Source organism: Sphaerodactylus townsendi, linkage group LG12, assembly GCF_021028975.2.
Source record: "Sphaerodactylus townsendi isolate TG3544 linkage group LG12, MPM_Stown_v2.3, whole genome shotgun sequence".
NCBI lineage: Eukaryota > Metazoa > Chordata > Lepidosauria > Squamata > Sphaerodactylidae > Sphaerodactylus > Sphaerodactylus townsendi.
Window position 1 is genome coordinate 49,224,683 of NC_059436.1, and position 142,535 is coordinate 49,367,217.

General features: G+C 56.3%; 2 protein-coding genes across 3 annotated transcripts; one reads left to right on the plus strand and one right to left on the minus strand.

Annotated features, from left to right (window-relative positions):
• Positions 1–6,150: 6,150 nt before the first annotated feature.
• Positions 6,151–70,825, minus strand: TSC1 (TSC complex subunit 1). The gene is given in 24 exon segments (XM_048512628.1): positions 6,151–9,681; positions 12,098–12,259; positions 12,852–13,039; positions 18,092–18,214; positions 19,840–19,950; positions 22,785–22,967; positions 25,182–25,348; positions 26,204–26,247; positions 31,021–31,597; positions 33,015–33,116; positions 34,239–34,314; positions 34,544–34,656; positions 34,819–34,936; positions 37,778–37,893; positions 39,326–39,479; positions 39,481–39,505; positions 41,963–42,036; positions 43,036–43,190; positions 44,605–44,749; positions 45,213–45,365; positions 46,209–46,312; positions 48,096–48,296; positions 57,930–57,997; positions 70,691–70,825. Coding segments are annotated over 22 exon segments (3,495 nt in total). The 5' UTR covers positions 48,202–48,296; positions 57,930–57,997; positions 70,691–70,825; the 3' UTR covers positions 6,151–9,182.
• A 13,632-nt stretch (positions 70,826–84,457) lies between these two features.
• LOC125441442 (zinc finger protein Gfi-1b-like) lies at positions 84,458–103,095 on the plus strand. 2 transcript variants are annotated; one of them, XM_048512009.1, is made up of 3 exons: positions 84,458–84,592; positions 101,423–101,557; positions 102,836–103,095. In XM_048512009.1, the coding sequence occupies exons 2-3, from the start codon at positions 101,434–101,436 to the stop codon at positions 102,985–102,987; spliced, it is 276 nt and encodes a 91-aa protein (XP_048367966.1). In that variant the 5' UTR covers positions 84,458–84,592; positions 101,423–101,433; the 3' UTR covers positions 102,988–103,095. The 2 variants fall into 2 exon arrangements, with proteins under 2 accessions (XP_048367966.1, XP_048367965.1); XM_048512008.1 differs by having other exon boundaries at positions 102,830–103,002.
• The last annotated feature ends 39,440 nt before the right edge of the window (positions 103,096–142,535 follow it).

The window sequence follows — 142,535 nt, forward strand, 5'->3', positions numbered from 1 at the left end:
GAAAACGGGATAATTCTCCCTGTTGGGCTGTCTTAAAAACATGTTTTAGAAATATGGTAGTAAAGTTCCTTGTTTAAGGAAAGTATCCTTCTTTTGATTTCTAGAAACAAAATTAAGTATTTGAAAGTATGAAGTATTTGACAGGCAGTCAATTAGAGGAGAAGTAGCTGTTTCTGTTGGCAGTAGATGATAGGACTTGCTATAATGAGTTTAAATGATGGACAGAAAGATACCAGCTGGAAATTAGAAACTTTTTTTTACAATAAGAGTTTTTTACAGTAAGAGAAATTATTAATGCCCCGCCCCTGGAATGCCTGGCCACGCCCCTGTCGTGCCCCGCCCAGCCCCATTGGCGCTACGCCACTGTTTGAATCCCACCACCATGGGAACCTGTTATTAAAATTTTTGGATCCCACCACTGCCTGGGGCGCTCTATTCTGCCCGTGAGGAAAGGGCCTACGTTTGGTTTGGAAAGAATGAAAAAGAGCAGCAATTCTTCAGATATACAAGCCACCTTCCCTGAACGCAGAATCGTTTTGCTCTATCAAGGATTGGTGGGTGGGATCCATTATACCGGATTCAGAAAAGCTCCATAACAAACCAGCCCCTAGTCTAGGGAGGCAATAAACAAGGCACAGCCACGAGTCACACAGAGATACAAGGGACCGCCTCTTGTTGGTGGGCACAAACACTCCTAACGCATTCGAGCAGTTTTGTGGCTAGCCCCCCATTGGCAATAGCTGTATCAGATACCCCCCACCCCCAATTCCTAGAATTCTTTTTAAGTGGGTGTTGGGGGGAAATGTCCATTCACAGCCGACTTACGGGTTTTCAAGGCAAGAGATATTCAGAGGTGGTTTGCCAGTCTTGGCAACTGGTCTGGTCTGCCGTTCCTTGGAATTCCTCGGGGTTCTCTCATTCGAATAATGGCCAGCGCCAACCCTGCTAAGGAACTTCCCAAATCTCAGCAGATGGGGCTAGTTGATTATTAAACCCCAGTCAAGTCTAATCTGGATGTATCTTCTGGAGAGAAAGAGAGCAGTGGCTGACCCCACGCTTTGCCGTGCCATCGTGGGCCTCCCCACACTCACTGTTCCGCAGCGTTGGGCAGAGCCCCCGCCCTATGCTCACAGGAGTCTGCCCCCCATGGCCAGATCCATTCATCCTTCCCAAAAAGTATCAGTTTTTTTTCCAACACTGCAGTGATCAGTGGAAATGCCCAGACTGTTTGGGCTTTTCTGCATCCGAGGAGCGAAGCAAATTAATAATTGAGCCTCTCACTCCCCCCCCTCCCATTTTTTACTGCATAAAATGTTTATTTACGGCGGTGTTTATGAAGCGACCAAAGCATTCTGCTTAGCACTAAAAAGGAGGGAAGGTGATTTATTTTTCCCTTTTGCTCTCTCTTCCCAGCTTCCTTTCTCTGATATAATACATATTTAATCATTTTGATCCTGGTGTGAGCGCAGCACCTTAAATATTAAGCCACGGTTGCGCGGTGTAACATTTATTTTTGAAACATCAAATCTGTGTGTCACATAGGCAAGTCCCCCCAAGGGGTTCCAGGCAGAAGCTCCCTAATATTCATCACTGGGTTGTGTGTGTGTTAAATAAGCATATAAAGCTATATGTAAAATCAGCCATTACTGGTATGGATTGTAATTCACCCCAAGGTCAGGCTGCCTTACGGAGCTCCACAGCAACAGCAGTCTCTGTTGTACCGCCCAGCCATTTTTAAAAGTTACAATTTTTGTGGGGTTCAGTTTAAAATGTTAGTGTAAGCAAAGAGTGGAATGAGGAGACAAACCAAGATTTCTGCACCTGAGCCCCTCTCCCACATACTGATGTCTCGATTGTGCACACCAACCAGAAACCAGTCTTTAATGGAAGGGCCAGGCATGTAAGCGTAACAGGAAAGGGGCTGACAACTTTAGAGCCAGCAGATGGCTAGACGCTGCCACCACTACACACTCTACACATACCCTCTAGCCCACAGGTGTCAAACTCGCGGCCCTCCAGATGTTACGGACCACATCATGCTGGCAGGGGATGATGGGAACTATAGTCCATAACATCTGGAGGGCTGCGAGTTTGTGGCATTGCTCGAAGAGTTGGCGCTGAGATCACTGCAAGTTGGTTTCTGCTATGCAGCAGCATAACACTGGGATGCTACATGGGTGATGAATTCTGGGGCATAGCTCAGTTCTGAATTGAGGCAGCTACAGGACCGAAGAACATAAGAACGTAAGAAAGAGCCTGCTGGATCAGAGCAGAGTCCATCTAGTCCAGCACTCTGCTACTTGCAGTGGCCCACCAGGTGCCTTTGGGAGCTCACGTGCAGGAGGTGAAAGCAAGGGCCTTCTGCTGCTGCTGCTGCTCCCGAGCACCTGGTCTGCTAGGCATTTGCAATCTCAGATCAAAGGGGATCAAAATTGGGAGCCATAGATCGACTTCTCCTCCGTAAATCTGTCCAAGCCCCTTTTAAAGCTATCCAGGTTAGTGGCCATCACCACCTCCTGTGGCAGCGTCTTCCAAACACCAATCACACGTTACGTGAAGAAATGTTTCCTTTTATTAGTCCTAATTCTTCCACCCAAAATATTGGTTCTAGCATCTCTTGCAGGTGAGCATGGGGGCGACAGGTGTGACATGCCGGCAGTTCCCCTGGCATCAGGTCCGCAAAGGCAGCTGCCGCTACTACAGCATCAAAAATCGAGCACTCTTGGAAGAGATTAGTGAGGTGGCGATGGCCACTCCCGCTTCTACCATGGGAGAATCAAAGCAAACCAACCTGTCATTTCTAGAGGTTGCACAAAGGGAGAAGCCAGATTAGCAGCTCCAGGTCCACAAAGGAGTGGCTTCACTGAGACAGCCCAAATCTCCATCTGACCCGGAATGGACCAGACCGATGCCCCTCAGCTGGCCCAAAGGCAGGGCTTGTTGGCATAGTCCAGAGGTGTCAAACTCTGGCCGTCCAGATGTTTATGGACTACGATTCCCAGCAGCCCCTGCTAGCATGGCCAATTGGGGCTGCTGGGAATCATAGTCCATAAACCTCTGGAGGGCCAGAGTTTGACACCTCTAGCATAGTCCCTTCCATGTCACACAAGGAAGAAATTAACCGCACGTCTTGTGGCAGTGAAGTTCTACAAGTTGTGCATTATGTATAAAGCCCTTCCTTTGCTCAGTCCTGGCTACAAGTTTTCTCCAAGTTCATTCTGAAGAAAAACGAACAAACCTCTAGACTTCATTTTCCTTCACCTCCCTGACCTGCCGAGTCCCCACTGACATGTCGTTTTCCTGCCCGTTCCAACTGCCCTTCCCAAGGGTGCAGCAGCCTGTTGGAGCGGGCAGATAACAGCATAAGAATATTTTAAATGTCATATAGCAGTGGTGGCGAACCTGTGGCATGGGTGCCAGAGGTGGCACTCAGAGCCCTCCCTGTGGGCACATGCTCACAGAGTGCGTCATGTGGGGGGGAAGCACTGTTAACCCCACTGATTTTCATGGGAAGAACTAAAGCGCGATCCTTTACCTGAGAGTAAACTCAGTTGCTGGCAACGGGGTTTGCTTATGAGCAAACCCTCCCAGGGTCGTGATTCACTCGTTCGAAGAGTTGCACGGTTGCTTCAAAGCAAAGCCACCTACTACCACCAAGCTTACTCCCAAGTAACGCGTGCCTTGGAGCCGACCGTTTTTTTCTAAACTAAAACCTCAGCATTCAGGTTGAATTGCCGTGTTGGCACTTTGCGATAAATAAGTGGGCTTGGGGTTGCAATTTGGGCACTCGGCCTCGCAAAGGTTCGCCCTCACTGTCATATAGACTTCTGCAACACTGCAGTATCGACAGCGGGGTTTTTGAACCCTCCACCAATAATATCCAAACCAAACCGAAGCAGCCATTTCCCCAGATTTAGCAGGGCATTGGTATTAGTGTCAAAGAGCTGTGGGGTGCCACAGCCATCGCACAAAGGGAAGAAAGGGTGTGGGCCACTCCAGGATCAGAGAAATAAAATTTACCTGGTTCAGGTGTTTTAGCCAAGTGCAACGAAGAGGGCATCTGACTCGTAAGGCGGGGGCGGTTAAGAAATTGTCCAGCTTTGCTGAAAACGAACATTTGCAAACCAACAATTTCAAACGCTCTCAATTTAGTGGTGTAGACCACAGGGCTGAAAATTTGGCTCTCCAGATGTTCGTGGACTACAATTCCCATCAGCCCCTGCTACGCATGGCCATCTGGAGCCAAGTTTGCAGACCCCTGGTCTAGATTATACAGGCAGCTGAAACCCAGGGAAGAAGGGGGTCATCTCCTACAAACCACCTGTAAGTCCAGACAGGAATCGGCCTGGGATCTACTTGCCCAGCAAACAGAGGGGGCAAGTCGGAGAAACAGATGTGTTGGTGCCATCTGTAAGCCACCCACCCCCGTAGACCTTCAGAACACTGTCACTAACAGTCTGGACCAGGGGTAGGGAACCTTTAACACTCAAAGAGCCATTTGGACCCGTTTTCCACGGGAAAAGAAAACACTTGGAGCCGCAAATAATTTTTGACATTTAAAATAAAGATAACACTGTATATATTGGGGTTTTTTTACCTTTTACTCCGCTCATTCTGAGAAGCGCATGGATGCGTCCGCCTTGCTGCCTGCAGGGCGGGCAAGGATGGGGCTAGCAGCTCGGCCTCGCCGCTCCAACAGGGCGGGCAAGAGGGGAAGCCGGGCAATTGGTGCGCCCGCCCTGCTGCCTGCAGGGCAGGCAAGGATGAAGCCAGCGGCTTGGCCTTGCCGGCCGCCGGGAAAGCACCCGCCCCGCTCAAATGGGGCGGACGAGAGGGGAAGCCCGCGGCGCAGCTCCAGCCGACGCCCAGCAGTGAGAGTCGCGCTTTGCCCTGCTGCCTGCAGGAGGCTGGAGCAAGGAGATGGGGAGCTGGCGGCTGGAAGCTTCGATGGAGCCGCAGTGAAAGGGCAGAAGAGCCGCATGCGGCTCTCGAGCCTCAGGTTCCCTACCCCTGGTCTGGACCAAATGCAACTGTTTGAAGAGACCTGCCTGGACAGAATAGAAGGCTGCGGCTAATAGAGAACCTCTGTTCAGTCAGATCTGAGTTTTCGACAGCAGCTCGTGCAGTGATGGAATCCAAAAATTTTAGTAACAGGTTCCCTTGGTGGTGGGATTCAAACAGTGGTGTAGCGCCAATGGGGCTGGGCGGAGCACGGCATGGGCGTGGCCGGGCATTCCAGGGGCGGGGCATTAATAATTTCTCTGTTACTGTAAAAAACTCTTACTGTAAAAAAAAGTTCCTAATTTCCAGCTGGTATCTTTCTGTCCATCATTTAAACTCATAGCAAGTCCTATCGTCTACTGCCAACAGAAACGACTTCTCCTCTAATTGACTGCCTGTCAAATACTTCATACTTTCAAATACTTGATTTTGTTTCTAGAAATCAAAAGAAGGATACTTTCCTGAAACAAGGAACTTTACCATATTTCTAAAACATGTTTTTAAAACAGCCCAACGGGGAGAATTATCCCGTTTTCTACCTTCGCTAACCAGCCACAAAGGAAACAACAGGACTTTATGATTTTTGGACTAATGGAATTTCTAACGGAAAAGCAGACCCAATTAGTAACCCCCTCTCGGCACACACAAATAGTAACCCACTCTTGGGAACTGGTGAGAACCTGCTGGATCCCACCTCTGAGCCCATGGCTCCGCTCGACCTCAGATCCTGCCTACCGTACAACATGAGGAAGTATTCAACCCAAGGAGACAGATCAGCTCCCCAAAGATGCCTGGGGTATTAAGAGTTAACCATTTTTATACTATTCTAGGACTCCATCACGTTTTTCTTAGAGGGCGGCCTTCAGCAGGTCCCCTAGATAAGAGATCTGAGGTTTTTTTCACCAACAGCAAAGCTCCTTAACCACTAGGTGGCATTCTGGCTTCCACAGAGAATCTCCACGGAAGCCTCCACGGAGGTCAGGTACTGTCACTACACGCATGCTCACCCCCCTCCCCCCCGCCCCCATACCAGGTGCCCCCAATTTCCCAAATACAGAAAGTGGGCAACCTTGCAAGAGTCCAACCATGCTTGCGTTGGTGACACTGGCGGGCGGTGGGGAGTCCACTGCTTGCAAAGAGACAAACTAGTGCAAAACAATACATTTTTTATTTTGTTCACAGTTAAACACAAGCAACTGCCTTGACGTATTAGAACATTCTGGTAAGGACAGCAAACACCCTCTTTTTGGTTCCCCCCCCCCCCCAAAGTTTTTTTTAGCTTAGATTGTACCATTTCTCCTGGCCCATTTCATATTGGTGGCACTTCTGTTTCAAAACGGTAGATTATCATGCTTACCAAGAGGCGAGGAACAATGTTAACCCTTCGATGGAGAGTTGCGAAATTCCACTAACTAAATTCCATTAAGGAATTCCATTAACTAAATTCCATTAAGAAATTCCATTAACTAAATTCCATTAAGAAATTCCATTAACTAAAAGCAGTCATTTTTAATAGGAAAAAAAAAACTCCCATTGCCAGCTTTACCAAAGAGATCTTTTCCCCCCACAACTGCAACCAAAAAATTTACCGTATGATACATCCATGATTCAAAGAGATTTATTGAACAACGGCAACGAGATTTGTCCCTCATAATTTCTATGGTCCGTTCAGAAAATAATCTGAGATTCCAATAGCTTCAAACGCCGTCAAGGTCCTGCCGACTTTTCTGAGAGAGGGAAAGGGCCACCTGGACGGGTGACCGTGTGCAGGTTAATAAGCAGAACGGAGACAGTCCGGGAGGAACGGCTGAAAAGAAAGGCTCATTCCGGTTCCTCTTTGCAGAACTGCCCCGAAATTAGTTCTTTGGACCAGGTGGGAGTGAAGGAAAGCATCGAAGCAGGCGGGGCGCACACATTTTGCACTACACAACCTAGTCTAAACATTCGACACGACGAGAGGCTGCAGAGAACCCCCCCCCCCCCATTTAGACTGCAGGCAGGGAATCACATTTGAAAGCCCTCCCGTTGAACACGTCTCCGCTCTACTGGTTTCCTGCTATCAGGGAGGACGCTGTTTCCCTCGGAATACAATACTTTAAAAACATGATCTCCCCACTCTTGCAGCCTGAAACAGGATGGTTAATGATCTCCCCTCGTTCTGGGGCTCGTCCAGCAGGAGCCAGCCCCAGAGGGAGCGTTGGGAAGGGAAAGGGAAGGGGTTTGGAAGCCCGGAAGCCCCAACTCCTCTGCTACAATCTGCCACCATTTAAGTAACACAACCAGTACACGTACAATCCCATTTCACTCTTTGCAGAAGCTCGTCCGCTTCCTATTCTACTGAGAGATTCAAGCATTTGAACACAGCTACCAAGTCCACCATTTTAAAAACCAAGTTCCAGGAAGGGTCCAAAGATTAAAAATGGGCCACATTAACAGACTATTTAGAAATGTACACGGGACCACCGTCCAGGGGGCAAGGCAAGGTCTTTGTGCGCAGGAGAATTATAGCAGCTTCCTCTTGGATTTAGGACCACCTGGAGAGTTGCTTTTGCTGGGAAGGGTCTTGGGGAAAAATATCTGAGTATTTCAGAGATGGAAGGCTACACTGCGAAGGTTAGGAAAGACTCACAGACTGCTAGGAAGTCACAACTATCAACAGATTCTGACATTTAATACCTTTCCACTAGGGCAGGGGGTGTGGCGGGAGGCTGGGTTCAGTGAAGACTTCTGCAAAATGAAAAGGGAAAAAAATAACCCCCCCATTCGGGAGCTGAAGAGAGGGCCAGTTCTGTATCCCTCCTAAGATTTTGCCCCCCAGAGTAGCTTCATTTAGCTGCATTCCACCAACAGCTATCCTTACGTAGGCAAACACACACAGAGTTTCTGACAGACCACAGAAGTTTCTGCCACCTCGCTTGCAGCTTGCAGCTTGCAGCCAGGTCAGCATTCTTCAGGTAAAAGGAAAGACTGAGGGGGGGCCACTTGAGAGGAACAGAACCACCGGTTGCTTAGAAGCAAACGACGACAGGGTCTGCAGCGTAGAGCCATCCTCTCTGGTCGGTCACTCACTCACTCACTCTCTCCCACACACACACAACGTGAAAGTTCTCCAGGATTTGCAGCACAGAGCCATCCTCTCTGGTCAGTCACTCACTCTCTCTCACACACACACAAAAGTGAAAGTTCCCCGGGCCTCCCTGCCTCAGGTGCAACCCCAGCTTTGGCAAAAACTCTCAGGGAGTTCCAAAAGCATGCCACGTTTTCAGAGATGCTCCAGCTACCGAGTCCTCCCGCTCCGGGGGGAAACCTCGGATTTCTTTTCCCCATCACAACACAAGAAATGAGGTGAGGTCAACACCAGCTTATCAAGCAAAGAAGTAGTACTTAGGAGAGCCGAGGGACTGGGGTGGGGGACTAGTGTTTCAGTGGGACCACAAATCCAACCTGGGCTCTTTGCACAAGAAGTTCCAGTTTCTCAAAGGAGCGACTGCAGAAGCCTTTGTTCGTTCCATAGAAATGTTTCGGGACAGCACAGACAGATGGCTGGGGGGAGAGGGAGAATGTGGCATTAAAAGCTGACAGGCCCTCTTTTACAACATTTCATCACTAGAGCAGTGTCCAGCCACTAAAAAGGGGGCAGGGGCGGGGCGGAGTGTCATGTAAAGGTTGCCAAATGTTAGGATTTCATCCTTTCTAGGAGGAAATTAAGCCCTGGTCACCAGTAAAGGGAAGCACCTCCCCCTGCTCCACGCAGCGCTGGACCGGCGCGCTGCTCCTCAGTCAAGTGCCCGACTGCATTTCTCAGCCTCGTATTCAACACACATTCTCACTGGAGGGGGCCAGCTCAAAGAAAACACGGGGGGGGGGGGGGGGGGGGAGGAGACCGGACAAGGACAACGACTCAGAGAGTCCTGTCGACATTAATATGTTCTGAAGAAGGTCTGGCAAGTGTGCGTGGGGGGAGGGGGGGGGATCAGACTGAGCTTAGACATTTCCAGACCTGAAATCCAGTTCACATTCATTCAGCCAAGTCCACGAACACAGGTCCAGTTACTGCGGCCCGAGCCGGTGGCTCGTGACCCACGAGATATGAAAGCTTTTAGTTAAAAGGTGCGTTCACGCCTCCCAGTTCTATGCCAAGAACATGAAAAGTAACACTGATTTCAGACTCGCTTTCCTTTTTAGCTGTGGCCATGATGGGATTCGTTGTAGTCCATTATATGAAGCTGTCCAACACTGCTTTCCTGGGTCGGAGGGGAGGGGTCGGGGTCCTCTGGGCTAGGGGACGCCCTGACCTCCAGGCTGGGGTCTTTGCACAGCTCCATCTTTAAAGTGTCACAAAGGCTATTGATGGTCACCCCATCCTCGTCGCACTGGCTCTCGCTCTTGTTGCGGAACAGCTCCCGCACCTTCATCCCGAGGAAGCTCTCGGAGCTGGGGAGGGAGCCCACTGTCAGGGGACCCCCTCCGGGGGAGGAGTCCAGCAGCACGGAGGCCTCCCAGCGGCTCAGCTGCCCGGCTCTCTGGTTAGGGGGTTTCTCCGGAGTGGAGACTTCACTGCCACCCTTGCTGCTGCCGCTGCTGCTCCCCCGAGCGCCGGACAGTTTGGTCTCACCGTTCCTGTTGAGCGTCTCTTCGCTGTGTCCCGCGATGGAGCCTGTGTTGCTTTCGGGTAGCCTGCTGCAAGGTGGGGAAGAGAGGAAAAGTCAGCGGGACGAACTAAAGGGACCCACACGCAGGCTGAAGGTGGAGCTGAGGCATTCTCTCGGACTCAGTTGCTAAAGGGCACCGCTTCAATTTTAGAATGAAGAAGAAGAAGCGTTGGATTTATATCCCCCCTTTCTCTCCTATAGAGACTCAAAGGGGCTGACAATCTCCTTTCCCTTCCCCCCTCACAACAAACACCCTGTGAGGTAGGTGGGGCTGAGAGAGCTCTGAAGAACTGTGACTAGCCCAAGGTCACCCAGCTGGCGTGTGTGGGAGTGCACAGGCTAATCTGAATTGCCCAGATAAGCCTTCACAGCTCAAGCGGCAGAGCGAGGATTCAAACATGGTTCCTCCAGATTAGAGTACCCCTGCTCTTAACCACTGTACCACTGCTGCTCCTGGAACATAAGAACATAAGAACAAGCCAGCTGGATCAGACCAGAGTCCATCTAGTCCAGCTCTCTGCTACTCACAGTGGCCCATCAGGTGCCTTTGGGAGCTCACATGCAGGATGTGAAAGCAAGGGCCTTCTGCTGCTGCCGCTGCTTCCGAGCACCTGGACTGTTAAGGCATTTGCAATCTCAGATCAAAGAGGATCAAGATTGGTAGCCATAAATCGACTTCTCCTCCATAAATCTGTCCAAGCCCCTTTTAAAGCTATCCAGGTTAGTGGCCATCACCACCTCCCGTGGCAGCATATTCCAAACACCAATCACACGTTGCGTGAAGAAGTGTTTCCTTTTATTAGTCCTAATCCTTCCCCCCAGCATTTTCAATGTATGCCCCCTGGTTCTAGTATTGTGAGAAATAGAGAAAAATTTCTCTCTGTCAACATTTTCCACCCCATGCATAATTTTATAGACTTCAATCATATCCCCCCCAGACGTCTCCTCTCCAAACTAAAGAGTCCCAAATGCTGCAGCCTCTCCTCGTAAGGAAGGTGCTCCAGTCCCTCAATCATCCTTGTTGCCCTTCTCTGCACTTTTTCTATCTCTTCGATATCCTTTTTGAGATGGGGCGACCAGAACTGAACACAGTACTCCAAGTGCGGTCGCACCACGGCTTTATATAAGGGCATGACAATCTTTGCAGTTTTATTCTCAATTCCTTTCCTAATGATCCCCAGCATAGAGTTGGCCTTTTTCACAGAAGAAGAAGAGTTGGATTTATATCCCCCCTTTCTCTCCTGCAGGAGACTCAAAGGGGCTGACAAACTCCTTTCCCTTCCCCCCTCACAACAAACACCCTGTGAGGTAGGTGTGGCTGAGAGAACTCCAAAGAACTGTGACTAGCCCAAGGTCACCCAGCTGGCATGTGTGGGAGTGCACAGGCTAATCTGAATTGCCCAGATAAGCCTCCACAGCTCAAGCGGCAGAGCGGGGATTCAAACCTGGTTCCTCCAGATTAGAGTACCCCTGCTCTTAACCACTGTACCACTGCTGCTCCTGGACTCGAACGCTTGGTTGTACATGACACACAAGGCAACCCACACCCACGCAATAATGGGGAGCAACGCAAAGGCAACAAGCCACATGTGGGGTTAATGAAAAGAGAAGCTCCCTGCTGTGAAATGCTTGCAAGGTCCCATTTAGCAGAATGCTTGAAACTGCCTTATGTTGCGAAATGAAAGGAGACGGAGATGCGGTTTCGGTGGAGAGCTGGCGGCAACTCTGCCGATAGCTGTTCCTGGTCACCTTTTATTACATGCTTATCAGTAGAAGGACAATAGGGGCTACGTGATACAAGTCATGCGCTGGCAACGTGACTGATGAGTGGTGTTTGCTTGTAAGTCTGCCTAGTCAGTGCTCTTTAGCCTGGGTAGATCTGACTCTTGTGATATGTTGCTGCTAGGCCAGCATCTCATCATTTTATTTTCAGGATGCAATTGCTGGCGGAGGCGTAGCTGGGCCAGAGCGCACCTGGAGGGCACTCTGTGTTTCCCGCCCCCCCCACCCCCCCACACCTTAGTTCAGCCTGGAAAAGTGGCCTGCTCCCTTCAGGCTGAAAACGGCCTGGTGGGAACTACACTTCCCATCAGATCCTGGGGCTCTCCTGGGAAGTGTAGTTCCCACCAAGCCGTTTTTAGCCTGAAGGGAACAGGCTGCTTCTCCAGCCTGCAGCGTTTTGCTAAGGTAAATTGGGGGGGGGGGTGGAGACAAAGGGGTGATTTTTGGCCCCTTCAGGCGCGCCTGGTGCAACACGCCCCCCTCCGCCCCCTGGTAGCGCCGCCTCTGACCCCCTGGTCACCTAAAAACACTTCTCAAGGCCATGACAATCTCCCAGCTTGCATCTTTCTTCCTTCTGGAACTCATACGGGGAACTTTCCCTGCAGGCAGCCCAAGGGAACCACGATTGCCAACACCCAGCTGGCCGCTCCCACCCCCTTTACCTTTCATCTACTATTTCAGGAGATCCCATTTTGACATCTGCAAGATTCTTCTGCAACTTGTCGTTCTCCAGCCGGCCGTACAGGTCTAAGATTTCCAGCTCAAACGCCTGCGTGATCCTTTTCTGCACCTTGTACCGACTCTCCACTGCTTGGAGTTGGCCTCTGAAATGGACAAGGGGCTGCCTGTCAGTGGTCTTCCTCGCATCCCCCTCGAGTCGGTTTAAGAACTTCCCCTTGTGGAATAAAATCGCCCTCCGAACTAACTCTTTTATCAACATGCCAAATTGTAGGCCCTGGCATTACCTGTCAGAGAGAAACAGGCATTCTCCTGTGCCCAAATGAGCAGTAAGACAGGCAAGAGCGAGCAAACACAACAGAAAAGAAGCCTGGAGTGCTCAGGGGGCAGAGCCAGAATATAGGCTCTAACTGGGCTGCTGTCCTCTCAGCATTGACCATATAGCTCCGTGGTGGCAAACCTTTGGCACTCCAGATGTTATGGACTACAATTCACATCAGCCCATGCCAGTTTGGTCAATTGGCCATGCTGGCAGGGGCTGATGGGGATTGTCGTCCATAACATCTGGAGTGCCAAAGGTTCGCCACCACTGATATAGCTCCACCACTTGCCCTGGCTCTTCCGTCTGCAACCACTGCACGCCTCTCCCCCCTCCCGGAAGACCGGCAGTTTCATCACATGAACGAAGCAGCAGCCACTGACTTAAATGCTGCCAAACAAAAAACACCTCCATCCTACCGGGCTTGAACTTTAACATCCTCCAGGTATTTCTTCTGCTCCAATAAGAGATGGTCTCTCTTGGTGAGCTGAGATTCCAGTTCAGTTATCCGTTTCTGACAAGCCTCCAGCTGCTGGTTCTGCTGCTGAACGTAACACTTGGCTTTTTCCAGGTCTTTTCGGAAGGCCACCTGCATTATTTCTACTTCCTGAAACAAGAGGCGAAACATGACATTTGGTACTCTGCAATTTCTTCTCGCCGGTGGAGGGAATCATTAGAAGATGAAGACGAAGGAGGAGGAGGAGGAGGAGTGGTTTGGATTTATATCCCCCCTTTCTCTCCTGCAGGAGACTCAAAGGGGCTTACAATCTCCTTGCCCTTCCCCCCTCACAACAAACACCCTGTGAAGTGGGTGGGGCTGAGAGAGCTCCGAGAAGCTGTGACTAGCCCAAGGTCACCCAGCTGGCGTGTGTGGGAGTGTACAGGCTAATCTGAATTCCTCAGATAAGCCTCCACAGCTCAGGTGGAAGCGGGGAATCAAACCCAGATTTATCAACATGCCAAATTGTAGGCCCTGGCATTACCTGTCAGAGAGAAACAGGCATTCTCCTGTGCCCAAATGAGCAGTAAGACAGGCAAGAGCGAGCAAACACAACAGAAAAGAAGCCTGGAGTGCTCAGGGGGCAGAGCCAGAATATAGGCTCTAACTGGGCTGCTGTCCTCTCAGCATTGACCATATAGCTCCGTGGTGGCGAACCTTTGGCACTCCAGATGTTATGGACTACAATTCACATCAGCCCATGCCAGTTTGGTCAATTGGCCAAAACCCAGGTTCCTCCAGATTAGATACACGAGCTCTTAACCTCCTACGCCACTGCTGCTCCAGAACCTCCCCCTTACTCTGCAGGCAGGGCCACGGAAATAAGATGGATGATTAGACCTGCCGGACTTAGTGGGGCTTTGGCGGCAGAAAAGACCACACAGGAAAAAAAGTTTTGTTGCGTTACGTAGAAAAACACCTGTTAAAGGACCATTAACCACTGGAAATACAGCAGCCTGGAACAGAAAACATTCTGAGAAAAGTAACAAAAGACTGCCAATCCTAACTTTATGGTACACTCATTTATCTCAGTATCCCAAATGGGGCTGTATTCACTCCCCTCCTCCGCTGTCAGGCCTTCACAGAAAGTATTAATATCCCATCCTGTCAGTTGAGGGGAAGGGAAAGGAAGATCCAGGCTGGGATGCTTCAATCTGGGAGGGCTGAGTTGCTGCTGCAGAGATTCAGGGTGGAGAGTATTGGCAGTAGCACCCTTTGCCTATAAATGGCCTACTTGTCTGATTTATCCTTCCCACCAAATCCCTGGGCCTCAACTCTTTTTGGGGAGCAGCAGTGGTGTAGTGGTTAAGAGCAGGTGTACTCTAATCTGGAGGAACCGGGTTTGATTCCCTGCTCTGCCGCTTGAGCTGTGGAAGCTTATCTGGGGAATTCAGATTAGCCTGTGCATTCCAACACTTGCCAGCTGGGTGACCTTGGCTAGTCACAGTTCTTCTGAATTCTCTCAGCCCTACCTACCCCCAGGGTGTTTGTGGGGGGGGGGGGGGGGAAGAGTTTGTAAGCCCCTTTGAGTCTCCTTACAGGAGAGAAAGGGGGATATAAATCCAACTCTTCTTCTTGTCTAAGCCCACCTAGCAAGTTCACTGAAAAGCAGATCTGAACTACAGTCTTCCTCTTAGCAGCCAGGTTGTGACAACTCTGTGCCACTCTGAGGTTTGATATCCTTGTTTGTTGTGAGGGGGGAATGAAAAGGAGTTTGTCAGCCCCTTTGAGTCTCCTATAGGAGAGAAAGGGGGGATATAAATCCAACTCTTCTTCTTTTCACCTTCCTTCTGTAATGCTCCCTGTGCGAAATGCCAAAATGGTTTCCTTTCCACAAATCTGAAGAGAGCTCTGACTCACTAAAGCTTCTACTGAAATAAACGTTAAGTTTTCCAGTGGCCACCAACTTTGCTTTGATTCTCCCATGGTAGAAGCAGGAGTGGCCATCGCCACCTCACTAATCTCTTCCAAGAGTGCTCGATTTTTGATGCTGTAGTAGCGGCAGCTGCCTTTGCGGACCTGGTGTCAGGGGAACTGCTGCCATGTCACACCTGTCGCTCCCATGCTCACCTGCAAGAGATGCTAGAACCAATACTAGAACCAGGGGGCATACACTGAAAATGCTGGGGGGAAGAATTAGGACTAATAAAAGGAAACATTTCTTCACGCAACACGTGATTGGTGTTTGGAATCTGCTGCCACAGGAGGTGGTGATGGCCACTTACCTGGATAGCTTTAAAGGGGGCTTGGACAGATTTATGGAGGGGAAGTCGATCTCTGGCTACCAATCTGGATCCTCCTTGATCTGAGATTGCACATGCCTTAGCAGACCAGGTGCTCGGAAGCAGCGGCAGCAACAGGCCCTTGCTTTCACATCCTGCACGTGAGCTCCCAAAGGCACCTGATGGGCCACTGTGAGGAGCAGAGTGCTGGACCAGATGGACTCTGGTCTGATCCAGCAGGCTCTGCAGCAGGAGCAGCAGTGGTGTAGGAGGTTAAGAACTCGTGTATCTAATCTGGAGGAACCGGGTTTGATTCCCAGCTCTGCCGCCTCAGCTGTGGAGGCTTATCTGGGAAATTCAGATTAGCCTGTACACTCCCAAACATTCCAGCTGGGTGACCTTGGGCTAGTCACAGTTCTTCGGAGCTCTCTCAGCCCCACCTACCTCACAGGGTGTTTGTTGTGAGGGGAGAAGGGCAAGGAGATTGTGAGCCCCTTTGAGTCTCCTGCAGGAGAGAAAGGGGGGATATAAATCCAAACTCTTCTTCTTCTTCTTCCTGATGTTCTTATGTATATACACAGCTCACGGCTGCTAGGGAGCTACCAACAGGTTGTATGGATTATACGAACGAACCGAGCTGCCACTGACATTCCCCCCACAATTCTTACCTTTACATACAGGGACAACCCAGTGACTGCACCCCTTAAGAGAAGAAAGCTACCGTAGGTGCTACAGTGCGGTCCCCTGCAGCAGAGTTGGTGGGGAGGCAAAAGAGAAGGCGCGGTGACCCGCCCAGTACACAGAATGCTGGACATGGATTCATCTCCATGAAGTTCACCAGGCGACATGAGGGCCGGTCGCTCATATTCTCAGTCTGAGCTGCCACTCGGGGTGGCTAGGAGAATAAGATGGAGGAGGAGAGAAACAAATCTTCAGGCCATTCAATGTATTGTCGAAGGCTCTCACGGCCGGAATCACTGGGGTGTTGTGTGGTTTCCGGGCTGTGTGGCCGTGTTCTAGTAGCATTTTCTCCTGACGGTTCGCCTGCATCTGTGGCTGGCATCTTCAGAGGATCTGATGGTAGTGAAGCAAGTGGAGTATATATACCTGTGGAGCGTCCAGGGTGGGAGAAAGAACCATTTGCCTGTTTAACAAGTGTAAAGGGTGCAATTAGCAAGCTCGATTTGCATGTGGGATCCCACCCACCTTCACGGTTATTCACATGCTAAATGGGTGGATTCCTCCTAACACATGCAAATCATGCTTGCTAGCTGCACCCTTTACACTTGTTAACCAATGCAAATGGATCTTTCTCCCACCCTGGACACTCCACAGGTATATATACTCCACTTGCTTGACTACCATCAGATCCTCTGAAGATGCCAGCCACAGATGCAGGCGAAACGTCAGGAGAAAATGCTACTAGAACATGGCCATACAGCCCAGAAACCACACAACACCCCAAATCTTGAGGCCCTCAGAGGAACGGGGTGCAGAATGCCCGAAGTTGGTGGTGGTGATGGGAGTTATTAGAGCCTCACATTTGTACTACATCTACTTCGCATCCTGAGTGACCTTGGGCGAGTCACCATCCCTCACACCGGCCTACTCGACAGGGCTGACAGAGGATAATAAGACAGGAAAGGGAAGTTCATGTAAACCACCCTCAGAAGACACAGATTTTCAAAATCATTGATATTGGAGCTGTTTTAAGTAGTACTGATCACAGAGCAGCTACATAGCAACATAACCATCAAATGCAAGCGCAAAACTTGCGGCATCATGAAGACCGACACCGATTGCAGGATAAGGTTTTGCAAATGACGTTTGCGATTTACATGCGTAACGCAGACAAAGGCACAAAGAACGAAGGGCTTTTTCTGGGAGATTAAAGGAGCAAGCATGTATTGCAAACTCCAGATTTAGTTCCCAAAACCTACAGATGGGCCCAGACAAGGCAAAGGTTAGCAGGAAAACTCATCACAGATGCTTTGATTTCAAGAAGAGCACTTTGGTAGAGTTGAATTGGCCTGAATTTGGTTACTGCCCAGGAAAGCGGGTGGGAGGGACGATATCACAGATCTAAGCCATAATTTGAGGCCTGATGGAAGCGTATAGAATCCCAGACAACGAGCTCGAGCCCGCTGCGTGCTCATCCCTGCGAAGTACCCATTTTGCTTGAGAGCTGTGATTTTGTGGTCAGAAAAGGAACATTCTGAGAGGCTTTCCCCACTACAGAAGGGAGCTAAGGTCGACTCGGTTTCCTTCAGTGGAGGGTGATTCCAGGCTGTCCCCACAGCAACTGAGTTGGCCCCCTGGAACTGAGTTAGGTGGGTGGGATCATCTTGGTGCCTGTTTCTCTCCTCGATCGTGATTGGCGCTTGTGTTACGGCGGGAAATGGGAGCATTTTTAAAAAAAAGTTTTTACAGTTTACATGCGCTTTCTGCCCGCCACAACTCTCCCGTTCTGCGCATGCCACAAAAGCGGCTCGTGATTGGTTGAACGGATGAGGTGTCGTTTTGATGCTTCCCCACTTCGAAGCGGTATCGACCTTGTTCCGGCAGAAAAGTGTAGTTCATAACTGCAACAAGGATGTCGCAGTTCTGAGGGGCGGGGGCGGGGGGGGGGGACTGAGACAAAACAATGTTGAGCTCGGTGGCAGTGGGGATTCACTGAGGTGGACCTAGGTAGAAACCAGTTCAACTCTGTCAGTAGGGAAAGCCTCTGAGAGTCTGGAGAGTTCGCTCCAGGCAGCTGGACTGGGATTTGCCAGCCGATGGGCCACATTTCCACCAGGCTTCTGTTGTAACCAAAGCCTCTGCAAACTGGTTTCCCCAGTGCATATCCACGCATTCTCACGGGCAGAGACGGTCCCTTGAAAACCACAGAGGGACTGTCAGCAGATGAAAGCCACCTGCCTGCTGCAGAGGTACACACCTTGGGTGTGTCGGCGTGCTTGTGCTGTAGCTGCTCCAAGTACAGCTCGTTGACCTCCCCAAGGACCAGAAGTTGCCTGTTCAAGAACTCCATCTGCTGCTGGACCGATTCGCTGTTAGAGAGCTTTACAAAAAATGGAAAAGAACACAAAGTGAGATGAATCATCTCAATGCAAAAACACAAAAATTATTTAGTCAAGTGTAAGTCTAGGTTCGCTTCCCTTAGGTATGCTCTCCCAAATAAGATGGAATCTTACATTTGCACACAAGTTACTGTAACGTTCAATAATATTGGGGTGTTGTGTGGTTTCCAGGCTGTGTTCTAGTAGCATTCTGTGAAAAAGGCAAACTCTATGCTGGGGATAATTACGAAAGGAATTGAGAATAAAACTGCAAGGATTGTCATGCCCTTATATAAAGCAGTGGTGCGACCGCACTTGGAGTACTGTGTTCAGTTCTGGTCGCCACATCTCAAAAAGGATATCGAAGAGATAGAAAAAGTGCAGAGAAGGGCAACGAGGATGATTGAGGGACTGGAGCACCTTCCTTATGAGGAGAGGCTGCAGCGTTTGGGACTCTTTAGTTTGGAGAGGAGACATCTGAGGGGGGATATAATTGAAGTCTATAAAATTATACATGGGGTAGAAAATGTTGACAGAGAGAAATTTTTCTCTCTTTCTCACAATACTAGAACCAGAGGGCATACATTGAAAATGCTGGGGGGAAGAATTAGGACTAATAAAAGGAAACACTTCTTCACGCAACGTGTGATTGGTGTTTGGAATCTGCTGCCTCAGGAGGTGGTGATGGCCACTAACCTGGATAGCTTTAAAAGAGGCTTGGACAGATTTATGGAGGGGAAGTCGATTTATGGCTACCAATCTTGATCCTCTTTGATCTGAGATTGCAAATGCCTTAGCAGACCAGGTGCTCAGGAGCAGCAGCAGCAGCAGCAGGCCATTGCTTTCACATCCTGCAGGTGAGCTCCCAAAGGCACCTGGTGGGCCACTGCGAGTAGCAGAGTGCTGGACTAGATGGACTCTGGTCTGATCCAGCTGGCTTGTTCTTATGTTCTTAGCATTTTCTCCTGACGTTTTGCCTGCACCTGTGGCTGGCATCCACACATTAACTATATGCCGTGAGGAAAAAAATTCTCCCACACTTCAGCTTCAGTGGATGAACCTGGGCTTTACCGCGTTTCCCCGAAAATAAGACAGTGTCTTATATTAATTTTTGCTCCCAAAGATGCGCTATGTCTTATTTTCAGGGGATGTCTTATTTTTCTGTGTTCTGTTCGTCGGGCATGCTTCCAAACAAAAACTTTGCTACGTCTTGCTTTCGGGGGATGCCTTATATTTCGCACTTCAGCAAAACCTCTACTACGTCTTATTTTCAGGGGATGTCTTATATTCAGGGAAATAGGGTAGTATTATGGGAGAGGGAGAATGCCAAAGTGTTCGGTAAGAGCTCAGAATGGCTCACACGCAGGCGGCTCTCCCAGCACGTCCTTCCTCCAAGCAGCTTCCAGTGTGAAACCAGCAAAGCTCCAGTCGAACAGCAATAGGACACATTGCCAGACCGCCAGGGGGAGGGGGCTCTTTCCCTATCAGGGTGGTGGGTGTGTGCCTGCCCACCCACCCACTTCAAAACACAAAAAATGCGTGCAAAACACGAAGTTTCAGCTTCGAATTCTTCCGCTTCGCCACAAAGAGAGAGTGTGCGAGCGAGCCGGGATTTCGGCTCTCCTACCTTTTGAGAAACCTGGCTCAACAGCAGCTCCGTGTGGCACACCTTGTTGTTGGCTTTCTTCAACTCGAGCCGCAAATCAGCAATTATGGTGCAGCAGTCCTCCAGCTTGGTCTGCGGAAAAGGCCACGGGAGGTTAAGGCTCGCCCAAGGAGGGTGCTGGAAACCCCAACCCTGCCTGGGTCCAGATGCTTGCTGAACCTCTTTACAAAAACGTCAAATCAGGCAGCCTCCCCTCTTCCCTGAAGTCACAGCTGCAACCGCAATTCATCTGGTGGTTGTGGGTTTTCCAGGCTGTGCAGCCGTGGTCTGGTAGATCTTGTTCCTAACGTTTCACCTGCATGGAGACCCAGGTGGCCCATACAACCCGGGTTGCGTTTTTCCATCTTTGACAGGCCCGACGGTCGGCTCCCTTCCTCTCTAACACTGACCTAGCCACGGTGATCCATGCAACGGTCACCTCCAGGCTAGACTATTGTAACTCGCTCTATGTGGGCCTTCCCTTGCGTTCGATCCGGAAATTGAAACTGGTCCACCATGCGGCGGCCCAGCTGCTCACAGGGGGCGCCTTCCGAGAACATATCTCCCCTGTTCTAGGGATTGGCACCCCACGTTCTCTCCCAGTGAGTCACAACCCATCCCAAAAACCAGCAAACAGCACCTATCAATCAGCTCTGGGAAACAGCACCCAGCTCCACATCTGGGAGAGATGAAATTGTCCCCAGTTGAGAGAGGAAGAAGAGGAGTTTGGCATTGGAGACCATTTATCATCAGTGTAAGACCTATCCTCTGGGGTCTCACAGGACACAGTCCTATCCTTTATATTCTTCAATCTTTATGTAAACCTTTATGTAAACCTTGGGCCAAATATTTCATAGTTTTGGGGTTGAATTATACCCCGTTTTTCTCAGCCCTAAGGAATCTCAAAATAACTTATAAACTCCTTCTCTGCCAGGGAATATAGTTAATTGGTATACATCTTGTGAGCAGACAGATCAAAATGATCTAAATGACAGCTAATGTTTGAAGAAGCACCTGATGTAACTGTACAGGACCAGTTCAAACCAGATCACTAACTTTCACTGTGATAGGCTAACTGATGTATAAAAGCAGAGCCTGTACATGTATGCTGTGTCTAGGGAATTTTGGAGTTGCTGCGGAGCATGCTGTCCAGTCGTTTGCTGATTTGTGTCTACACTGTAAATATCTGCACCTAAGACAAAGTCTTCTTGGAAGTACTAGTCAAAGGTCATCAAGCAGGTTAAAAGTGCAGGAGTGGGGAAACAAGCTTGATTCACTAGATGAGAGTCTGCCACTCCTGCAGAGGAGTATGGAACCAAACCTGGTTCTCCAGATTAGAGTCTACCCCTCTTAACCACTAGCTCTCAGAGAAGGACAAAAAACCTAGCACTGACTGTCAAATGCAAGGCAGAAAAGCCTGGGTCTGAACCTTCCATGTACAGGGATGGGGGGGGGGAGACAATCTTTATGGATTCCCCTCTCCCATTACAGCCTGTTTCTGGGATCAGGAGCGCAACTCCAAGAACAGGCACATTGGGAGGGGAGGCTTAGTGGGGGCCAGAAGCATGCAAGTGAATGTGGGGTGGAATTTCTGAAACCCACACCGTTTCATCCAGATGAAACATTTATTTTGATTTAATTGTTATAGGCTGTTATTCTGATGTTATTGGATTATTGCTATATTGTTATGTATTATTGCTAATGTACTGACTTATGATTAAAGTCTTGGATATTATGAATTTGGTGGTATACAAGAATGTGCTGCAAACCTGCTGTTATTGTTCTCTGAAATTGTTTAGTTGGAAAGGTTAAGTTGCCATCTGTAATCGGGTTCTATTTTAGTTCTATGTAATTTATCAGTGTTATATTAGTATAATGTATCTGTTTCTTATGTTGTTAGCCGCCCTGAGCCCTTCGGGGATAGGGCGGGGTATAAATATAAAGTGAAGTGAAGTGAAGTGAAGTGTTGCGCCGCCTGCATTGGTTACCGGTTGAATTCCAAATCATCTTCAAGGTGTGGGTGTTGACCTTTAAGGCCTTACGCGGCCTGGGACCCTTGTACCTTCGGGACCGCATTACCCCATATGTCACGAGTCGACCTCTGCGCTCAGCAGAGGCCAATTTACTGGAGATCCCTGGCCCCTCAATGATGCGGCTGGCCTCCACTCAGGCCAGGGCCTTTATGACTCTGACCCCTGCCTGGTGGAACACTCTACCACCAGCTGTCCGGGCCCTGCGGGACCTTGGAGAGTTCTGCAGGGCCTGCAAGACTGAATTGTTCCACCGGGCCTTTGGAGAAACCAGTCACTGAGGGTGCTCCTCTGCTCTGCCCTCCTCCCCAGCTGTATAGGGTCCCTTTTTTTAACATCATCGGGACCCATTATCTCTCTTTCTGGGAGGGTTGCATATGGGTTTCGTGGGATACTGTTTTAGAATGTAAATTTTTAAACTTTTTATATGTTTTTATATATGATATATTAGTATTGTTGCATATCACTCTGGATTCCCCTTCGGGATAGGGCGGTATATTAAATCAAATAATTAATTAATTAATTAATTGATAGATAGATAGATAGATAGATAGATAGATAGATAGATAGATAGATAGATAGATAGATAGATAAATAAATGTGTGGCTGGCATCTTCAGAGGTGTATCACAGAGAGAAGTATGTTACACACTGTGTCCTCTATGATACACTTCTGAGGATGCCAGCCACAGCCCGGAAAACCCACAACAACCAGTTGAATCTGGCCGTGAAAGCCTTCAACAATATACTGAGCAACTCATCTCAAGTTTTTGGACTTGAGAAACAATCCTGCTCATATTTCAGTCGTTCTGCCGTACCGTACACAGAAGGTGTACCCTTTGCTTTTGTGTGTGTGGGTTTTTTTAGCAGGAAAACCCTGAAGACAACCGCTGCGGACCTGCAATTCCTGGCTCTGGTTGTAAAACTCCTCCCGGTCGTGCTGCAGCTGGCGGATCTGGTTGTGGAGCCGAGCCACGACGCTGTCGTGCTCTTCTTGGAACTGGCGGTATCTGCCCTGCTCCTTCTGCAGGCTGACCTTCAAGGACTGGATGTCCTTCTCCTGGAGCCTCAGCTGGTCTTTCTGCCCGGAACCAGAGACTGCATGTCAGAGACTACATCAGAAGTGGAGCTATCAGGGGGCAGGGGGGCGCGCATTGCATTGGCCGCATGCCGGGGAGGGGGCGGGAAATCACCCTGGGGCCCCTGTGGGGCTCCCCGGACTTACCTTAGTGAAACAGTGCAGGCTGGAGAATCTGCCTGTTCCCTTCAGGCTGAAAATGACCTGGTGGGAACTATACTTCCCAGGAGATCTTGCGAGCCCCAAGGTCTGATGGGAAGTGTAGTTCCCGCCAGGCCGTTTTCAGCCTGAAGGGAATAGGCCCGTGGTGGCAAACCTTTGGCACTCCAGATGTTATGGACTACAATTCCCATCAGCCCCTGCCAGAATGGCTAATTGGCCATGCTGGCAGGGCCTGATGGGAATTGTAGTCCATAACATCTGGAGTGCCAAAGGTTTGCCACCACTGGAATAGGCCGATTCTCCAGCCTGCACTGTTTCACTGAAGTAAGTGTGTGGGGGGCAGGGCGGGGTGCTGCGGCGGGGGGGGGGGGACACAGAGTGCGCACCGGGCGCAGTATGGCCCAGCTACGCCTCCGGACTATACTTGAGTGGGCCAATTCTTTCACACCCACGTAGGCAACTGACTCTCAAGCCAGAACACGAAGAGCAGGCCGGCCCAGCTTATTCTGCAGCCCCAAGTGGTTGCCCAGGCACGTCACCCAGGGCCATTTGGGGCAGCAGAGGACGCCAGGGGCTGGCTCCAAGATCACAGGCACCACTCCCTGACCACCCCAAGGGGTCACCTGGTGGGCCACTGCGAGTAGCAGAGAGCTGGACTAGATGGACTCTGGTCTGATCCAGCTGGCTTGTTCTTATGTTCTTATGTCACCCGGGCAAAAGCATGGCCTGTCTCCAACATCTCCCAGTTCCATTATTTCTACTTCCAATAATTTTGGGATCAGGAATTGTATTGGGGAAACAGAAGGAAAAAGGCAGGAAGGGGGGCTAGGTCTTTTGTTGGTACCCTTTCAGCTTCCTGGGGCTCAAGCCCGACAATCCAGTTGGGGCCTGCCTGCTCTCCTTCCTTGCTCCCTCCAAGTAGGGTGCACAGGAACTTCAAATATTGTTCTAATTCCCTTCAGATAGGGCATGATTGCCGTGCCTACTAAAGTGGGAGCACTGTCCCAATCTTTATTCAAACGGAAGTTTCCGACGACATTATTTTCGGAACAACAACATTGCAGTTGGGCCGGCACTGATGAGAGCAGCCGGTTAAGCCCGTCCCTTCAGAGGCTTGGTATTTTGTAACGCAGACTTCTTTGTTCTGTTTTTAAATGCTTGAGTTTGGGCGTTTTGCAGTATTTACATCAGCAAAACATACCGGGGGGGGGGGAGGGGGGAGGCACTACACTTAAAACCGGCCCCAACGTTGCTTCTGAGCACGTGAAGGTTACGTAGGGCACAAGATGTAGAAAGGAGCAAATGGAGCACAATGGTGCGAAAATGGGAAAGCCTGAACTAGTCGCCACGACGAGGTCCAGGCAGTGGTGGGATCCAAAAATTTTAGTCACAGGTTCCCATGGTGGTGGGATTCAAACTGTGGCGTAGCGCCAATGGGGCTGGGCGGGGCACGACGGGGGCGTGGCCGGGCATTCCTGGGCGGGGCATTCCTGGGAGGGGCTGTGGCAAGGACACAGCCGCTGCACCGGTACTTGGGCAGGAAACGAATGCACGCAGGCGCAGGCTGCCATGCACACCAGTGCACCTCCTGCTAGACTGCTTCAAGTTCTGTGCACTACTGCTGAGAGGAAGGGCGTAACTAAGGCAAAAATCACATGGCAAAATCACCCATTAGTAACCCCCTCTCGGCACACACAAATAATTAGTAACCCTCTCTCGGGAACCTGTGAGAACCTGCTGGATCCCACCTCTGGGTCCAGGCCTGCCTTCTCCCTGCGGTCCTAAAAACTAGCTTTTCTTTTTTTTTTAATGCAAGAAAGAGAAGTTCCCCAATCCCAATTTCTGCTGGAGGGCTACACTCGACACCTGTGCAGAAACAACCTACAGAAGTTAAGCCTTCACCACTCCTATGCGCAAATCCAGGAAGGGTTTTTGAAGCCTGATTCCTGAGCTAGGGTAACCGTCTGCAGGTTGACAAGAGGCCGGGCAAGAACGCGACGAGAGGGAATGCGCGGCGAAGGGCCGGCTGGAGGCCTCTCCCGGGCCCTCGCTCACCATAGCCGCGTTGTGCTCCTCCAGGGCCGCCGCTTTGATCACCTTCCGCAGGAGCCGCCGGTTCCGGAGCGCGTGCTGCTGCCTTTTGAAGCGCTCGTACAGCAGCTGGTTGTGGAGCAAGAGCAGCTGGTTCCGCAGAGTGTGGATCTCGTCTGAAGGGGGAGAACCTGCAGAGGCGGCAGGAGAGGGAAGGAGGGGCAGGGCTAGTGGGAAACCACGGAGTCCCTTCGGGGCTGTTCGAGGGAAAGTGAGCAGGACAGCTCTCCAGCTGGAAGCCGTAACTTACATTTAAAATTTTACTCAGCTGATTTTAGTCAGAGTTTAAGCCAGTGATGGCGAACCTATGGCACGGGTGCCAGAGGTGGCACTCTGAGCCCTCTCTGTGGGCGCACACACAGAGTTCGTCATGTGGGGGGTGGAAAACCACACCACCCCCCACACACACACACACCTAGGCTGGCCTGGGCCACTTAGCACGACATGCGTGCACCGTGGTGACCAGGGAGGATTCAGCTGGCGGGCCTGGTGCCTGTGGTCCAGGTGGCTTCTGCCGGGGGGGGGGGGGGGGGGGGCAGAGGAGGCAGAGATGCTAGAGAGGCACAGAGCAGTGCACCAGGACTTGCTGGAGGCTAGAGCAGGCTGGCCCCTGCTCGAGCGGATAGGGCGGAAGAAGAGGGAGCCAACCGGTTTTTTTCTAAACTAAAACCTCAGCATTCAGGTTAAATTGCCGGGTTGGCGCTTTGCGATAAATAACTGGAGTTTGGGTTGCAATTTGGGCACTAGGTCTTAAAAAGGTTCGCCATCACTGGTTTAAGCGGTTTAGACTTGTTGGCACCCTTTTCCTTATTTTGGAATAAGATATGAAGGCTTGTCTGCCAGTCAGATACTAAATACCAGTGCATTACAGAGGAGCAATAAACTAGCCCTTTCAGGATGTTAAGTAGCTGGGAGCCAGCCAGGCAAAGTGTATTCAGGCAAGGATTAACACATTCCCCACCCCCCACCCCCCCACGCCTGTTTACCTCCAAAGTGAGTCCAGTCAGCTGATTTGCTTGGCAAGGGTAATCTGGAAAGAAGGACAAAATGCTGTTCTATTCCGGGCAACAGTGAATTTGCAAAGTTTTATATAAACGTAGTCAAAGGTTCAGAGAATAATTTGGACTTTTGGTGAAGAGGCGGCTGCCGAGGAGAACAGACGCAGGGATGTTTTCCCAAAGGTCTCTGCAATCGTCAGAGCTAGAAACTTAATGTTCTGCCTCTGCCACAAGATCAAATGAGCAGGGCATCGATGGCTCCAATCAGGCAGTAGAAAAAACACCATGACAAGCCAGCTTCAGAATACAGGTGAGACAGTGTCAGGCCTGTGCCATACTCGGCCTGGCATCTCGCACGTCCAAGCTACAGCTGGTCCAGCCATTATCATCGCCCGAGGGTGGGAAGGTTTTCTTTCGCTTGCAGTGTACATAGAGCATAGTGCTGAACGCTCCTCCTTAAGAACATAAGAACATAAGAACAAGCCAGCTGGATCAGACCAAAGTCCATCTAGTCCAGCTCTCTGCTACTCGCAGTGGCCCACCAGGTGCCTTTGGGAGCTCACATGCAGGATGTGAACGCAATGGCCTTCTGCGGCTGTTGCTCCCGATCACCTGGTCTGTTAAGGCATTTGCAATCTCAGATCAAGGAGGATCAAGATTGGTAGCCATAGATCGACTTCTCCTCCATAAATCTGTCCAAGCCCTTTTAAAGCTTATCCAGGTTAGTGGCCATCACCACCTCCTGTGGCAGCATCTTCTCAAACACCAATCACACGCTATGTAGAAGTGTTTCCTTTTATTAGTCCTTAATTCTTCCCCCAGCATTTTCTAATGTATGCCCCCCCTGGTTCTAGTATTGTGAGAAAGAGAGAAAAATTTCTCTCTGTCAACATTTTCTACTCCCATGCATAATTTTTTGTAGACTTCAAATCATATCCCCCCTCAGTCAGCCTCTCTCCAAACTAAAGAGTCCCAAATGCTGCAGCCTCTCCTCATAGGGAAGGTGCTCCAGTCCCTCAATCATCCTTGTTGCCCTTCTCTCTCGCACTTTTTCTATCTCCTCAATATCCTTTTGAGATGCGGCGACTCAGAACTGGACACGAAGTACCTGTAAGTGCGCGTCAGCGATCTTCACTGCTTTTATATAAGGGCATGACAATCTTTTGCATTTTATTATTATCAATTCCTTTTCTAATGATCCCCAGCATAGAGCTTGCCTTTTTCTTTTACGAAGCTGTGCCATGCATTGAAGTTGACATTCCCATGGAACTATCAACTAAGACGCTTAAATCCCTTTCCTGGTCTGTGACTGATAGCACTGACCCCTGTAGCTGTATGTGAAGTTTGGATTTTTTGCCCCTCATGTGCATCACTTTTACATTTTGCTGCTACATTGAACTGCATTTGCCATTTCTGGAGTTTCCCACTCCACCTGAATTTATCAAGGTCCGCTTGGAGCTCTCTCAAGTAATCCTTTTGTGGTTCTCACCCTACCCCACATAATTTGGTATCATCTGCAAATCTTGGCCACCACGCTACCCACCCCTACTTCCAGGTCATTTATGAATAGGTTAAAGAGCACTGGTCCCAAAAAAGGATCCTTGGGGGACACCACTCCCACATCTCTCCATTGTGAGAACTTCCCATTTCTACACTCCAACTCTTTGTTTCCCTGTTTCTCAACCAGTTTTTAATCCATAGGAGGACTTCCCCTCTTATTCCTTCATTGCTGAGTTTTCTCAACAGTCTCTGGTGAGGAACTTTGTCAAAAGCCTTTTGGAAATCCAAGTAGACAATGTCCACCGGTTCACCCCTGTCCATATGCCTGTTTACACCCTCAAAGAACTGTAGTAAGTTTGTAAGACAGGATTTGCCTCTGCAAAAGCCATGCTGACTCTTTCTCAGCAGATCTTGCTTTTCTACATGTTTTATAATTTTATCTTTAATGATAGATTCTACTAATTTACCAGGAACAGATGTCAAACTGACTGTAATTTCCCGGGTCCCCCCTAGATCCTTTCTTAAAGATTGGTGTGACATTGGCCATCTTCCAGTCTTCAGGGATGGAGCCTGATTTCAGGGATAAGTTGCATATTAAAGTGATCTGCTATTTCCTTATCTGCTATTTCCCGAAGGAGGGATGCGCCTGTCCCACAACAATGTCTCTGTTCTCACCATCTTTCTTATGCTGATGTTTTGGGAATGTCTTAGTTGATAGTTCCATGGGAATGTCAACTCAATGCATGGCAGCTGTGAAAAAGGCAAACTCTATGCTGGGGATCATTAGAATTGATAATAAAATTGCAAAGATTGTCATGCCCTTATATAAAGCAGTGGTGAGACCGCACTTGTAGTACTGTGTTCAGTTCTGGTCGCCACATCTCAAAAAGGATATCGAAGAGATAGAAAAAGTGCAGAGAAGGGCAACGAGGATGATTGAGGGACTGGAGCACCTTCCTTATGAGGAGAGGCTGCAGCGCTTGGGACTCTTTAGTTTGGAGAGGAGACAGCTATGATTGAAGTCTATAAAATTATGCATGGGTTAGAAAATGTTGACAGAGAGAAATTTTTCTCTCTTTCTCACAATACTAGAACCAGGGGGTATACATTGAAAATGCTGGGGGGAAGAATTAGGACTAATAAAAGGAAACACTTCTTCACACAACGTGAGATTGGTGTTTGGAATATGCTGCCACAGGAGGTGGTGATGGTCACTAACCTGGATAGCTTTAAAAGGGGCTTGGACAGATTTATGGAGGAGAAGTCGATCTGTGGCTACCAATCTTGATCCTCCTTGATCTGAGATTGCAAAGGCCTTAGCAGACCAGGTGCTTGGGAGCAGCAGCAGCAGAAGGCCCTTGCTTTTACATCCTGCATGTGAGCTCCCAAAGGCACCTGGTGGGCCACTGCAAGTGGTCTGGTCTGATCCAGCAGGCTCTGTCTTATGAAGATTAGGCTAAACTACCGCACATCTCCCTCATGTTCTGAGCGTTTCTATGGGCAGGAGCCTTCCCACATTCCAATCCAGCAACGCAGGCTGAAGCAGAACTCTTTGCGTGTGTTTCACACAGACCGCCTGAAATACACACAGAACTAGAAACAGCCATGAACCCTGAAACTCAGGTTCCCACTCAAAACAGTAACCCAGCATTGGGGAGAGGCCGAGACTCAGCCGTACAGCACCTGCTCGGCATGCAAAAGGTCCCAGGTTCAATCCCTGGCATCGCCAATTAAAAAAGATCCGGTGACAGTTGTCTGCCAGAGACCCGGGAGAGCTGCTGACAGTCTGAATGGACAAGACTGACCAATGGTCTGATTCAGTAGAAGACAGTTTTTCCTGTTCACTGACTGCTCCCCCATCCTGTGCTGCCCAAGCCCACTCTCCAAGCCCAACCAACAGTGCAAAATAAGCAGAAAGCACGCACACGTGTGATGTCACACCAGGCTCTTCCTCAGAAGCAGAAGAGTTGGATTTATAACCCCCCCCCCCTTTCTCTCCGGGTTTGATTCCCAGCTCTGCCGCTTGAGCTGTGGAGGCTTATCTGGGGAATTCAGATTAGCCTGGGCACTCCAACACACACGCCAGCTGGGTGACCTTGGGCTAGTCACAGTTCTTCTGAGCTCTCTCAGCCCCACCTGCCTCACAGGGTGTTTGTTGTGAGGGGGGAAGGGAAAGGAGTTTGTAAGTCCCTTTGAGTCTCCCTACAGGAGAGAAAGGGGGGTTATCAGAGTAGCTTCCTAAGGCAGGAACAGGGTTGCCATCTGAGACGGCATATTGTGTCATATTCCTGGTCTGTTATCCATATGTATAGCAGCAGTGGCGTAGCGGATGGAGCAGGTGCACTCTAATCTGGAGGAACCGGGTTTGATTCCCAGTTCTGCCACCTGAGCTGTGGAGGCTTATCTGGGGAATTCAGATTAGCCTGTACACTCCCACACACGCCAGCTGGGTGACCTTGGGCTAGTCACAGTTCTTCTGAGCTCTCTCAGCCCCACCTGCCTCACAGGGTGTTTGTTGTGAGGGGGGAAGGGAAAGGAGTTTGTAAGTCCCTTTGAGTCTCCCTACAGGAGAGAAAGGGGGGTTATACATCCAAAATCCTCTTCCTCCTCCTCTTCCTCCTCCTTCACTCCCTCTTCTTCTTCTATATAGGAGACTCAAAGGGACTGAGGAGGTTAAGAGCTCGTGTATCTAATCTGGAGGAACCAGGTTTGATTCCCAGCTCTGCCACTTGAGCTGTGGAGGCTTATCTGGGGAATTCAGATTAGCCGGTACACTCCCACACATGCCAGCTGGGTGACCTTGGGCTAGTCACAGCTTCTCGGAGCTCTCTCAGCCCCACCTGCCTCACAGGGTGTTTGTTGTGAGGGGGGAAGGGCAAGGAGATTGTCAGCCCCTTTGAGTCTCCTACAGGAGAGAAAGGGGGGATATAAATCCAAACTCTTCTTCTTCTTCTTCTTCTTTTCCTTCCCCCCTCACAACAAACACCTTGTCAGGTAAGTGGGGCTGAGAGAGCTCAGAAGAACTGTGACTAGCCCAAGGTCACCCAGCTGGCATGTGTGTTGGAGTGCACAGGCTAATCTGAAATCCCCAAATAAGCCTCCATAGTTCAGGCGGCAGAGCTGGGAATCAAACCCAGTTCCTCCAGATTAGAGTGCACCTGCTCCATCCGCTACCCCACTGCTGCTATACATATGGATAACAGACCAGGAATATGACACAATATGTCGTCTCAGATGGCAACCCTGTTCCTGCCTTAGGAAGCAACACAGAAAGACAAAGGGGGGCCCTGCTACCTGCCACTCACTTGTTAAGCTCTTTGCTGTGGGCATCGGCTCCGTGCTGTATGAGCCTGTCCAGCACTTCCATTGGGGACGCGGAGGAAGCCCCGTCTTCTTCTTGGCCTCCTTTGGCCTTCCTCAGCAGTTCTTCCGTCTTTTTGCTGACAAAGAGGAAGGCGGTCTTTGGCAAAGCCATCTCGAAGAGGTGCTCGTATCGGGGAGGCTGCTCATTGCCCAGCCCTGCTCTCCTGTGGTCCGGGATCTTGTAAGGGCTGGGGGTGAAAATACTCGTCTCCGCAGAGGCCTGGCTTTCCCTGTGACCAGCGGGATGATCTTCGGAGTCTCGGCACGGCCGGTCGATGGGCGTGAAGGCTTGCCTGGGCATTTCCCTGGCGTTCTCGATCCCAGATTGGTCCAGACAAGGTGTTACGGGATCAGAGTTCGGGATCTGCCCCTGCGCATTCGAGGCTGCAGACTGGGATTTCTTCTGGGAGCCGGAAAGACTCTCGTTGAAATGGTAAAAAGGGGAGTCAAACCCTCCCCGAGGCACCACGGGCTCAGCATCTGCGGTGGTAATCTCAGAGATCTCTTTCGATATGGCATCTATGGGGAAAAAGGAAAGAGAGAAGTGTCACGTTATACTGGGTTTTTTTGCCATGAGGACCAGAACACTGGCTTTTAAAAAATAAAGCAAACTAAGTTCTTAGGACAGTGATAGCGAACCTTTTCGAGACCGAGTGCCCAAATTGCAACCCAAAACCCACTTATTTATCACAAAGTGCCAACACGGCAATTTAACCTGAATACTAAAGTTTTAGTTTAGAAAAAAATGGTTGGCTCCGAGGCGTGTGTTACTCGGGAGTAAGCTTGGCGGTAGTCGGTGGCTTTGCTTTGAATCAGAAGCAAAAAACACGAGGGGGGGTAGCCACTCCCCAATATAAACTTGCCAAACGGCTGAACATTTATACGACTTTGGCCACTTGAGTTAATCTGAGCAGAGGAGCCTGCTAAATCTTACTGAGACGGCAATTTGTCAGCCGAATTTGCGTGCCTCTTGGAATCATCGCGATGTTAATTGTATACTAAATTACAAAGACTACAGCTCAATTATCAGCAAAGGTTGACTACTTGGCAACACTGTACGAATTCCACCTATTTGCGACTCCATATGTTTTCACTTTGATCTGTTCGGCTATTCCCGGATGGGGACGTCGTTCATGAGGTTCTTACACATGAATGAACTGAATTTGTTATAGCACGGATTGGATGGTAAGTATAATTGCTTATTACTGTAGTATAAGTGTATGTGTATTAAGTACCGATTACTATGAATAGAATATTCATATATTTGACTTCCTTGAGTTGTTTGGCAAGTTTATATTGGGGAGTGGCTACCCCCTTCGTGTTTTTTGCTTCTGACTTATCCACTTGCCTTGCTTTGTTTTTCTTTGCTTTGAATCAACCATGCAACTCTTCCAATGGGGGAATCATGACCCTAGGAGGGTTTGCTCAGAAGCAAGCCCCATTGCCAGCAACTGAGCTTACCCAGGGAAAGGATCACACTTTAGTTCTCCGCAAGAAAATCAGTGGGGTTTAACAGCGCTTAACAGGGTTACCTACACTGCTTCCACAAAACTAGGTCTTAGGTTTAATGCTAATAATCGAGCCCAGTGGCCCAGGCCAGCCTAGATGTGTGGGGTGGGGGGGACTCTGTTTGTGCGTGCCCACAGAGAGGGCTTTGAGTGCCACCTCTGGCACCTGTGCCATAGGTTCGCCATCACTGTTTTAGGAAGTCGAATCAAGTGTTCCACACTGCCGTCTCATAGAATCATAGCATCTATGGCGGGACTGCCAGATTATATTACAGCCTGCAAAAGGCGGCAGCGCTCATCAACCATGCGCCCCCGAGAGGAGGCGGTGTGCCGTTCTTATGAGCTGCTTCTACCCTTGGAACAGAGCACCACCTTCTCCCACCAGCTCGTAAGATTTGAATTCAAGACCTCTCAGGCCAGATCAATACCGTCCTCTTTGTCCTTCTCGATGCTGTCTTCTAAGTCTGCCAAGTCCCCTAAGAAGCCAGGAAGGTCACTTAAAGTTACAGAGTTTTTACCACCATGGGAGTCTGGGGGGGGAGAAAAAACAGACAAAACAAAAAAAGCGTTAGGCTTAACCAGGAACACCTGTTCTCTGTTGCATTGCGAAGACACAGCCCCCCCCCCCGCCCCCGCCCCACCAGGTGCACATGACTCTCTTCTCCAATCACGTTTGCCCAAGGACTTCTTATTCCCAATTCTGTTTCATCAGGAAGTCTGGCAAAGCATAAAAGTACAAATGGAGGAAGTGAGGTTCTTGGTAGTAAGCCCTTTGGAAGGAACTACTGAGGCTTTGGAAGGCAGATCAGCGTGCCCAATCAGAGCTGCCACCGCATGGGGCCACATCTGAACTTCTAAACGAACTAAGGTACTAGGGAAAAAAAACAGGAGGACACACAAACACACACTCCTTCTTCTCTACCGTCCCTTGCACATCCAGCTACGACTCAGGGAGGGAAGAAAATCTGCATCAGCCTTAACTGTATTTAATGCTAAGAAGAAGAGAAGAAGAAGAGTTTGGATTTATATCCCCCTTTCTCTCCTGCAGGAGACTCAAAGGGGCTTACAATCTCCTTGCCCTTCCCCCCTCACAACAAACACACTGTGAGGTAGGTGGGGTTGAGAGAGCTCCGAGAAGCCGTGACCCAGCTGGCATGTGTGGGAGTGTACAGGCTAACCTGAATCCCCCCAGATAAGCCTCCACAGCTCAGGCGGCAGAGCTGGGAATCAAACCCGGTTCCTCCAGATTAGATACACGAGCTCTTAACCTCCTACGCCACTGCTGCTCCTGTATTAACTGTATTTAATGCTAAGCAGGGTTCTTCCTTGACTAAGGTTTGCAAATCTGCCTGAAATCCTATCTCAGCAACCTGGTTTATCCAAGGGGCCCAGATCTTCTCAGCAGTGTGCAGTTTCTCTCCCTAGCCAAACTCAGATGCAGACGTGGCCTTGGGGGAGGACGGGCTACAGGGAGGGGCCTGCAGCCCTCAGCCACGTGCACCTGTTGCTGCCGAAAAGCAATCCACGCGTTGCTGCCGAAAAGCAACCCACCCAATCCTGCTGCCCGGTCCTAACTGGGAAGCTGACGCACAGCCTGAGCATTGATTCCCGGCCAAGCTTATTAAGAAGAAGGAAACAGAAATGAAGTCTACCTAATGCCTTCATGTTGTTGATGACAATGTTTTGCTGTCGGGGCAAGGAAGGCCTCCCATGATCCAGTTTGTCCTCCTAGGAGATAGGAAAGATCCTATGAAGCAGGCACATCTATTATAATACAACCTGTTTGTCAAATGGAATTACCAGGAATTTCAGCAAACATGTTAGCTCGCCAAATCAAAGCATTTCAGAATCTTTAGGTAGATGCTGATCCAGTCGTAGGCTAAGCCTTGGAGTCACAACTGACTCATGGAGACCCTGAAGAGTTTTCAAGGCCAGCGGGACCAAACTTCACGGTTACCTTCTTGGGAAGTGCAGCAGCAGCGGAAGGAGCAGAAACGTGGACAAATTCGTCTGAAATGCACAATGGAGGGGGAGAGGTGGCAGGTGTTCCCGAGGGTGTTCCTTTGCCAACTGCTAAACAGGCAGAAAAAGAGATTAACTCCCCCCCTCTGGCACTGTTCACCCTGTAAACTGAAAGCCACAGACCCTAAATCCAGGTTTCTGACACCCAGAACTCCATAGACGAGGGTAGAGAAGAAGCCAACCCGAAAGCCCTCATCTTGGTGCACCTACCAGACGCGCCGAAGAACTTGTGAGGCTGGGATGAGGCTTGCGAAGACTCCGAAAGAACTCCAGGCGAAGTGGGTGGTGTGGTCATGCCGCAGACAGCAGAGGGGCTCCAGAAGTTAACCTGGAAGGGGAGTCGCAAGCGTACAAGGAGATTTGACGCAGGAGGCCAGAAATTGGGAGCGGGGACGGGAAGGGGGTGCAGCGGAGGCCCAGCACACTTCACACGTTTGCAACTGAAACACCGGCACCTTTAAGACACTAGAGCCATGGTAGCGAACCTATGGCACTCCAGATGTTCATGGACTACGATTCTCATCAGCACCATGAACTACAATTCCCATCATCCCCTGCCAGCATGGCCAATGGGCACAATGGTGGCTTTGGAGAGTGGTCTTTATGGCATTATACGGTTTCAAAAAGTAGCATGACTGGCCTACTGTATGACAGAGGGGTATGACAGAGGGGGCGTATCCCCGCATCTCCCCTTTCTTTGTTTGTTTATTTATGTTCAATAGGGTCCTGCAGGCTCTTCAGATAAACTCAGGGTCCACTCTCCTATCAGCCCCTACCAGCATGGCCAATTGGCCATGCTGACAGAGGCTGATGGGAATTGTAGTTCCTGAACATCTGGAGAGCCGCAGGTTCCCTACCCCTGGGCTAACGTAATCAAGGGAAAAGGGAATTCAATGAATTAAACTAAACATAACCACATGATTCAAGCATTTTGATAGGAGGATTAGCCATGGTGGTGAACCTATGGCACTCCAGATGTTCATGGACTACAATTCCCATCCGCCCCTGCCAGCACGGCCAATTGGGAATTGTAGTCCATGGGAATTGTAGTCCATGAACATCTGGAGTGCCATAGGTTCATCACCACTGCACTAGAGTGTCTACTGGGTACATCGGGGGCCTCAACCTTTTTGAGCCTATGGGCGCCTTTGAAGTTCTGACACAGTGTGGTGGGTGGAGCCGCAAAATGGCTACCATAGGAGGCGAAGCCAGCTACAAAATGGCTGCCATGACTTAGTGAAGATGATTGTTCAGTGGTGGCAGCGGTTGCAAAAGCAACATTTTTAAAAAAAAATCTGCACAGCCAATCAGAAGCCTTGCTGGGCAGAAGCCCCACCCACCTTCTAAAAACATTTGAGGGTGGCAGGAAAGAGTCAGCGGTTGCCACGTTGGGGATCCCGGGCTGCCCGCAGTTTTCAAAAAAGGTGTCTCATGCTGGATCCCAAGTAGCCTAGTACTGCTCACCCAAGCGGCAGATGCTTCCTGTGACCTCAGCCTTTCAACTGGTGCCGACAGGGCATCACATTTAAATGGGCAGGAGACCCAAGGGCCCCACCTAACAGGCACTCCAAGCTCATACCAATAACGTTCCCACAGAAGAAACTGAAGCTCTGGTGGGGCCCACTGCATGTCCTAAGCACCCCTGGCCATCCAACCTTAAGAGAGCTGCCCTATCACATCTTGACTGTACCCCCCGTCTTTTGAGAATACCCCCCAGATCTATTTCAGGCCAGTTTCTCTGAACGAAGGAGCCCCGTGGTCAGTGGCGTAGCTAGGGGAAATGGAGCCTGGGGCAAAATCTGAGTCCCCCCCCCCAAATATGGGCAGCGACCTTCCCCCACCACGACCAAACAACATTTTTTGCACCAGGTCATCTCAAAGTCGTCATCACATTATAGAACATGCCCCAACACACAAATCTGAACACACCCAGGGCTCCCTAGCTCCCAAAGTTATGGACCCCCTGAACCAAACTTAACCAAACTTGGCTGGTATCATCAGGAGAGTCATCTGACGATAGCCTGAAATTTTGGTGCTGCTAGCCTAAAAACAGCGCCCCCTGCAGGCCAAAAACGAAAGAAACCACTAAAAATAGAAAATGCCACAAACGAGCCTGCAATTCTTGCGCCCACCACAAGGTGGTGCCTGGGGCACTTGTCCCCAGATGTCCCCGTGGTAGCTACGCCTCTGCCCGTGGTGCAGAGTGGTAAGCTGCAATGCAAAGCTCTGCTCATGTCCTGAGCTGAGGTAGCCGGCTCAAAGTTGACTCAGCCTTTCATCTTTCTAGGGTCAGTAAAACGACTACCTGGCTGGCTGGGGAAGGTAACGGCAAACTACCCTGTAAATGCTAAGCCTGCCTAGCAAACATCAGGATGTGCATGCACGGGGGAGTGCCTTTACCTATGAATGAACGCTTGCCTCTGAAACACTCTCAAAGCAGGTGCCTTCAGCCACCCCACCTGTTTCAACTTCCGAGTCCTCCAAGCAGGGGCGTAATGAGGCAAACTGTAGCCCTGGGCAAAACCTGAGTTGGATGCCCCCCCATGGGCGGCCACTCCATCATGACCAATTTTTTTTTTTTGCACCAGGACGTTGGTGCCTGCAGGGGGTGCATTTTTAGACATATAAGCACCAAAATTTAAGCGTAAGCATAAGGCCAGTCTCCTAATGATACGCTGAAAATTTGGTGCCGCTAGCCTAAACACTGCGCTCCCTGCAGGCCAAAAATGGAAAACCACTAAAAATACTCAAAAATTAACCCTGCATTTTGATGCCCCCCACAAGGTGATGCCCTGGGCAGCTGCCCACCTTGCCCAATGGGCATTACGCCCCTGCCTCCAAGTCACCTCCTGCTTGATTGGTCTCTGAGGAGCTTCGGGACTCCAATCGAGCTGTTCTATTGCAGACCAACATGACTACCCTCTGAAACGTTCCTCCGCCCAAGGAGGGCCCCCGGCAACAACCTGGCCAATAGGATGCTGCAGATCTCCCTGCCTCCCCCTAGGGATGGATCCTTTTGCACAGGAAGGAGAGGGAGGTCATGGGTGGAACCAGGGAGTTGGAGGCGGCCAGAGAAGCCCCCTGGGGCCTTTGTGCCAAGATGGTGCTTTACCACCGTTAGCCCCACCCCCCTCCGCCCTCCTGCAAACAACATTCATCTCAGTGTTACCTGCAGAGGCTCAGTTGACAGACACGAGGACTGAGGGTTCAAAATCTGAGGTAGCTGCCCTGATATGTGAGAGCGCGATAGCCGAGAACCAGAGTAAGGGGTAGAGGTTGAGAAGCCTGGATGGATAAAGAAACGAAGGGGAGCAGGCATTACTTTGACAAACCTCTGCACAACAGAATTTGTCATTTTATGCTGATCGCTACTACGCTGGGGTGTTGTGTGGTTTCCCGGCTGTAGATCCTCTGAAGATGCCGGCCACAGATGCAGCCGAAACGTCAGGAGAAAATGCTACTAGAACACGACCATACAGCTCGGAAACCACACAACACCCCAGCGATTCCAACCATGAAAGCCTTTGACAATACACTACTGTGCTGTTTTCAATGTATTGGAAACGTGTTTTAATACACTTTTTACAGAAAATAGCTGTCCGAAGTAACTGTGGGCAGATGGGTCGGGGACTTGTCCATACGTCTAGCATTGCAGGACAGGTTCCAACAGATGTGGGGTACCATAAAATAAGTTTATATCAGGGGTCTGGCAACTCATGGGTTTCTCCAGAAGCAAATTCATGGATCATACCTGGTCAGTTCTCTGCCACCAATGGGCCAATTGGCCATGCTGGGAGGGGCTGATGGGATTTGTAGTCTATGAACATCTGTAAAACTGTTCTGTTCCACCGGGCCTTTGGTGAGGCCAGCCACGGATTTCCCCTGTAGGTTGCCCTTGTGTTGAGTGCCATCATTGGCACGCCTGATATACTAATCAGTACTGTCCCCTCCCGGCCTTGGGATCAGGCGCCATATATTATTGCTGCTGCTGCGTTTTATAGATTTGTAAATTGTTTTAAATTACCCTAGTTTTTATGTGTAAAATGTTGTTATTAGCCTGCTGTGTTTAATGTTATTATGTATTGTTGTTGCAGGCCTGCTGTACGCCGCCCAGAGCCCTTCAGGGATGGGCGGTTTAAAATCTTATATATAAGATTATTTGTTTTTGTTTTTATCTATATCTATATCTATATCTATCTATCTCTCTATCTCTCTCTCTATATATATACACATACACACAGACAGACAGACAGAGACAGACAGACAGACAGAGAGAGACAGAGAGACAGAGAGACAGCCAGAGAGACAGCCAGAGAGACAGACAGAGAGAGAGAGAGACAGAGAGAGAGAGAGAGAGAGAGAGAGAGAGAGAGAGAAATATATATATAAATAAAAACATCTGGAAAGCCACAGGTTGCAGATCCTGTTCCAGACCACTCATCATAACCTACTACAGATCCCTGCCGCTGCATCTCTGGAGGGCACCAGGCACAGGGACAATTAATGGGGGAGGAGGTGGTTGCCCCAGAAGGGGAATTCCAAACCTTGCCTAATAGGAGAACCAAGGAGCACATAAAGGTTATTTTCTAGCCTGGCTTCCATTGGAGGCAGGCAGGAAACAATTACAAAAAAACCATTACAAACCCACGCAGGGTTCCAAAGATTTTAAAACCCCTATTCTACTCGCCACATAGTGAGGAGAGTTACGGACTCTTACCAGTGCTGCTGTGCAAAGTAAGGTAAGGGCTGCCATTGGGGTCGGCCGGGCGGTGCTGCACGTGAGAGAGCGGCTGCTGGGAGACTGAACAGTAGCCATCTTCATAGGATGCTTCCGCTGGGTCCAGGGAGATTTTGGCACACTCAATCACAACGGCCGTGGGTTTCTAGCCTCTTCCACCTAGTTCAGATTCAAGCACAGCCGGACAGTTTGACACACAGCTGTCCCTGCATTTAATGTGCACATCTATTTTTAAAAGATTTCAGAGTTTAGGGGTAACTAGCAGTACCCGGCCACGCGTTGCTATGGGTTATTGTGGTGAAATGGGAAAGGAAGAGACGCTGACCCTTCCCTCTCCCTCCGCTAGTGTGGGTGGGTCATATCCAGATGCTGGGCCCCCTCCCTCCCCTCCCTTGCACGCCACCCCTCACTCTCTCCCCTCCCTCACGTCTCTTCCCTTGCATGCAACCCTCCCCCTCCCTTCCTTCCCTCTCCCTAGTGTGTATGTATGTGTATGTGTTTCACTTCCACTCGAGTTATTGCCTATGTACTGTTTTCACTGCTCATATCTGGCCACCTGAGCGAGCATTCTAAGCTGCATGAACATTCTAAGGGTGACAGTTACACACAGGCAGCTGCATGTTCTTCACCATGGAGTGCCAGGAAAAAGGCGTTTTACCTGGGCCAGGTGTGAAATTTCAGGTATGTGAACATCTAAGAACACTCTCGCCTGGTTGACTACAGTGGCTGGGAATTTTCAGAGGAATTGGCCCACAGTTACTGAGTTATACCATCACTAACAAATACACGATTTGCTTTTTATATATATAGATGGATCTGAAAGATTACAGAACACTTGTTTGACACATGTGCCAATATGACGGCTGGTCAAATCGTCGGCCAGGCCTTGTTGGGTAGCAACTGTGAAAAAAAGCAGAGTCAATACCAGAAAGGGGCTGAAATTCATGGTACGGTACTCCAAACTGTGACACCCTACCCATTATGTAGAGTTCTGATGGGCCTGTCTTACTCCTAATACTGGTGAGTTGGGAAAGGTACAGAAAAGGAAAGGTGAAATGATCAAGGGGCTGCAGCCATTTCCCCCTTCCAACAGATTTAGGGAGGAGAAGTCGATCTCTGGCTACCGATCTTGATCCTCCTTGATCTCAGATTGCAAATGCCTTAGCAGACCAGGTGCTCAGGAGCAGCAGCAGCAGCAGAAGGCCATTGCTTTCACATTGTGCATGTGAGATCTCAAAGGCATCTGGTGGGCCACTGTGAGCAGCAGCGTGCTGGACTAGATGGACTCTGGTCTGATCCAGCAGGCTCTTTCTTATGTTCTTAAAGGATAAAGATTTTTCAGTTTTGAAAGGTGGACATCTAAAGAGAGGCCAGGAGAGAAATGTATTAACAGACAGTGGCGTAGGAGGTTAAGAGCTCATGTATCTAATCTGAAGGAACTGGGTTTGATTCCCAGCTCTGCTGCCTGAGCTGTGGAGGCTTATCTGGGGAATTCAGATCAGCCTGTGCACTCCCACACACGCCAGCTGGGTGACCTTGGGCTAGTCACAGCTTCTTGGAGCTCTCTCAGCCCCACCTACCTCACAGGGTGTTTGTTGTGAGGGGGGAAGGGCAAGGAGATTGTAAGCCCCTTTGAGTCTCCTGCAGGAGAGAAAGGGGGGATATATATCCAAACTCTTATTATTATTATTTCCTCAACTTTTGCCCTCTCAAACATCTGAGCCAAGGCCCATCCAGTGTGATCGAGGGCAGGTTTGGAAGAGACCTCTCTCTCCAGGGAGGAGTTCAAACCCCACACAAAAATAAACAGCAGCCTCCTGGTATCTTAAAGGTTTTATTCCAGTTGAAGAGCTCAAGGACGACAGCTCCCTCCATCCCTGAAGGTAGACTAGCTCAGTCAGCAGGACTTGGATACAGGTGAAGGGCTCAAATTTCCACAATTGTCTGAGCAGTGACCAAGAGGTACAGCATCTCAGACCTGGTTCTTTTTGCATCCACAACCAACAACAATGTGCCAAAATTACAGGGAAAGTGCACATCAGTAAGGAGGAGGGTGAGGGTGCTCTCTTAGCCCCCGGGGCACAAGGGCTTCGTTCAGTGGTGGGATCCAAAAATTTTAGTAACAGGTTCCCAAGATGGTGGGATTCAAACTGTGGAGTAGGGCCAATGGGGCTGGGCGGGGCACGAGGGAGGCTGGGGCGGGCATTCCTGGGGCGGGGCATTCCTGGGCGGGGCTGTGGCAAGGATGCAGCCACTGCGCCGGTCCTTGGGCGGGAAACGAATGCACGCAGGCGCAGGCTGCCACGCACGCCGCTGCACCTCCTGCTAGACTGCTTCAAGTTCTGCACGCTACTGCTGAGAGGAGGGGCGTAACTAAGGCAAAAATCACGTGGCAAAATCCCCAGTTAGTAACCACCTCTCGGCACACACAAATAATTAGTAACCTACTCTCGGAAACCTGTGAGAACCTGCTGGATCCCACCTCTGGCTTCGCTACACCCTCCCTAAGTCTCCACTCGTAGCCAGGGAGTTCAGCAGAACACAAGACAAAAGAAACAAAAGGACACAACGTCAAGGAACCTCTGAAAGCTTCTTAAGAGAAGTGAACTGATGTACCTTCGAGGGTCCAGCTCATGATCCTTGGATCCAGTCACCAGCTCCGGATGGATGCGCACGTGTTCCATCATGGGCTGGAATGAACCAAAAAGAGAATAGGGGGTTAAAAGCTGCAGCGTTGGTTGAGGACCACATGACCCAAAGGCTCACCCACAAAACAGCTGACATTTTGTAGCTCCCTAGTAGTTCTAACCACACAATCCTTCACATACTGTCTCTGATTCAGCCCTATTCCCATCAGAACCTTACAGCACATGGTTCATATTTTTAGAGTTGGATTTATACCCCCCTTTCTCTACTATAGGAGACTCAAAGGGGCTTACAAACTCCTTTCCCTTCCCCCCTCACAACAAACACCCTGGGAGGTAGGTGGGGCTGAGAGAGCTCCACAGAGCTGTGACTAGCCTGAGGTCACCCAGCTGGCGTGTGTTGGAGTGCACAGGCTAATCTGAATTCCCCAGGTAAGGCTCCACAGCTCAAGCGGCATAGTGGGGAATCAAACCCAGTTCTTCCAGATTAGAGTACACCTGCTCATAACCACTAAGCAACTGCTCCCCCTATTCTAACCTAGACTTTTTCAAATTTAGGAAGACTGTGTTCTCATATCCACCTCACCCCCGCCCCCCTTCCCAATTATTCAACCCAACTGCTGGCATTCAGTTTTTTTACTTAAAAGCTTTCCCTTTATTTGGGTGCTGTGTGGTTTCCAGGCTGTATGGCAGTGTTCTAGCAGCATTCTCTCTTGACGTTTCGCCTGAATCTGTGGCTGGCATCTTCAGGGGATCTTAACATCTGCTTTCAGAAGACGTAGATCCTCTGAAGATGTCAGCCACAGATGCAGGCAAAACGTCAGGAGAGAATGCTGTTAGAACATGGTCATACAGCTCGGAAACCACACAGCACCCAAGTGATTTCCCTTTATTCTTCCCATGTCCCCATACCCTTATGGAAGGGGGGGGGGGGAGCAAAAATCCTATGAATATATGAGCATTCAAAAACGACTGACGGAGGCACCGGGTAATTCCAAAGACACTTGAATGATGAAAATATAAAAAAGGAATTTCTCCCATCACCTTGACAACATCTTCAAAGGTCTCCAAGTTCTCCTTCATACTGTAGTGAGAGCGCAGAAATGAAACAAAGTTGCAAGGGTACATTCCATAAAGGCGATGAAAGAGGGAATACACGCTGGCGTGGAGGTGAACCAGGTAGATCTCTGCCACATGACCTGGGGAGAGAAGGAGGGCAGGTTAGGAAGCCACTGCTGCACGCTTAAGAACATAAGAACGAGCCTGCTGGATCAGGCCAGAGTCCATCTAGTCCAGCACTCTGCTCCTCACAGCAACTACAACTTTCCCTGGAGAGGCATGACTCGGCAAGCAATGCTGCACTCACATTCCAGTTTGATTATCCATAATGCGCTATACATGGGGCTGCTTTAAGAGAACTGTTTGGAAGCTTCAGCTAGTGTGAGACACAGTGGCAAAGTCATTGCCGTTTTGGGAGACTAGGCTAGCTTCCACCCCTAATCCAAAGTGCTGGTTACTACTTCAAATGCCCAGCGTGGCATGGATAAATTACATGAAATTCTGTCGCTGGGTGGGCCCTGTCCTGTGTATGGCACACAAGGAGGGGCAGGTAGCCACAAGGGATTGGGTCTACCCAACCTTGGCTTTCGATGCAAAGCGGACTGCTTCCCCACCTCCCAGTGAGTTGTATCTGGTTTTCCCATTTGCTCTTTTTTTTATTATACTGAGCTTTATCAGGGATGGATGTGTGTTGGATTGTATTTTAGCCCCTTTTAGAGGCTATTTAATGTTAGTAAGTATAACGCCTCATCTTCTAAACCAACCTTGGCAAAATGAGTACCTAGATTGCTGAGAGTAGAAGAAGAAGAAGAAGAAGAAGAGGAGTTTGGATTTATATCCCCCCCTTTCTCTCCTGCAGGAGACTCAAAGGGGCTGACAATCTCCTTGCCCTTCCCCCCCCCCCCACAACAAACACCCTGTGAGGTAGGTGGGGCTGAGAGAGCTCCGAGCAGCTCCCACTTGCCGCATGGTCACCCAATTGGCCATGCTGGTAGTGCACAGGCTGATGGGGAATTGTGTAGTTAAGCCTGAACACCTGAGAGCCGCAGAGCTGGGAATCCCACCCTGTTCCTAAACCAGACCTTGGGTGCACAAATGAGTAACCTCCTACGCCATTGGGTTGGGAGTACAGTGTAGATGACTGGGGGAAACCACCCTGTAAACATATTCTCCCTAGTAATGGTCTGGTATTTTGAACAGGGAACTAACTTTACCTTTAAGCATAAAGTCTCATCTTATGAACTGACTTTGGAGCGACATACTTAAGAATGGCCTAGTTTTGTTCTCCATAAGAAAGTCAGGCAAGTTGCTGAAGATAAACCTATCAGGCACAGACAGCAACTGGGGAAAACCACCCTGTAAACATATTCTCCCTAGTAGTGGTCCGGTATTTTGCACAGGGAACTAACTTTACCTTTACCTTAAAGCGAACTGTCGTATTCTCCTACCAAGGGGCACAAGAGAATGGGGGAGGCTTCGCCTTCCTACCGTTCTCATGGGCATCGGTCTAGCAGAGTCACTCTGTCCACAAGAAGAACCACCTAAAATCCTCACCTGGGTTCTTCAGGCACCAGGATGAAAGGCGTCCAAAGATGCCGAAGAAATCGTGGAGGTACTGTTTGCCGGACTGGGGGATCATCGGCAGCATTGTTATCAGCACGAGCACACCTGTGATGAGTACCACTATGTCAGTGTCAGTCTGTGAAGGGGGGAAAAGGGTAACAACTTTAGAGTCCTGATTTCGAAGGAAACTATGCAAAGCATGACAGGAAATGAAATGATGTTCCTGGAAGGCAGGCAACAGTGACAGAAGCTGTATACTTGTATATGCCACTATGAAACAAACAAATAAAGACAAGTCCCATCAGCCCCTGCCAGCATGGCCAATTGGCCATACTGGCAAGGGCTGATGGGAATTGTAGTTCATAACATCTGGAGTGCCAAAGGTTTGCCACCACGGCCCTATCAGAAGGAGACTGCAAGTGCAGTATACTTTCTGATGGCTATGAAAATTCACATCACTAATCAACAGGCAGAATATGCAGTCACTTATTGATATATAGCGTTTCATGCACGCGAATCATAAAGATCCGGGTGCCATCACTACGCCACTGATGGCGCATAAGACAAACAGCATCTGCAATATAGTAGCATGGCCGTACCTTAAGACACTTGAGCAAAGAAAGCAGGAGGGGCGCTTGAGAAAGCTTATGTTTCCAAGATGGCTGCCGCCTTACCACGTGGCCAAGTAGCGAGAGAGTAGGGAGGCGGGTAGGAAGCTTGCTCATGTATTCGTTGATTTTATCCAGAAGGTGCTGAAGCAGGGGGAGGGGGAGGGGGGAAAAGAAACAGAACTTGAGACAAGAACCACTGCATGGGCTACATATGATTTTAAGCTGATTCATTGAATTTTGGCACAATGCAACCAAATGGTATAACTGAACTTTCTTGTGGGGATGATTTAGAATACTCCCCAGTATACACTTCAGTGCACCTTGCCTGGGCCACAAGAGGTGATAATCCATGTGCCCTTGCAATCACCAGCCTGTGGCACAGAACCAATGAAGAGCATGAATCAACAAGCTAAATGGCTAGGCTGGGACCCCTGGTCAAAATGTCCCACTGCCCCAATTTTTAATAGAATCACATTGCAGGGAAGTAGCTTCCATCTTGCTGCTGGTGCACACAAAGAAATCCTGAATTTAAAAAAAATTATGTTAGATGTGAAGATATGGCACAGCAATTCCCCAGTTTCACTCAACAGGGCAGAAAGTTAAACTCCCTTTCCATTTAGCATTCTCTCTGTTGCTATGGAGAACATAAGAACACAAGAACTAGCCTGCTGGATCAAACCAGAGTCCATCTTGTCCAGCACTCTGCTACTCGCAGTGGCCCACCAGATGCCTTTGGGAGCTCGCATGCAGGATGTGAAAGCAAAGGCCTTCTGCTGCTGCTCGCGAGCACCTGGTCTGCCAAGACGTTTGCAATCTCAGATCAAGGGGGATCAAGATGGGTAGCCATAGATCGACTTCTCCTCCATAAATCTGTCCAAGCCCCTTTTAAAGCTATCCAGGTGAGTGGCCAACACCACCTCCTGTGGCTGCATCTTCCAAACACCAATCAGAGAGATTAATTACAGCAACGAGTAGTGGCTTTACCTTGTCATGCGGCTCTTGAAGCGTGGATAGGATGTGCAATGCTTGCTGGGAACCCGTTTCCAAGTAGAAGTCCACCAAGGTATTTACAAGCATGGGCCCACGATCTACCAGTGGTTATTGGCCATCAAGAAGAAAAAAGTGTTGCAGTTTACCCACAAGACACATTACATTAAATGCTATAACGCAGTGGTGGCGACCCTGTGGCACTCCAGATGTTCATGGACTAACCCTAACGCAACTGCCCAAGCTGGCAGGGGCTGATGGGAGTTGTAGTCCATGAACATCTGGAGTGCCATAGGTTCGCCACCACTGCTATAACACATTTCCAGTAGGTCTCACAAGATTTAGTGGAAGACTGAAAGCTTCCACAGCACACCATGGACTTGAGTTTAATGTAAATGGACATTTAAGAAGGCATTTGGAAAGTTCAGGTGTCACATGACTTGTAGCTGCATTTCTGACTATGGAGATATGTGTTCAGTAGCTGTCATACTGGGATAGTTGCTGATACTTTTTTTTAAAAAAAAAAGTGATAAAACAGGACACTATCCTAACTAAAATTTAAGAGCAAGGAATGCCTTACTTTACAAATCAAAGGGAATCACAAATAAAATAATTTCTGACAAGAATGTCAATGTCTTGTGAAAGATGTCTCGGAATGCCAAACCACCTGCAAACACCTCACATTCTTCCAAACAGTGACTTAACTGCTCGCTTAAAGTGGGCCTAGGAGTTACACAATTAGCCAGTCTCACAATATACCAGCGACACAGTGGTCTGTTCATGCAAAACTAGCTAAACAGAAAAAAGGCAGAATATTGACTAATTTCCCATTTCTGCTCCTTTTTACTCAATATGAAGTAACTTTTAAAAAAAATAGAATAATATTCTCAGGATAGATTGTGCATGTTACCTGAATGTTAAGCAAAAGCCACATGCTCTACTAAAAAGTCTATAACATCTGTTGTAGCAGGTTCTAGTTAGTCTAAGTGGTGGTGAATTTTATACTCCAGAATGTTATGGATTCATAATGCTTCCATCAGCCCCTGCCAGCATGGCCAATTGGCAGGGCTGATGTTTTATTCAGATGTTGATTCAGGTTTCATCAGCCCCTGCCAGCATGGCCAATTGGCAGGGGCTGATGGGAATTGTAGTCCATAACATCTGGAGTGCCAAGGGTTCGCCACCACGGTTCTAGTTAGTCTAAGATTATGCTTTTTGACTTTGTTTTGGTGACTTAGCTACACTGCTGGAACCTGTACACCACACTAGAATGACTTTTGTTAGGGTAGCTCCTCTCCAAAATATCTAGATGCCTCTTGGCTTAGCTCAGCCTGTGATCTTCATAATTTCCAAATCTGGGACCCAACTTTAACCTCAGCCTACACCACAGTAGTCTTTGTGACATTTTTACTACATACATTCTTTCTTCTTTTTTTCTGTCTCTCTCGGAGTCAAAGTAGAAGATACTATCTTTCCAAGTGTAAGACGAGGTGCCATTTTAGAACTTGCTTCTAAACTTTTCAACATGCAGTAATGTCTAGTTCAGCCTTTCAATCTCTGTCAAAACAGCAGCATGCCCACAGTAGCACTAATGTTATGCCTCGTCTTAAATCGCAGAACAACTCTGTTGTGGGTTGTGTCCAAAAAGGTGACCCTATTTATTATGCTACCTACCAACAGCCCCAGTACAAACTCTAAGTACTATTTCCAAATTAAAACGGCACTTGCTTATACCTAACTTTTCTAAGCAGCTTCCGAAAAGGTCATTCAAGTCAATATTAAACTAGCCAGAGAAAAACACAGCAGAGCTGAAGTCAGCAACTTCTTCAAAAATAATTAGTCATGACAAGCCACAAAACCAGTGACTAGAACATAACTACTTACCCAAAGCAAGGTTCTCTTTAAATGCAGCTGTTATATCTTCCAGGACAACCAGATTGGTAGAATCAAGCATGGCGAGGAGGTCACCCACGTTTGCTTGCTGAGCCATTCTGCTTTGTGCTATTTTCTACGTGCTTCTGGACATGCTACTGTGACCGTTCCAGGCAAGATCTCGGCTGGTTCTTCATCGGAGGCCCTGTTGAACTGAGGTTAAACAGTGACCTTAGCCACATATTTCTAGGCAGTCTTCAACTTTGTATCCCGCAGCTCTCCTTGTGCAAACTTTCAAGCCAGACAGAATGACTATGATACTTACCCATGAAGAGCCCTTCTACTCAGTGGTGGGATCAAAAAATTTTAGTAACAGGTTCCCATGGTGGTGGGATTCAAACTGTGGCGTAGCGCCAATGGGGCTGGGCGGGGAACGACGGGGCCATGGCTGGGCATTCCGGGGGCAGGGCTGTGACAAGGACGCAGCCGCTGCGCCGGTCCTTGGGCAGGAAACGAATGCACACAGGCGCAGGCTGCCACACACGCCAGTGCACCTCCTGCTAGACTGCTTCAAGTTCTGCGCGCTACTGCTGAGAGGAGGGGCGTAACTAAGGCAAAAATCACATGGCAAAATCACCAATTAGTAACCCCCTCTCGGCACACACAAATAATTAGTAACCTACTCTCGGGAACCTGTGAGAACCTGCTGGATCCCACCTCCGCTTCTACTCTGAGGGAGGAGGACATCTTGGGTATTTTCCACTGTCCAATCAGGCAGGCAGGATCGAACTTTTACTTCCTGATACTGTGGGACATCCCCCCTTCCTCCCCAGTTCTGATAGCTCCGAAAAGCAGTCCTTCTGAACTGAAATTTAACTATGTAACAGGAAACAGGGCACAACAATTGGAGAGAAAAAAAGACTCAATGGAGTCTGACAAATAACACCAACAAACAGGAATTAAAACCAACAAAAATAACAAGTGTTTTGGTTGCCTGGCAAACGTGGGAAAAACAATAACTCAGGAGGTGAGATGTCCTACTAGGCTCAGAGGAGGAGGACTCTTCATGGGTAACTACCATTTGGTGTACCCCTTCTGAGTAAGGAGGACAACTTGGGACGTCCCACAGCAGTGTCCTTATGCTGAGGGTGGGGGCATCATTGTCAAGTTCTTCTACATGATGAAGTACTCTCCTTCTGAAGGTCAAGGTATTATAGGTATTAATTGTATAACTACAGGTATTAATTTTATAATGTCTAAAGAACATAGATGAAGCGACTATGTGGCCGCTTTGCATATCTCTTCAATGGAAGAAGAAGAAGAAGAAGAGTTGGATTTATATCCCCCCTTTCTCTCTTGTAGGAGACTCAAAGGGGCTTACAATCTCCTTGCCCTTCCCCCCTCACAACAAGCACCCTGTGAGGTGGGTGGGGCTGAGAGAGCTCCGAGAAGCTGTGACTAGCCCAAGGTCACCCAGCTGGCGTGTGTGGGAGTGTACAGGCTAATCTGAATTCCCCAGATAAGCCTCCACAACTCAAGCAGCAGAGCTGGGAATCAAACCCGGTTCCTCCAGATCAGAGTGCACCTGCTCCTAGCCACTGCTCTTAGCCACTACGCCACTGAAGCATTCTTTGTAAAAGCTGCACTGGTAGCGGCACAGCAAATCAAACGAGCTGTAACTCCAGAATGAGCTGGAAGTTTCTGGATCCTGTACAACTCTGCTATGCATTCTGGTGGGCACTTGCTGATGGTAGAACTGGAATGTTTAGATCCCCTATTGCAGGGGTCTGCAACCTGCGCCTCTTTAGATGTTCATGAACTACAAATCCCATCAGCCCCTGCCAGCATGGCCAGTCCTCCGTGATTCTCCAAGATGCCCCCCAAGCAGCTTGACTCTTTCAAGGAGGAGGAGAAATTCTATTTGTCTACTCACTGTTTTTTTGGCATACTTTTTGCCCACAGATAATGGCAAAGGCCAAAGAACCTCGGTAGAGGCTCGGGTTGAGGCAGTCCTATCAGGGGACGTGCCCACTCAAATCACCCTCTTAGCAGCTCTGGCCACAAGGGGAGCTCTCATATCCTCTTCGGGCAGGAAGCTGTCATCTTTCCGTGTCACCCCACTGCTCTTCTTGCGAAATAACTGCCACTTGTGAAAAGCCACGACAGTCACCTCAGACGCAGCAACAAAAAGCTGCAAAATATTTCTCCCGTTGGCCATCGAAAAGGGAGAAAGGGTAAGATGGGAAGACTATAGAAAGGCTAGACTAGGCAGAACCAAAGATGATAAATTAAAAATAGATGTGAATAGAAAAATAATACAAAGAATCACAAGCGACTGGGCTACCTGCTCTCCCCAGAAGTAGCAAGTAATTGGGGAAGAAGGGGGCGTGTCTCACAGTATCAGGAAGCAAAAGTTTGATCCCGCCTCCCTGACTGACAGTGGGAAACACCCACGTTGTCCTCATAGCTCAGAGGTAGAAGTTATCTCCCGCTGTTCCTACAGTCTCTTCATACATATCCTTCACAAATAAAAGGCAAATGCAGGCCTCATTCTTAGGTTATACCCTTGATGCTTTCGGAGGAGACTCAATCTTTCAAATTTCACAGCAGCATCAGGAACCAGAATGAAAATGTTATGTTTTTTTATTTATTCAAGTTGTGCCCAAAACCTATGAAGTCTTTCACTAGGAGTGAAACCATCTTAAACTTAGACTAATCACAAAGGATGATACTTGGTTGACCTTTTCCACACTACTGGGAAAACAGTTGCTGCCAAACAGACATTTAAATTGTTTTGTTTAACTAACAAGTACATGCATTTTTATTTTAGCTATAAATTTATATTTAAAAAAACACAAACACAACTTCAAAAGAGCACTGGCTCACTATCTGCATTTTGTACAATCGTTTGTAAAGCTACGTATGGATCTGGCCAAACTTCCCCTCCACAATGGAACTGCACTCTTAGGTTATGAAACTGATAACTCACTTCAGAAAGTTTTTATTCAAAACAGAGGACGTTTCTGCACGGCCACGCTGGGGGTTGGGTCGGCGTACATGACGCTGACCCAACCCCCCAACCCCCCCAGGACCGTTCGCACGAATGGTCTCGGTAACGAAAGGGAAGACAGCGCCATCGGGAGCTGCATCATCGTTCGGGATCAACCTACCTCTCTGCAGGACCATCCAGCGCGGTCGCCGTAAGGCTGACATGCCCCCGCCCGGTAATCGCACTGCCCAGAGTCGCAGGGGCAGGGGGGCGTGGTCCCCAGGTCTCCGCGACGCCAGCCAAACGGCCACTCGCAGGAGAAGGTAGGTCTATCGGGCAAGGGTGGGAGGGATAGGCGGCCTTCCAGCCGCTGCCATTCATCGCATCGGCAGTAGGTAGGCTGGAAGCCGGCCAAGCTAAACAACCTTGCCCCGGGAGCAAGGTGGGAAAATGGCGGCCGCGATGCCACTGGGAGAGGAGCGAGGGCGGCGCGCTGTGGAAGCAGCTGCGCCTCTCATGGAACATTCTGGGGACAGCATTTTGCCGGGTCCCTAGGGCGCTTGCATTTGGCCCGTCAGTGAAAGTGGGCCAGAGTTAACTTTTTCATTCAGGTTTAGCGTTCCGTTGTATTAGAGAAAGGGAGAAGTTGGGTGGGTGGGGGGCTGGCTTTGTGATGTGAAATGGGTTGTTTTATTAGTCTATGGCGGATTGAGCTAGGGTGGACTAAATACATCTGGAAGGGCCAGCCTGGGATCAGGGAGGCCAGTGGTCATGGGGCAAGGGAGATACAGCAGTGGGAGAAGGTCTTGTGGAGGCTGAGATGTCATCGTGCTCAACCTTCCTCCAGCCTCCATCCCACCCCAGGAACGACTATGGTGGGGCTAGGATTACACACCCTTCTCCATCACTGACGTACAATGCCAGGTCCATCAACAATAAGACCACGATGCTGCAAAATTATTTTGAATCCCACAAGACCTGGGTGCAAGAGGATGAAACCACCACCCCTCAAAAACTGATACTCCCAGATTTGTGTGGTTCTCCATCAGTCCTGAGATGGCAGTGAAGGCTGCAAAGGCAAAGTTCTAGGCAGCCTCCATTGCATCCACTAGCTCACACCCAGTACAATTATTTAGGGTGATGAGGTCTTTAACATCCCTTACCTTACTGAAGGGTCCAGAAAGATTAGTGATTCAGCTATGAGGCTTTAACAAGCTTTTTTTTTTTGGCAGAAAAAGTCCTGCCGCTCCGCTGTCACCTCCCAGCAAATGTTAATACAGCAGAGGAACTGGAGGCCCCTTGGCCATCTTCTGGTCCTATACTGGACCACATCCGTCTGCTCTTTCAAGTCAAAATGGACAGGATACTTGCTACTGTGAAGTCTACCACATGTCTTCTTGACCCGTGCCCAGTATGGCTGGTCAAGGCTGCTGTCTACTACCGCGATTCGCTTTAATACTTTTGACTCATTGAACATTGGTGATACTGACTCTTTCAATTTATTGGAACGAACTGTGAATGTTACAGGTTTCTTACCTTATGTACAATGTTCATGAGATCTTATACGACGTTTATGAGAATTTGTTACTAAGTACTGTCCCATTACGCTCCTTAGGTTGCCCAAGTGCCCTCATTGTATGATAAGAACATAAGAACATAAGAACCAGCCAGCTGGATCAGACCAGAGTCCATCTAGTCCAGCTCTCTGCTACTCGCAGTGGCCCACCAGGTGCCTTTGGGAGCTCACATGCAGGATTTGAAAGCAAGGGCCTTAAGAACATAAGAAAGAGCCTGCTGGATCAGACCAGAGTCCATCTAGTCCAGCACTCTGCTACTCGCAGTGGCCCACCAGGTGCCTTTGGGAGCTCACATGCAGGATTTGAAAGCAAGGGCCTTCTGCTGCTGCTGCTGCTCCCATCAACAATTGGCCCATGGAGTGCATTTAAAAATCTCAGACCAAGGAGGATCAAGATTGCAGCCAGACTCCACTTCTCCATAAATCTGTCCAAGCCCCTTTTAAAGCCAATCAGGTTAGTGGGCTACTTCACCACCTCCTGTGGCAGATTCCAAACACCAACTCAAGTTATGGAAGAAGTGTTTCTTTTATTAGTCCTAATTCTTCCCCCCAGCATTTTCAATGGATGCCCCCTGGTTCTAGTATTGTGAGAAAGAAAGAGAAATGTCTCTCTGTCAACATTTTCTACCCCATGCATAATTTTATAACTTCAATCATATCCCCCCTTAGACGTCTCCTCTCCAAACTAAAGAGTCCCAAACGCTGCAGCCTCTCAGGGAAGGTGCCCAGTCCCTCAATCACCTGTTGCCCTCTGCACTTTTTTTCTATCTCTTCTCGGGAGCATCCTTTGATGCTACCAGAACTGAACACATGATTTGTTATTAAATCTATATCCAGTTGCATATTACTTACAATATAATCACAGTATATCTTTATGAATGGTATATGTTACGCTGACAAATACTATTTGGATGTGATAGTTTTAATGGATTATTTTGAAAGATTGCAAACATTGATTTTTGAACTGTATAAAATGATGTGTGGGGAAAGGGTGGGATACCAAATCTAATAAAATAAATGAATAAAAAGAATACATCAATGGCTCCTTTCTTCTATTAGACTAGCTAAAATGTATAAAAGTGCTAACATCCACAGTCAGTTTTGTGATATACCTCAGGCAGACAGCTTCCACATGTGTGTTACGAGCTAAATTTTTTGAAAAGTGGAACAATCAAACTGGCCTAGGGGATAGACTATGACATTACTAACTCCCCTGAATTTTTTACTGAACTTTGTAGTCTCTATCCGAAAGAAATTTAGAACATTTTTCCTATACTGCATTTTTCCTATACAGCTGCAAGGTTGATATTTTGCAAACCTTTGGAAATAAAAGAGCATACCAACATATATAGCTTTTTTTGTATAAAATTAAATAATTTTATTTACATATGTTACCAACATTACAAAAAAATAAGCATTTTACAAACATTGACCTTTTATGTGCGTGAAGCCGTATGGAACTTTCATGTGTGTGAAGCCGTATGGAAATACGGCGTGAAGCCGTATTTATCTAACCTTAATCAAAGATAATTTATCTAAGATAATTATGTCTATATTTTGCCTTAGAATTTTATTCAGTAGTTAAGTTGTCTGGATTTATATGTCTCATTACTTTATTTCATTCCAATCCTCTAATAGTTGGACCTTATGTATTATACTTGTGTGTGTGTGTGTGTGTGTGTGTGTGTGTGTGTGTGTGTGTGTGTGTGTGTGTGTGTGTGTGTGTGTATCATAATCTATCTCATTTGTGTTTTTATATATATATATAAAAACAGACCCCTGGTCTAGTCTCAAGAACCAGGTTGGCCATGCTGGCAGGGGCTGATGGGAATTGTAGTCCATGAACATCTGGAGAGCCGCAGGTTGCAGCCCCTTGGACTAGACCAGTGGTGGCGAACCTATGGCCAACTGGCCATGCTGGCAGGGGCTGATGGGAACTGTAGTCCATGAACATCTGGAGTGCCATAGGTTTGCCACCATGGGACTAGACAAAGCAATCATGAAAATGGTGGGTCTGGCCCAGGATCTGAGACCAAGACCAAAGAGATTCTTGTGACTCCCAAAAGAAAAAACTTCTGGCTGTGCTCCTCCCTCAAGATTCATGCACGTTTTCTATATAATCCCATTTTTTGTCTTAAAAAGAAAAAAAAGTAGCATCTCTCAAACAGCTTCTAGCAAAACAAGGAAAGATTTCTATCTTGCTCCCAACAGCAAATGCCAAAACCTAAGTTGGCTGCCTGCGGCCAAGCCCTGTTGCCTGGTGCCAAGAGGACTGGACTCGTGCCACTGTTGTCTCCTACTCCAGTGTTGCCCCCTTTCGGCTGCAGCTTCGACTGAGCAAAATGTCAGTTATCAGGACTGCAACTTTGCCAGAAAGTGATCACTGATGATCTTTAGCAAACAAGGCGTTGCGGAGCCAAACCCCTGGCTCTCAAGTTCAATGATCTGGAAACAGACATATATTTGTAACTATTTAGGGAAAAAATAAGTAGGCGGGTAGGAGCATGTCAGCAAGGGGCGAAGCCCAGCATGAAAGCCTCCCGTTTTAGCGCAACCAGAAAGACAAACTTGCTCGGAACATTCAGCAAACGCTACTGATCATTCATAGCAGCTGACCAGGATCTCCAGGTTAGTGTCGGATGTCCGCTGGGAAACAAACAAGCAGGCAAAATAAGATGCTGGCAGCATTTTTGGTTATCTTTGCAGCAGTGGCGTAGGAGGTTAAGAGCTCGTGTATCTAATCTGGAGAGGAACCAGGTTTGATTCCCAGCTCTGCCGCCTGAGCTGTGGAGGATTATCTGGGGAATTCAGATTAGCCTGTGCACTCCCACACACGCCAGCTGGGTGACCTTGGGCTAGTCACAGCTTCCCGGAGCTCTCTCAGCCCCACCCACCTCACAGGGTGTTTGTTGTGAGGGGGGAAGGGCAAGGAGATTGTAAGCCCCTTTGAGTCTCCTGCAGGAGAGAAAGGGGGGATATAAATCCAAACTCTTCTTCTTCTTCTTCTTTTGGAAGTCCTCATGGATTACAGAGAAAGAAAGAACAGAAAGAAGAATGCCTAATGCCTCTGCAGGCTGAATCTGCTAATCAAATGCAATTTCTCAAATGAAGACACCAAAAATTATTTTTTCATACAATCAGGACTGTTTATTTTCAGCAGTTCAGCCTCTTCAGCTATTTTAAGATGTTTTATTGACGGAGCCTATGTTTGTATTTTACTGGATTTGCTCCTTTTTATTGTTTATATATTATGTTGTTCACCGCCCGGAGCCCTTTGGGGATCGAGCGGTATAGAAATTGAATAAATAATAATAATTCTCAGTCCGTGACTCTTCAGTGAATGGAAATTTAAAAATGGAAAGGCAGAATTGGAAGCTTCGTCTCTCAGAAACTGATTTAGATAAGAAGAGGTTTGACAATATTTTGAAGGATACAATTGGGATGCAGTGCATTTTGGGCAGTACCAGACTATGTGAGATAACAGGCCCTTGCATTGAGACTTCTTTCTGAACCGGCTTCCTGCACGTGCAGGGTCATTTAATTATACGTAGTGGTGGGATCCAAAAATTTTAGTAACAGGTTCCCATGGTGGTGGGATTCAAACTGTGGCGTAGCACCAATGAGGCTGGGCGGGGCACGAGGGGGCGTGGCATTCCTGGGTGGGGCTGTGACAAGAACGCAGCCGCTGCGCCGGTCCTTGGGCGGGAAACGAATGCACGCAGGCGCAGGCTGCCACGCACGCCGGTGCACCTCCTGCCAGACTGCTTCAAGTTCTGCGCACTACTGCTGAGAGGAGGGGTGTAACTAAGGCAAAAATCACGCGGCAAAATCACCAATTAGTAACCCCCTCTCGGCACACACACATAATTAGTAACCTACTCTCGGGAACCTGTGAGAACCTGCTGGATCCCACCTCTGATTATAAGTCAGGAGCTGGCATTGGATCCATTCCGCTAGTAGCTGTTCATTTCTCTGGAACAAATACCCACTAAAAGTAGATCAGATGTGTGGGATCCAGCCCACAGATTCAATACTTAAGAACCCTTAATACTGTGATTTGTTAAGCTGGAGACTTAAACAGTTGGACAGATAAATCACTGGTTGAGGGGAAACCGCTAACTTCACTGCCATCCCTGGCCAATAGGAATTGCAATGACTGGTATTCGTTCTAAACACTGGATGTGAAGGGGACTGCTTCCAAGCCCACTTAACACTTCATTTTGTTACTACAATTTTTTACTTGACTCCCGCTCCCAATTTCCCCAAGTGGAAAAACTAGACAGGGTTTTGAAGCCCCCCAAAGGGATTTTTCCACCCTACCCCCCCAGTAGAAAAATGAAAAATTTGACCGAATTGTGCAATATATTATGCAATATATTATATTGTGCAATATATTGTGCAATACATGCAATATATTGTAAAATATATGCAATATATTGTGAAATATATGCAATATATTGTGCAATATATGTGCAATATTTCACAATTGTGCAATATATGTGCATAATTGTGAAATATATGTGCAATATTGTAAAATATATGCAATATATTGTGCAATATATGTGAAATATATGCAATTGTGCAAAATATGCAATATATTAAAAATACGGAAACTGTTTTTTCATGGCTTCCAATTTCCAGAAATTTTCACATTTGACAAGACTAAAGAATATGAGGTAAAAGTTTGCCGCTACATCTCTAGCACAGGGAATATCTGCAATTGTTTGAACAAATATTTCATAAATATAGCAGATCGCACCATTGTGTGCGTGTTAGGCATGGTATGCATAATGCATTTTATGTTCAAATAGCAAGGTTAATCACAAAGAAAATAAGCATTGCAACATGGCTTTTTTCAGCAAACAAGTAGAGACAAAGTTTTCTCCCCCAGCCCCAGCGGCTTCAAAATCTTGCAGCCCCGAGTGGTACAGTCCCCTACACTTCATGTTTCTCTCTCCTTTAGCTGTACCCAAGTGGTACAGTCTCCTACACTTCATGTTTCTCTCTCCTTTAGCTGCACCCGAGCGGTACAGTCCCCTACACTTCATGTTTCTCTCTCCTTTAGCTGTACCCGAGCGGTACAGTCCCCTACACTTCATGTTTCTCTCTCCTTTAGCTGTACCCGAGTGGTACAGTCCCCTACACTTCATGTTTCTCTCTCCTTTAGCTGTACCCGAGTGGTACAGTCCCCCACACTTCATGTTTCTCTCTCCTTTAGCTGCACATGTGAGAGACGCAAGAAACACATGAAGCACAGAACTAGAAGTTCAATATCCTTTACCTGTTGTTCCGGCCAGCAGACTCTCTCTTTCCACTGTCATCAACCCAAGCCCTTTCATGATCACCAAACTGGAAAATAAAGATGACCAATTAGCACATAGATCTACTGCAAGTACTGGACTAAGAGAGCAGCAAAAACTACAACTCTGATGTTGCTCCATTAAGCAGGTCCAACAGAACAGCCTTTCAGGCTGGATCCTTAGCATTAGGAAGTTGCTCAAGGGCTTCATATGTGACAATAAAAGAGAGCTGCGAGCACTTAAATGCTGTAAGGCAGTCCTGTGTACACAATAGCCCTACTTTTGGGGTGCCAGATAGAACTGTTACACAAGCAAGCACTGCCTCAAACCGAGACCAGATTTACTGAGGAAAATGGCAACTCCTGTTGAGTGACATTGATCCTTAGAACCCGGCCACGGAATGAATGGAGGTGACCGAATGGTCAAATTAGGCTGTTAGGCACAACAAAGGCTTAACTGAAGTGCAGCTTGAAGCTCAGGCAGGGGTGAGTAACATCTCACGTTGCTCTTGTTATCATGGAGCAGAAGAGACACAGTTCGTTACAGAACATTCATGCACCGAAGCAGCATATTTTGACTATCAGCTGCAACGGGGCATAGCCATCTCCATTATCTTCTGCCTGAGGCATCTGGTCAGCCAGCCCTGGAAAATGACCACTATGCAGACAAACTTTTGGTTGAGTGACACTTTTGATATTTCACCTTTTTTGAAATGACAGGACTCAGTAACTTCTTGTGATAGTTATTTCTAGATCTGAAATGGTACATGGTGGCCTGATTTTGAACCACAAAAAAAGAAACTCTCATTTCTATAGCACTTTTAATCCACAAATTACCTTACATCATTGCTGTCATAATCCTGCAGGCTAGATTATTATGCTGTTACAAGACAGAACTGTGGAAATTGCTTGCCCAAGACTACCTTGCAAGTCAATGGCAAAGCAAGGACCTGAATTTGCATCTCCCAGATCCAGACATTCTCCAGCAATCAGATGCAACTTTGATTTTTAAAAATAACTACTTTTTGTACTGGCTCTGTCAGGGTTCCCCCCCCCCCCATGAACTCTTCATAAGCCAGCTTCTTCGTCATGGCACAGCTTCTACAACAGCATGCTATGCACGTGAAGGGTGAAAAATACACAAATCACAAAAGCGTTAAGGGCAGCTGACAGCTAAATCTGCTGGCTTAAATATGACCGTGTAGGATTCCTCATTCCAGTTACTTCAATACCCAAGGTCACTCCAATCGTCTCAAGCTACCACCGCTTTCCCGACTAGGAAGCAAAGTTTGTCTCAAGGGGAACTACAAGTGCAGCTCGTCGTTATATCCTCGTGTACAAAGTGCTGAGAATTCTTGGACCTGCTGCCAATCACCTCGCGACCCGGGTCAGGCAAAGAATGACTCATGCTTTCGATGGTAACAACTAGTCAGTGATCTGGACCTTGGTCTTCCATGCCCAACCCAACTACCCAGATCCTGTATTTTGTAAGGTACCAATCACTTTTCTTTCCCCAAGTGAAGGCTGGCTGCATTGTTCTGAACCAAAAGTCCTGCCCACTGAGCTGCGCAGCCATCTGGAGAGTTAATTAGAAAACTGTAAAGGAGCTATAAAGGTGCTGAACTACCTACATACTGATTACCACGAGAAGTACAGAAACATCCACATAAAAGTATATACTTTCTGGAAAGCCGAAAGAATTACTTCGCTTTGTAACAACCAGTCCTCTCGTGCTGCGGCATTTCCTTTGCAGAAGACAGACCGACAATTGGCTTGATTCAGTTGTGCTCCACAAGAGGATCAGGATCACACATTAGCCATCAGCCTTTGCAAAGAGGCTTTGTCGTTCAAAATTTAACATCTGTAAAATCCTTTCATTGCCACTGCTGACATTCAATTGTCCATGATCCGCCTGCAGAAAGCCAACCTCCCACTATGAAAATAACCAACCACGTAGGAGTTGTTAATATACCAGGCAACTGAGGAACAAAACCTAGAAGTGGGTAAAAGCCAGACACTCAGATACCTGATGGACTTGCCTCTCTATGTCAGATTCTGCACGGGCCATAAACAGCACCCCAGGTATGGCAAAAACGCCATCCTGGGGCGCTGTTCGCACGGCTGCTGCCTCCTGAGCGAGGCTGCGCCATACCCCACCTCATCCCGATCCACTGTTTTTGAGACTCGCTCGGTAAGCAAGTATTTTCAAAAACAGAAGGCGCCGTTTTTTGGCACGCCACTTTTCTTTTTTACTTACCTCCCCTTCCCTGCATAGCTCCATGGGGACACACCTCCTAGCCCCCAACCCCAAGGCATCACCATGGTCATGGGGAGGGGGTGTTCCCTCGTCTCTGCAGAGCTGCGCAGGGAAGAGGAGGTAAGTAAAGGGAAAAAGTGGTGCACCTCCATCTGGAGGCGCCTCTGCGCACCACTCTGGAAGCGCGTGAACGACCCTGGGAGCACACCAGCATCAAGTATGCCATGCACCACTGCTCTGAAAGCCCGTGCGGAGCAGGTCTATGTCAACAAGATTGGTTACTGAACCAGGACTCAATTACGGAGTCACAGGAAAGAGATGGCAGCGCGATAAACCGGTCAACTTTAACCCTGTATGAGAGGCCAAAAACATCAGAAGAGGCAAGCAATAGCTTCTTGGTCTTCAGACCACTTGAAGCCTTGGATCCAAAAAGCTGTCCAGCTAGTCAGTAACATCCAAGAGAGTTTAGTCTCGATGTCTCAAGTGGCAATTCGCCCTCTCGCCACATCACATGGAAAGCCAGTTTTGAAAATGGGGTGGGGGGGTGGGGGTCTCAAGAGCACAGCTAAGGTGATTTGTTGTCAAGGCCAAGTGTTCCACCCAGCACGCCTAAACTCTGAAAGGGTGGGTCCTTCTCCGAGATGCCCCATAGCAGTGGTGGCTGAGCTTTTCACAAGCATGTTCCAGGTGGGAAATAGCCCAAATCTAGTATGTAACACATTTCTCTAGTATACTGAATTGGCAGCAGGCAACTGTAGAGAAGAAAGCTGTTGTGAAGTTGTGACTCTGCTCTAGCCAGGTTTACTCCTGTCCCACACCGGAAAAATTCCTACTGCAAGTTGGCCACAGACACTATGCGGTGAACCAGAAACGTTAAGGACTGGATAAACAGCACAAGTTATTTTCTCCCTTCCTAATAAACCTTTCAAAGTTCCTGGCCTAGAAAACAATTTGTCGCTGAGGACATTTTCTGTGGGCCACAATCACATGTCAATGATACGTGTCCTAAACAAAAAAAGGGGAACCAACCTGCCAGCTCACCTTGAAGCAATCCTTCTTTTAAGGCAGATAAACAAGTGGCTGATTTAAAGCAAGCTGCATAAACAGCTCTGCAGAGCAGCACAGTGGGTGGGGAAGTTTTAATTCTTCCTCTTACAAGAAAGAAAAGACCTGGGATAGGTATCTGGCATATACTCTAGGATCATTTAAGCTACGCTGCCTAAAGAGAAATAAGTCAGGCTTATTCCTCACAAACAAAGACACCTTCATTCTATCAGATATCAGAAGAAGAGGCTGGATTGCCATCCCCCCCTTTCTCTCCTGTAAAGGGAGACTCAAAGGGCTTACAGGGTCCTCCCCACAACAAACACCCTGTGAGGTAGGTGGGGCTGAGAGAGCTCAGAAGAACTGTGACTAGCCCAAGGTCACCCTGCTGACGTATGTTGGAGTGCACATAGTTCAATGCAGTTCAATGTAGCAAAATGTAAAGTGATGCACATAGGGGCAAAAAATCCAAACTTCACATACTGCCTTCTGAGGGGTCAGTGCTATCAGTCTGAACCAGGGAAAGGGAGTTTAGAGGGCGTCTTAGTTGATAGTTCCATGGGAGATGTCAACTCAATGCATGGCAGCTGTGAAAAGGCAAACTCTATGCTGGGGATCATTAGAAAGATGATTGATAATAAAACTGCAAAGATTGTCATGCCCTTATATAAAGCAGTAGATGCGACCTTGGAGTCTAATGTCCAGTTCTGGTGGCTGCCTCTCAAAAAGGATATTGAGGAGATAGAAAAAAGAAGTGCAGAAAGGGCAACAAGGATGATTGAGGGACTGGAGCACCTTCCCTATGAGGAGGGACTGCAGCGTTTGGGACTCTTTAGTTTTGGAGAGGAGGCTGAGGGGGGATATGATTGAAGTCTACAAAATTATGCATGGGGTAGAAAATGTTGACAGAGAACTTTTTCTCTCTTTCTCCACCAATACTAGAACCAGGGGCATTCATGGGAAAATGCTGGGGGGAAGAATTAGGACTAATAAAAGGAAACACTTCTTCATAGCGTGTGATTGGTGTTTGGAATATGCTGCCACAGGAGGTGGTGATGGCCACTAACCTGGATAGCTTTAAAAGGGGCTTGGACAGATTTATGGAGGAGAAGTCGATTTATGGCTACCAATCTTGATCCTCTTTGATCTGAGATTACAATTGCCTTAACAGACCAGGTGATCGGGAGCAACAGCCGCAGAAGGCCATTGCGTTCACATCCTACATGTGAGCTCCCAAAGGCACCTGGTGGGCCACTGCGAGTAGCAGAGAGCTGGACTAGATGGACTTTGGTCTGATCCAGCTGGCTTGTTCTTATGTTCTTATGCACAGGCTAATCTGAATTTATAGGGATGCTGAGACAATATCAAATGATCTCAATGCTTGAAATGCATTAACACCATGGAGGGATGTTTATTTATTGTCTTCATTTGTTTCCTTCTTTTATACCCTGCTCCTCTCACCAATGGGGGAAGAAGAAGAAGAAGAGTTTGGATTTATATCCCCCCGTTCTCTCCTGCAGGAGACTCAAAGAGGCTTACAATCTCCTTGCCCTTCCCCCCTCACAACAAACACCCTGTGAGGTAGGTGGGGCTGAGAGAGCTCCGAGAAGCTGTGACTAGCCCAAGGTCACCCAGCTGGCGTGTGTGGGAGTGCACAGGCTAATCTGAATTCCCCAGATAAGCCTCCACAGCTCAGGCGGCAGAGCTGGGAATCAAACCCAGTCCCTCCAGATTAGATACACGAGCTCTTAACCTCCTATGCCACTGCTGCTCCCATTGGGCAGCTTTGCAGCTTTGCTTTGAAGCTTGCGTGGTTCTCCTCCCATCTATATTTTCCTCCAACAACCCGGTGAGGTAGGTTAGGATGAAACTATATGACTGGTCCAACATCATCCAACAAGCTTCCGTGATTAACCTAGGTCTCCCAGATCCTAGTCCAGTGGTGGCAAACCTTTGGCACTCCAGATGTTATGGACTACAATTCCCATCAGCCCCTGCCAGCATGGCCAATTGGCCATAGGTTCGCCACCACTGGTCTAGTCCAAGGGTCTGCAATTGGCCATGCTGGCAGGGGCTGATGGGAATTGTAGTCCATAACATCTGGAGTGTCAAAGGTTCACCACCACGGTCCTAGTCCCACTCTCTAACTACAATGCACTGGCTGAGAGGGCTCAGATAAAAACCAGAAGAAGAAAAAATGGAACGTTTGGGGAACACTGTAAACAAGCTCTTATGAAACACTGTCTTTTACAATGAGTAAAATGTTTCTTAAGGCAAGATTTTTCATATTCGAAATGTATAGCATGAAAAAGTCCTCAATTTTGCCAATGGAAAAAATTGGAGACAATTTGCAGCAGTACTGAAAAGACGTCCAGGGAAATATTTTCTCTTTGAGTGAGGAAAACCTCATTTCACTCATTTCCAGTGCACATCATGAAAAAATGTTACGGTATTCTCAATTTTTCCCAAGTAGAAATTTGGGGAAGCACTGGCTTGGGGTGGGGGAGAGACCCAACTCTCAGACTGCATACCTGTGTTTCCCCGAAAATAAGACTGTGTCTTATATTAATCTTTGCTCCCAAAGATGCGCTATGTCTTATTTTCAGGGGATGTCTTATTTTTCTGTGTTCTGTTCGTCGGGCATGCTTCCAAACAAAAACATTGCTACGTCTTACTTTCGGGGGATGCCTTATATTTCGCACTTCAGCAAAACCTCTACTACGTCTTATTTTCAGGGGGTGTCTTATATTAGGGGAAACAGGGTAGGAGTACACCATCAGGACATTTTTTGTTCAAATGCAAACATTCTAGCAACAATCAATGTGCTAAAATGCATTTAATAATAATACATTATTAATTCTTTCCAGGAAATTATCCATAGCACAGTGTTGGTCTGTCCAGGAACACATTAGAGACAGGCAAGTTTTTTTTGGGGATATGACGTTTCAATAGTCCAAAGCAGCCTTTGTCAGGGAATCTTATAGAGGCAGCTTTTAACTGCTGGAGAGGTTCATGCTCCCCAAAACCCTGTTAGTCTCTAAAGGTGCTCCCTGGACCTCAGAAACTCAAAAGCTTAATGAAAAGAGACTTCGAGTGTTTCCTGAAGTCATGAGTTTAGCTGTAATATTCAACCATGCTGGTAATCCTACCTATTGTGACTCTTTATTTACAAGAAGTGCATTTGTTTGAAAACAAGCATTATCTATCCCTATTAATTCTACTTTCTCTTGTTTACTAGAAGACATAAGAAACTTAAAGAGATCAAGACAATGCAGTATAGCACAATCAATCTCATTTTGAATTTCTAGCCTACCTCACAGGATTTACTATAACGGATAAAATGGCATAAGACTAGAATCCGGCAATGCACCTGAGGTTGAGCGTGATATCAATTAATTCCAACTTGGGAAAGGCCAAAATATTGAATTTAGGGAGAAATCGTTTCAACTCTTTGGCTATGCGAAGGCAACCAACAGCTCCAACTTGATTGACATAATAGAAATCTGTACGGTTATACTGGAAGAAATAAATATCACTCCGGAAAAGCAAAGGAATCACACACTGTGAGTGCTGCCATGTATGACTAAAATGACTGTTAAGATCATTTCAGGTTTAATTAAATAGCTTAACAACAGGAGCCCAAATCAGGCTTTCACACATACAACCCCCCCCCCCAAAAAAAAAAAAAAAAGAAACAAGAGAGGAGGAGCAGAAGCCAAGCCTATGATGAAAACAGCAGAAACAGGATGACTCTTTGCAAACTGAACTGCGTTAGTAAAATACTAACAGAGAAAAGAACCCGACTAGACATGTTTTCAGGCTGGGAGTTCCATTTATCTGGGGATACTAGAGAGGTTATTTGTGCACAACCCTCTAGGGCTAGATTTAGAAAGACACAGCTTTTTTTTCTTTGAGATGGCTAGGCCTGCCCTCCAGCTCTTTAATACCAGCTGCAGCTTGTAGCTTCTTGATACACTATCAATTGACCACAGTCAAACATTACAGGGAACCAATAACAGCTTTGGACAGAAGGCAATTTTTCTCCACCAAATGAATCATGCCTGCAGCTTCAGTGCCACAGAAAACTAGCTACACATACTTATAGAACTTATAAGCAGAGCCTTTATTGGCATAGGACATAACAATTTTAACAATGTAATAAAATAGGATATGGCCACAATGCAGGAAATAAATGGTTAGATCAAAGGGACATCTACTGGGCGGCAAGTAATTTCCAGGAAAAAGTCTGCCACTATCAGCAGAGAGGAAAAGAACTCAGGATTGTCCAACAAATTTAGTGTAATCCTAATTAAATCAGGAGATGGGAGTAAAATGTAAAAGGAGTAAGGATTCACATACTCTGGATCTGATTTCCTTGAAGATCTGAGACAGTGTTAGCTACACATACAAGTTTCCAGGGAGATGCCATCAGAAGCTTCCCACCATGACCACTTTAAAGCACTTTAAGTCCTCTCGCCAGGAGAGTAGCTCACATTAATAGAATCCTTGGAGTTGGAAAGAGACTAAGACCCCCAGGGCCATCAAGTCCAACCCCTGCTACAGTAGGAACACATATATGCTCTTCATTTCAACAATAGGGGCTGTCATGCCGGAGTTCCCCAGACGAAGGTCTAGAAGCAACAGCCCTACTTGACAGGTCTCTTCGCTTGCATATTTGCCTTGTTAGGATCTAAATGATAACTGAGGGATGGATTTAGGAAATCAATTTTCATTGTTTCATAGCACACATGGGTGGGGGGGGTTCATAATCTTTCACAGTGTAAGTGATACTGAAATCCAGTGTTTCAGGGAACAAGATACCTGACCAATAGCTGGTAAAGATTAAACTTCGGTCCAATGTATTCTGAATGAGAGGACCCCTATATGAATTGTGGACCAAAGCTTAGTCCAATCAACGCCCATCAAAGTAGCGTGCCACACATGAGGGCGCCACTTCGATTCAAAGGCTTAATAAAAGAGACGCTGTGAGTAAAACCACACTTGGAAAGTGATAGAGGCTGAAATGGCTATTCTGCCCAAAATTGTAAGGATGAATAACTGCACTGTACGCAACAAATGTATTTGTTGATTTTGTGCAATCAATAATTCAGTGTTGTGTAGTGTTTTGGGAATTAATGGACCCTAGTGATTGAGATTTAAATCCTCAAATTTCTGCCTATGCAGAAGCTTGCTGGTGAAACTAGATTGGCCAGTCACACACACACCGCGTTGTCTATCACCCAGGACTGTTGTGTGGATAAAATGAAAGAGAATGATATAAACTCGTAGGTTCCCAAATTGGGGCACAAAAGGTCAGTATAAATGGAAATAATTATGTAATCAAGAGGGTCACAGAAATCTCAAACTCAGAGTCCTGTAAAGACACCAACACATCCTCTAAGGCCTCCCTAATTACCAGGGGTAGAGTGTAGATAAGTCTAGTTTAAAAGACTAACAGGAGAAGAAGTCCGCTACAATTGAACAGACAGCAGGCGATACAGGAGAGAGAAAAGCAGCAGCAACAGGACATCTGCATCCACACAACTGTCTTGGGACACAAGAAGAGGCTAAGATCTTTTAAAGATAGAATGGCCAAAATGTCAGAACTGACCAGCTAATTGAAGTCCTAATGTCAGAAGAAATAGGGTTATACGGGGAAAAAAACAACTGACACAATTTTCAAAGCATGAGGGCAGGAAAAAATGATGCTTTTAGCATTTGCCCCCCTTTTTAGCAAATTCATTGTGAATCCTGAGGTGGTGACAGACTTTTAAACACACAGACTTTCTTTTAATGGATTAGAATAAAATTCCTTCAACTGGTGCAAAATGACAGCTAGAAAATGGGAACTTCTACATTCCAGAACCAATATGTTTTGCATACTACATTGTGGTGAGAAAAAACAACAACTGAATACTGCACCCAAATCCCTTAGGTGCAACACCCAGAAACACCTTACAGCTACACCTAGACTCCAAGACAGGCTCCCATCCACAGCACATTTCTAACTCAAGTGTTTTATTGTGGGATAAGTTCAGACAATAAAAATTAACACTTTCATACTGCTATTAGCAGAAGAGGGGAGAAGGCTCATTCCTCCAATACTAGGTTCTAATCAAGGCAAAAAAAGTCAGGCTAGGTGGAGTTAAATAATAGGCTACATCCCTATGGCTACAACCTTGCACCACAAGAATTATAACAGGTCAATAAGTTTACTACACAGCTCAGTGTATTACACACCACAGCACTGGCTAAGATCTTTTCAGTCACACACCGCTCGACTGATTCTCAGTTTAATTTATGTACATCTTTTGAGAGAGTCAAAATAAAAGCTGATTGGCACTGAGGTGCCAGGATAGGCTACTTATACCTATCAAAGACCCTATGCACTTGCTAGCAAGGAAACAGGCACAGGACTGCACCCTGCAATCATATTAACACCAGGAAGGCGGACATTAACAGGGTTAAAAATCTAAAAATGAATGTTTAAAATCTCAAGAGATTTTACATTCTTTTTACCATAGCAAAATCTTTAAAAGAAACCTCACCATCCTCATTCAGGCCCGAATGACAAAATCTTTATATCGCGTTACTAAAACCCAGAACCAGCTAAACTAAGGTCCAACTATAGCAGTACCCCTGTCCCCTTCCACACAGGACCCAAGTATGTGCAAACCCCTGGACTTTGTAGAGGTTTACAAGACCCACCAAACAGCATGTCTTCCTGCTTTCCTTTATTCACTGCCCAAGACTCTCATTCCTTAATTCCTGTGCCTCTCATCCAACAACGAGCAGTCTCCTCCTGACTGCACTGGAACTCCCTTCCTAAACAGCTGTATGATTTTCCCTCCTCTCCCTCAAAACCTCCTGTCCAAAGTCTCAGGTTCCATTTGCTTCATGGCCCCAACTCAGAGCTTAAATGCAGTGAGTATTTGCGTTGAAGATCCACTCTAGTTGCACTTGCTCTGTGTCTGTCACACTTACTCCTGTAAGAAACTCAAGGCAGCTTAACCTGTATTTTTATTTTGATTGATTCCTAAAATCAAATACACACATCAAAGAGTAGTAAGAAACAGGACTCAGGAAAAACTAGCTGACGCATGGAAAGGTGTATGTAAAGAAGGTGTATGTAAGGTGTATGTAAAGAAGCAACTTCTGTGAGGAGTCTGAAGGATTAAAATTTTAATTGATGGAGCTTATTAACAACATACCATGGAGTCCCCAAGTCAATGACTTAAAGCGATAAGGCATACTTAACAATGGCTGGATTTGGCTAATGTCGACGAGAAACTTCTGAAAAAAAAGCGTTATTGGGGAAATGTTCAAGGACTGCTGGAGTCCCAAGCCCTGACTATCTTCTTGCTTACTATCAGCACCTTGGAAATTCATTTTCCTCTCAAATCTAGGCTTTGAGACCTTCATGAACCGCTTAAGTTAAACTATGCTGATTTTGCTGCAAAAAGCAACCCATTATCCACTATAAAAGGAAAGCCAACTGAACAAAGTATGTTGTTTCTTTAGCTGTTTGTTCCTCTCATGCTGACCCTAGGAAAATACAAAGTTATTTTATTTTTTAAAGAATATTATATCCTAATCTACATTTTTCAGTGAAAAGTCCTACTCAACTTTGTTGCCAGATACGAATTTAAATGTACAAGAACTCCAAAATGAGGCTCCACCTGGCAAAGGACCTGGATATTCCCACCACTTACGGATTGGTGGCAGAAAATGCTTCCAGGTCCCAGCCGATTTCATAGCAAACCTGTATGCATTATTCAGGGCAAGAGATATTCAGAGAGGCCTGATTCACTGTTGCCATCTCTGCATAGCTGACATGGACTTCCTTGGTGGCCTCCCTCCCAAATACTAACCAGGACCAACCCTGCTTAGCTTTCGAGATATGACAACATCCTCCCATGACAAGGCTAACCTAGGTTAGCCACTTGCTGGAAGCAATGATTTTAAAATTAGCTCACAGAGAGACAATGGGTGGACAAATTTAAAAAAAAGAAACTTTGGAAAGGTACCCTGGATGAATGACACAGAATAGGGCAGTGATGGCGAACCTTTTCGAGACCGAGTGCCCAAATTGCAACCCAAAACCACTTATTTATCCGAAGAGATTGCCAACATGGCGAACTTTGCCACTGAATCACGGAGGGTTTTAGTTTAGAAAAAAGCAGAGGTTGACTCAAGGCATGTGTTACTCAGGAGTAAGCTTGAGAAGTGGCAGTAGTCCAGTGGCTTTGCTTCGCAGCAACCATGCAACTCTTCCAGCCGGGGTGAATCCACACGACCCTAGGAGGGTTTACTCAAGCAAGCCCCATTACGATGACAGCAGCTCGAAGCTTACTCCCAGGTAAAGGACTGTACTTTGGTTCTACCTCGCACTTCGAAATCAGTAAAGAAGCGTTTAACAGCGCTTAACAGGGTTACCTACACACTGCTTCCCCAAAACTAGGTCTTAGGTTTGATGATGCTTAATAATCAAGCCCAGCTGACCCCAGGTTAGCCCTAGATGTGTAGGAGGGCGCACTCTTGGCGATGCCACAGGGGAGAAGCTCTGAGTGCCACCTCTGGCACCTGTCCCATGGAGTTAAGCTTCCACCACGGGTGGAATAAAATTATTGATCTCTCTTTCTCTCTCACCAGAATTTGGCACTTCCCTTGCACTTTGCCTGCCACACTTCATCTCTTTTCACCACAGAAGCTCTGCTTTTCACATTTTTCCCATGCTCTCTCCTACCACCACCTATATATTTACCACCCTATGGAGAAGCGTAAAGATGGACGTACAATGGCTCTGAAATAGAGCTCTCTGGACAATCAAAGGCTGCACAAAAAAAATCTCTTCGTGACACTACCTTCCCTTTTGCAGTGCCCGCACTTCCACGTACTCTTCCATTTCTCCTCCACAGGGCAGTTATCAAACAGCTACGCACAAAGCCCATACTAAAGCATTACTAAAACTGATTGACAATACGGCAAGTCCCATTTCCTCGCTATTCTTGCACCATCACTTTGGCCCCACTGTAATTCCCCACCCATGTTTCACCCCCCCTGTTTATACTTGTCCCGTTTTTCTTCACGCTGCACCTGCGCTTTTCCGGTGACCACCTGCAGATATAGGGCTATTGTAAGAATGACCGAAATGACACGTGAACGTTCAGTAACGTCAGAATGCATAATGATATTATGAGCAAAATAATATTATGCAAAATAATATTACGACCTTTTTTTGCCCTTACACTCCCCCCACACCCCTATTTCCCTATGGTGTACCCCCACCCCTATTCCTCTTCTCACTCGCCCGCCCCTTTTCTCCCCTCGTCCCTCCCACCCTTTCGTTTTCTCCCGTCCCCCACCACGACCCCCTTCCTCCCCTCATCCCTTCTCTCTTTCCTCCCTTCTTCGCCCCCCACCTCCAGCCACCCCCACTCACCCTTCCTTCTCCTCCCCTCAGCTGTTTACCACTCAGGGCTCTTCTAACCCACAGGGCGCCGCCATCTTGGCCCTTCCTCCCTCCCTGGCGTCTTCGCGGGGATCCCTCCGCCACTCTAAAAAATAATCCCCCGGCACGGGCTTCCCGTTTCTCCCGGCCGCCGCTGAGGCGGTCCACGGCTCTTCTCCCTCTTTCGCATCGAGGTCATCAAGAATTTCGATAAGCGCAAGGGAGTCTAACGATCGATGTAAAGAAGGGACCCAGTGAGTGGAGTAGTCGCCTGGCGGAAGGGACACTGGAAAAGGAGGAAAAAAAGAATCTCGTGATGATTCTGAGGGAGGCCCACCGAAAGAATCCCAGCGATTGAGGGAGTCCCGCGTGACTGGAGGCTTCGGGGAGCGATCAGGAGAGGAGGCGGAAAAGGAGAGAGCAGCCGGGCTAGTAAACAAGACCCAGGGGCGTAGCCAGCCCAGCTGGAGCTGCTGAAGAGTGAGCTGGTGCCTCGTTGCCCCAAACCGCTGCGTTTTCGGCTGGGCAGGTGTTGACGGCCAGTGTATCCTCCTGCAGGTCATTGGGTTGCCAGCTCTGCAGATTTATTACCGCTTCGATCTCCCAGACCACAGGGCTCAATGGCTATTCTGGAGAGGAGTTAGTCCTTGCATGGCACCACCCACACCTCTCAGGCTCCCACCCCCCGGATTCTCCTGTAGTCAGAGTTGGCAGCCTTAGGAAGATGTGGTGATAGAAGGGGAGGGCTAGACTGGACATTGAAACTTCTCACTAGAGACGGGTGGATTCAAGTTCTGAGTCACCAGGGATCAAGTTCCTCCCTGGAGAAAATGGATTTAATTCCTGGAGGGTGGTCTCCATGGCATCATGCAGCTCCCCAAACCTACCTTTCCCAGGCTCCACCACCCCCAATCTCCAGGATTTGCCTGGAGTCAAGTTAACAACAGGAAGATATGGTGATAGAGAAAAGGGGCTAAGACTGGACCTTTTTTAGGGCTAAATGCTGAAAGGGACGTTGATTCAGAGTTGGAACGAACAGCCATTAGAGCGTAGTGGCTAAGAGCAGTGGCTAAGAGCAGGTGCACTCTGATCTGGAAGGAACTGGGTTTCGTGATTCCCCAGGCCTTCCGCCTGAGCTATGTGGAGGCTATCTAGGGGAATTCAGATTACCCCTGAACACACTCGCACACATGCCAGCTGGGTGACCTTGGGCTGATCACAGCTTCTCAGAGCTCTCTCAGCCCACCTACCTCACAGGGTGTTTTGTTGTGGCGGGGGAAGGGCAAGAAGTTATAAGCCACTTTGGAGTCTCTCCTGCAGGAAGCTTGAGATATAGAAATCCCAAACTCTTCTTCTTCTTCTTCCTAAAAAAGTTTTTTAGACCCGAAAAGTTTTAGCTCCTAAGTCACAAGTGATTGGATTCAGTTCACAAGATGTTCTCACCCTTTTTCAAAATCTTCCCAATGAGGACAGAGAAAAAATTAAAGACCATCGAAGAAAGGACCCCATCTCCACGTATGGGGAACTGGCTCTTGGGGTTCCCACAAGCAAAAGAATGAGGTAGTAGAGTGGGCCGAGGCACAAGCTTCAGAGGTGTAGGCGGATAGTCAAGCTCTGGAATGCTCCTCCCACAGTTGTAGCGGCCCAGCAAAACAGAAAAGCCAACCCAGCAAGTGAATAAGTCACACTTTTTTCCCTGCCCTGCAAGATTCCGAGGGATGGGGTGGAGTTGTTTGCATTTGGAAATGCAAAGTTCAGAGTTTGGAATCCTATAACTGCCAGCCTGTGTGGATTATACCCCATTCTAGCTCCCTCACTCTTCAGTCTGAAGGCTGGCTCTTACTGATCATCAGCATGCACTTACCACAGCTTCGCTACTGTTGCCAAGGGCTGCAGGCTTCCCAAGGGAAGAAGAATTATGATGACCAGGGATTTTCCAATGAAGCTTCTGCTGGGGAGACCGCTGGAGACCCAGCGTGGTATGTGAGGTGGCTGTGAATTAGTGTGTGGGACTACCAGGATTTCAGGGACCCGGTTCAAATTCCCACTCCTCATGCCCACTTGAAGCTCAATTAGGTGACCTTGGGCGTCTCACACTCAGCTGAACTTACCTCACAGGACTCAATCTACATCATGCAGTGGTTCCCAACTTTTAGAAGCTGTGGGCTGGAAGTTTTGAGAACAGTGGAAGGTGCCAACAAGCAATGGCTGCTGGCCCGAAGGCAGAACACAGGCTTAACAGCATGATAGTTGCCAAGGCGGCAAATGACAGAAAATGTTGAGAGACTCCGAGTAAGCATCATCCTGTGATGGGAGGCAGCTTTTCCAAAAGGTGACTGAGTGTAAACAAGTAGCTGATTCAGTTAAAACAACATTAGAAAGTGATTGCTGTTTGGGGGTGCGTTATCCCCCATCCTGAAACAGCATCACTTTCAGCCTCGACTAAACTTAGGGACCTCATGTAATCTCCCCTTTAAATCCCATGCACAGGGGTGGATTTAAAGGAGGATCTAGGGGCCCCAATTTAGGGAGTGCCTGCTGTCAGGGGTGCAACTGTTAAGCTAGCAGCCTGGAAACTTTCGGGTATCTTTGAGAAATTCTCCTGATGATACTACCCAGGTTTGGTGAAGTTTGGTTTAGGGAGTCCCAAAGTTAAGGACCCTCAAAGGTGTACCCCATCTCCTAGTAAGCTCCCCATTAGAAAACAATGGGAGATGGGAGGGCACCCTTTGGGAGTCCAAAGGGAAGCTGTGAAGATCTGCTGTAGCCCAAGAAGAGAAGAAGAAGAAGAAGAAGAAAGAGAAGAAGAGAAGAGAAGAGAAGAGAAGAAGAAGAAGAAGAAGAAGAAGAGAGAAAGAATTTGGTTATAATACCCCCTTTCTCTCACTGCAGGAGACTCCAAGGGAACACAATCTCCTTGCCCTTCCCCCTCACAGCAAACACCCTGTGAAGTGGGGTGGGAAGCTGGGGGAGGCTCGAGAAGCTGTGACTAGCCCAAGGTCACCCAGCTGGCGTGTGTGGGAGTGTACAGGCCAATCTGAATTCCCCAGATAAGCCTCCACAGCTCAGGCGGCAAAGCTGGGAATCAAACCAGGTTCCTCCAGATTAGATACACGAGCTCTTAACCTCCTACGCCACTGCTGCTCCCTGAGTAGAAAAAAAGACCCAGCTTAGTCTCCTTCTGCCCCATGACTGGGTTTGATGAGCAGAAATCAACAGAGGAAGATTTTCACAACCTGGCCTGAGCCACCGCAGATTAGCTCTGGAGGGACCACAGCAGAGAGATGGTGGTCCTGTTCAGAGTCAAAATAAAACAGATGTCTGATGGCTCCTTTTAGACTAACCGCATTTATCCCAGTAGAAGCTGTTGTGAGCCGGAGCTTGCTTTGTCCCATGCCTGCGGTGTGGAAAATGTGACATAGTTTTATAGGAGCAGCAGTGGCGTAGGAGGTTAAGAGCTCGTGTATCTAATCTTGAGGAATCGGGTTTGAATCTCTGCTCTGCCGCCTGAGCTGTGGAGGCTTATCTGGGGGAATTCAGATTAGCCTGGGCACACCCACACATGCCAGCTGGGTGATCTTGGGCTAGTCACAGCTTCTCGGCATTTCTCTCAGCCCATTACCATCTCACAGGGAGTGTTTGTTGTGAGGGACAAAGGAGGATTGTCCAGCCCCTTTGGAGTCTCCTGCAGGAGAGAAAGGGGATATAAACTCAAATTCTTTCTTCTTCTTCTTCTTCTTCTTCTTCTTCTTCTTCTTCTTCTTCTTCTTCTTCTTCTTCTTCTTCTTCTTCTTCTTCTTCTTCTTCTTCTTCTTCTTCTTCTTCTTGGGCTACAGCAGACTTCCACAGCTTCCCTTTGAAAACTATTCAGAGTCAGGAGATCCGTACCAGGGAACCAAAGCGCCAGTGGTTTGCCTGCCCTGTCCTGGCTTTCAGCCTCATTGCCCGGTTGGCTTGAGGGGCATCCCCACTGGCGTTGGGAGGTTGGACCGTGTCAGACAGATCTTTGGGTTGACCCAGCTAGCAGAGTCTTAGGTTTCTACAGGTTTCCAAAGCGCTTCTCGCCCTCTTTGCTCCTAACAGGCCTGATAAATAAATCATTAAAAGCCATAGCCTAGTAAGAGGAAACAAGGTTAATGATACTGTAAAAAAATATATATATTATGCATTTTTCTCGGGGTTCTCTCCTTGGGCTCTCTCCAACCGCAAGCCCCAGACGGAAAGTTCCCTCTGCCCCACGGTGCACCGATTTCTTTATTCCTATGTAACGTAATGGTAATTAAGTCAAAGAGAAATAATGTTGCTAATTGCTTCCCTCCATTTCTTCTCTGAAGCCCATCCTAATTTAGGTTTCTCCTTCCTCCAGGGAAGATTAAATAAACATGTATCGTGCACAGCAGGAGGGGGTGGCGGGGGAGATCATCCGTTCCTGAGACGGAAATCAAAATTAATTGTAATGCACAAAGTCGGGACGGATTAAAAAAGATGCTCACATCAAGCAACCGTTGTCTCTCTGAGATGGGCTGACCTCTCGCAGGTGAACTTTCAAGGGAGACCAGCGCAGACTCCCAGCCAAGGGGAACTGTGAAATATGCAGACACAATTCCGGATTGTAGGCTGTTGATTTAAGGCTGCTCTTACCCTAAATTAATAACCTCCTGCCTATGCCCAGAAGGAAACACATTCCGTCAGCCGTATCCAGTGCACAGCGAGGCAGGCTCTAGATCAGTGGTGGCGAACCTATGGCACGGGTGCCAGAGTTGGCACTCAGAGCCCTCTCTGTGGGCACGCGTGCACAGAGTTCGTCATGTGATGATAATGTAATTATTTCAGGGAGATTATTAGCATTAAACTTAAGACCTAGTTTTGGGGAAGCAGTGTAGGTAACCCTGTTAAGCGCTGTTAAACCCTACTGATTTTCATGCGAAGAACGAAAGCGTGACCTGGGAGTAAGCTCGGTTGCTGGCAATGGGGTTTGCTTCTGAGTAAACCCTCCTAGGGTCGTGATTCACCCGTTTGAAGGAAGCGATTGCACTGGTTTAAGCTTCAAAGCAAAGCCACCGACTACCACCAAGCTTACTCCCGAGTAACGCACGCCTTGGAGCCAACCGTTTTTTCTATACTAAAACCTCAGTATTCATGTTAAATTGCCGTGTTGGCACTTTGTGATAAATAGATGGGTTTTGGGTTGCAGTTTGGACACTCAGTCTCGAAAAGGTTCGCCATCACCGCTCTAGATGCTTGCTGCTCTGAGACCTTCAAGGAACTGATTGTTTTCGAACCAGTCCCCGAACTGTTCCTTTAGCCCAGTGATGGCGAACCTTTTCAAGACCAAGTGCCCAAATTGCAACTCAAAACCCACTTTTTATTCCAAAGTGCCAACATGGCAATTTAACCTGAATAGTGAGGTTTTAGTTTAGAAAAAACGATTGGCTCCGAGGCGTGCGTTACTCAGGAGTAAGCTTGGTGGTAGTCGGTGGCTTTGCTTTGAAGCAACCGTGCAATTCTTCCATGGAGTGAATCACGAGAGCCTAGGAGGTTTACTCCCAGTAAAGCTGCACCAGCCACCCAGCTTACTCCCAGGTAAAGGATCGTGCTTAAGTTCTTCGCATGAAAATCACTGGGGTTTAACAGCGCTTAACAGAATTACCTACACTGCTTCCCCAAAACTAGGTCTTAGGTTTAATGCTAATGAGTGAGCCCAGCTGCAGGCCAGCCTAGATGTGGAGGGACTTTGTTCTTGGCATTATACAGAGGAGGGTTCTGGAATTGCCACCTCTGGCACCCGTGCCATGGAGTTAGCCACCACTGCTTTAGCCATCTTGCATTCTCACTGAAGCCTAGCTCGGGTTCCCTCATCCACGGTGCCCAGGGGAGGTATCCAAGATGCCTGTTCATATTTTTTTAGGAAAGTGTGTGGGGCCAGGTGAGGACTTTGCCGAGCCAGGCTTCTGATTGGCCAATGGAAGTCTGATAGGCTGTGCAGGGTTGTTGTTTTTAATGTTCCTTTGACAGCAGGTTCCACCGCAGTACAAGGATCTTTCCTGCAGTCCCACAGTGAAAGAAGAGTTGGTTATATCCCTCCTTTCTCTCCTGTAAGAGGAGACTCAAAGAGCTTACAAAATTCCTTTCCCTTCCCCTCTATGAAGCACCCTGTAAGTGGGGTGGGAACTGAGAGGAGTTCGAAGAACTGCCCAGCTAGCAAGGTCACCCAGTTAGGCGTGTGCTGGGAGTGCACAGGCTAATCCTGAATTCCCAGATGGGCACCTCCCACAGCTCAAGCTGACAGGCAGAATCAAACCCGGTTCCTCCAGATTAGAGTACACCTGCTCTTAACCACTATGCCACTGCTGCTCCCAAAGGTTGTATGTACACAAGAAAATATTTTTCAACAGGCATGTTCTGGGCTCAGGGGTGCCTGAGTGCCAAAATACCTTGAGCCAACCTTGTTTTAACCCTTTCTAGAAGTGATGCAAAATGAATGACTATCACAAGATCCCGCAATGAAGTAGATGGATTTGAATTAAAATAGGAATACAGTGCTAAAATCCATCTTTGTGTCGACTCCAAGGGCATCCATGTCAAATCAAATCAAATCAAATCAAATACCTTTAATGGCATATAAATAGAACAAAAATATAATATCACAACCTTCCTGTTAACACAGTTTAGAACAATTTAAAGATTACGTTTAAAGAATTTGGCTAGCTGGCACCTTACAGCAATGACTGTTTAAAAGAATATAACCTTCCATTTATCAGTTGGCCATGACATATAGTAGTCCCTGGTATTTATGTGGCTTGGCCCCAATTCACAGTTCATACACAGATCCACTCAACCAAGTGGGGAAGCTGAAATAAATGTACAGAGTAAGAGGAAGGCCAGTATTCAGTTTGCTCCTAAAGTAACATTTCTATGTACAAATCCAAAAACCCTGAGTGACTGCATAGTTTGCATCACTACTGGGCTATCCAACAGAAAAGTAATCTTTGCAAGTCAGATGCATACTCTTTTTTGAATAGCAGAGGTGTGGGTATTTGACTCCTGGGTCCTGTGTAAAGTGGACAATAAAGTAGATGAAGTCTATAGAGTCCTACACAGTTCCATTGCATATACCAACCTTTGGTGGTAGGGGGTTTTAGTAGATCTCCCGTTGATACGGCTGATGGAAGGGAGCATTTACAGCAGACCCAACATCATTGCTCTCACGGAGCCTAGGCATGGTTATCTGGTGCAGGTACCGAGCCCCCCCGTTACCAGTGTAGGTGATACCCAGAGCTAAAGGAGAGCAAGTCCTGGCAGCCTTTTCGAGTAGGATCTGATGTTCCTGGTCAAACAGCCTTCTCCTCAGAAGCTGGAAAATCTCTTGGCATCCATGTCTTAAAGAATAGTTTCACGGGATGGATAAAGCGACAGACCTCCTTCTTTAGGCCTGCCGGTTCAGTTTGCAGAGTGCCGTGAAGACCAGCTGAAGAAAGATATACATCCATGTGATGGATCAGAACCGTGAGACTTAGGCTCTGGCCCCTGCCTGGTGGAACGCTCTCCTTCCAGCTGTCCGACCCTGCAGGACAGAGTAGGAGTCCACAGGGCCTGTAAGACTGAGCTGTTCCACCGGGCCTTTGGTGAGGCTGGCCGTGGATCTACCGAGGCTGCCAGTTTTCCAACTTGGCAGGGCCTTGATTCCATCTTGGGCCCTGCCTCTCCCCTCCCAGCCTTTTGATGAGGCCTGTCTTTAATTTTGCCTTGCTCTGCTTTGTTATTTAAATTTTAGAAACTGCTGCTGTGGAATTTTGTTTTAATGTAGTTGGTTTAGTTATGTATTTCATGTGTATTATTGGAATGGCTGGTGTGTGTATTGTGTGTGTGTATTATTATTATTATTCATAGCAAGCAACGCTAAACAACAACAACAACAACAACAACAACAATAATAATAATAATAATAATAATAATAATAATAATAATAATAATAATAATAATAATAATAATAATAATAATAATAATAATAATAATAGGTTCAAATCCCTGCTTGGCCGTGTAACTCACAGAATGACTGCCCTGCACAAAACAGAAGTGTAATTATTAATATAATCCTCTGTGTCTATGTTTCAAGTCACTCTTGTCTTTTATTACATATGTCCCCTGACTACAGTACCAGATTTCAGGACTAATCTATGTAGACGAACGTCAGCCATAAAAGCACTTTGATAGTTGTGGGTTAATTAAATTGGCCTCTCATGGTCATGTTCTAAGAGCATATTTGATGCTCAGTTTCACAGCAGGCAGGCTTGCCCTGGCAAGAGAGTCATGCAGATTGGAGCTGCATTTCCTCTGCATATATTGGGCCCAGTGAAAGCTAAATATAAATAATTCAGTTCAGAGTTCACAGCAACTCTTCAAGCAACGGTACCGCAATCATTTTTTTATTAGCCCTGACCGAAACATTGCAAAAACCTTGAGAGCAATTTTTTTCAGTTCCGCGGAAATCTCCATCGGGCTGGTTGTTGGAATGGATATAGATATAAGGGAGGGAGAAAAAGAATGTTTGGGTGGGAGGAGCATGTTGGAAGATCCCGAAAGTCTGCTCGTGGCACCAAGTTTAATTTGATGATCTGGTCCTGGTTTCAAATCACATTTCAAGATGTTGCAGAGAGGCTCCTAAAATGGCAAATCTTTCGAGAGGCTGCAATAACACACAGCACCAGTAGATGGGAGTAGAGTCACACTGTCACGCCATCCACTGAGAGAAATCAGTTGCAGGGCAAGCAAAAAAGGAGTCCTGTGATACCCTTGTGGCTTGCAGATTTATTGAAATCCTCCTCTCGGTTCCTGGTGCTTTCCCCTCCCTGCCTCAACCACTAGGAAACCAATCATGTGAACCAGTGGTGGGATCCAAAAATTTTAGTAACAGGTTCCCATGGTGGTGGGATTCAAACTGTGGCGTAGAGGCAATGGGGCTGGGTGGGGCATGACGGGGGCGTGGCCGGTCATTCTGGGGGAGGGGCATTCCTCCTTCTCTCCCTGCACTTGGGCTTCCTCTCTATGGTTGCCTCTGCCTGCCCCGGCAGCCATTTTGTGGTTTTGCCCACTACCCTGTGACAGAATCCCAGGGCCCTTCCGCACACACAAGAAGAAGAGAAGAAGAGTTTGATTTATATCCCCCTTTCTCTCCTGCAGGAGACTTCAAAGGGTTTAAGCAATCTCCTTGCCCTTCCCCTCACAGCAAACACCCTGTGGGGGGTAGGTGGGGCTGAGAGAGCTCCTAAAAGCTGTGAGCTAGCCCAAGGTCACCCAGCTAGGCGTGTGTGGGAGTGCACAGGCTACAATCTAAGATTCCCAGATAAGCCTCCACAGCCTCAGGCAGCAGGCAGGAATTCAAACCCGATTCCTCAAGATTAGATACACCACGAGGCTCTTAACCTCCCTCATGCCACTGCTGCTCCTATAAGAACTATGTCACATTTCCACACTTGAGCATGGGACAAAGCAAGCTCCATCCCCAGCAGCTTCTACTGCAGCTCAGGCAGCAGGCGGGGGGAATCAAACCAGTTCCTCAGATTGAATTACACTTGGGCTCACCCAGCCTCCCTCATGCCACTGCTCGCCACTACTGCTCCACTGCTACTTCTCCTCCTGCCACAAAGCATGACTCAGGTTTGGCTCGCCGTGTCTGCGGAAATCATTACACTAGGCTCGACTTCCTCCGTTTCTCCTTTGGCAGCGGCTGAGTCGCGGTCTCAGGGCTGGCGAAGTTCAGAGAATGGCGGGCCACCTCCCTCGGCGTCTTCAGCTCCTCATTTGGCTGCCGTTCTATGGCGGAAGCGTGAGTCGCAGCGTCCCTTTCCCCATTTACCTCGTGAAGAGTGGTTTTTAAAAGCCTTCGGCTGCACGCCACGAAGTCTCCCGTTCTGCGATGGCCGAAAATGCACTGCGACTGTGATTGGCTGGCTGGCAGAGTTGAGGCTGAGGAGATTCCGCGACTCCGGCCGGCAGGTTGAGGCAACCTGGGTCCTTCAGGAAGTTCTATCTCTGAAGTAGAGGCTTCCAAAATTTAACTTGGTGAGAGAGGGGGTTTAGTCGGAGTCTGAACCACGAAGTCCAACGCTCTGACTGTGCTGGAGTACCGAATTGGGACCAAGTCAAACTAAAGATTCGAGATCCTGCCACAGTGCGAGGGGCCCTTGCAGAGCTCACAGGCTCAAAAAAAATTCGAGGATCCTAGAACAGACAGGATGTATCAGCCTCTCGTAAAGCTGCACAGAAGAACTAATTGGTTGTCAATAAGTTGCAAGACCTAGCTGTGTCCCTTGATGATCTTCTTCTTATGACTGCTAATGCGGATACTTTGTCTCATAAAGCAAAAGACCTCTTTGAGCAGGACTTGAAACTGATGTATATCAGCAAACCGATAAAACCTGCTCCTCAATCCATCTGCATATTTTGCCCCGCGTTCACCACTCCTGCTAATATCTACACATCTCCTGGCCATGGAGCCCACTCTAGGTAGCGCTGTCACCTTAGGCCAGATCAAGTGTTCTTCCTTCTACCAGAGAGATACAACAGAGAGCACCATCTTCCATCCTCTGATAGATCTTGCACCTGCAATCCTGGTCTGAAGAAACCATCCATCAATGTTCTATTATATCACCCTCTATATGCTGGCAGAGGCCCGGGAAAGATCTACGGCTAATCCCCTCTCATAACTGATCTAGGCAACCACTGACGGATGCCAAGTCAAACTTTGTTCTTGTTAGACAGCAACTCAACTGTGGTTACTACTCAAAACAAACTGCTAGATTCTTGTGTGTGGTCATCACTTTAGGCTGTTCCCCAAATGCTTAGTAGATTCAATTCCAATTCAGTGGTTTAATATTCCAGCTCTCATGATGCTTGTTTTTTTAAACTTTTTTTACCAGCCAATTTCTATTGTATAATTTATATATATGCCATTAAAGGTTGCATCATCAACTGATTGGTTGTGATGTGAGGACAGGGCAAAGCTACCGTCAACCCCACCTAAGGATACCAAAAGAGTTGCCAACTTCCAGGAGGAACCAGGACATCTTGGGAAATTTCAGCTGATCTCCAGAGGACAGTTCTCTCCAAACTCTGCTGGGGACCCTCTTCTCCGAACCCCTCCCTCCATAGCCGAATCCCCACTGAAAACTTAATCTAGATATAACCAAGTTTCAAAAGAAGCGGCACCTTTCCCTCCAGGTTCTAACATCAACATCCTCCCTCGCAGCATGTTCCTGAGTAGAGGCGTCTAGCCCACCTGCCCTGCAAGGGAGGCACCATCAGGGGTGCAATTGTTAAACTAGCAGCACCAAGCATTTCCAGAGTATCTTTGGGAGACCCTCACAGTGAGAAATTACCACCCAGGTTTCAGTGAAGTTTGGTTCACCAGGGGCCCAGGATTATGGAGCCCTCAAAGTAATATGTCTCTATTATGGGCCCTCAAATGTGTCATCTCTTAAACAAAACAAAAATAAATTGATGGCTGGTGATTTTTGAAGATTGCTAAAATAAGAACCAATAGAGAAAAGTGAGACCTTTTTATTAGTAATGATGCTAAAGTTTTAATTTTGTCTAGCGGCTTGACGATCAAGTGCTTTAAAATTTGTTTTTAACGGTTAATAGGTGGTGCAGAACAAAACTGTATTGAATAAGTACTTTGTAACTGGGTGAATTTTTATTGTGCGCATCCTTCTCCACTGCAGATTTTACACAGAGGAAAGGAACTCTCTAATTTCTCCTTTGTTAACCTGGTTCACTTGGGCTCATTCCGCACATGCAGAATAATGCACTTTCAAACTGCTTTCAATGCTCTTTGAAGCTGTGCGGAATGGCAAAATCCACTTTTAAACAGTTGTGAAAGTGGTTTGGCTTGTGTGCGTGTCTGAGAGGGCCACAGACAGGTGCGGCTGAAACAGTAATTTCTTTACAAGTTCCACAGCACCTTAAAAAAGATACCAGGAGGAACATAGTATGCTCCCCCTTGGAGCCCTTCCTCCCCTCATGGCCTGACTTCATAACCTAGAAGCTAACTCTGGGTTGAGAAATTCCTGGAGCATTGCTTGCTCGCTTGTTTTACTTGTACTTCCACCTTTTTCCCCATCGGCGACCCAAACAGGCTTACATCATTTCCTCCTTTCTGCCATTTCATCTTCACAACAACCCTGTGAGGTAGGTTAGGCTGAGGGAGTGTGAATGGCCCAAGGTAGGGTTGGAGCATGTGGAGAGCTGGGTTTGTGGAAGGGGAGGGTCCCTCAGCTGACTATAATGCCATACAGTTCACCCTCCACAAAGTTCACCTGAGAAAAGAGGTCTCTTGTGGCAAAACAATATAATCTCTTTATCTCCCACTTGACTTCACCACTAGAGGACATGTGATGTTTATGCTCTCACCCACCATTTTCCTTTTTCTCTGCTCCCTCCTTTGTGCCCGTCTTTACCTCTCTGTATCCACAATTCTTTCTACCCACACCTGTTCCGTGCCGGAGGAACTCTAAGGACTTTGTCTATTCTGGGCTGTCAACAAATGTATATGCAGTGGTGGGATCCAAAAATTTTAGTAACAAGTTTTCATGGTTGCAGGATTCAAACAGTGGCGTAGCCCCAATGGGGCCTGAGCAGGGCAGCAGAGGTATGGCCGGAGCACTGTTCAGAAGTGGGGCATTAATAATTTCTCTGTTACTGTAAAACTCTTAGTGTAAAAAAAGTTCCTAATTTCGAGCTGGTATCTTTCTCTATCCATAATTTTAAAGCCGCTCATTATAGCAAGTCCCTATGGAGTCTGCCTTAACAGAAACAGCTGACTTCTCCTCTAATTGTTGCCTGTCAAATGCACTTCATACTTTCAAATATTCTTAATTTGTTCCTAGAAATCAAAGGAAGGATACTTTCCTTAAACAAGGAACTTTACCATATTACGCTAAAGTTAGCATGTGTGTGAAACAGCCCAGCAGGGAATTATCTCCCCTGTTGCCTGCCTTCACTAACCAGCCACACTTATGGTGGAAACAACAGGATCTTTATGATTTTGGACCCACAAATGGAATTTCCTACTTGAGCCGGACCCATTTAGTAGCTCCCTCTCTACGGCACACACAAATAATTAGTAACCCCCTCTCGGGAACTAGTGAGAACCTGCTGGATCCCACCTCTGTGTATATGCCTCGTCTCCGGAGACCTGCTCCTTGGGCGAGTTGCCGATTCAACGTTGGCAATTCATTTATGTTAAAATCATTTCATGTGCACTGTTTCGGTGATTCTCACAACCGTCTTGTGAGGTTGGTCGGAATTATTATTCTGCCTGCCCTTCCCGCCCCATTGTAGATTTGAAGTAGAAAGTTAGAGAACAGTTAACTAAATTCGTGGCACATGAGAGAGCTGAATGCCCAGGAGACGCACAAGGAAAATAAAAGTTAATGTTCATTCAGTGTTATTTCAGATCTTTCAGCATTTCAGTTCCCAGATGTGGGCACAGTTGATATCTCCAGCAAACACTCTGGCAGGAAAGAAAGCCAACAGAGGCCGACACCAACCGCCCGTTTGCTTCTGGGCCCTTCACTTGAGCAACCCGACAGTCGCTTCAAGTCTGTAAAGTCCTGGGAAGTTTTGATAAGCAAATGCTGTCCAGGGGTTTGGCGCGCTCATTGGCTGCTTGCTCGGTGCCAGATTTTGAAACAAATAATCAGATTGAAAAATCAGGGTGGGGAATAGAGGCAAAGGAAGAAGAAAACCAAAGGGAGGGTGGAAGAAGAGAGGTGAAAAGAAAGGAGAAGGGGACGCACCGGCAGAGGGGTGGACATGTCCGAGGAGGAGGTGAAAGCAAAGGAGGACAGCTGGGAATGTTGAAGCCTTTCCTGAACACAGCCCTGTAAACAGGTGACTTCCCCATCAACTTTTTAAAATTTAAAGCGTGCGTATAAAGCAGAGGGATGATAATAGCAAAGGTGTATCTTGCACTGAATCAATCAAAGATTTGGGAAAACTTTCACAAAAGTTTTCCAGAAGACATGCAGGCATCTTTGACCATGATTTTGAGCTTGCGGGGCGGGGTGTGTGTGTGTGCGTGTGCGTGTGCGTGTGCGTGTGTGTGTGTGTGTGAGTGATTCAAGAAGTCTTTTCCTGTTAAAATATAGCGTAGGGACGCCCCAGGACCTGGGAATCCCCAGAATTACAGTTCATCTACATACAGAGATCAGTTCCCTTTAAGAAAATGGATGCTTTGTGGGAACGGGGGCGGGGGACTCCGGAGCACTGCACCCCACCAAGGCCGCCATCTTTCCGAGTCTCCATCCTCAAATCTCCAGGGTTTCCCAGTCTGGCAACTTTAACCCCCATGACCAAGAGGAGAGGCTGCAGTGTTTGGGACTCTAGTTTGGAGAGGAGACGGCTGAGCGGGGAGATGATTGAAGTCTATAAAATTATGCATGGGAGTAGAAAATGTTGACAGAGAAATGTGTTTCTCTCTTTCTCACAATACTAGAACCAGAGGCATTCATTGAAAATGCTGGGGGGAAGAATTAGGACTAATAAAAGGAAACACCTTCTTCACGCAACGTGTGATTGGTGTTTGGAATATGCTGCCACCAGAAAACAGGAGGTGAAGTGATGGCCACTAACTAAGATATGGCTTTAAAAGGTGCTGAGCTTAGACAGATTTATGGAGGAGAAGTCGATTTATGGCTACCAATCTTGATCCCTCCTTGATCTGGAGATTACACCGTGCCTTAACAGACCAAGTGCTTTGGGAGCAACTTGGCCACCAGAAGGTCCCTTGCTTTCACATCCTGCATGTGAGCTCCTCAATGGCACCTGGTGGAGCCAGGCTACAGAAGTGCAGCAAAGTGATACGACTAGGATGGACTCTGGTCTGATCCAGCTGGCTTGTTCTTATGTTCTTATGACCCCTGCCGCACACGCAGAATAATGCCCTTTCAATGAACTTTGCAGCTGTGCGGATAGCAAAATCCACTTGCAAACAATCGTGAAAGTGGATTAAAAGTGCATTATTCTGCATGTGCGGAAGGGGCCTAAGGCAAGTTAAAGATGGTTGGTGGGTCTGGAAAACAAGCCCTATGAGGAAGGTTTGAAGGAAACGGGTATGTTGAGTCTAGGGAAAAGAAGGCGATAGGAAGACACAATCCTGGTTTTTGAGACCTGTCCTGTTAAAAAATGTTCTGAGTTGCTGCAGAGGGCAAGACTAGAGTTCATGGATGGGGAGATTTTTGGGTGAACATTAACAGGCAAAACTTCCCGGTAGAAAGAGCAGGTTGACAAGGAGCCGGTTACCTGGGAAGGAGGGCTCTTCCTTACTGGAGGTCTTCAAACAGCCATCTGCCAGGGATGTTGAATTGCCTGTACTGAGCAGGGACTAGGTCTCCAAGACAGGAATTGTTTTAAAGAGAGCTGAAAGTTGTTCAGAAGAGACTTTGCTTTGGAGAATAGCAGGTGATTTAAAAGTGGGTTTGATGCTTGAGATGTGGACTCTTTCACCTCTAGTAAGTAGGTTTTGTATTGTTATCAGAAACCTGCTAAACCTCTTTGACCAGAGGTGACAGTATGAGAAAAGAGATCAGAGTGTATCGCTTGGGGAACCGTGCCTCTCTCAGACTCAAACCTCTTCTCAAGTTCTCCTGAAAATTGTATTGTCGAAGGCTTTCACAGCCGGAATCGCTAGGATGTTGTGGGTTTTCGGGGTTGTATGGCCGTATTCCAATTGGATTTTCTCCTGACGTTTTGCCTTCATCTGAGGCTGGAATACTACCGGAACATGACCATACAACCCCAAAAACTCACAACATCGTAATATCTCCTGAAAATTGTTGTGTCTCCTGCTGCGTTGGGATACTGTCCCACCTTTTGCCTCTGGTCCAATAGCACTTTCAGGTTTGGAGCTGACAGGAATAAAATAGCCGGATTTGAGCAGCCATGCCTCCACGGGGCAGCAATTCCTGACCCTGCAGCACTTAAAGCATGCTGCATTTAATGGGGGAGTTGAATATGGGCTTCAGTCATTTCTGTTGAACTCGGCGGGACTTAAAAGTACAGATCATGGTCAAATGTTATGCTATTATATAGGTGCAATACAGCTCATTTTGGAAGGATAAGTTTTGGAAGGATAAGTTTAAGGAGGATAAGTTTAAGGAGGATAGGAAGGATAAGTTTAAGGAGCAGCAGTGGCGTAGGAGGTTAAGAGCTCGTGTATCTAATCTGGAGGAACCGGGTTTGATTCCCAGCTCTGCCGCCTGAGCTGTGGAGGCTTATCTGGGGAACTCAGATTAGCCTGTACACTCCCACACACGCCAGCTGGGTGACCTTGGGCTAGTCACAGCTTCTCGGAGACTCTCTCAGCCCCACCTACTTCACAGGGTGTTTGTTGTGAGGGGGGAAGGGCAAGGAGATTGTAAGCCCCTTTGAGTCTCCTGCAGGAGAGAAAGGGTGGATATAAATCCAAACTCTTCTTCTTCTTCTTCTTTTTTCCTGATGCTGCAATTTGAAACTTAGTTTTGCAGATATAAGTCTCATGAAATACACGAGCTGTTGTTCAGCTCAGTGTGTCGAGGACTGGTTTCTTCGCGGGTCATGACATCTCTGGGCCTTTGATAAGCAGTGGCTTATTGACGTGAATCTTAGTTGTGATCATTAAATCAGACTTCCTATAAATGCAGAGTTTGCGCAATAAAGAGGCAGAGGAAACTCCTTCATTACTGGATTGTGTGACCGACACTTGCCAAATACCAACACTTATCGTGCCAGAAATTGCTGTCGATGAATTAGCGCCGTGGTGGTGAACCTTTGGCACTCCAGATGTTATGGACTACAATTCCCATCAGCCCCTGCCAGCATGGCCAATTGGCCATGCTGGCAGGGGCTGATAAGGAGAGTGTAATCCATAAGCTATCCTGGAGTGCAAAATTCCACCACCACTAATCAGCCTATCATTATTTCGGTGCTTGCAATGAACATTACAGCATGACTCAAGTGACTCTAGTAGCACCTTAAGACCAGCAAGATTCCAGGGTATAAGCTTTCAAGGATATTGGATAAAGAGACCTTTGATTCTAGGTAGCTTATATTCTGGAAATCTTATCATCCTTAAAGTGCTACTTTAAATCTTGCTCTTCCGCTGCAGACTACGCTGGCTACCTTCCTGAGACTAATGAATATTAGGTAGGCTTATTTATTGCCGATAGCAAAAAAGCTGCTGAAATCTTAAGACAGAATTTAAAAAGGAAAAAAAAATAAGAACCAAGCAGACCCCAAACCATAACAAAAGAACAATGAAGTTCAAATTTCCTCCCCATAAAACAAATTCAACTACAATGTGTTTGAACAATTGGCTATAACCTTAGGCCAGTGGTGGCGAACCTTTGGCACTCCAGATGTTATGGACTACAATTCCCATCAGACCCTGCCAGCATGGCCAATTGGCAGGGGCTGATGGGAATTGTAGTCCATAACATCTGGAGTGCCAAAGGTTCGCCACCACGGCCTTAGGCCAAATTTTCTTAGGGGCCAACACATAGACCAGTGATGCCAAACCTATCACGTGTGTCAGAAGTAACATACAATGATGTTTTGGGTGACATGCCAACATTCACCAACACCCAACAACAATTTTCCTCCCTGTTTGAGTCTGAGTCATTTTTGTAGTCATTCGACATTTTGTTTACCATACATAGCACCACACGTGATTAAATTGTATTTTTAAAAAATAAATGAATATGTAAAGAACTGCTTCTCTTTTGTTCAGTACGTGTGTGTGTGTGTGTGAGAGAGAGAGAGAGAGAGATGGCAGAAGACTCAAGTTAGGCATTTTCTGAATTTTTGACAAGCCGAGCTCAAAAGATCCACCATCACTGGCATAGACAGGAACCACATGAGTAACACAAGGGTCTACTGTCTGATAATAAGTAAATTATTTTCTCTACCTCTGAGCTTTAGTTTAAACTAGTACAATTAACTGCAAGAACTCTAGATCTAAGTTCAGAGAGGATGAGACAAAAATATATACAAATATATACATATACATTTTCAACATACATTGAAAATGCTGGGGGGAAGAATTAGGACTAATAAAAGGAAACACTTCTTCACGCACATGTGGTTGGTGTTTGGAATCTGCTGCCACAGGAGGTGGTGATGGCCACTAACCTGGATAGCTTTAAAAGGGGCTTGGACAGATTTCTGGAGGAGAAGTCGATCTATGGCTATCAATCTTGATCCTTCTTGATCTGAGATTGCAAATGCCTTAACAGTCCAGGTGCTTGGGAGCAACAGCCGCAGAAGGCCCTTGCTTTCACATCCTGCATGTGAGCTCCCAAAGGCACCTGGTGGGCCACTGCAAGTAGCAGAGAGCTGGACTAGACGGTCTCTGGTCTGATCCAGCTGGCTTGTTCTTATGTTCTTATGTTCTTATATTGATCATATAAGACACAGTTACATTCTCCAGCTCAACCAACCTTGGTTGCCCTGGATTTGACTATCAGAGGTGCCGAGCAAATTCCCTAGGAAGGAAACTAGTTTTAGTGCAGAGACACTTTTAAGACCCCCGACGTTTTAATTTTGGTATAAACTTTTGTATGCATGCGCACAAATGCTTATACGAAGAATAAAACTTTGGTGGTCTTAAAGAAGAAGAAGAGAAGAAGAGTTTGGATTTATATCCCCCTTTCTCTCCTGTAGGAGACTCAAAGGGGCTTACAATCTCCTCTCCCTTCCCCCCTCACAACAAACACCCTGTGAGGTGGGTGGGGCTGAGAGAGCTCCGAAGAACTGTGACCAGCCCAAGGTCACCCAGCTGGCGTGTGTGGGAGTGCACAGGCTAATCTGAATTCCCCAGAGAAGCCTCCACAGCTCAAGCAGCAGAGCGGGGAATCAAACCCGGTTCCTCCAGATTAGATACACGAGCTCTTAACCTCCTACGTCACTGCTGCTCCTGTCATTATTGCCTCTAGACTAAAGGTGCCACTAGACTGAAAAAAAATCTGCTGCTTCAAATTAACACGGCTACCCACCTGAATCTATTGTTCAAAGCATGAGGTTGTTTTGTGCTGAGTGAAAGAAAACCAGGCAGATATGTAGCAATGTGTTAAAATGGAGAAAAAGAAGCTCTTTCTGCACATACCTTTTGAAATGGAAAGGGCCATGGGGAAAATTAGGATTTGTTTTTTGCTTCCACGAGGAGATGTTTGTGGAGTATTGCTTCACACAGACACACCAACATTTTGGGGAGAGACATTCCGGGGTGGTTTGCCTTTGCCTGGCTCTACATAGCAACCCTGGACTTCCTTGGTGGTCTCTCATCCCAAGCGCTAACCAGGGCCAACCCTCCTAGTTTCCCAGAGCTGGGGAGATCAGGCTAGCCTGACCAGTGGTGGGATCCAAAAAATTTAGTAACAGGTTCCCATGGTGGTGGGATTCAAACAGTGGCGTAGCGCCAATGGGGCTGGGCGGGGCACGACAGGGGCATGGCCCAGGCATTCCAGGGGCGGGGCATTGCTGGGTGGGGCTGTGGCAAGGACGCAGCCGCTGCGGCGGTCCTCGGGCGGGAAACGAATGCACGCAGGCGCAGGCTGCCACGCACGCCGGTGCACCTCCTGCTAGACTGCTTCAAGTTCTGCGCGCTACTGCTGAGAGGAGGGGCGTAACCAAGGCAAAAATCATGTGGCAAAACCACCAATTAGTAACCCCCTGTGGTTTTAAAGAGAAAAAGAAGAAGAGTTTGGATTTATATCCCCCCTTTCTCTCCTGCAGGAGACTCAGAGGGGCTGACAATCTCCTTGCCCTTCCCCCCTCCGGGCTTGATTCCCAGCTCTGCCGCTTGAGCTGTGGAGGCTTCTCTGGGGAATTCAGATTAGCCTGTGCACTCCCACACACGCCAGCTGGGTGACCTTGGGCTAGTCACAGCTTCTCGGAGCTCTCTCAGCCCCACCCACCTCACAGGGTGTTTGTTGTGAGGGGGGAAGGGCAAGGAGATTGTCAGCCCCTTTGAGTCTCCTGCAGGAGAGAAAGGGGGGATATAAATCCAAACTCTTCTTCTTCTTCTTCTTCTTCTTCTTCTTCTTCTTCTTCTTCTTCTTCTTCTTCTTCTTCTTCTTCTTCTTCTTCTTCTTCTTCTTCTTCTTCTTCTTCTTCTTCTTCGTCGTATTCCTATGTAGAAGGCAGAGGAACCTTGGCAGAAAAAAAAAGTGACAACCCCAGCAGTGAGCAGAGTCACGGGCCGTGGAAGGCTGTCTAGTGGTGCTTCTAGAACCAAGAACCTGATATTTGATATGAGCCCTCTCTTGAGATGCTCTGGGGCCTTCAGGACGTGTATCAGGAATGATCTCCTGGGATGAGGTGTAGAAGGCGCTTTACATCGCTCTTTGCAGTGCGGATAACCGCTGGCTGCTGATAAACCTTCCTTCACACTGTGAATCGCTTTGATAGCATCTTTTCTCGCACACAATCTGTGCCCTCAAGCTTCTCATGCTTGGGCAGAGATACCGGCCAACCAGAACTGCGTCCTTTTGGCCATGTGCTAAAACCGGAGAATGTGAAAACTGGAAGTAATTCTTGTGGCCACGGTGTACATTCATGGCCCAAGGCACCACCGTGCACTGTAAGGTCCCTTCCGCACATGCAAAATAATGCGTTTTCAAACCACTTTCACAACTGTTTGCAAGTGGATTTTGCCATTCCGCACAGCTTAAAAGAGCACTGAAAGCAGTTTGAAAGTGCATTATTCTGCATGTGCGGAATGAGCCTAAGAGCGGCAAACAGTCAGTACCCATGCATGTACACTGCGCTGCCCCAGGAAGCTCGGACCTTCAATAAAAGGTCTACAGATGTGGCTGGTGCCAGTGTGCAGGGATTGCAGTGGGCTATAATCCCTTATAGTCCACCCTACAAAGCAGTCCTTTATTCCAGGGGAGCTCATTTTCATAATTTGGAGATCATCTATAATTCCAGAAGATCTCCCGGCCACCCCTGGCCTTTCGGATAACATGTCTTTGTATTGTCGAAGGCTTTCATGGCCGGAATCACTGGAGCGCTTTGTGGTTTCCGGGCTGTGTGGCCATGTTCTAGCAGCATTCTCTCCTGACGTTTCACCCGCATCTGTGGCTGGCATCTCAGATCCTCTGAAGATGCCAGCCACAGATGCAGGCGAAACGTCAGGAGAGAATGCTGCTAGAACACGCCATACAGCCCGGAAACCACACAGCGCTCCAGTAACATGTCTTTGTTTATTTAGATATTTATACTCCACTTTTCTCCCCAATGAGGAGCCAAAGTGGGTTACACCTTTCTCCATTTTGTTGGCCCAATAACCCTATGAGGTAGGCTTGAGAGAAAGTGACCGGCTCGTCATCTGGTGAATTTCTATCGTCTGCTCCCCCCTCCCACTTTCACAACCAACTTATTATGACCCTGTAGCGATTTCAGAGGTGGTTTGCCCTTGCGTGCCTCCATGTGGTGACCATGGTATCCTCTGATGGTCTCCTATCTAATACTGACCAGGGCCAATCCTGCTTAGCTTTCAAGTCTGGGCTATCTTGAGCTATCTGGCTCAGGGCTGTCAGGTCCACGGGGATAGGGGAATTCCAAGGCAACTACCCAAGGGATTGTCGAAGGCTTTCACGGCCGGATTCAACTGGTTGTGGTGGGTTTTCTGGGCTGCGTGGCCGTGGTCTGGTAGATCTTATTCCTAACGTTTCATCTGCATCTATGGCTGGCATCTTTAGAGGTGTCTCACAGGGAGAACAGACTTCTCTCTGTGATAGAAGAAGAAGAAGAAGAAGAAGAAGAAGAAGAAGAAGAAGAAGAAGAAGAAGAAGAAGAAGAAGAAGAAGAAGAAGAGGAGGAGGAGGAGGAGGAGGAGGAGGAGGAGGAGGAGGAGGAGGAGGAGGAGGAGGAATTTGGATTTATATCTCCCCTTTCTCTCCTGCAGGAGACTCAAAGGGGCTTACAATCTCCTTGCCCTACTCCCTCACAACAAACACCCTGTGAGGTAGGTGAGGCTGAGAGAGCTCAGAAGAGCTGTGACTAGCCCAAGGTCACCCAGCTGGCGTGTGTGGGAGTGTACAGGCTAATCTGAATTCCCCAGATAAGCCTCCACAGCTCAGGCGGCAGAGCTGGGAATCAAACCCGGTTCCTCCAGATTAGATTCACGAGCTCTTAACCTCCTACGCCACTCTTAACCTCCTACGCCACTGATGCACCTCTGTGAGACACTTACTGAAGATGCCAGCCACAGATGCAGGTGAAACATTAGGAACAAGATCTACCAGACCCCGGCCACACAACCCAGAAAACCCACAACAACCTGCCCAAGGGATGATGCGCAGGAATCTTCTCAGTAGGGCAACCACAGGTTGCTTGTGTGTCACCCTGAAAACAGCTGTAATCCCTATATTTCATTTCAGCTGCCCCCGCGGACGGAAAGTAATAAAACCAAGGCTGAGTACCTGCTTCCCCGGACTGAATACAATCAGAGCTTGTTTTCACTCTTACCGCATTGAGCTGTTACGGGCAGAACATTCAAATGACCATGCAAATTCCAGATAACTGGATTGCCTTCCAGCGCACAAAGCAGAGCCCTTTCCCAGGATTGCTTTACATGCGTTACTTTGAGGGGGGGCCCCAGCAAGCTGGGGGGAAATTTACTGGAGCCAAGCGTGGTGTTTTCCTGGGAACTTGCTAAGGGGATGCAAACTTATGACGCTGCCCTCCTAGCAAACAGTCTCTTGGTTTGCAGGTCTGTTTCCTGATTTCAGCAGTTGAAAGGGAGAGGAGTTGGCCAGGCAGAGATTCCACTTATCTCTCCAGCAGGCAACGCTGAGTAGGGGGTAGGGCAGTCCAGAGGTTGCCTTTTATATAAAGTTGCCAACTTCCAGGTAATGGCTGGAGATGTTCACCTGGAGCAAATGGTTGCGTGGGAAGGTGGACTTGATGGCATTATATACCCCACTGAAGTCCTTTCCTTTTCTAACCCACGCCCTCCTCATACAACATTCCCAAAATCTCCGGGCATTTCCCAACCCACAACTGGCAGTCCTATTTTTGGAATATCGCCTTCTTTTGGGGGAACAGAGTTTGGAGACTTATTCTGGCAGAGGTGGGATCCAGCAGGTTCCCACAGGTTCCCGATAGTAGGTTACTAATTATTGGTGTGTGCCGAGAGGGGGTGACTAATTGGTGATTTTGCCCCGTGATTTTTGCCTTAGTTACGCCCCTCCTCTCAGCAGTAGCGCGCAGAACTTGAAGCAGTCTAGCAGGAGGTGCACCGGCGTGCGTGGCAGCCTGCGCCTGCGTGCATTCGTTTCCCGCCCAAGGACCGGCGCAGCGGCTGCGTCCTTGCCACAACCCCGCCCAGGAATGCCCACCCCTGCCCCTGTTGTGCCCCGCCCAGCCCCATTGGCGCTATGCCACGGTTTGAATCCCACCACAATGGGAACCTGTTACTAAAATTTTTGGATCCCACCACTGGAGACACAGGGATGTTTGGGGCTGCAGCTTGGAGACTGTGCATTTGGGTTGGGGAGCAACCACAGTTGGGGAGGATACACCATCCTCAAAAGAAGGTATGAACTATGCTGGCACCTATTAACTGCAGAGTAACAATTGCATCTTGTTGGAAATCTGATAAAGATCTAAGTTCAGAACTTTGGGAGGATAAAAATCAGAGAATATACTAAAAGGTTTGGATCCCACCACTGTCTTGTGGGTATTGTAATACACAGTTGACTGACACATCTATAAGATGTCAGTCACAAGCCTTTATTGGCATAAAATAAACATACAAAATCAGCATACAAAATTTGCCCATTATTGCTCACAATTATAGACACTGGTACTAAAATACTAAATACTAAAATATATACATGGTCCTTCTGTAACTATAGGACATTCCTTCAGCTAAGTTAACTCACTTAAACGTCATCGGATACTGACAGAAGCTAGCAAAATTACTGCTGGCTATATGTGGTCATAATACATAGACATTGGTTGGTATTCATCTAGACTTACGTCTATTATTGTTAGCAGAAATTTTGCTACATTCTCACACACTGTGGGATCCATGTTGTTCAAAAGCATAGGTATATCTTAAGGAGCATCAGGTTAGATTGTTATACACAGAAATGGGATAAGTGCAGATTGCTCAGACATTCCTGATTTTGCAAACCTTACACAATGAAAGAGGGTATGATCGAAGTGTCTCCACCTCGACCCATATTGCATGGACATAGCCTCCTCTGTTTATCAATTTGTTGATATTCTGCTGTTAGGACAGCATAGAAGGCATTAGATTGAATCTCCGGCCAGTGTTAAAGCTCTTATGCTTAATTTAGGGTTGGTGATCCACTGTAAATAATTGGCCATGCGTCCTTGATTTCAGATTGGAATAAGCAGGGGTCAGGGGAACAGCGTTCCATCGCGAGCTGTTATCATATCCCGATACTCTTGTTCTAATAAGCTTAGTTTCTTTTCAAGTAGTTATATGCTTCTGATAGGGAAAGAGGGACTAATCGACTCTAATGAAAAAGCCAAGAATGTTGATTTTTCCCTCAACTAGTTTCAGCCACCTAGAATTTTGCATAGTCGGAAAGCATGAGGTGTAACAGAACTGGAGTGATCCTGCAGATAGTGGATACGTGAGCTTCGGTATCTGACAGTTCTCAGCCAGGCCATCGTGGCATATGATATTTTCACCGAAGTTCTAAAACCGATAGGAGCTGCATATGAAGCACAATTTGGTAAGCCCATGAATTTTGTGGAAGAAACGGGACTGGAGCTGTGTTTATATTTTTGTTTATAGCTCCGATTCAAATAGGGTGCTCCATAGAGGAGCTGAGAGCCGCTGTTAAGCATTGAACACCTTCAATGCGGATGGAGTATATACCGGTGGCCCACAGTGAAAAAGAAACGCTGAATTGCTAGGGCACTGTTGGTTAGCTGCAGCGAAGTGCTAATTTCCTATGTACTGCCCAATTAAAAGGTTGCTAGTAAGAGTTATGCCCAAATATTTCGAACTGGTTAACTTGTTCTATGGAGTCTGTTATTGATGGTCCACATGTATGATTGTGGGGGGTCCTCTCTAGCGAAGACCATTATTTTGGTTTTTTTCATAGTTAATGAATTACCAGTTTCGCTTCCTCTTACCCCAATATTCAGCACAGCAATTTAAGAGACGAGTGAGACCAACTTTAGTGTAGAGGAAAGAAAGAACGGTGTCGTCAGCATGTACAGTGCAACGCTGGGCACGTGTTTGAGTGCTTAGTTTGGGAACATGCCCATTGGCCTTCTGGAGGGTTGGCACTAGATCACTAGGGGAATATATTGAACAAAGTGGGGGGCCAATGTACAGCCTTGTTTGACCCCTCTGGTTGTGATGATATTTTCTGTGAGCGGTCCTTTTGTTGCGGCTCTTATTCTGCAGCTAGTGCAAGTGTGTGGCTGTTTTATAAGAAACAGTAGTCTGGGGTCCATGTGCTTAACGCCGTCAATTTTCTCCACAGTAGGGCTCTCCTAGATATGGAGTCAAATGCCCCTTTTAAATCCAGGAAGGCTGCGTAAAACAGTTTCACAGTTATATATGAGTTATACTTTTGTTAGCTAAGTGTGCTCAAAACTGTTACATGATGATCAGTGTTGATTTATTTTTAGTGAATCCAATTTTGCTCCCCGGTCCTATTACTTCTAAGCTTGCTTGACCCAATCTTCCACTCTCCTAAGGAGTAGTTTTGCATATAGTTTGCCAATTACAGATAATAGGCTTATAGATCTGATAGTTTGAAGGATTTTGTAATATCACCCTTTTTTGTAGATTGGGACAATCTAGTAGACGCGCTAGCCACATCTTTTGGATGCGGCCCGTGTTATTTACATGGGTAAATAAGGAAGCCAGAGTTGTAGCCCACACCACTCGGGTGAGTGATTTAAGTATTTCTAGGTGCTGTATTATTGCATCAGGACCTGGGGCCTTACCGCTTCTCAAACCACTGATTAGTTTTACTCACTTCTTTGAGTGATTAACCTCAGGCCAATCTAGGTAGCTCCTCTGGTATTGAAGTGGGAATCAGAATTATTCAGTTAGTCTAGCATTGAACAGATTAGAAAAATAACTGAACCATCGGGTCTAGTGAAATATGGGGCAACTGGATACTGCACGTTTAGGGCCCTTTCTATTTATGATCTGCCAGAATTGCTTAATGTTATTTGTTAAAGTGGCTTGATATAGTTGTTCCCACTGCTGTTCTAATTGATTTTTTCGTTTCCATTTGTACCATAATTTGAAAAATCCTTTTTCAGTTGGGTTATATTGCTGAAGTAGCTTTTCCTCACCTGTGCTGCAGTAACTTCTATATAATGATGCGTGATTAAGTTGTTACAATTCAATACAGTAGCCGCATCAAACCATTCTCTATGACCGTTTACAGCCTTAGATTTGGTCGAGGGAGATCGGCCGAAGTTCCCCTGCTAAATTTGAAACTAGTTGTTCAAAAGTGATGTATTCCACGTTCTGGTGTGTCAGCCTGTAATATATTCTCTTTTAATTTATTAAATGTAAAAGAGCTAAGTAGTGTTTCTGGTAGCAGCTGCCACCTAGAGGTGAACCATGTTATTTTCTGATGCCTTGCCTAAAGTTGGTGGGAGTCCTCTGTATTAGCTAGTCTTTACCTTCAAATGAAAAAGTTACATTGAGTGGGAAGATGATCACTCTTAGCAATAAGTCCCCAACGCTAAAAGATGTGACACACTGGTGTAGATAGGGGGATATTAAGATGTAATCGATCCACGCTAGCATCGAGCGAGTTTACCAAGGTAAAGAAGCCCTATCTGCATTCCTATAGCACTTGAGGTCGTTTAACTTCATAATTTGTTAAATTTGATGGCAAAATTTGATTAACTGAATTCCTGCCACCGCCGATTCACTCTAGAGGAGTCCTTTGAGGAGCGAAGAGCTGGGGTTAGAAGAAGCTGTAATGGAGATCATCCTCCTGATGTCAAATGGGCCAAAGTGGTAGAAAGGTCCGTACCCACTCTGGCGTTAAAATCACCTACCAGGATCACCTCCGTAGATGGTTGTTTATTTTCTCAAATTTTCTACAAATGATGATATCTCTACTCCATGTGTTGATTAAGAGGAGTCTCTCGTGTCAATCCAGCAGGTATATACAAGTTCACTATAATCATGTGAAGAGCTTCCCCCTCTACCAAAACAGCCTGTGCAAGAGGGGGACATGAGTCGAGAGGAGTTGCTTTGATGCTGTTGGCTACAAATAATGAAAGTCCTCCAGAATAACGACCAAACTTGGATACTCTTGTAGCAGGAAGAGAGTATTGTTGGTAGCCATTTAAGGCAAGCTCTGAATTGGACCAAGTTTCTTGTAAGGCTATAAACGTAAATTTTTGTAGATAAGTGAGGAAATCACGATTATCGCATTTCTTGATCCGATCTATAAGATGAGAGGGTAATAAAAATAAGCAGTCTCCACCCCTAAACAACACCCCCAATATCTGAGGAGCTGCTTCTGTCAGCCAATCCCTTCGCCCCCTCCCCCCCACCAAACAGCCCATGGAAAAGTGCTTCTTCAATGGACTGCAAATTGTACTCACTAAAAATTGCCTTCCCTTTATTTACTTTCCTTCTGGGAGGGAAGAGGCACTTGGCTGCATTTCTCTCTGGAAATTCTTTGATCTCTACCATGTGGGGGCTTCGTGGTCAGCTTGCCATCTGGCCTGGAGAAAGCCATTCTGTCCCTTGAATAGAGGCTTTACCTGTGGAATGGACCATTGAAGCTTTTCAAGACTCGGAGGTAATTTTTTAGTTTTGTTTTGCTGTCGAGTCACAGCTGACTTGTGGCAATCCCAGAGCAAGGGCAGAGCGAGGAGGAACTGCGCCCGGGGCATGTGCGCGCCCTGTGCCCCTGCCCCGCCTTGCAAAGCCCCTGCACTGCCCCCACACCGGCCGCACCCCTGCACCGGCGTGCACCTGGGGCTTTGCACCCCCTGTCCCGTTGGCGCTACACCACTGCCCCAGAGGGTTTTCAAGGCACGAGACAAAACAGAGGTGGTTTGCCATTGCCTGCCTCTGGGTAGCAACTCTTGTACGCCTTGGGAGTTCTCCTTTCCGACTGCTGACTTGGGCTAGCCCAGCTTGGCTTGAGAGATCGAATGAGACAAGGATTCCTTGGGCTATTGATGGGATTTGGCAAGTGCCAGTCACACAATCCAGTAATGAAGGAGTTAATTGTTGCATGCTAATTAGTTAGTGAGGTCAGAAGTCAGTGACCAGGTAATTGATACCTATTGGTTGGGTGGGCTACATGCAGGTCTGCATGTAGGCTTTAGATATATCTGCTTTGTGTTGCACTCTGCATGTGTTCAGGTCAGTTCAGTCTATCCATAGCTTAGTAGCCATGTAATAGTCTAAGCAGCAAGCTGGCTGTTGGTGCTAGCTAGTAAGAAAGATGTTTATTGTTTTTCTTCCAAGTTTCCCTTCCCTGTAGTAAGTAAACTTTATTTAAGTAAAGCAACTGGTCTCTGCCTCATTATTGCATTAACTCTGCTAATTAAGTATTTGTCCACACGACAGCTATCCTGGTCAGGGCAAATATTAAACGGAGAGGACAAGAGCCTTGGCTGGCCACACACACTTTCTAAAACACTTGGTGGGTGCCAAGAAAAGTGTTCATGAGCGCCATGGTGCCCCATCATCTAGATCCACAACTGGCAGAACAGATTATGCCTTGCATATTATGGGCTGCATTGTGACCCCTCATTTCTTACAGTCAGGGCTGGCTGCAGGTTTTGGGGGGGCCCTGGAGCGATGCCTTCCAGTGTCCCCCATGACAGTTCCTGTTTTTCCTCATCTCCTTTCGGGTTGGGTCCCCAGCCGCCAGGCAGGCCAGCAGGCTAAGGATGGGTGGTGAGCAGCTGTCCAGAGGGAGGTCATGCCACTTGCTCTCTTAAGAGCAGCAGTGGCGTAGTGGTTAAGAGCAGGTGCGCTCTAATCTGGAGGAACCAGGTTTGATTCCCCGCTCTGCCGCTTGAGCTGTGGAGGCTTATCTGGGGAATTCAGATTAGCCTGTGCACTCCCAACACACGCCAGCTGGGTGACCTTGGGCTAGTCACAGTTCTCCTACAGGAGAGAAAGGGGGATATAATATGAACTTCTCCTCCTCCTCCTCCTCCTCCTTCTCCTCCTCCTCCTTCTCCTCCTTCTCCTCCTCCTCCTTCTCCTTCTTCTCCTCCTTCTCCTTCTCCTTCTCCTTCTCCTCCTCCTTCTTCTCCTTCTCCTTCTCCTTCTCCTTCTCCTTCTCCTTATTCTCCTTCTCCTCCTCCTTCTTCTTCTCCTTCTCCTCCTCCTCCTTCTCCTTCTCCTCCTTCTCCTTCTCCTTCTCCTTCTCCTTCTCCTTCTCCTTCTCCTTCTCCTTCTCCTTCTCCTTCTCCTCCTCCTCCTCCTCCTCCTCCTCCTCCTCCTCCTCCTCCTCCTCCTCCTCCTCCTCCTGCTGAATCTGTCTGAAGAAGGGGGGACTTGTGCTGTAAGGCTTCACTGGGGATGGAGTTGTCCAGTTCTGCTACTGTTGCTTCTCAGGGATCAGTCAGGGGTTGCTTACAGTCACTCCCTTCATCACGATCAGGGAGACCACACCACACGGTCCTCTGGTGTTTCCTAAATGTTCTGGTAGCTGCCATACCACCCACCCCACCCCCACCCTGCTTTGAATTAACCGTGGAAGCACTCTTCACTCATTCAATGGAATTACTGGAGTGGAGTCTTCCTGTTGGCCTCCTGTATGAGTTGCTGATCTGAGCATAATTCCAGGCTGGAAGGAAGCAAGCCCAGTCCAATGCAGACACACTGTGGGCACCCTCTGAGAACAGATCATTTTGCAGCCTCTCTCTCTAGATAGAGTGATTGGACAATGCAGTTGCATCCAATGCAGAGACACAGCAGAATGAGAGAAGACAGAGCCAGCACTATGAATCATGCAGCGACATAGCAGGCAGCTCCCTCCCCGATTAGGTGCTTTGGATTCCCAGAATTGTTATTTTGGAGTCATAAGATCACATCAGCAGATCTCTTAGGTCACAGGTGTCAAACTCGCGGCCCTCCAGACGTTATGGACTACAGTTCCCATCATCCCCTGCCAGCAGGATGATGGGAACTGTAGTCCATAACATCTGGAGGGCTGCGAGTTTGACACCTATGTCCTAGGTATTGAATTCCAGATATTACTTCCCCAATACAGTTTATCAGCAAATGGAGATGAAAGACTATTTGTCTTTCATCTCCAGCAATGGCTGGAGCAGGAGCAGCAGCAGGAGCAGCAGTGGCGTAGGAGGTTAAGAGCTCGTGTATCCAATCTGGAGGAACCGGGTTTGATTCCCAGCTCTGCCGCCTGAGCTGTGGAGGCTTATCTGGGGAATTCAGATTAGCCTGTGCACTCCCACACACGCCAGCTGGGTGACCTTGGGCTAGTCACAGCTTCTCGGAGCTCTCTCAGCCCCAACTACCTCACAGGGTGTTTGTTGTGAGGGGGGAAAGGCAAGGAGATTGTCAGCCCTTTTGAGTCTCCTGCAGGAGAGAAAGGGGGGATATAAATCCAAACTCTTCTTCTTCTTCTTTACCAGGCAGTCCCTGGGTCGATACTTGTGGGTCTTTTGCTTTATTCTTGCCTTGAAACTTACAATCCATCTTTCTGGATTTCTGTCCAACAGGTGAACAGAAGATGCCGCGGTCTTTCTTGGTCAAGAGTAAGAAGGCCCATTCGCATCACCCGTACCGTTCTGTGGATGACGACCCTCCTGCGCCGATCTGGGATGCAGCCCCAGCAGCTGCTCCCTGTTCTGCAGGTACGTCAGATGATTTGCCAATGGAGCCATTCTAGTTATGCAGAGAGAGAGAATCCCCCGTTCTGACCCCGCCTGTTTCAGCTTGGTATGAACACATCCAGAGGTGGGATCCAGCAGGTTCTCACAGGTTCCCGAGAGTAGGCTACTAATTATTTGCATGTGCCGAGAGGGGTGGTTTTGCCACGTGATTTGTGCCTTCGTTACGCCCCTCCTCTCAGCAGTAGCGCGCAGAACTTGAAGCCGTCTAGCAGCAGGTGCACCGGCGTGCATGGCAGCCTGCGCCTGCGTGCATTCGTTTCCCGCCCAAGGACCAGCGCAGCGGCTGTGTCCTTGCCACAGCCCCGCCCGGGAATGACCAGCCCCCAGAATGCCCGGCCACGCCCCAGAAGCCCAACAATTGCACTGTCAGAGTCACTTTCGGATTTGTCTAGGGCCAGCCTGGGAGAGAAATTCCTAATGCCCACATATCTCAGACAGTCAAGAATAATGTGAGCAAGAGTCTCCACTTGGTTTTTACAGTGCGGACAAACCCGATCCTGGAGAGGGATGGATAAGTAGCGACCCTTTGTAATGGCCGATGGGAAAGTATTGGATCTGGCCCTTGTGATAATCCATCTCTGTTGGGGTTCAGTTAATAATTCAAGAGATTTGGCTATGTGCCCCAGGGGTGGGATCCAGCAGGTTCTCACAGGTTCCCGAGAGTAGGTTACTCATTATTTGTGTGTGCCGAGAGGGGGTTACTAATGGGTGGTTTTGCCACGTGACTTTTGTCTTAGTTACGCCCCTCCTCTCAGCAGTAGCGCGCAGAGCTTGAAGCAGTCTAGCAGGAGGTGCACCGGCGTGCGTGGCAGCCTGCGCCTGCGTGCATTCGTTTCCCGCCCAAGGACCGGCGAAGCAGCTGCGTCCTTGCCACAGCCCCGCCCAGGAATGCCCCGCCCCCGGAATGCCCAGCCACGCCCCTGTCATGCCCCGCCCAGCCCCATTGGCGCTACGCCACAGTTTGAATCCCACCACCATGGGAACCTGTTGCTAAAATTTTTGGATCCCACCACTGATGTGCCCTCGTTCCGGTATTATTTCGACAGAGAGGGGTGAGCATGATTTGCCAGCTGTACTGAGAGCCCCGGCAGGGCGGCAGCACCCTAATTTCTGTGCTGCCTCAAGAGTCCCATGGGGGCATTGACCCTATGCCACACTTGGCATTGGGTTATGTTTGCTGGCACTGGTCGCTTCTCAGAGAAAGGCGGCCCTCATTCTGCTCTGCTTGCATAGCTACAGATTCCAGGGACCTATTGGAGGCCTTTAGGGGTACCAGCGATCGAGACCTCTCTCCTCCTAAAGAGACAAATGACCCCGACGAAGCCACAAAAGAGAACATCTCTGCTCGGCGCACAATGCCTGTGTCAGAGCCCCCAACTCCAGGTCAGTGAATACCATTGTAAATGGACTGAACCCCAAATGGACTGAACCCCAACCCCATCCGCAATACAATGCAGTTAACCACACTTTTGCCTAGTAAGTTCCACCCAAACACTTACTGATTGGTTCCCCACCCTGAGACATAGACAATCTATACCCCACTAAAAACATTCCCTTCTCACAGGACATGGTGTGTAACAGACTTCTCTCTATGATTCACCTCTGAAGGCGCCAGCCACAGATGCAGGCGAAACGTTAGGAACAAGATCTACCAGACCACGGCCACACAGCCCGGAAAACCCACCAGAACCAGTTGAATCCGGCCATGAAAGCCTTCGACAATATATCCCCCAGTAACAGTTATTGGCCCTCCTTCTACCCCTGATTGGGTAGAAAGGTGGCATTAAATTGTTTTAAATAAACGAACAAATAAAATGATCCATGCAAGTCCTCCTAAGTACCACGGTGCACCAACTATTTGAAACCCTATACCAGTGATGGCGAATCTATGGCATGGGTGCCAGAGGTGGTACTCAGAGCCCTCTCTGTGGGCACGTGCAGAGTCACGCCCCCCCCCCCCCCCCCACCCCCCCCCCCCCCCCCCCCCCCCCCCCCCCACCCCCCCCCCCCCCCCCCCCCCCCCCCCCCCCCCCCCCCCCCCCCCCCCCCCCCCCCCCCCCCCCCCCCCCCCCCCCCCCCCCCCCCCCCCCCCCACCCCCCCCCCCCCCCACCCCCCCCCCCCCCCACCCCCCCCCCCCCCCACCCCCCCCCCCCCCCAACCCCCCCCCCCCCCACCCCCCCCCCCCCCCACCCCCCCCCCCCCCCCAAACCCCCCCCCCCCCCCACCCCCCCCCCCCCCCCCCCCCCCCCCCCCCCACCCCCCCCCCCCCCCACCCCCCCCCCCCCCCACCCCCCCCCCCCCCCACCCCCCCCCCCCCCCACCCCCCCCCCCCCCCACCCCCCCCCCCCCCCACCCCCCCCCCCCCCCACCCCCCCCCCCCCCCACCCCCCCCCCCCCCCACCCCCCCCCCCCCCCACCCCCCCCCCCCCCCACCCCCCCCCCCCCCCACCCCCCCCCCCCCCCACCCCCCCCCCCCCCCACCCCCCCCCCCCCCCACCCCCCCCCCCCCCCACCCCCCCCCCCCCCCACCCCCCCCCCCCCCCACCCCCCCCCCCCCCCACCCCCCCCCCCCCCCACCCCCCCCCCCCCCCACCCCCCCCCCCCCCCACCCCCCCCCCCCCCCACCCCCCCCCCCCCCCACCCCCCCCCCCCCCCACCCCCCCCCCCCCCCACCCCCCCCCCCCCCCACCCCCCCCCCCCCCCACCCCCCCCCCCCCCCACCCCCCCCCCCCCCCACCCCCCCCCCCCCCCACCCCCCCCCCCCCCCACCCCCCCCCCCCCCCACCCCCCCCCCCCCCCACCCCCCCCCCCCCCCACCCCCCCCCCCCCCCACCCCCCCCCCCCCCCACCCCCCCCCCCCCCCACCCCCCCCCCCCCCCACCCCCCCCCCCCCCCACCCCCCCCCCCCCCCACCCCCCCCCCCCCCCACCCCCCCCCCCCCCCACCCCCCCCCCCCCCCACCCCCCCCCCCCCCCACCCCCCCCCCCCCCCACCCCCCCCCCCCCCCACCCCCCCCCCCCCCCACCCCCCCCCCCCCCCACCCCCCCCCCCCCCCACCCCCCCCCCCCCCCACCCCCCCCCCCCCCCACCCCCCCCCCCCCCCACCCCCCCCCCCCCCCACCCCCCCCCCCCCCCACCCCCCCCCCCCCCCACCCCCCCCCCCCCCCACCCCCCCCCCCCCCCACCCCCCCCCCCCCCCACCCCCCCCCCCCCCCACCCCCCCCCCCCCCCACCCCCCCCCCCCCCCACCCCCCCCCCCCCCCACCCCCCCCCCCCCCCACCCCCCCCCCCCCCCACCCCCCCCCCCCCCCACCCCCCCCCCCCCCCACCCCCCCCCCCCCCCACCCCCCCCCCCCCCCACCCCCCCCCCCCCCCACCCCCCCCCCCCCCCACCCCCCCCCCCCCCCACCCCCCCCCCCCCCCACCCCCCCCCCCCCCCACCCCCCCCCCCCCCCACCCCCCCCCCCCCCCACCCCCCCCCCCCCCCACCCCCCCCCCCCCCCACCCCCCCCCCCCCCCACCCCCCCCCCCCCCCACCCCCCCCCCCCCCCACCCCCCCCCCCCCCCACCCCCCCCCCCCCCCACCCCCCCCCCCCCCCACCCCCCCCCCCCCCCACCCCCCCCCCCCCCCACCCCCCCCCCCCCCCACCCCCCCCCCCCCCCACCCCCCCCCCCCCCCACCCCCCCCCCCCCCCACCCCCCCCCCCCCCCACCCCCCCCCCCCCCCACCCCCCCCCCCCCCCACCCCCCCCCCCCCCCACCCCCCCCCCCCCCCACCCCCCCCCCCCCCCACCCCCCCCCCCCCCCACCCCCCCCCCCCCCCACCCCCCCCCCCCCCCACCCCCCCCCCCCCCCACCCCCCCCCCCCCCCACCCCCCCCCCCCCCCACCCCCCCCCCCCCCCACCCCCCCCCCCCCCCACCCCCCCCCCCCCCCACCCCCCCCCCCCCCCACCCCCCCCCCCCCCCACCCCCCCCCCCCCCCACCCCCCCCCCCCCCCACCCCCCCCCCCCCCCACCCCCCCCCCCCCCCACCCCCCCCCCCCCCCACCCCCCCCCCCCCCCACCCCCCCCCCCCCCCACCCCCCCCCCCCCCCACCCCCCCCCCCCCCCACCCCCCCCCCCCCCCACCCCCCCCCCCCCCCACCCCCCCCCCCCCCCACCCCCCCCCCCCCCCACCCCCCCCCCCCCCCACCCCCCCCCCCCCCCACCCCCCCCCCCCCCCACCCCCCCCCCCCCCCACCCCCCCCCCCCCCCACCCCCCCCCCCCCCCACCCCCCCCCCCCCCCACCCCCCCCCCCCCCCACCCCCCCCCCCCCCCACCCCCCCCCCCCCCCACCCCCCCCCCCCCCCACCCCCCCCCCCCCCCACCCCCCCCCCCCCCCACCCCCCCCCCCCCCCACCCCCCCCCCCCCCCACCCCCCCCCCCCCCCACCCCCCCCCCCCCCCACCCCCCCCCCCCCCCACCCCCCCCCCCCCCCACCCCCCCCCCCCCCCACCCCCCCCCCCCCCCACCCCCCCCCCCCCCCACCCCCCCCCCCCCCCACCCCCCCCCCCCCCCACCCCCCCCCCCCCCCACCCCCCCCCCCCCCCACCCCCCCCCCCCCCCACCCCCCCCCCCCCCCACCCCCCCCCCCCCCCACCCCCCCCCCCCCCCACCCCCCCCCCCCCCCACCCCCCCCCCCCCCCACCCCCCCCCCCCCCCACCCCCCCCCCCCCCCACCCCCCCCCCCCCCCACCCCCCCCCCCCCCCACCCCCCCCCCCCCCCACCCCCCCCCCCCCCCACCCCCCCCCCCCCCCACCCCCCCCCCCCCCCACCCCCCCCCCCCCCCACCCCCCCCCCCCCCCACCCCCCCCCCCCCCCACCCCCCCCCCCCCCCACCCCCCCCCCCCCCCACCCCCCCCCCCCCCCACCCCCCCCCCCCCCCACCCCCCCCCCCCCCCACCCCCCCCCCCCCCCACCCCCCCCCCCCCCCACCCCCCCCCCCCCCCACCCCCCCCCCCCCCCACCCCCCCCCCCCCCCACCCCCCCCCCCCCCCACCCCCCCCCCCCCCCACCCCCCCCCCCCCCCACCCCCCCCCCCCCCCACCCCCCCCCCCCCCCACCCCCCCCCCCCCCCACCCCCCCCCCCCCCCACCCCCCCCCCCCCCCACCCCCCCCCCCCCCCACCCCCCCCCCCCCCCACCCCCCCCCCCCCCCACCCCCCCCCCCCCCCACCCCCCCCCCCCCCCACCCCCCCCCCCCCCCACCCCCCCCCCCCCCCACCCCCCCCCCCCCCCACCCCCCCCCCCCCCCACCCCCCCCCCCCCCCACCCCCCCCCCCCCCCACCCCCCCCCCCCCCCACCCCCCCCCCCCCCCACCCCCCCCCCCCCCCACCCCCCCCCCCCCCCACCCCCCCCCCCCCCCACCCCCCCCCCCCCCCACCCCCCCCCCCCCCCACCCCCCCCCCCCCCCACCCCCCCCCCCCCCCACCCCCCCCCCCCCCCACCCCCCCCCCCCCCCACCCCCCCCCCCCCCCACCCCCCCCCCCCCCCACCCCCCCCCCCCCCCACCCCCCCCCCCCCCCACCCCCCCCCCCCCCCACCCCCCCCCCCCCCCACCCCCCCCCCCCCCCACCCCCCCCCCCCCCCACCCCCCCCCCCCCCCACCCCCCCCCCCCCCCACCCCCCCCCCCCCCCACCCCCCCCCCCCCCCACCCCCCCCCCCCCCCACCCCCCCCCCCCCCCACCCCCCCCCCCCCCCACCCCCCCCCCCCCCCACCCCCCCCCCCCCCCACCCCCCCCCCCCCCCACCCCCCCCCCCCCCCACCCCCCCCCCCCCCCACCCCCCCCCCCCCCCACCCCCCCCCCCCCCCACCCCCCCCCCCCCCCACCCCCCCCCCCCCCCACCCCCCCCCCCCCCCACCCCCCCCCCCCCCCACCCCCCCCCCCCCCCACCCCCCCCCCCCCCCACCCCCCCCCCCCCCCACCCCCCCCCCCCCCCACCCCCCCCCCCCCCCACCCCCCCCCCCCCCCACCCCCCCCCCCCCCCACCCCCCCCCCCCCCCACCCCCCCCCCCCCCCACCCCCCCCCCCCCCCACCCCCCCCCCCCCCCACCCCCCCCCCCCCCCACCCCCCCCCCCCCCCACCCCCCCCCCCCCCCACCCCCCCCCCCCCCCACCCCCCCCCCCCCCCACCCCCCCCCCCCCCCACCCCCCCCCCCCCCCACCCCCCCCCCCCCCCACCCCCCCCCCCCCCCACCCCCCCCCCCCCCCACCCCCCCCCCCCCCCACCCCCCCCCCCCCCCACCCCCCCCCCCCCCCACCCCCCCCCCCCCCCACCCCCCCCCCCCCCCACCCCCCCCCCCCCCCACCCCCCCCCCCCCCCACCCCCCCCCCCCCCCACCCCCCCCCCCCCCCACCCCCCCCCCCCCCCACCCCCCCCCCCCCCCACCCCCCCCCCCCCCCACCCCCCCCCCCCCCCACCCCCCCCCCCCCCCACCCCCCCCCCCCCCCACCCCCCCCCCCCCCCACCCCCCCCCCCCCCCACCCCCCCCCCCCCCCACCCCCCCCCCCCCCCACCCCCCCCCCCCCCCACCCCCCCCCCCCCCCACCCCCCCCCCCCCCCACCCCCCCCCCCCCCCACCCCCCCCCCCCCCCACCCCCCCCCCCCCCCACCCCCCCCCCCCCCCACCCCCCCCCCCCCCCACCCCCCCCCCCCCCCACCCCCCCCCCCCCCCACCCCCCCCCCCCCCCACCCCCCCCCCCCCCCACCCCCCCCCCCCCCCACCCCCCCCCCCCCCCACCCCCCCCCCCCCCCACCCCCCCCCCCCCCCACCCCCCCCCCCCCCCACCCCCCCCCCCCCCCACCCCCCCCCCCCCCCACCCCCCCCCCCCCCCACCCCCCCCCCCCCCCACCCCCCCCCCCCCCCACCCCCCCCCCCCCCCACCCCCCCCCCCCCCCACCCCCCCCCCCCCCCACCCCCCCCCCCCCCCACCCCCCCCCCCCCCCACCCCCCCCCCCCCCCACCCCCCCCCCCCCCCACCCCCCCCCCCCCCCACCCCCCCCCCCCCCCACCCCCCCCCCCCCCCACCCCCCCCCCCCCCCACCCCCCCCCCCCCCCACCCCCCCCCCCCCCCACCCCCCCCCCCCCCCACCCCCCCCCCCCCCCACCCCCCCCCCCCCCCACCCCCCCCCCCCCCCACCCCCCCCCCCCCCCACCCCCCCCCCCCCCCACCCCCCCCCCCCCCCACCCCCCCCCCCCCCCACCCCCCCCCCCCCCCACCCCCCCCCCCCCCCACCCCCCCCCCCCCCCACCCCCCCCCCCCCCCACCCCCCCCCCCCCCCACCCCCCCCCCCCCCCACCCCCCCCCCCCCCCACCCCCCCCCCCCCCCACCCCCCCCCCCCCCCACCCCCCCCCCCCCCCACCCCCCCCCCCCCCCACCCCCCCCCCCCCCCACCCCCCCCCCCCCCCACCCCCCCCCCCCCCCACCCCCCCCCCCCCCCACCCCCCCCCCCCCCCACCCCCCCCCCCCCCCACCCCCCCCCCCCCCCACCCCCCCCCCCCCCCACCCCCCCCCCCCCCCACCCCCCCCCCCCCCCACCCCCCCCCCCCCCCACCCCCCCCCCCCCCCACCCCCCCCCCCCCCCACCCCCCCCCCCCCCCACCCCCCCCCCCCCCCACCCCCCCCCCCCCCCACCCCCCCCCCCCCCCACCCCCCCCCCCCCCCACCCCCCCCCCCCCCCACCCCCCCCCCCCCCCACCCCCCCCCCCCCCCACCCCCCCCCCCCCCCACCCCCCCCCCCCCCCACCCCCCCCCCCCCCCACCCCCCCCCCCCCCCACCCCCCCCCCCCCCCACCCCCCCCCCCCCCCACCCCCCCCCCCCCCCACCCCCCCCCCCCCCCACCCCCCCCCCCCCCCACCCCCCCCCCCCCCCACCCCCCCCCCCCCCCACCCCCCCCCCCCCCCACCCCCCCCCCCCCCCACCCCCCCCCCCCCCCACCCCCCCCCCCCCCCACCCCCCCCCCCCCCCACCCCCCCCCCCCCCCACCCCCCCCCCCCCCCACCCCCCCCCCCCCCCACCCCCCCCCCCCCCCACCCCCCCCCCCCCCCACCCCCCCCCCCCCCCACCCCCCCCCCCCCCCACCCCCCCCCCCCCCCACCCCCCCCCCCCCCCACCCCCCCCCCCCCCCACCCCCCCCCCCCCCCACCCCCCCCCCCCCCCACCCCCCCCCCCCCCCACCCCCCCCCCCCCCCACCCCCCCCCCCCCCCACCCCCCCCCCCCCCCACCCCCCCCCCCCCCCACCCCCCCCCCCCCCCACCCCCCCCCCCCCCCACCCCCCCCCCCCCCCACCCCCCCCCCCCCCCACCCCCCCCCCCCCCCACCCCCCCCCCCCCCCACCCCCCCCCCCCCCCACCCCCCCCCCCCCCCACCCCCCCCCCCCCCCACCCCCCCCCCCCCCCACCCCCCCCCCCCCCCACCCCCCCCCCCCCCCACCCCCCCCCCCCCCCACCCCCCCCCCCCCCCACCCCCCCCCCCCCCCACCCCCCCCCCCCCCCACCCCCCCCCCCCCCCACCCCCCCCCCCCCCCACCCCCCCCCCCCCCCACCCCCCCCCCCCCCCACCCCCCCCCCCCCCCACCCCCCCCCCCCCCCACCCCCCCCCCCCCCCACCCCCCCCCCCCCCCACCCCCCCCCCCCCCCACCCCCCCCCCCCCCCACCCCCCCCCCCCCCCACCCCCCCCCCCCCCCACCCCCCCCCCCCCCCACCCCCCCCCCCCCCCACCCCCCCCCCCCCCCACCCCCCCCCCCCCCCACCCCCCCCCCCCCCCACCCCCCCCCCCCCCCACCCCCCCCCCCCCCCACCCCCCCCCCCCCCCACCCCCCCCCCCCCCCACCCCCCCCCCCCCCCACCCCCCCCCCCCCCCACCCCCCCCCCCCCCCACCCCCCCCCCCCCCCACCCCCCCCCCCCCCCACCCCCCCCCCCCCCCACCCCCCCCCCCCCCCACCCCCCCCCCCCCCCACCCCCCCCCCCCCCCACCCCCCCCCCCCCCCACCCCCCCCCCCCCCCACCCCCCCCCCCCCCCACCCCCCCCCCCCCCCACCCCCCCCCCCCCCCACCCCCCCCCCCCCCCACCCCCCCCCCCCCCCACCCCCCCCCCCCCCCACCCCCCCCCCCCCCCACCCCCCCCCCCCCCCACCCCCCCCCCCCCCCACCCCCCCCCCCCCCCACCCCCCCCCCCCCCCACCCCCCCCCCCCCCCACCCCCCCCCCCCCCCACCCCCCCCCCCCCCCACCCCCCCCCCCCCCCACCCCCCCCCCCCCCCACCCCCCCCCCCCCCCACCCCCCCCCCCCCCCACCCCCCCCCCCCCCCACCCCCCCCCCCCCCCACCCCCCCCCCCCCCCACCCCCCCCCCCCCCCACCCCCCCCCCCCCCCACCCCCCCCCCCCCCCACCCCCCCCCCCCCCCACCCCCCCCCCCCCCCACCCCCCCCCCCCCCCACCCCCCCCCCCCCCCACCCCCCCCCCCCCCCACCCCCCCCCCCCCCCACCCCCCCCCCCCCCCACCCCCCCCCCCCCCCACCCCCCCCCCCCCCCACCCCCCCCCCCCCCCACCCCCCCCCCCCCCCACCCCCCCCCCCCCCCACCCCCCCCCCCCCCCACCCCCCCCCCCCCCCACCCCCCCCCCCCCCCACCCCCCCCCCCCCCCACCCCCCCCCCCCCCCACCCCCCCCCCCCCCCACCCCCCCCCCCCCCCACCCCCCCCCCCCCCCACCCCCCCCCCCCCCCACCCCCCCCCCCCCCCACCCCCCCCCCCCCCCACCCCCCCCCCCCCCCACCCCCCCCCCCCCCCACCCCCCCCCCCCCCCACCCCCCCCCCCCCCCACCCCCCCCCCCCCCCACCCCCCCCCCCCCCCACCCCCCCCCCCCCCCACCCCCCCCCCCCCCCACCCCCCCCCCCCCCCACCCCCCCCCCCCCCCACCCCCCCCCCCCCCCACCCCCCCCCCCCCCCACCCCCCCCCCCCCCCACCCCCCCCCCCCCCCACCCCCCCCCCCCCCCACCCCCCCCCCCCCCCACCCCCCCCCCCCCCCACCCCCCCCCCCCCCCACCCCCCCCCCCCCCCACCCCCCCCCCCCCCCACCCCCCCCCCCCCCCACCCCCCCCCCCCCCCACCCCCCCCCCCCCCCACCCCCCCCCCCCCCCACCCCCCCCCCCCCCCACCCCCCCCCCCCCCCACCCCCCCCCCCCCCCACCCCCCCCCCCCCCCACCCCCCCCCCCCCCCACCCCCCCCCCCCCCCACCCCCCCCCCCCCCCACCCCCCCCCCCCCCCACCCCCCCCCCCCCCCACCCCCCCCCCCCCCCACCCCCCCCCCCCCCCACCCCCCCCCCCCCCCACCCCCCCCCCCCCCCACCCCCCCCCCCCCCCACCCCCCCCCCCCCCCACCCCCCCCCCCCCCCACCCCCCCCCCCCCCCACCCCCCCCCCCCCCCACCCCCCCCCCCCCCCACCCCCCCCCCCCCCCACCCCCCCCCCCCCCCACCCCCCCCCCCCCCCACCCCCCCCCCCCCCCACCCCCCCCCCCCCCCACCCCCCCCCCCCCCCACCCCCCCCCCCCCCCACCCCCCCCCCCCCCCACCCCCCCCCCCCCCCACCCCCCCCCCCCCCCACCCCCCCCCCCCCCCACCCCCCCCCCCCCCCACCCCCCCCCCCCCCCACCCCCCCCCCCCCCCACCCCCCCCCCCCCCCACCCCCCCCCCCCCCCACCCCCCCCCCCCCCCACCCCCCCCCCCCCCCACCCCCCCCCCCCCCCACCCCCCCCCCCCCCCACCCCCCCCCCCCCCCACCCCCCCCCCCCCCCACCCCCCCCCCCCCCCACCCCCCCCCCCCCCCACCCCCCCCCCCCCCCACCCCCCCCCCCCCCCACCCCCCCCCCCCCCCACCCCCCCCCCCCCCCACCCCCCCCCCCCCCCACCCCCCCCCCCCCCCACCCCCCCCCCCCCCCACCCCCCCCCCCCCCCACCCCCCCCCCCCCCCACCCCCCCCCCCCCCCACCCCCCCCCCCCCCCACCCCCCCCCCCCCCCACCCCCCCCCCCCCCCACCCCCCCCCCCCCCCACCCCCCCCCCCCCCCACCCCCCCCCCCCCCCACCCCCCCCCCCCCCCACCCCCCCCCCCCCCCACCCCCCCCCCCCCCCACCCCCCCCCCCCCCCACCCCCCCCCCCCCCCACCCCCCCCCCCCCCCACCCCCCCCCCCCCCCACCCCCCCCCCCCCCCACCCCCCCCCCCCCCCACCCCCCCCCCCCCCCACCCCCCCCCCCCCCCACCCCCCCCCCCCCCCACCCCCCCCCCCCCCCACCCCCCCCCCCCCCCACCCCCCCCCCCCCCCACCCCCCCCCCCCCCCACCCCCCCCCCCCCCCACCCCCCCCCCCCCCCACCCCCCCCCCCCCCCACCCCCCCCCCCCCCCACCCCCCCCCCCCCCCACCCCCCCCCCCCCCCACCCCCCCCCCCCCCCACCCCCCCCCCCCCCCACCCCCCCCCCCCCCCACCCCCCCCCCCCCCCACCCCCCCCCCCCCCCACCCCCCCCCCCCCCCACCCCCCCCCCCCCCCACCCCCCCCCCCCCCCACCCCCCCCCCCCCCCACCCCCCCCCCCCCCCACCCCCCCCCCCCCCCACCCCCCCCCCCCCCCACCCCCCCCCCCCCCCACCCCCCCCCCCCCCCACCCCCCCCCCCCCCCACCCCCCCCCCCCCCCACCCCCCCCCCCCCCCACCCCCCCCCCCCCCCACCCCCCCCCCCCCCCACCCCCCCCCCCCCCCACCCCCCCCCCCCCCCACCCCCCCCCCCCCCCACCCCCCCCCCCCCCCACCCCCCCCCCCCCCCACCCCCCCCCCCCCCCACCCCCCCCCCCCCCCACCCCCCCCCCCCCCCACCCCCCCCCCCCCCCACCCCCCCCCCCCCCCACCCCCCCCCCCCCCCACCCCCCCCCCCCCCCACCCCCCCCCCCCCCCACCCCCCCCCCCCCCCACCCCCCCCCCCCCCCACCCCCCCCCCCCCCCACCCCCCCCCCCCCCCACCCCCCCCCCCCCCCACCCCCCCCCCCCCCCACCCCCCCCCCCCCCCACCCCCCCCCCCCCCCACCCCCCCCCCCCCCCACCCCCCCCCCCCCCCACCCCCCCCCCCCCCCACCCCCCCCCCCCCCCACCCCCCCCCCCCCCCACCCCCCCCCCCCCCCACCCCCCCCCCCCCCCACCCCCCCCCCCCCCCACCCCCCCCCCCCCCCACCCCCCCCCCCCCCCACCCCCCCCCCCCCCCACCCCCCCCCCCCCCCACCCCCCCCCCCCCCCACCCCCCCCCCCCCCCACCCCCCCCCCCCCCCACCCCCCCCCCCCCCCACCCCCCCCCCCCCCCACCCCCCCCCCCCCCCACCCCCCCCCCCCCCCACCCCCCCCCCCCCCCACCCCCCCCCCCCCCCACCCCCCCCCCCCCCCACCCCCCCCCCCCCCCACCCCCCCCCCCCCCCACCCCCCCCCCCCCCCACCCCCCCCCCCCCCCACCCCCCCCCCCCCCCACCCCCCCCCCCCCCCACCCCCCCCCCCCCCCACCCCCCCCCCCCCCCACCCCCCCCCCCCCCCACCCCCCCCCCCCCCCACCCCCCCCCCCCCCCACCCCCCCCCCCCCCCACCCCCCCCCCCCCCCACCCCCCCCCCCCCCCACCCCCCCCCCCCCCCACCCCCCCCCCCCCCCACCCCCCCCCCCCCCCACCCCCCCCCCCCCCCACCCCCCCCCCCCCCCACCCCCCCCCCCCCCCACCCCCCCCCCCCCCCACCCCCCCCCCCCCCCACCCCCCCCCCCCCCCACCCCCCCCCCCCCCCACCCCCCCCCCCCCCCACCCCCCCCCCCCCCCACCCCCCCCCCCCCCCACCCCCCCCCCCCCCCACCCCCCCCCCCCCCCACCCCCCCCCCCCCCCACCCCCCCCCCCCCCCACCCCCCCCCCCCCCCACCCCCCCCCCCCCCCACCCCCCCCCCCCCCCACCCCCCCCCCCCCCCACCCCCCCCCCCCCCCACCCCCCCCCCCCCCCACCCCCCCCCCCCCCCACCCCCCCCCCCCCCCACCCCCCCCCCCCCCCACCCCCCCCCCCCCCCACCCCCCCCCCCCCCCACCCCCCCCCCCCCCCACCCCCCCCCCCCCCCACCCCCCCCCCCCCCCACCCCCCCCCCCCCCCACCCCCCCCCCCCCCCACCCCCCCCCCCCCCCACCCCCCCCCCCCCCCACCCCCCCCCCCCCCCACCCCCCCCCCCCCCCACCCCCCCCCCCCCCCACCCCCCCCCCCCCCCACCCCCCCCCCCCCCCACCCCCCCCCCCCCCCACCCCCCCCCCCCCCCACCCCCCCCCCCCCCCACCCCCCCCCCCCCCCACCCCCCCCCCCCCCCACCCCCCCCCCCCCCCACCCCCCCCCCCCCCCACCCCCCCCCCCCCCCACCCCCCCCCCCCCCCACCCCCCCCCCCCCCCACCCCCCCCCCCCCCCACCCCCCCCCCCCCCCACCCCCCCCCCCCCCCACCCCCCCCCCCCCCCACCCCCCCCCCCCCCCACCCCCCCCCCCCCCCACCCCCCCCCCCCCCCACCCCCCCCCCCCCCCACCCCCCCCCCCCCCCACCCCCCCCCCCCCCCACCCCCCCCCCCCCCCACCCCCCCCCCCCCCCACCCCCCCCCCCCCCCACCCCCCCCCCCCCCCACCCCCCCCCCCCCCCACCCCCCCCCCCCCCCACCCCCCCCCCCCCCCACCCCCCCCCCCCCCCACCCCCCCCCCCCCCCACCCCCCCCCCCCCCCACCCCCCCCCCCCCCCACCCCCCCCCCCCCCCACCCCCCCCCCCCCCCACCCCCCCCCCCCCCCACCCCCCCCCCCCCCCACCCCCCCCCCCCCCCACCCCCCCCCCCCCCCACCCCCCCCCCCCCCCACCCCCCCCCCCCCCCACCCCCCCCCCCCCCCACCCCCCCCCCCCCCCACCCCCCCCCCCCCCCACCCCCCCCCCCCCCCACCCCCCCCCCCCCCCACCCCCCCCCCCCCCCACCCCCCCCCCCCCCCACCCCCCCCCCCCCCCACCCCCCCCCCCCCCCACCCCCCCCCCCCCCCACCCCCCCCCCCCCCCACCCCCCCCCCCCCCCACCCCCCCCCCCCCCCACCCCCCCCCCCCCCCACCCCCCCCCCCCCCCACCCCCCCCCCCCCCCACCCCCCCCCCCCCCCACCCCCCCCCCCCCCCACCCCCCCCCCCCCCCACCCCCCCCCCCCCCCACCCCCCCCCCCCCCCACCCCCCCCCCCCCCCACCCCCCCCCCCCCCCACCCCCCCCCCCCCCCACCCCCCCCCCCCCCCACCCCCCCCCCCCCCCACCCCCCCCCCCCCCCACCCCCCCCCCCCCCCACCCCCCCCCCCCCCCACCCCCCCCCCCCCCCACCCCCCCCCCCCCCCACCCCCCCCCCCCCCCACCCCCCCCCCCCCCCACCCCCCCCCCCCCCCACCCCCCCCCCCCCCCACCCCCCCCCCCCCCCACCCCCCCCCCCCCCCACCCCCCCCCCCCCCCACCCCCCCCCCCCCCCACCCCCCCCCCCCCCCACCCCCCCCCCCCCCCACCCCCCCCCCCCCCCACCCCCCCCCCCCCCCACCCCCCCCCCCCCCCACCCCCCCCCCCCCCCACCCCCCCCCCCCCCCACCCCCCCCCCCCCCCACCCCCCCCCCCCCCCACCCCCCCCCCCCCCCACCCCCCCCCCCCCCCACCCCCCCCCCCCCCCACCCCCCCCCCCCCCCACCCCCCCCCCCCCCCACCCCCCCCCCCCCCCACCCCCCCCCCCCCCCACCCCCCCCCCCCCCCACCCCCCCCCCCCCCCACCCCCCCCCCCCCCCACCCCCCCCCCCCCCCACCCCCCCCCCCCCCCACCCCCCCCCCCCCCCACCCCCCCCCCCCCCCACCCCCCCCCCCCCCCACCCCCCCCCCCCCCCACCCCCCCCCCCCCCCACCCCCCCCCCCCCCCACCCCCCCCCCCCCCCACCCCCCCCCCCCCCCACCCCCCCCCCCCCCCACCCCCCCCCCCCCCCACCCCCCCCCCCCCCCACCCCCCCCCCCCCCCACCCCCCCCCCCCCCCACCCCCCCCCCCCCCCACCCCCCCCCCCCCCCACCCCCCCCCCCCCCCACCCCCCCCCCCCCCCACCCCCCCCCCCCCCCACCCCCCCCCCCCCCCACCCCCCCCCCCCCCCACCCCCCCCCCCCCCCACCCCCCCCCCCCCCCACCCCCCCCCCCCCCCACCCCCCCCCCCCCCCACCCCCCCCCCCCCCCACCCCCCCCCCCCCCCACCCCCCCCCCCCCCCACCCCCCCCCCCCCCCACCCCCCCCCCCCCCCACCCCCCCCCCCCCCCACCCCCCCCCCCCCCCACCCCCCCCCCCCCCCACCCCCCCCCCCCCCCACCCCCCCCCCCCCCCACCCCCCCCCCCCCCCACCCCCCCCCCCCCCCACCCCCCCCCCCCCCCACCCCCCCCCCCCCCCACCCCCCCCCCCCCCCACCCCCCCCCCCCCCCACCCCCCCCCCCCCCCACCCCCCCCCCCCCCCACCCCCCCCCCCCCCCACCCCCCCCCCCCCCCACCCCCCCCCCCCCCCACCCCCCCCCCCCCCCACCCCCCCCCCCCCCCACCCCCCCCCCCCCCCACCCCCCCCCCCCCCCACCCCCCCCCCCCCCCACCCCCCCCCCCCCCCACCCCCCCCCCCCCCCACCCCCCCCCCCCCCCACCCCCCCCCCCCCCCACCCCCCCCCCCCCCCACCCCCCCCCCCCCCCACCCCCCCCCCCCCCCACCCCCCCCCCCCCCCACCCCCCCCCCCCCCCACCCCCCCCCCCCCCCACCCCCCCCCCCCCCCACCCCCCCCCCCCCCCACCCCCCCCCCCCCCCACCCCCCCCCCCCCCCACCCCCCCCCCCCCCCACCCCCCCCCCCCCCCACCCCCCCCCCCCCCCACCCCCCCCCCCCCCCACCCCCCCCCCCCCCCACCCCCCCCCCCCCCCACCCCCCCCCCCCCCCACCCCCCCCCCCCCCCACCCCCCCCCCCCCCCACCCCCCCCCCCCCCCACCCCCCCCCCCCCCCACCCCCCCCCCCCCCCACCCCCCCCCCCCCCCACCCCCCCCCCCCCCCACCCCCCCCCCCCCCCACCCCCCCCCCCCCCCACCCCCCCCCCCCCCCACCCCCCCCCCCCCCCACCCCCCCCCCCCCCCACCCCCCCCCCCCCCCACCCCCCCCCCCCCCCACCCCCCCCCCCCCCCACCCCCCCCCCCCCCCACCCCCCCCCCCCCCCACCCCCCCCCCCCCCCACCCCCCCCCCCCCCCACCCCCCCCCCCCCCCACCCCCCCCCCCCCCCACCCCCCCCCCCCCCCACCCCCCCCCCCCCCCACCCCCCCCCCCCCCCACCCCCCCCCCCCCCCACCCCCCCCCCCCCCCACCCCCCCCCCCCCCCACCCCCCCCCCCCCCCACCCCCCCCCCCCCCCACCCCCCCCCCCCCCCACCCCCCCCCCCCCCCACCCCCCCCCCCCCCCACCCCCCCCCCCCCCCACCCCCCCCCCCCCCCACCCCCCCCCCCCCCCACCCCCCCCCCCCCCCACCCCCCCCCCCCCCCACCCCCCCCCCCCCCCACCCCCCCCCCCCCCCACCCCCCCCCCCCCCCACCCCCCCCCCCCCCCACCCCCCCCCCCCCCCACCCCCCCCCCCCCCCACCCCCCCCCCCCCCCACCCCCCCCCCCCCCCACCCCCCCCCCCCCCCACCCCCCCCCCCCCCCACCCCCCCCCCCCCCCACCCCCCCCCCCCCCCACCCCCCCCCCCCCCCACCCCCCCCCCCCCCCACCCCCCCCCCCCCCCACCCCCCCCCCCCCCCACCCCCCCCCCCCCCCACCCCCCCCCCCCCCCACCCCCCCCCCCCCCCACCCCCCCCCCCCCCCACCCCCCCCCCCCCCCACCCCCCCCCCCCCCCACCCCCCCCCCCCCCCACCCCCCCCCCCCCCCACCCCCCCCCCCCCCCACCCCCCCCCCCCCCCACCCCCCCCCCCCCCCACCCCCCCCCCCCCCCACCCCCCCCCCCCCCCACCCCCCCCCCCCCCCACCCCCCCCCCCCCCCACCCCCCCCCCCCCCCACCCCCCCCCCCCCCCACCCCCCCCCCCCCCCACCCCCCCCCCCCCCCACCCCCCCCCCCCCCCACCCCCCCCCCCCCCCACCCCCCCCCCCCCCCACCCCCCCCCCCCCCCACCCCCCCCCCCCCCCACCCCCCCCCCCCCCCACCCCCCCCCCCCCCCACCCCCCCCCCCCCCCACCCCCCCCCCCCCCCACCCCCCCCCCCCCCCACCCCCCCCCCCCCCCACCCCCCCCCCCCCCCACCCCCCCCCCCCCCCACCCCCCCCCCCCCCCACCCCCCCCCCCCCCCACCCCCCCCCCCCCCCACCCCCCCCCCCCCCCACCCCCCCCCCCCCCCACCCCCCCCCCCCCCCACCCCCCCCCCCCCCCACCCCCCCCCCCCCCCACCCCCCCCCCCCCCCACCCCCCCCCCCCCCCACCCCCCCCCCCCCCCACCCCCCCCCCCCCCCACCCCCCCCCCCCCCCACCCCCCCCCCCCCCCACCCCCCCCCCCCCCCACCCCCCCCCCCCCCCACCCCCCCCCCCCCCCACCCCCCCCCCCCCCCACCCCCCCCCCCCCCCACCCCCCCCCCCCCCCACCCCCCCCCCCCCCCACCCCCCCCCCCCCCCACCCCCCCCCCCCCCCACCCCCCCCCCCCCCCACCCCCCCCCCCCCCCACCCCCCCCCCCCCCCACCCCCCCCCCCCCCCACCCCCCCCCCCCCCCACCCCCCCCCCCCCCCACCCCCCCCCCCCCCCACCCCCCCCCCCCCCCACCCCCCCCCCCCCCCACCCCCCCCCCCCCCCACCCCCCCCCCCCCCCACCCCCCCCCCCCCCCACCCCCCCCCCCCCCCACCCCCCCCCCCCCCCACCCCCCCCCCCCCCCACCCCCCCCCCCCCCCACCCCCCCCCCCCCCCACCCCCCCCCCCCCCCACCCCCCCCCCCCCCCACCCCCCCCCCCCCCCACCCCCCCCCCCCCCCACCCCCCCCCCCCCCCACCCCCCCCCCCCCCCACCCCCCCCCCCCCCCACCCCCCCCCCCCCCCACCCCCCCCCCCCCCCACCCCCCCCCCCCCCCACCCCCCCCCCCCCCCACCCCCCCCCCCCCCCACCCCCCCCCCCCCCCACCCCCCCCCCCCCCCACCCCCCCCCCCCCCCACCCCCCCCCCCCCCCACCCCCCCCCCCCCCCACCCCCCCCCCCCCCCACCCCCCCCCCCCCCCACCCCCCCCCCCCCCCACCCCCCCCCCCCCCCACCCCCCCCCCCCCCCACCCCCCCCCCCCCCCACCCCCCCCCCCCCCCACCCCCCCCCCCCCCCACCCCCCCCCCCCCCCACCCCCCCCCCCCCCCACCCCCCCCCCCCCCCACCCCCCCCCCCCCCCACCCCCCCCCCCCCCCACCCCCCCCCCCCCCCACCCCCCCCCCCCCCCACCCCCCCCCCCCCCCACCCCCCCCCCCCCCCACCCCCCCCCCCCCCCACCCCCCCCCCCCCCCACCCCCCCCCCCCCCCACCCCCCCCCCCCCCCACCCCCCCCCCCCCCCACCCCCCCCCCCCCCCACCCCCCCCCCCCCCCACCCCCCCCCCCCCCCACCCCCCCCCCCCCCCACCCCCCCCCCCCCCCACCCCCCCCCCCCCCCACCCCCCCCCCCCCCCACCCCCCCCCCCCCCCACCCCCCCCCCCCCCCACCCCCCCCCCCCCCCACCCCCCCCCCCCCCCACCCCCCCCCCCCCCCACCCCCCCCCCCCCCCACCCCCCCCCCCCCCCACCCCCCCCCCCCCCCACCCCCCCCCCCCCCCACCCCCCCCCCCCCCCACCCCCCCCCCCCCCCACCCCCCCCCCCCCCCACCCCCCCCCCCCCCCACCCCCCCCCCCCCCCACCCCCCCCCCCCCCCACCCCCCCCCCCCCCCACCCCCCCCCCCCCCCACCCCCCCCCCCCCCCACCCCCCCCCCCCCCCACCCCCCCCCCCCCCCACCCCCCCCCCCCCCCACCCCCCCCCCCCCCCACCCCCCCCCCCCCCCACCCCCCCCCCCCCCCACCCCCCCCCCCCCCCACCCCCCCCCCCCCCCACCCCCCCCCCCCCCCACCCCCCCCCCCCCCCACCCCCCCCCCCCCCCACCCCCCCCCCCCCCCACCCCCCCCCCCCCCCACCCCCCCCCCCCCCCACCCCCCCCCCCCCCCACCCCCCCCCCCCCCCACCCCCCCCCCCCCCCACCCCCCCCCCCCCCCACCCCCCCCCCCCCCCACCCCCCCCCCCCCCCACCCCCCCCCCCCCCCACCCCCCCCCCCCCCCACCCCCCCCCCCCCCCACCCCCCCCCCCCCCCACCCCCCCCCCCCCCCACCCCCCCCCCCCCCCACCCCCCCCCCCCCCCACCCCCCCCCCCCCCCACCCCCCCCCCCCCCCACCCCCCCCCCCCCCCACCCCCCCCCCCCCCCACCCCCCCCCCCCCCCACCCCCCCCCCCCCCCACCCCCCCCCCCCCCCACCCCCCCCCCCCCCCACCCCCCCCCCCCCCCACCCCCCCCCCCCCCCACCCCCCCCCCCCCCCACCCCCCCCCCCCCCCACCCCCCCCCCCCCCCACCCCCCCCCCCCCCCACCCCCCCCCCCCCCCACCCCCCCCCCCCCCCACCCCCCCCCCCCCCCACCCCCCCCCCCCCCCACCCCCCCCCCCCCCCACCCCCCCCCCCCCCCACCCCCCCCCCCCCCCACCCCCCCCCCCCCCCACCCCCCCCCCCCCCCACCCCCCCCCCCCCCCACCCCCCCCCCCCCCCACCCCCCCCCCCCCCCACCCCCCCCCCCCCCCACCCCCCCCCCCCCCCACCCCCCCCCCCCCCCACCCCCCCCCCCCCCCACCCCCCCCCCCCCCCACCCCCCCCCCCCCCCACCCCCCCCCCCCCCCACCCCCCCCCCCCCCCACCCCCCCCCCCCCCCACCCCCCCCCCCCCCCACCCCCCCCCCCCCCCACCCCCCCCCCCCCCCACCCCCCCCCCCCCCCACCCCCCCCCCCCCCCACCCCCCCCCCCCCCCACCCCCCCCCCCCCCCACCCCCCCCCCCCCCCACCCCCCCCCCCCCCCACCCCCCCCCCCCCCCACCCCCCCCCCCCCCCACCCCCCCCCCCCCCCACCCCCCCCCCCCCCCACCCCCCCCCCCCCCCACCCCCCCCCCCCCCCACCCCCCCCCCCCCCCACCCCCCCCCCCCCCCACCCCCCCCCCCCCCCACCCCCCCCCCCCCCCACCCCCCCCCCCCCCCACCCCCCCCCCCCCCCACCCCCCCCCCCCCCCACCCCCCCCCCCCCCCACCCCCCCCCCCCCCCACCCCCCCCCCCCCCCACCCCCCCCCCCCCCCACCCCCCCCCCCCCCCACCCCCCCCCCCCCCCACCCCCCCCCCCCCCCACCCCCCCCCCCCCCCACCCCCCCCCCCCCCCACCCCCCCCCCCCCCCACCCCCCCCCCCCCCCACCCCCCCCCCCCCCCACCCCCCCCCCCCCCCACCCCCCCCCCCCCCCACCCCCCCCCCCCCCCACCCCCCCCCCCCCCCACCCCCCCCCCCCCCCACCCCCCCCCCCCCCCACCCCCCCCCCCCCCCACCCCCCCCCCCCCCCACCCCCCCCCCCCCCCACCCCCCCCCCCCCCCACCCCCCCCCCCCCCCACCCCCCCCCCCCCCCACCCCCCCCCCCCCCCACCCCCCCCCCCCCCCACCCCCCCCCCCCCCCACCCCCCCCCCCCCCCACCCCCCCCCCCCCCCACCCCCCCCCCCCCCCACCCCCCCCCCCCCCCACCCCCCCCCCCCCCCACCCCCCCCCCCCCCCACCCCCCCCCCCCCCCACCCCCCCCCCCCCCCACCCCCCCCCCCCCCCACCCCCCCCCCCCCCCACCCCCCCCCCCCCCCACCCCCCCCCCCCCCCACCCCCCCCCCCCCCCACCCCCCCCCCCCCCCACCCCCCCCCCCCCCCACCCCCCCCCCCCCCCACCCCCCCCCCCCCCCACCCCCCCCCCCCCCCACCCCCCCCCCCCCCCACCCCCCCCCCCCCCCACCCCCCCCCCCCCCCACCCCCCCCCCCCCCCACCCCCCCCCCCCCCCACCCCCCCCCCCCCCCACCCCCCCCCCCCCCCACCCCCCCCCCCCCCCACCCCCCCCCCCCCCCACCCCCCCCCCCCCCCACCCCCCCCCCCCCCCACCCCCCCCCCCCCCCACCCCCCCCCCCCCCCACCCCCCCCCCCCCCCACCCCCCCCCCCCCCCACCCCCCCCCCCCCCCACCCCCCCCCCCCCCCACCCCCCCCCCCCCCCACCCCCCCCCCCCCCCACCCCCCCCCCCCCCCACCCCCCCCCCCCCCCACCCCCCCCCCCCCCCACCCCCCCCCCCCCCCACCCCCCCCCCCCCCCACCCCCCCCCCCCCCCACCCCCCCCCCCCCCCACCCCCCCCCCCCCCCACCCCCCCCCCCCCCCACCCCCCCCCCCCCCCACCCCCCCCCCCCCCCACCCCCCCCCCCCCCCACCCCCCCCCCCCCCCACCCCCCCCCCCCCCCACCCCCCCCCCCCCCCACCCCCCCCCCCCCCCACCCCCCCCCCCCCCCACCCCCCCCCCCCCCCACCCCCCCCCCCCCCCACCCCCCCCCCCCCCCACCCCCCCCCCCCCCCACCCCCCCCCCCCCCCACCCCCCCCCCCCCCCACCCCCCCCCCCCCCCACCCCCCCCCCCCCCCACCCCCCCCCCCCCCCACCCCCCCCCCCCCCCACCCCCCCCCCCCCCCACCCCCCCCCCCCCCCACCCCCCCCCCCCCCCACCCCCCCCCCCCCCCACCCCCCCCATGGATAAACAGCACAAGTTATTTTCTCCCTTCCTAATAAACCTTTCACAGTTCCTGGCCTAGAAAACAATTTGTCACTGAGGACATTTTCTGTGGGCTACAATCACATGTCAATGATACGTGTCCTAAACAAAAAAGGGGAACCAACCTGCCAGCTCACCTTGAAGCAATCCTTCTTTTAAGGCAGATAAACAAGTGGCTGATTTAAAGCAAGCTGCATAAACAGCTCTGCAGAGCAGCGCAGTGGTGGGGAAGTTTTAATTCTTCCTCTTACAAGAAAGAAAAGACCTGGGATAGGTATCTGCCATATACTCTAGGACAGCGATGGCAAACCTTTTCGAGACCGAGTGCCCAAATTGCAACCCCAAACCCACTTATTTATCGCAAAGTGCCAACACGGCAATTTAAACTGAATACTGAGGGTTTAGTTTAGAAAAAACAGTAGGCTCCAAGGCGTGCGTTACTCAGGAGTAAGCTTGGTGGTAGTCGGTGGCTTTGATTTGAAGCAACCGTGCAACTCTTCCAACGGGTGAATCACGACCCTAGGAGGGTTTACTCAGAAGTCAGCCCCACTGCCAGCAACCGAGCTTACTTCCAGGTAAAGGATCACACTTTAGTTCTTTGCATGAAAATCAGTGGGGTTTAACAGCGCTTAACAGGGTTACCTACACTGCTTCCCCAAAACTAGGTCTTAGGTTTAATGCGAATAATCGAGCCCAGGCCAGCCTAGATGTGTGTGAGGGGGACTATGTTTGCGAGTGCCCACAGAGAGGGCTCTGAGTGCCATCTCTGGCACCCGTGCCAAAGGTTCGCCTCCACTGCTCTAGGATCATTTAAGCTATGCTGCCTAAAGAGAAATAAGTCAGGCTGTTTATTCCTCACAAACAAAGACACCTTCATTCTATCAGAAGAAGAAGAGTTGGATTTATATCCCCCCTTTCTCTCCTGTAAGGAGACTCAAAGGGGCTTACAAATTCCTCTTTCCCCACCCCCCACAACAAACACCCTGTGAGGTAGGTGGGGCTGAGAGAGCTCAGAAGAACTGTGACTAGCCCAAGGTCACCCTGCTGGGGGGGGTGTTGGATTCCCCAGGCTAATCTGAATTCCCCAGATAAGCCTCCACAGCTCAGGCGGCAGAGCGGGGTATGAAACCCCCGGTTTCATAAGAGAGCTCATAACCACTACGCCACTGCTGCTCTCACTATCTAGGGACTATCTGCTTTTGGCTGACACGATTAACATTTGAGAGGAGAGCCAGAGCACTGAAATGGCGAACAGCAATGAGAACCTGACGGAGTCCACAAATGCAGCATCCACTGACGGCTGTATCTTTAACCACCACAAATGAAAGACGGGTTCAGTCTTATCTTGGATCCCACAATTGGACTTTGAACGCAATCAGAAGCAACAAAAATTCTCCATCAAAACTCAGTATAAGCTCAGAAGTCGAAGGTGGGGGAGAAAGGGCTCCTGGCACAGAAATGCAAAGAGGCACCAGGATCATGGTCACCACTAATAATGACTGGCTACTAAGGGCCAGGGGAAATTGTGAACTCTTTTCTTAAAGGGCTTATAAATTTAATTTATAGGGATGCTGAGACAATATCAAGTGATCTCAACGCTTGAAATGCCATGCATTAACACCATGGAGGGATGTTTATTTATTGTCTTCATTTGTTTCCTTCTTTTATACCCTGCTCCTCTCCCCAATGGGGGAGTCAAAGAAGCTTGCGTGGTTCTCCTCCCATCTATATTTTCCTCCAACAACCCGGTGAGATAGGTTAGGCTGAAACTATATGACTGGTCCAACATCATCCAACAAGCTTCCATGACTAACCTAGGTCTCCCAGATCCTAGTCCAGTGGTGGCAAACCTTTGGCACTCCAGATGTTATGGACTACAATTCCCATCAGCCCCTGCCAGCATGGCCAATTGGCCATGCTGGTAGGGGCTGATGAGAGTTGTAGTCCATAACATCTGGAGTGCCAAAGGTTCGCCACCATGGGACTACAATTTTCCCATCTACAAATGGTCAATTGGCCATGATGGAAGGGGGTGATGGGAATTGTAGTCCATAACATCTGGAGTGCCAAAGGTTCCCCAGCACGGTCCTAGTCCCACTCTCTAACTACAATGCACTGGCTGAGAGGGCTCAGATAAAAACCAGAAGAAGGAAAAAAATGGAACGTTTGGGGAACACTGTAAACAAGCTCTTATGAAACACTGTCTTTTACAATGAGTAAAATGTTTCTTAAGGCAAGCTTTTTCATATTCGAAATGTATAGCATGAAAAAGTCCTCAATTTTGCCAATGGAAAAAATTGGAGACAATTTGCAGCAGTACTGAAAAGGCGTCCAGGGAAATATTTTCTCTTTGAGTGAGGAAAACCTCATTTCACTCATTTCCAGTGCACATCATGAAAAAATGTTACGGTATTCTCAATTTTTCCCAAGTAGAAATTTGGGGAAGCAGTGGCTTGGGGTGGGGGAGAGACCCAACTCTCAGACTGCATAGGAGTACACCATCAGGACATTTCTTGTTCAAATGCAAACATTCTAGCAACAATCAATGTGCTATAATGCATTTAATAATAATACATTATTAATTCTTTCAGAGGGTATCCATCCGTGTTGGTCTGTCCAGGAGCACATTAGAGACAGGCAAGTTTTTGGGGATATGACGTTTCAATAGTCAAAGCAGCCTTTGTCAGATCTTATGAAGGAAGCTTTAACTGCTGGAAGTTCATGCTCCCAAAACCCTGTTAGTCTCTAAGGTGCTCCTGGACTCAGATCAAACTATTAAAGAGACTGGTGTTTCCTGAAGATAAGGTTTAGCTTAATATTCAACCATGCTGGTAATCCTACCTATTGTGACCCTTTGTTACAAAGTGCATTTGTTTGAAACAAGTATCTATCCTATTAATTTACTTTCTCTTGTTTACTGAAGACATAAGAAACTTAAGAGATCAAAGGCAATGCAGTATAGCACACAATCTCATTTTGTTCAGCCTACCTCACAGGGTTACTTTACAGATAAAATGGCATAAGACTGAGTACGGCAACCTGGAGGTTGAGTGTGATATCAATTAATTCAACTTGGGAAAGGCCAAAAATATTAATTTAGGGAGAAATGTTTCAACTCTTTGGCTATGCAGGCAACCAACAGCTCCAACTGATTGACATAATAAATCTGTACGGTTATACTGAAGAAGCAAATATCCTCCGGAAAGCAAGATCACACCAGTGCTGCATGTATGACTAAATAACTGTTAAGATCATTTCAGGTTTAATTAAATAGCTTAACAGAGCCAATCATTCACACATACAACCCCCCCCCCCAAAAAAAAAAAAAACAAGAGGAGGAGCAAGCCAAACCTATGATGAAAACAGCAGAAACAGGATGACTTTGCAAACTGAACTGGGTAGTAAAATACTAACAGGAAAAGAACCCAAACTGAACATGTTTCAGGCTGGGGTTCCATTTATCTGGGGATACTAGAAGTTATTTGTGCACAACCCTCTAGGCTAGATTTGAAAGACACAGCTTTTTCTTTGAGATGGCTAGCCTGCCCTCAGTTTGTACAGCTGCAACATACTTCTTGACACTATCAATTGACCACAGTCAAACATTACAGGGAACCAATAACAGCTTTGGACAGAAGGCAATTTTTCTCCACCAAATGAATCATGCCTGCAGCTTCAGTGCCACAGAAAACTAGCTACACATACTTATAGAACTTATAGCAAGCCTTTATTGGCATAGACAACAGTACAACAATAATAAAATAGGATATACAATACAGGAAATAAATGTTAGATCAAAGGACATCTACTGGCGTTTAGTAATTTCCAGGAAAAAGTCTGCCACTATCATACAGAGAGAAGGATCAGGATTGTCCAACAAGTAGTATAATCTAATTGAATTGGGGAGATCGGGTAATTGTAAAGGAGTAAGATTCACATACTTGGATCTGATTTCCTTGAATCTGAGACAGTGTTAGCTACACATACAAGTTTCAGGAGATGCCATCAAGCTTCCACCATGACCACTTAAAACACCAAGTCCTCTCCTTGAGAGTAGCTACGTATAGAATCATGGAGTTGGAAGAGACCCCAAGGGCCATCAAGTCCAACCCCCTGCAATGCAGGAACACATATGTGCTCGTTCATTTTGAAATAGGGCTCGCCTTCGAGTTCCCAGACGAAGGTCTAGAACCAGCCCTTCTTGACAGGTCTTTGCTTGCATATTTGCCTTGTTAGATCTAAATGATAACTGAGGATGGTTAGAAATCAATTTCATTGTTTCATAACATGGTGGTGGGGGTTTTTCATAATCTTTCTGATGTAGTGATACTAAATCAGTGTTTCAGGACAAGATACCTGACCAATAGCTGGAAAGTTAACTGGTCCAATATTCTGAATGAGGGCCCCTATATGAATTGTGGACCAGCAGTCCAATCAACGGCCCATCCGAACGTGTGCACACATGAACCCTTTCGATTCAAAGGCTTAAGCAGTGGCGTAGGAGGTTAAGAGCTCATGTATCTAATCTGGAGGAACTGGGTTCGATTCCCCGCTCTGCCGCTTGAGCTGTGGAGGCTTATCTGGGGAATTCAGATTAGCTTGTGCACTCCCACACACGCCAGCTGGGTGACCTTGGGCTAGTCACAGCTTCTCGGAGCTCTCTCAGTCCCGCCTACCTCACAGGGTGTTTGTTGTGAGGGGGAGAAGGACAAGGAGATTGTAAACCCCTTTGAGTCTCCTGCAGGAGAGAAAGGGGGGATATAAATCCAAACTCTTCTTCTTCAAACTCTTCTTAATAAAAAGAACTGTGGTAAAACCACACTTAAAAGTATTAGAGGCTGAGGTATTCTGCCTGTAAAATTGTAAGGATGAATAACTGCACCGTACAACAATGTATTGTTGATTTTGTGCAATCAATAATTCAGTGTTGTGTGGTGTTTGGGGTGTGGACCTAGTGATTGAGATTTAAATCCTCATTCTGCCTATAGAAGCTTGCTAGTGAAACTGGGCCAGTCACACACACACATACGTTGTCTATCACAGGACTGTTGTGTGGATAAAATGAAGAGAATGATATAAACTGCGTGGGTTCCAAGTGGGGCACAAAGGTCAGGTATAAATGAAATAATTATCATAATCAAGGCTCAGAAATCTCAAACTCAGAGTCCTGTAAAACACCAACACATCTCTAAGCCTCCTAATTAGGGAGTGAGAGTGTGAATGGGGTCTGGTTTAAAAGACTAACGGAAGAAGTCCGCTACAATTGAACAGGCAACAAACGATACAGGAGAGAACATCAACAGCAAGACATCTGCATCCACACAACCGTCTTGGGACACAAGAGAGGCTAGATCTTTTAGAATAAATAAAAATATCAGAACTGACTAATTGAAGTCCTAATGTCAGAAGAAATAGGGTTATCCAGAAAAAAAAACCAACTCACACAATTTCCAAAACGGGCAGGAAAAAATTATCTTTTAGTAGCATTGCCCCCTTTTTAGCAGAATTCATTGTGAATCTGAGTGGTGACAGACACTAGCTTACCTGACTTTCTTTAATGGATTAGACAAATTCCTTCAACTGGTCATGACAGCTAAATGGAACTTCTACATTCCGGAGCAATATGTTTTTGCATACTACATTGTGGTGAAAAAACAACAACTGAGCCCACTGCCACCCAAATCATGAGTGCAACACCCAGAAACACCTTACCGGCTACACCTAGACTCCAAGACAGGCTCCCATCCACAGCACATTTCTAACTCAAGTGTTTTATTGTGGGATGATTCAGACAACTAAAGTAACACTTTCATACTGCTATTGTAGAAGAGAGGGGAGCAGGGCTCATTCCTCCAATGGGTTCAATCCAAGCCAAAGTCAGGCTAGGTGGAGTTAAATAATAGGCTACATCCCTATGGCTACAACCTTGCACCAAGAATTATATGGGTCAATAAGTTACTACACAACACAGTATATTAACACCACAACACTGGGTCTTTTCAGTCACACACCGCTCGACTGATTCTCAGTTTAATTTATGTACATCTTTTGAGAGAGTCAAAATAAAAGCTGATTGGCACTGAGGCGCCAGGATAGGCTACTTATACCTATGCACTTGCTAGCAAGGAAACAGGCACAGGACTGCACCCTGCAATCATATTAACACCAGGAAGGCGGACATTAACAGGGTTAAAAATCTAAAAATGAATGTTTAAAATCTCAAGAGATTTTACATTCTTTTTACCATAGCAAAATCTTTAAAAGCCTCACCATCTCATTCAGGAAGCGACTAAAATCTTTATGCGTTACTAAACCAGAACAGCTAAACTAGTCCAACTATAGCAGTACCCCTGTCCTTCACACAGACCCAAGTATGTGCAAACCCCTGGACTTGTAGTTTAAAGACCCTCGCTGCAGCATATCTTCCTGCTCTTTATTCACTGCCCAAGACTCTCATTCCTTAATTCTGTTGCCCTCATCCAACAACGAAGTCTCCTCCACGACTGCCTGGAACTCCCTTCTAAACAGCTGTATGATTTCCCACTCTCCCTCAAAACCTCATGTCCAAAGTCTCAGGTTCCACTTTTTCATCCCCAACTCAGAGCTTAAATGCAGTAGTATTTGCGTTGATCCATCTGGTTGCACTTGCTCTATTGTCTGTCACACTTACTCTGTAAGCTCAAGGCAGCAACCTGTATTTTTATTTTGATTGATTCTAAAATCAAATACACACATCAAGAGTAGTAAGAAACAGGACTCAGAAACAGCTGACATGGAAAGGTGTATGTAAAGAAGGTGTATGTAAGGTGTATGTAAAGAAGCAACTTCTGTGAGGTCTGAAGGATTAAAATTTTAATTGATGGAGCTTATTAACAACATACCATGGGTCCCCAAGTCAATGACAAAACGATAGGCATACTTAACAATGGCTGGATTTGGCTAATAATCGACAGAAACTTCTGAAAAAAAACGTTATTGGGAAATGTTCAAGGACTGCTGGAGTCCAAGCCTGACTATCTTCTTCCAACACTATCAACTGTGGAAATTCATTTTCCTCTCAAATCTGAGCTTTGGACCTTCATGAACCATAAGTTAAACTATGCTGCTGATTTTGCTGCAAAAAAGCAACCCGTATACTATAAAGGAAAGCCAACCGAACAAAGTATGTTGTTTCTTTAGTTTTGTTCCTCTCATGCTGACCCTGGGAAAATACAAAGTTATTTTATTTTTTAAAGAATATTATATCCCAATCTACATTTTCAGTGAAAGTCTACTCAACTTTGTTGCCAAATGATAATTTAAATGTGCAAGAACTCCCAAGAAATGAGGCTCTACCTGGCAAAGACCTGGATATTCCTACACTTACCGGTGGTGGCAGAAAATGCTGCCAGGTCCCAGCCATTTCATGGCAAACCTGTAGCATTTCCGAGGCAAGAGATATTCAGAGGCGATTCACTGTTGCACGCCTCTGCATGGCAACCATGGACTTCCTTGGTGGCCTCCCTCCCAAATACTAACCAGGACTAACCCTGCTTAGCTTTCGAGATATGACAACATCCTCCCATGACAAGGCTAACCTAGGTTAGCCACTTGCTGGAGGCAATGATTTTAAAATTAGCTCACAGAGAGACAATGGGTGGACAAATTTAAAGAAAAACTTTGGAAAGGTTCCCTGGATGAATGACATAGAATAGGGCAATGATGGCGAACCTTTTCAAGACTGAGTACCCAAACTGCAACCCCAAACCACTTATTTATCACAAAGTGCCAACATGGCAATTTAACCTGAATGCGGAGGTTTTCGTTTAGAAAAAAACGGTTGACTCCAAGGCATGTGTTACTCAGGAGTAAGCTTGGTAGTAGTCAGTGGCTTTGCTTTGAAGCAACCATGCAACTCTTCCAACGGGTGAATCACGACCCTAGGAGGGTTTACTCAGAAGCAAGCCCCATTGACAGCATCCAAGCTTACTCCCAGGTAAAGGACTGTGCTTTAGTTCCTCGCATGAAAATCAGTGGCGTTTAACAGCGCTTAACAGGGTTACCTACACTGCTTCCCCAAAACTAGGTCTTAGGTTTGATGCTAATAATCAAGCCCAGCGGCCCAGGTTAGCCTAGATGTGTGGGAGGGGCACTCTGCGCGTGCCCACAGAGAGGGCTCTGAGTGCCACCTCTGGCACCTGTCCCATAGGTTCGCCACCACTGGAATAGGGTATTAATCTCTCTTTCTCTCACCAGAATTTAGCACTTCCCCCTTGCTTTTACCCCACTGCCACACTTCATCTCTTTCCCCCACAAGCTTTCTTTTTCACATTTTTTCCCATGCTCTCTCCCCTGCTACCACCTATATATTTACCACCTATGGGCTTATTAAAATGGACAGCCAAACTCACAAGTAAGAGCTCTCTGGACAATCAAAGCTGCAAAAAAAAATCTCTTCTTTGTGTTCACTTCCACCTTCCCTTTTGCAGTGCCCACACTTCCCACGTACTCTTCCATTCTCCCTCACAGGGCAGTTATCAAACAACACGCACAAAGCCCTTACTAAAGCATTACTAAAGAAGCAATTGACAATACAGAATCCCATTCCTCGCTATTCTTGCACCATCACTTTGGCCCCACTGTAATTCCCCACCCATGTTTCACCCCCCCTGTTTATACTTGTCCCTTTTTTCTTCACCCCCTGCACCCGCTTTCCGGTGACCTACTAGTTAGGGCTATTGTAAGAATGACCGAAATGACACGTGAACGTTCAGTAACGTCAGAATGCATAATGATATTATGAGCAAAATAATATTATGCAAAATAATATTACGACCTTTTTTTTGCCCTTACACTCCCCCCCCCTATTTCCCTATGGTGTACCCCCACCCCTATTCCTCTTCTCACTCGCCCGCCCCTTTTCTCCCCTCGTCCCTCCCACCCTTTCGTTTTCTCCCGTCCCCCACCACGACCCCCTTCCTCCCCTCATCCCTTCTCTCTTTCCTCCCTTCTTCGCCCCCCACCTCCAGCCACCCCCACTCACCCTTCCTTCTCCTCCCCTCAGCTGTTTACCACTCAGGGCTCTTCTAACCCACAGGGCGCCGCCATCTTGGCCCTTCCTCCCTCCCTGGCGTCTTCGCTGGGATCCCTCCGCCACTCTAAAAAATAATCCCCCGGCACGGGCCTCCTGTTTCTCCCGGCCGCCGCTGAGGCGGTCCACGGCTCTTCTCCCTCTTTCGCATCGAGGTCAACAAGAATTTCGATAGCGCAGAGTCTGGCGATCGTGTAGAGGACCCAGTGGTGGAGTAGTCGCCTGGCGGAGGGACACTGGAAAGGGAGGGAAAAAAAGTCTCGTGATTCTGAGGGAGGCCGCAAAAAGTCCCGGCGATTGAGAGTCACGTGACTGGAGGCTTCGGGGGGAGCGTCGGGGAGGGAGGCGGAAAGGAGAGCGGCCGGGCTGGTAAACAAGACGGGGGGCGTGGCCAGCAGGCTGCTGAAGGGGCGGGGCTTTGAGGCCGCGCCCACCTCGTTGCCCCAAGCTGCTTCGGCCAGGTGGGCAGTGTGTCATACCTGCAGGTCATTGAGTTGCCAGCTCTGCAGACATTACCGCTGATCTCCAGACCACAGGGCTCAATGGCTATTCTGGAGGGTGGTCTGCATGGCACCACACACCTCCCCAGGCTCCACCCCCCGGATTCTCCTGTAGTCAAGTTGGCAACCTTAGGAAGATGTGGTGATAGAGAAGGGGAGGGCTAGACTGGACTGTTGAAGCTTCTCACTAGAGACGGTGGATTCAAGTTCTGAGTACAGGGATCAGTTCTCCTGGAGAAAATGGTTATTCTGGAGGGTGGTCTCCATGGCATCATGCAGCTCCCCAAACCTACCTTTCCCAGGCTCCACCACCCCCAATCTCCAGGATTTGCCTGGAGTCAAGTTGGCAACCTTAGGAAGATATGGTGATAGAGAAAAGGGGCTAGACTGGACCTTTTAGGCTAAATGCAAAGGGACGTTCAGAGTTGGAGCAGCAGTGGCGTAGTGGCTAAGAGCAGTGGCTAAGAGCAGGTGCACTCTGATCTGGAGGAACTGGGTTTGATTCCCAGCGCTTCCGCCTGAGCTGTGGAGGCTTATCTGGGGAATTCAGATTACCCTGAACACACTCACACATGCCAGCTGGGTGACCTTGGGCTAGTCACAGCTTCTCAGAGCTCTCTCAGCCCCACCTACCTCACAGGGTGTTTGTTGTGAGGGGGAAGGGCAAGGAGATTGTAAGCCACTTTGAGTCTCCTGCAGGAGAGAAACGGGGGATATAAATCCAAACTCTTCTTCTTCTTCTTCTAAAAGTTTTAGACCGAAAAGTTTTAGCTCCTCGCTAGAGGCGGTGGATTCCAGTTCTGAATGTTCTCCACCCTTTTTCAAAATCTTCCCAGCGGACAGAAAATTAGACCATCAGAAAAGGACCCCATCTCCCGCATAGGGCAGCTCTTGGGGTTCCCACAAGCAAAAGAATGAGGTAGTAGAGTGGGCCGAGCTGCTTCAAATTGTAGGCGGATAGTCACGCTCTGGAATGCTCCTCCACAGTTGTAAGGCCCAGCAAACAGAAAAGCCAACCCAGCAAGTGAATAAAGTCACACTTTTTTTTCCTGCCCTGCAAGATTTCGAGGGATAGGGTGGAGTTGTTTGCATTTGAAATGCAAAGGGGCGTTCAGAGTTTGGAATCCTATAACTGCAGCCTGTGACGGTATGCCCCATTCTAGCTCCTCACTCTTCAGTCTGTGAAGGCTGGCCTCTTGCAGTCATCAGCATGCACCCTACAGCATACTGTTGAGGCTGCCGGCTTCCAGGGAAGAAGAATTATGATGACCCAGGGATTTTCCAATGAAGCTTCTGCTGGAGACCGCTGGAGACCCAGCGTGGTGTGGTGGCTGTAGTGTGTGGGACTAGGATTTCAGAGACCCGGTTCAAATTCCCACTCATGCCACGGAAGCTCATTGGGTGACCTTGGACGTCTCACACTCAACTGAACTTACCTCACAGGACTCAATCTCATCATGCAGCGGTTCCCAACTTTTAAACTGTGGGCTGGAAGTTTTGAGAACAGTGGAAGGTGCCAACAAGCAATGGCTGTGAGCGGGGGGGGGGGGGGGGGCAGAACACAGGCAACAGCATGATGGTTGCCAAGACGGCAAACAGAAAATGTTGAGAGACTCCAAGCCAAGCATCATCCTGTGATGGAGGCAGCTTTTTCCAAAAAGGTATTTCGTGTAAACACGTCGCCAGTTAAAACAACATTGAAAGTGATGCTGTTTGGGGGTGGATTATCCCCCATCCTGAAACAGCATCACTTTCAATGTTTAAACTGGGGACCTCATATTCTCCCTTTAAATCCATGCTGAGGGGGGTGGATTTAAAAGGAGGATCTGGGGAAATTTGGGGGGTGCCTGCTGTCAGGGGTGCAACTGTTAAGCTAGCAGCACCAAACTTTCCGGGTATCTTTAGAAATTCTCCTGATGATACTACCCAGGTTTGGTGAAGTTTGGTTTAGGGAGTCCAAAGTTAAGGACCCTCAAAGGTGTACCCCCATCTCCTATTAGCTCCCATTGAAAACAATGGGGGATGGGGCACCCCCTTTTGGGAGTCCAAAGGGAAGCTGTGGAAGTCTGCTGTAGCCCAAGAAGAAGAAGAAGAAGAAGAAGAAGAAGAAGAAGAAGAAGAAGAAGAAGAAGAAGAAGAAGAAGAAGAAGAAGAAGAAGAAGAAGAAGAAGAATTTGGATTTATATCCCCCCTTTCTCTCCTGCAGGAGACTCAAAGGGGCTTCCCCCCCCACCCCCCCCCCCCCCCACCCCCCCCCCCCCCCACCCCCCCCCCCCCCCACCCCCCCCCCCCCCCACCCCCCCCCCCCCCCACCCCCCCCCCCCCCCACCCCCCCCCCCCCCCACCCCCCCCCCCCCCCACCCCCCCCCCCCCCCACCCCCCCCCCCCCCCACCCCCCCCCCCCCCCACCCCCCCCCCCCCCCACCCCCCCCCCCCCCCACCCCCCCCCCCCCCCACCCCCCCCCCCCCCCACCCCCCCCCCCCCCCACCCCCCCCCCCCCCCACCCCCCCCCCCCCCCACCCCCCCCCCCCCCCACCCCCCCCCCCCCCCACCCCCCCCCCCCCCCACCCCCCCCCCCCCCCACCCCCCCCCCCCCCCACCCCCCCCCCCCCCCACCCCCCCCCCCCCCCACCCCCCCCCCCCCCCACCCCCCCCCCCCCCCACCCCCCCCCCCCCCCACCCCCCCCCCCCCCCACCCCCCCCCCCCCCCACCCCCCCCCCCCCCCACCCCCCCCCCCCCCCACCCCCCCCCCCCCCCACCCCCCCCCCCCCCCACCCCCCCCCCCCCCCACCCCCCCCCCCCCCCACCCCCCCCCCCCCCCACCCCCCCCCCCCCCCACCCCCCCCCCCCCCCACCCCCCCCCCCCCCCACCCCCCCCCCCCCCCACCCCCCCCCCCCCCCACCCCCCCCCCCCCCCACCCCCCCCCCCCCCCACCCCCCCCCCCCCCCACCCCCCCCCCCCCCCACCCCCCCCCCCCCCCACCCCCCCCCCCCCCCACCCCCCCCCCCCCCCACCCCCCCCCCCCCCCACCCCCCCCCCCCCCCACCCCCCCCCCCCCCCACCCCCCCCCCCCCCCACCCCCCCCCCCCCCCACCCCCCCCCCCCCCCACCCCCCCCCCCCCCCACCCCCCCCCCCCCCCACCCCCCCCCCCCCCCACCCCCCCCCCCCCCCACCCCCCCCCCCCCCCACCCCCCCCCCCCCCCACCCCCCCCCCCCCCCACCCCCCCCCCCCCCCACCCCCCCCCCCCCCCACCCCCCCCCCCCCCCACCCCCCCCCCCCCCCACCCCCCCCCCCCCCCACCCCCCCCCCCCCCCACCCCCCCCCCCCCCCACCCCCCCCCCCCCCCACCCCCCCCCCCCCCCACCCCCCCCCCCCCCCACCCCCCCCCCCCCCCACCCCCCCCCCCCCCCACCCCCCCCCCCCCCCACCCCCCCCCCCCCCCACCCCCCCCCCCCCCCACCCCCCCCCCCCCCCACCCCCCCCCCCCCCCACCCCCCCCCCCCCCCACCCCCCCCCCCCCCCACCCCCCCCCCCCCCCACCCCCCCCCCCCCCCACCCCCCCCCCCCCCCACCCCCCCCCCCCCCCACCCCCCCCCCCCCCCACCCCCCCCCCCCCCCACCCCCCCCCCCCCCCACCCCCCCCCCCCCCCACCCCCCCCCCCCCCCACCCCCCCCCCCCCCCACCCCCCCCCCCCCCCACCCCCCCCCCCCCCCACCCCCCCCCCCCCCCACCCCCCCCCCCCCCCACCCCCCCCCCCCCCCACCCCCCCCCCCCCCCACCCCCCCCCCCCCCCACCCCCCCCCCCCCCCACCCCCCCCCCCCCCCACCCCCCCCCCCCCCCACCCCCCCCCCCCCCCACCCCCCCCCCCCCCCACCCCCCCCCCCCCCCACCCCCCCCCCCCCCCACCCCCCCCCCCCCCCACCCCCCCCCCCCCCCACCCCCCCCCCCCCCCACCCCCCCCCCCCCCCACCCCCCCCCCCCCCCACCCCCCCCCCCCCCCACCCCCCCCCCCCCCCACCCCCCCCCCCCCCCACCCCCCCCCCCCCCCACCCCCCCCCCCCCCCACCCCCCCCCCCCCCCACCCCCCCCCCCCCCCACCCCCCCCCCCCCCCACCCCCCCCCCCCCCCACCCCCCCCCCCCCCCACCCCCCCCCCCCCCCACCCCCCCCCCCCCCCACCCCCCCCCCCCCCCACCCCCCCCCCCCCCCACCCCCCCCCCCCCCCACCCCCCCCCCCCCCCACCCCCCCCCCCCCCCACCCCCCCCCCCCCCCACCCCCCCCCCCCCCCACCCCCCCCCCCCCCCACCCCCCCCCCCCCCCACCCCCCCCCCCCCCCACCCCCCCCCCCCCCCACCCCCCCCCCCCCCCACCCCCCCCCCCCCCCACCCCCCCCCCCCCCCACCCCCCCCCCCCCCCACCCCCCCCCCCCCCCACCCCCCCCCCCCCCCACCCCCCCCCCCCCCCACCCCCCCCCCCCCCCACCCCCCCCCCCCCCCACCCCCCCCCCCCCCCACCCCCCCCCCCCCCCACCCCCCCCCCCCCCCACCCCCCCCCCCCCCCACCCCCCCCCCCCCCCACCCCCCCCCCCCCCCACCCCCCCCCCCCCCCACCCCCCCCCCCCCCCACCCCCCCCCCCCCCCACCCCCCCCCCCCCCCACCCCCCCCCCCCCCCACCCCCCCCCCCCCCCACCCCCCCCCCCCCCCACCCCCCCCCCCCCCCACCCCCCCCCCCCCCCACCCCCCCCCCCCCCCACCCCCCCCCCCCCCCACCCCCCCCCCCCCCCACCCCCCCCCCCCCCCACCCCCCCCCCCCCCCACCCCCCCCCCCCCCCACCCCCCCCCCCCCCCACCCCCCCCCCCCCCCACCCCCCCCCCCCCCCACCCCCCCCCCCCCCCACCCCCCCCCCCCCCCACCCCCCCCCCCCCCCACCCCCCCCCCCCCCCACCCCCCCCCCCCCCCACCCCCCCCCCCCCCCACCCCCCCCCCCCCCCACCCCCCCCCCCCCCCACCCCCCCCCCCCCCCACCCCCCCCCCCCCCCACCCCCCCCCCCCCCCACCCCCCCCCCCCCCCACCCCCCCCCCCCCCCACCCCCCCCCCCCCCCACCCCCCCCCCCCCCCACCCCCCCCCCCCCCCACCCCCCCCCCCCCCCACCCCCCCCCCCCCCCACCCCCCCCCCCCCCCACCCCCCCCCCCCCCCACCCCCCCCCCCCCCCACCCCCCCCCCCCCCCACCCCCCCCCCCCCCCACCCCCCCCCCCCCCCACCCCCCCCCCCCCCCACCCCCCCCCCCCCCCACCCCCCCCCCCCCCCACCCCCCCCCCCCCCCACCCCCCCCCCCCCCCACCCCCCCCCCCCCCCACCCCCCCCCCCCCCCACCCCCCCCCCCCCCCACCCCCCCCCCCCCCCACCCCCCCCCCCCCCCACCCCCCCCCCCCCCCACCCCCCCCCCCCCCCACCCCCCCCCCCCCCCACCCCCCCCCCCCCCCACCCCCCCCCCCCCCCACCCCCCCCCCCCCCCACCCCCCCCCCCCCCCACCCCCCCCCCCCCCCACCCCCCCCCCCCCCCACCCCCCCCCCCCCCCACCCCCCCCCCCCCCCACCCCCCCCCCCCCCCACCCCCCCCCCCCCCCACCCCCCCCCCCCCCCACCCCCCCCCCCCCCCACCCCCCCCCCCCCCCACCCCCCCCCCCCCCCACCCCCCCCCCCCCCCACCCCCCCCCCCCCCCACCCCCCCCCCCCCCCACCCCCCCCCCCCCCCACCCCCCCCCCCCCCCACCCCCCCCCCCCCCCACCCCCCCCCCCCCCCACCCCCCCCCCCCCCCACCCCCCCCCCCCCCCACCCCCCCCCCCCCCCACCCCCCCCCCCCCCCACCCCCCCCCCCCCCCACCCCCCCCCCCCCCCACCCCCCCCCCCCCCCACCCCCCCCCCCCCCCACCCCCCCCCCCCCCCACCCCCCCCCCCCCCCACCCCCCCCCCCCCCCACCCCCCCCCCCCCCCACCCCCCCCCCCCCCCACCCCCCCCCCCCCCCACCCCCCCCCCCCCCCACCCCCCCCCCCCCCCACCCCCCCCCCCCCCCACCCCCCCCCCCCCCCACCCCCCCCCCCCCCCACCCCCCCCCCCCCCCACCCCCCCCCCCCCCCACCCCCCCCCCCCCCCACCCCCCCCCCCCCCCACCCCCCCCCCCCCCCACCCCCCCCCCCCCCCACCCCCCCCCCCCCCCACCCCCCCCCCCCCCCACCCCCCCCCCCCCCCACCCCCCCCCCCCCCCACCCCCCCCCCCCCCCACCCCCCCCCCCCCCCACCCCCCCCCCCCCCCACCCCCCCCCCCCCCCACCCCCCCCCCCCCCCACCCCCCCCCCCCCCCACCCCCCCCCCCCCCCACCCCCCCCCCCCCCCACCCCCCCCCCCCCCCACCCCCCCCCCCCCCCACCCCCCCCCCCCCCCACCCCCCCCCCCCCCCACCCCCCCCCCCCCCCACCCCCCCCCCCCCCCACCCCCCCCCCCCCCCACCCCCCCCCCCCCCCACCCCCCCCCCCCCCCACCCCCCCCCCCCCCCACCCCCCCCCCCCCCCACCCCCCCCCCCCCCCACCCCCCCCCCCCCCCACCCCCCCCCCCCCCCACCCCCCCCCCCCCCCACCCCCCCCCCCCCCCACCCCCCCCCCCCCCCACCCCCCCCCCCCCCCACCCCCCCCCCCCCCCACCCCCCCCCCCCCCCACCCCCCCCCCCCCCCACCCCCCCCCCCCCCCACCCCCCCCCCCCCCCACCCCCCCCCCCCCCCACCCCCCCCCCCCCCCACCCCCCCCCCCCCCCACCCCCCCCCCCCCCCACCCCCCCCCCCCCCCACCCCCCCCCCCCCCCACCCCCCCCCCCCCCCACCCCCCCCCCCCCCCACCCCCCCCCCCCCCCACCCCCCCCCCCCCCCACCCCCCCCCCCCCCCACCCCCCCCCCCCCCCACCCCCCCCCCCCCCCACCCCCCCCCCCCCCCACCCCCCCCCCCCCCCACCCCCCCCCCCCCCCACCCCCCCCCCCCCCCACCCCCCCCCCCCCCCACCCCCCCCCCCCCCCACCCCCCCCCCCCCCCACCCCCCCCCCCCCCCACCCCCCCCCCCCCCCACCCCCCCCCCCCCCCACCCCCCCCCCCCCCCACCCCCCCCCCCCCCCACCCCCCCCCCCCCCCACCCCCCCCCCCCCCCACCCCCCCCCCCCCCCACCCCCCCCCCCCCCCACCCCCCCCCCCCCCCACCCCCCCCCCCCCCCACCCCCCCCCCCCCCCACCCCCCCCCCCCCCCACCCCCCCCCCCCCCCACCCCCCCCCCCCCCCACCCCCCCCCCCCCCCACCCCCCCCCCCCCCCACCCCCCCCCCCCCCCACCCCCCCCCCCCCCCACCCCCCCCCCCCCCCACCCCCCCCCCCCCCCACCCCCCCCCCCCCCCACCCCCCCCCCCCCCCACCCCCCCCCCCCCCCACCCCCCCCCCCCCCCACCCCCCCCCCCCCCCACCCCCCCCCCCCCCCACCCCCCCCCCCCCCCACCCCCCCCCCCCCCCACCCCCCCCCCCCCCCACCCCCCCCCCCCCCCACCCCCCCCCCCCCCCACCCCCCCCCCCCCCCACCCCCCCCCCCCCCCACCCCCCCCCCCCCCCACCCCCCCCCCCCCCCACCCCCCCCCCCCCCCACCCCCCCCCCCCCCCACCCCCCCCCCCCCCCACCCCCCCCCCCCCCCACCCCCCCCCCCCCCCACCCCCCCCCCCCCCCACCCCCCCCCCCCCCCACCCCCCCCCCCCCCCACCCCCCCCCCCCCCCACCCCCCCCCCCCCCCACCCCCCCCCCCCCCCACCCCCCCCCCCCCCCACCCCCCCCCCCCCCCACCCCCCCCCCCCCCCACCCCCCCCCCCCCCCACCCCCCCCCCCCCCCACCCCCCCCCCCCCCCACCCCCCCCCCCCCCCACCCCCCCCCCCCCCCACCCCCCCCCCCCCCCACCCCCCCCCCCCCCCACCCCCCCCCCCCCCCACCCCCCCCCCCCCCCACCCCCCCCCCCCCCCACCCCCCCCCCCCCCCACCCCCCCCCCCCCCCACCCCCCCCCCCCCCCACCCCCCCCCCCCCCCACCCCCCCCCCCCCCCACCCCCCCCCCCCCCCACCCCCCCCCCCCCCCACCCCCCCCCCCCCCCACCCCCCCCCCCCCCCACCCCCCCCCCCCCCCACCCCCCCCCCCCCCCACCCCCCCCCCCCCCCACCCCCCCCCCCCCCCACCCCCCCCCCCCCCCACCCCCCCCCCCCCCCACCCCCCCCCCCCCCCACCCCCCCCCCCCCCCACCCCCCCCCCCCCCCACCCCCCCCCCCCCCCACCCCCCCCCCCCCCCACCCCCCCCCCCCCCCACCCCCCCCCCCCCCCACCCCCCCCCCCCCCCACCCCCCCCCCCCCCCACCCCCCCCCCCCCCCACCCCCCCCCCCCCCCACCCCCCCCCCCCCCCACCCCCCCCCCCCCCCACCCCCCCCCCCCCCCACCCCCCCCCCCCCCCACCCCCCCCCCCCCCCACCCCCCCCCCCCCCCACCCCCCCCCCCCCCCACCCCCCCCCCCCCCCACCCCCCCCCCCCCCCACCCCCCCCCCCCCCCACCCCCCCCCCCCCCCACCCCCCCCCCCCCCCACCCCCCCCCCCCCCCACCCCCCCCCCCCCCCACCCCCCCCCCCCCCCACCCCCCCCCCCCCCCACCCCCCCCCCCCCCCACCCCCCCCCCCCCCCACCCCCCCCCCCCCCCACCCCCCCCCCCCCCCACCCCCCCCCCCCCCCACCCCCCCCCCCCCCCACCCCCCCCCCCCCCCACCCCCCCCCCCCCCCACCCCCCCCCCCCCCCACCCCCCCCCCCCCCCACCCCCCCCCCCCCCCACCCCCCCCCCCCCCCACCCCCCCCCCCCCCCACCCCCCCCCCCCCCCACCCCCCCCCCCCCCCACCCCCCCCCCCCCCCACCCCCCCCCCCCCCCACCCCCCCCCCCCCCCACCCCCCCCCCCCCCCACCCCCCCCCCCCCCCACCCCCCCCCCCCCCCACCCCCCCCCCCCCCCACCCCCCCCCCCCCCCACCCCCCCCCCCCCCCACCCCCCCCCCCCCCCACCCCCCCCCCCCCCCACCCCCCCCCCCCCCCACCCCCCCCCCCCCCCACCCCCCCCCCCCCCCACCCCCCCCCCCCCCCACCCCCCCCCCCCCCCACCCCCCCCCCCCCCCACCCCCCCCCCCCCCCACCCCCCCCCCCCCCCACCCCCCCCCCCCCCCACCCCCCCCCCCCCCCACCCCCCCCCCCCCCCACCCCCCCCCCCCCCCACCCCCCCCCCCCCCCACCCCCCCCCCCCCCCACCCCCCCCCCCCCCCAC

What these genes read in the sequence shown, in the direction of transcription:
- LOC125441442 (XM_048512008.1), top strand. Translation starts at nt 101,434, where the DNA reads ATGCCGCGGTCTTTCTTGGTCAAGAGTAAGAAGGCCCATTCGCATCAC. An exon ending in AGCTGCTCCCTGTTCTGCAG is followed by an intron (nt 101,558 to 102,829) that starts GTACGTCAGATG and finishes CTGCTTGCATAG; the next exon opens with CTACAGATTCCAGGGACCTA.